Genomic DNA, 144,179 nt, shown 5'->3' with positions numbered 1-144,179 from the left:
TGTATTATATACATATTTTTAATATATTAATGAAGAACTGTTTGTAGTGCGTAACAGAGCTTTTAACAGAATATGAAGATATTAGATGAAATAAATAAAGAATGACAGAGCGCTGAGGAAAAATTGAGGAAATTCAATTCAAAAGTAACAACCTTCTTATGTGTATGATTTATTCAATTTATATTCAAATACCTTCATTCAATATAAAAATACAATATTTTTCATTAGAACTATAACCAATAACATACATATATATATATATATAATAACTTAAGAAAAACATTACTTTTTGGTAAGTACTTATTCAACGGGTACACGTGCCTGAACTAGGCCGAATGTGTCTCAGGCTAGACTTCCGATGACGACATACAATTTAAATAATAACATGCTAATACAGACTAATATTAAAATAGTAGTTTAATAATAACAAAAAAAATAAAGAAGTATTACAACTACTTATTGATAGTCAGAGATGATACGAGAAAATACTACCCATAAAACAGTTCGGAAGATAAAATACCCCAACTGATAAAACAACGGCGTAATTATCTTCGGTTTATATTTATATATATAATAAAGTAACAGTCAGAATAAATATTATTCACAATTTGTGAATCTTTGAATACTAAAGCAAATTTTGATCAAGTTTTAAAGACAGATTCAGACTATATGTACGCGTGGTGTCGCGTCAGCGTTATAGAAGACGTCAGACCACATCATGACAAAATATTGTGCGTCTTCATAAAAAGCAAACTAACTTAATAATACCTTTGATGCGTCACGACAGGACACGAAAATCTAGTGTGAATATGCCATTAGTAAGTTGACTTTCAAATGGGGTTATGTCAAAAATAATTTGAAGCAATGAAAGCAGACAGGCGCGAAGGCTCAAAGCGTCGAAGAAATTCGAACATTAAGAATTATTTTTGGGTATACGCAGACTTTTTCATTTTTTTTTATTTTTTATTATTCATTGACGTCAAAAACGTTTGGACGTTTTGAAATTCAACAGGTATTAGGATCTTCTTTCTTCTCGTGTATATACGTTCGCGTACATACGTACCTTCCAGAGACTAATTCGTCAAATATTTTAGAAGTTTATTCAACTTGATATTTGTTGGTTAAGTGTTAGTCAAATCTTGTAAACTGAATATGAACCCTTATCCCATGAAATTTGAGTTAAAATTTGTTGACATGTTTGTTCAGATCTGATGAAAACATATAATGGTAAGCGTGACTTTATTCTATACCAGGATCAGCTTCAGATGGAAAAACTCAACGATCAACAGTTATGGACACGAAATCATGCATATAAAACCTTATTTTTAAACAATATTATTTTATTATTCCTTTATTTTATTTTTTTAATAAGGCCTCGTTCTGTAATGTAATGTTCTAAACTAATTAACAGTCGTTACACCGGCAGTACCTATCTATACTAAAAATATGAACGCGGTCAAACCACAGAACAGAATTAGATAAAATTTGATATGAAGCAAGCTTGAACTCCAAGAAAGGAAGGAAGAAGGCTTTTTTATACCTAACATCAAACCAATCCTAAAACGTAAGCGAAGCTATGGCTACAACTAGTATGTAATAACTTTGCATCTCACTCCTGAAATGTTAAAAAGCGACCTACAGTGTTACGTATTTTATTTATTAGGTATTGTCGATATCCCTTATTATTTTTTGTCTTCTGCGTTGAGTTTGGCGAAAGTTCTACACAATGTGTAACTGTTAATTCGCATAGAGTTTAACTCTTTAATTAAGTGTTCACTTTCAAATACACGACCAAAAAACATTTAGGTATATGTTAAGTAGAAAAATATTAACAAAAGCTCATATTAATCACCATTAGGGGCAATCTACCCTTAAATAACGCACCCCTCCCAAACCAATTCTTTCATTCGGTCACGACTTGGCCATAAATCAAATAAATACGCTATCACAGAATTAACGGAACTTATAAAAACACCATCACCTACGAATGTTTTAGTAAATAGCAATGTTATTATGTACTACTAGTAAATAAAAGATATTCATCATCAATATTTTAGTTTTTTTTTATGGTATAGGAGGCTCACTTGATGGAAAGTGCAACACCAGGGGGCTAGCTGATGCGTTGCCGGCCTTTAAGAAAGGTGTAGGTTCTTTTTTTTTTAAGGTTCCCAAGTCGTTTTAAGGTTGCCGGCGAAACCTAATTCCACAGAGTGGTTGTGCGAGGCAGTTGTGGATTTTCGGACAACCACCTAGTGGTCCGGGTGGAACTTGGAATTTTGACGATATGTGCGAAGATAAAATTTAGCAACCGGTATTAGTATCTATATTGTCACCAACAACAACAGTATGTGCAAAAAATTAAACCACAAACGATTCTGCAGAACTGGTAAAAAATTCAGAAACAAGATTTGACACAAACATACTAATAGTTGAATTTAAATAAAAGCTTGTTACTTGGTTGTAAGTCTTTATGTCAGACCATCTGGATACAACTGGTACCACCTATTCATTAAATATTCTAACGTCAAGCAGCAATATTCAGTACCGTCGTATTTCAGTATGGACCTTACCTTCCATGGTTGATGCCGAATTAGTGATGTATGCAATGGTTGAAATTTCTTATGGCACCAATGTTGGAGATCGCGGATGTCTCGACCATATTATAAAAAAAACATCAGTAACTTTTTTATGTATATTTCCGTCAACCAACAACGGAGCAGTGTTACACATCCCAAGGTCATATCTTCAACAAGGCTTTAATTATTCATGACTTTGCTATAAAGTAGGTCATGAACGCGCTGCTGTTAACCCATATACACCCAGAACCTTTTTCGACATCTATTTTAATAATTTTCACTCATGTTGTTTATGGACTTTAAATGGGCTCTGCTATAGTTTCAGTTGGGGTAGTGGTTGTTTTCGATATGGGCAAACAGCTCCATGGGCAAATAACGCTGAAATTCTGGTAATAAGTTCTCCAAAAATAAGCTCTTTGGATTACACGACCAGCAATGTATTGCAGGAAGCCTGTCTTAATACAAGGGGTAATTTTATTTAATTATGACAGCCCCGATTTCTCACAAAAATTAACCTCATTTTAATCGTAACCGAGGACCAATTCTTGTTATTTTAATCGGTTACGATACTACCCGATTATATTCCGATCCAACTTTAACCGAACGACAATTGGATCGTTGTAGAACAGGAAAACGACTGAACGGCAACGATTATATTTAGATTCGATTGCGACAAACAGTCAAATTTTAAGTAGATGGGGGCGTGCGCCTTCGGGTGCTGATCGTTGAGATGGTCAAGTCTTGTACCAAAGCTGAGGCGCCTCAGAAATTCTCTTTAAAAATACGTTTTGGGGGGTGGAATATCGCCAATCGCTTGCACCCGAGCGCTTGTTGTGCTGAAGACAGGGCTGTCGGGTAGAGATTAATGAATTGAACTCTTCTTGGTACATATTTATTTAATTTAGGTTTATTTAATTTTTATGATCGTACGTAACCGTATTGTATCCAATAACCTACAAACGTTCAATAATTTTCTTTTAAACATGCTCATAAATAATTTATGATTAATATAATTTAGTTTATTTTAAACTCGTTCATTTAATTGGGTGAAATAAAGATGTATTATTTATAATCTTGTGAAACAAAAGTTAGAGTCTTGTATTTCTGCTCTTTATTAGGTGGGTGGTACCTACCCACCACAACTGTTTTACGGCAAAAGAACAATGCTCCACACCGCTGTATTAAAAAAACAGCTCTGTTTTATTATATATATTTTACCATCAGTACACTTTCCGAAATTACTTCTGACCGACAAAATTACTTAAGATAACTTCTAACTGAAGACATAGGTTAAGTTAGTCAGAAGTAAAACATCGCCATATTAAATTATATACCTAAACCTACCCCATTAATTATGAACCCCATTGAACACTACATATATATATATGCATGTATATAAAACCGTATAAAAATCCCTTAAGTTACTGAGACTATCCGACAGACAGACACAGTGAAGGGTTTTAATTAAATACTTTAAATACATCGATATACACAACATAGACATCAAACTTAATTAAATCAATATCTACGGAAATAAATTAATATCTATTATAAAAAAAAAAAACATTCTTAAAGAATGCATATTATTCGATACAAGATTATATAGATGATAAAAAAGCGTAGAGCTGATACTTATTGCCATCCAGACGTATGTATCCTACATTACATACATATATAATTGTATTTAACTAACACGACTGTTGTTGTAAAAGAGTAACTACTGAATCTCTTGCCGGTTCTCCTCGGTAGAGTCTGCATTCCGGACCGGTGGTACTTTTACTCAATATAATTTGTTAAATGACGATTCAAAAGTGCTTGTAAAAGCCTACTCGAATAAAGTATATGTTGATTTTGAATAGCAACAATCAGTTTTAACATATAAACAAGCGATATTACAATATAGCTTTTTTTTAAATGTTACGCACACATACACCAATTACAATATACACACTAACATGTGATTTAGCTCGTTTTCGTGTTTCCATTTGCAACACGAGGGCATGTTACAGACATTATGGCTCGTGGGACGGGATTCTGCATCATAAATAAAAAGAAAAAAAACCGGCCAAGTGCGAGTCGGACTCGCGCACCAATATCGATAAAAATGGCATAAAAATGTCTTTGTCTGTTGTAATAGGAGCCCCCTTAAATATTAATTTTATGTTGTTTTTTAATATTAGTTGTTAAAGCGGCAACATAAATACCTCATAGAAATTTCAACTGTCTAACTAACACGGTTCATGAGGTACAGCCTGGTGTCAGAAAGGCAGACGGACGGACAGCGTTTTAACCTTTGGACACGGATCCCTAAAAACGATATACTTTTACCGTTTCGTCGTAAAACAGATATTTAACAATCGATTGTAGCAGTTTCATGTTCTCTGCGAGGACGTAAAGATTTTTACAATTGTCTGTTTTTAGACGAATTTATATTCACCGGCATGCGCTTACGACTTCGTCCAGACTTCCGCGTTTTACTTGATATTAGGGCTTTGTGCTAGTCCGTCTGTGCACTCTACCCCCCTCACCAAATATTCTACCGTCAAACAACACTCAGCATTGTCATGTTTATGTTATTGTGTTAAGGCTAAATGAGCCACTGTAACATCAAAATTCGTTCGCCAATCAATTTAAAGAAAATTCTAGAATGACATGCCATGGATTCCAACTTTTGTTGCAGTCCAACAGCACTTGATGAAACGAATAAAAAAAAACCTTTTGACATTAAATCGACACGACCCCATCGATATCTTCAATAATCAGTAATATTCATTAAGACCACAGTGGCGTGCATTTCGAGAGCTCTATGTCCAGCAGTGAACATATATAGGCTGATGATGTGCTATGTGATATTCATTATGGATTAGCGAAGATACAACTTGTTGTTGGTTAAGTGTTAACATTAGTTATTAGTCGGAACTTTGGTAGTAAAATTTAACTATATATTAGTAGAAAAGTTTTGTATTATTTCTATGACAATATTAGAAGTAGATAAAGTTTGTTTGTTCGTACTAATGATCCGAGTCTAATTATCTTTTCACTGGTAGAAAGGTTATAAATTATATTAATATAATATCAATTTCTTTATTAACATATATCAAACGTATTGAGAGCCGAGATGGCCCAGTGGTTAGAACGCGTGCATCTTAACCGATGATTTCGGGTTCAAACCCAGGCAAGCACCACTGAATTTTCATGTGCTTAATTTGTGTTTATAGTTCATCTCGTGCTCGGCGGCGAAGGAAAACATCGTGAGGAAACCTGCATGTGTCTAATTTCAACGAAATTCTACCACATGTGTATTCCACCAACCCGCATTGGAACAGCGTGGTTGAATATGCTCCAAACCTTCTCCTCAAAAGGAGAGGAGGCCTTAGTCCAGCAAAGGGAAATTTACAGGCTACTAATGTAAAAAAAAACCGGGACGAGTCGCCGTCTAAAGATATATAAATCAAGTGATGTTTTTAATCTATACATGTAATAAAATTAGAGTGTCTGTTTGTAATATTAAAATAACCGCGTTTTACTAAATGCATATGTATGTATACACGGTACATATACCTAAATAACATTTTTTTAAATTTTTGTCTGTCATGTCTGTTTGTTCCAGCTAAGCTCTGGAACGGCTGGACCGATTTTGACGGGACTTTCACTGGCAGATAGCTGATGTAATAAGGAGTAACTTAGGCTACTTTTATTTTAGAATTATATGTAAAATAATAATTAAGTCACGCTTTTTATTAAATTCAAACTCGCACGAAGTCACGGGCACAGCTAGTGTATAATACAGCAAAGCTGTTATCACACGTGTGTGTGTATCTGTACTACGATTCGAATAGGATATAAATGATTACACGATCTATCCGATACAACATAATCGTAACACGTCAAGGCAACAAACGCTCAAGTAACCTGCAATGGAAACGCCCACGAGCGCACGCATACCGTTACGAGATAACGGATTCGAATTTGCGACCCTTGAAGTATTTACGCTATTAATAACTTAATCTTAAATCTATCTCGTGTAATTTGTTAACAATTGTGTAAAATCATAGCAGGCTTTTGTTACGAAATGCCGGTTCTATCCGTGATTAGGTACTTGTTATATTTTAACACGGAACAATATTATGGAAATGGCGTATTTTTTTTTTAAATGTAAATATGATGGCACCGTACTCAGTGGTAGGTCTCTGTGCAAGCTTGTCTGGGTCACTCATCATATCTACTACCGTCATTTACTTTGTATTGTTGTGTTCCGGTTTTGAGGTGAGTTAGCTAGTGTTCTTGGTGGTAGGGCTTTGTGCAAGCCCGTCTGGGTACCAACCAGTCATCACATTATATACTACCGCCAAGAAGCACTACTTACATACATATGATTGTATTTAACTAACATGACTGTATTTTTAGACGTTGAAAAATAGTAACAACTGAGTTTCTGGCCGGTTCGTCTCGGTAGAATCTATATTCCGAACCGGTGGTAGCTTTACTTTAAATAGTTTGTTAAATGAATACTTGAATAAAGTATATTTTGATTTGATGTGATTTAGTGTAGTATATTTCCGTCAATCAAAAAGAAAATATTCTTTTTTCAAGTGAACTCATAAAAGCACTTATGAATCATCATTTTGCAAAACTATATTATAAGTAAATCTAACACCGGTACGTAATGTAGATTCTATCGAGAAGAACCGGTAAGAAACTCAGTAGTCAATTTTTCCAAAATTTGAAGTTAAAAAATTATGTCAGATATATATATATAATATATCCAGCCTGAAAGTCAGCAAGTATTAGCTGCACGCTTTTTTATCGTCTATATAATGTTGCAAGACAAACAACAAACGATTTGAATTTATGAATCGCCAAAATTAAAAATATCTGAGGATATTTCATATAGAAACGTACACCTTACCCTAAGGAGGATTTATTGATATTGCGGAGTCGAAATTTTGGCGTTATCAGCTTATCCTAGCGTCTCGTGTATACACAATGATTATCACCGATTCTATCAAAGTGATGAATGTTACTTTGAACATAATAATTGCTAGAGAGTAACCCTAGCCTCTAACACTGTGTTCTGTCATAGAATGTCTTCGTTAATTATTATTACTACATATAATTATTATAAACAAAAGTATTTATTTTACATTATTATAAACAAAATTAATATCTTAATTAATTGTTTAATATTTTGTTAAACTTTAATATGTGTCATAATACTTAAGAGAAAAAGATGAATCTGTCACGAGAAGAATTTAATTGCGAATTATTGAGAAATACATTATTACAAGCTCGAATTGTTTTTTTTCATCCTGATCTATCGAAATTACATAATATTTTTGTAAATATAGTGAGACGCAACGTTAAGTATTTCTATTGTTACCACAGCCTCTCCCACTGAGCCACACTTGACACTTCCAAGAAATTCTAATCTAAGGTGTTTACGCAAGCATTACGAACGGTTTAAACCTGCAATTTAAGTAAAACAGGATGGTGAGTACGCGATACGTAGTCGGTATGCCCACGCCATAATCCGCAATGTTACTAACTCGATTGAGCAAGTGATCGGTGATCGTTGAGCAAAGTTTACGTATCTAACTGTTATTGTTTCTGGTTATTCGATTTTTAAACATTTTGTATATATTAGATGAACCTACGGCTTCACGACGCATACCTTATGCACAGCACACAAAGCGTACCTGCCTACCCTAAGAAATTTCGAATTTAGATTTCAATTCTGTTTATCCCTACATAGTATAAAACAAGGTCGCTTCTGTCTGTCTGTAGATCATTTAAGCCACTCAACAGATTTGAATGCGGTTCTCATCAATAAACAGTGAATCAAGACGAAGGTTTATATACAGGGTTATTGGTAATTCGAATGTATTCCCTTTAGGAGGTAATAGGGGTGATTATTTGCGGTAATTTTAACCGCCATATAAATAATGCAAAAGTGAAACATTTTTGAGTTATCACGTTTTTTAGACTTTTTCAAAATAAGTCTAAAATGTAACAAAGATGAATATATATAAAGATGAATATAATAGTTAAAATTATCGAAAATAATCACCCCTATCACCTCCTAACGGGAATACGTCGAATTACCAATAATCCTGTACATAATACATACATTTTACAGTTAAAAAAGACGAGAATTTCAACTTTAGTGTCTGGAAAAAATATGAATTATCTTTTTATGTTTGTTGTTATATCTAAAAGTTGTAGTATCAACCGTTATTGTACCCGTGTGAAGTCGGGACGGTTGGTTAGTTGGTTATAAGGAAACTGCTACAATAACCGGAGATTAGTTCACTTAATTTTGAAATAAATCGAAAGAATCTTATCAAGGAAACAAGGCGGGAAAAAATTACTAAATCTGTCTTGTTTCTGTAAGACAATCGCTGGTTCTAAAAGGGCAAAGTTGAAATGGTTCGACACAAATATAGGTTGGAGCAACTTGTCCACCCATCTAATTTTTTTACAGTCTTTTGTTTTTTGGAACGAAGTTCCTACACGCGGCTTACAGTAGTGGTCTTGCAGAATTCGTCACGTAAGGTAAAAGCGTAATGCCGCCTCCAGCTGACATTTCTCTCTCATTTTCTGTCTCTCTGTCTCGTTCTATTAAAATTAAAATTTAATTAATCAGTTATATATTCTCAGACGTTTGATGACGTTGTTTTTTTTCATGGTATCTGTTATTAATACACAATATATAGCGGAAGGAACTTCGCTCCAACTGACTATCCCAAGACCCATCTCTTCTAAGGGTTCGTACCCAAAGGGTAAAACGGGACCCTATTACTCACCAGCCTGTAACTCATGAACCGTGATAGTTAAACACTGAAATCTTACAGATGATGTATATCTGTTGCCGCTATTACGTCAGAATAAAATAAATATTTAAGTGGGGATTCCATACAAGAGTTTTTTTCTGCCGTTTTTATATATGTACGGAACCCTTTGTGCGCGAGTCCGACTTGCACTTAGGCAGTTTATTTTCAATAGTTTATTTAACTTGCAATGTTCATTTGTTTAGGTTAAATCTTGCAAGCTGAAATAAAATCACTTACTATTATCATACGGAGTTAAAATTGTACGTATTTATTCCGATTCGATGACATTGAATTTAGACGGTAAACTTGGCCTGATTCTAGATAAAACGGATAAAAACGCTAGTGCTAGCCCGCGGCATCACGTTTTAGAGGTTGGTCGTCAGGTTAGGTATGAAAAGCTTATGGCCTTATTGCTTTCTACCAAATTTCATCTAAAGTATAGATGTTATTAAAATGTATTTTAAATGATAATTTATTTAGTATGCTATGCGTTTATTCAAAAATTTTTTAGGACATTTTTCCGTGATTCCGAACACTGTGAACTTGACGTGTGAATTCGACTTCCAATATAAAAACACATACAATTTCGATAGTTCGTAATATTTCGGTTAGGTTAGATTAGAGTTTATATAATTTAACTGAAATTTACTTCGATATTTTATAATAAACTAAATAATGCGTTATATTGTAAGCAGTATGTTACGGTTCACAATCTAACGGTATTTACGATTTTACGGTGACATATATATATATATAAATTTCATAATTATTGTAGTCAGTATAGCATATCACATTTTGATATTTGACTCTTGTATTCTGCGGTGAGTTTCGTGTTTCTTCTAACAGAAGACAAAAACAATACTTAACTTGTACACAATACAAGCCTGACTTTTCATGAGCTTTAATATTTTTTATAAATCTATTTAGGGTGCAGAAAAACATCGCAAGGAAACCTGCATGTTACGAATGATAATACCCCATGTGTATCCAACCGTCCTGCGTCATCAGAAAGTAGCCCAGGCAGTGGCGAATAGTGGGACAATTTCGGGCATTGAGTGGGATTTACTTGTTACTTTTTTTAAATTTTCAAATTAAAACCAAATACAACGCTTTTCTTGTAACAGTTTATTGCAACGTTTCTGATGGAAAAATGTTGCGTCTTGAACTTTAATAATACACTGAAAACATTTTAATTTAAATATACTTATAAATACTCTCGATTCAAGCGCTATCAAAGGGGCAACTTGAAGTGAATATACATCTTATTTAAATGAAGTAACGCCTAAAGTGTGAACGTCTATAATAAACTATAATAATTAACAGTTCAATTTTGTTGTTCGAAACTCTGAATATGTTTACATAACGTAGTTTTTTTTTAAAACAACTTAAGTCGAAACAAAACAACTTCTATAAATAAAAACACGTTATCTTGTAATAAGAATAGCCTAATTAGAAAATATATATCATTCTTTATGTGTTTGTTTATAAACCTCTAAAGGAATATAGCTTTTAATTAGCTTAAAGCACTCTATAAAATGCATTAACGTCTCGCGGCGTCGTTACATCTCGAAGGGAACGTAAGAGACGTCAACGGAGCCCTAACATCAATAAATACACCAGCAAAACGCCCCCGTACATCACTCAGACATTAATGCGTTTCCCTAATTAAATAGACCTATAAACAGTTACCCGAACGTAAATAAACGTCCTAGTCGTTCAACGCTTCCATAAAACTGTAAAAATACCACAAATTCTCCATAAGAATCTAATGTATTTAGGATTTATATCGTCTTATTAAAGTTTGAATAATAAACTTATTTTACCAAAAAGTTATACAATAAATGATAAATATACAAATTAAATTAATGATTATCATTATGAATCTATGTAGACTCAGCGATCGATTGTAAGAGATAATATTTATAAGAAAGGCGCTTACCTTGAGTGTACGTAAACAAATATACAAAACCCAGCAAAAAAATCCAGTTCCCAACACCAAATCGAAACATTTCTGTCCGGCACATATTTAAACGCACTGAAACTACACTTCACAACAGGTTTTAATTCATCATTATCACATTTTCACACAAAAATCGCATTAAAATCAAATAGCACTTCAAGCGACGCAATGCCGATGGACCACCGTACGATCCGCCATTTTCGTCAGCCTGCTACTGATACGTTCGGATATCCAGCTCGAACTCAATAATGAAAGGTCATTGTCCGGAACAATCATGTTAGGGACTAGTGTGAACTCAGCCGATTTAAGTATGTTTGGACTGAAGATAGATACAAAAACGAAAAAGAAAATTATCTATGGATTAAAGAATAGACATTTTTTTACTTTTTGCGTTATATTATTGCAAGAACAAGTATTTTTAATATAAAAAATATATATATTGAATATCGAAAATATTTAACTTTTACTAATTTTAATTATGGATTTTGTTTAATACATATTTTTGACAACAAATTTTTATAAAAAAATATTAAAATGGGGAAATATTTTCTTAGATTTAACTTACTAACAATCACTAATTGTATATTTGATCAAAATAGAGAATTATAAATAAATAAGAGTTAAATGTATTTTAATTGATTTGCTTTAAACATTAAAAGAACTCAAGCTCCGTTTCGTTACTCCATTAATCGTTCACTAAAATAGGTTTGTTTGTAATCTGTGCTACACGTCAAATTTTATGTCTTTAGAGTTGTCATACCCGACAGTCGACAGAAAAGTATAAACTATCAAAACGCTTTTGATGCTTACTTGACTCAGATTTTGAATAAAAAAATACATTTTTTAAATGGTGTAGCACCCTAATTAATTATAAAATGGAGCTTATTTACTCTATGAGACGTAAACCTTTAAAATGTGAACCGCCCCACTTCGACATGTAACTATTTATTTTAAATTCCGCGATTACTTATCAAACTCAGATCTCGTGAAGTTCAAGTTTTGAACAAAACAGTTAATTGTACTGTATGAAATAAAATATAATAAATTGTACGATATTCCTCCTTTTTCAGCACATCAGATCCAGAAATAATTAGGCCTATTTGTACTATATCGACTTGCAATATCATTGCTTTCACATCGTTGACGGAGCTGTCCGACTGTGATGGGGACACTTGGGGTGGTCACGTCTATGTTTGTGATCTTGACACACCGTGGGATAGCCATAAAGTTACTAGCACTGTGCATCCTGTGAGTAACATTTTAATTCTACAACAAGTAACCCTAGTAGTAAATATGCAACTCCAAAACTTCTCGAAACTCTCTATTAGGAAAAAGGCTTAGAGTTTATTGTACTATGCTCAATTAATTAAAAAAACAAAATCAAGTTGCAAGCAGTTTTTCATATAAATTAAAATTTCTATCTATTTGGTTTATGAGTGCAATTTATGAGTAAATTTCTAATTTATTTTCAAGTGTCAACAACATTTCAAATAATAGTTGACTAATAGATAAACTACACATGTACTAATTTATATTACCAATTTGATTGATGATAATGATGTACTCTTTCTAGGTATCAGCATTAGAATGGGATGGTGAGGGTAAGCAGCTCTTAGTAGCAACTACAGTGGGAGAGGTGTCTGTGTACGGCCAGAAAGACTTTCTCCTCAATGAATGGACGTGTTTGTACACTGCTACCTTCCCAGGTAAGTGTAACACTATCACAGCTGTAAGATTAATACCTTTATTAGTCTAGCTTTTATTACATGTAAACCTAAAACCATATTATTATAATTTAGTTTCTTTTCTTGGTGTCTGGGAAGGTACCACCCATTCATCAGATATTCTACTGCCAAACAGCAGCATGTTGTGTTCTGATTTGAAGAGAAGTCAGTGTAACTATAGGCTCAAAGGACATAGCTTCTTAGTTCCCAAGGTTGGTGCATTGGTGATGTAAAGAATAGTTAATATTTCTTATAACTTCATTAACTACATCACAAGGCTCATTTGCTAGTCCTCCTATCTATTATATAAAAAAAAATATATCTAAATTCTGATCATCATCATTCCAACATTATCTTATTTACTATTAAATATTTAAAAATGCATGCAAAAGTCTACTTTACTAAAAAAGATTTTGACTTTTAGATATAATTATCAATTAGATTTTTAATTCAGTTACATTTATAATAACATTTGAGAATAAAATAAACAGATTGTATTGTACAATAACTCTTAGGGCCAGTTATAAAGGCCTTGTACCTGTAGTTACATAAGCTAACTCGCCCTTTTAACTTAAATAATGTAGTTTATGAATGGACTGTACCTACCCAGATCTATTTGTCCAAAGACATACCAAGTAATTAATATTATATTAATCAAATATTGTTTCAGGGGAACACATAATTAAGGCAACATTTTTCCACAATGGTCGAAGAGTTCTAGCATTAGAAAAGAAACCGGATGCTCCGGTTAGTGAAAGAATACAAATCCTGAGGTCAACGCCAACTTTGAAAGGCTTCGGGTAATACATGTTTTATTAAATAATATTTTTATACTAAAAGTAATATAACAATGATTACAATTTTGTAACATTTAATTGATTTTATTTTTCTATATAAGCATGGTGCTGGGAGCTTTTTTTTGTAATAGGTAAGAAAACACCCAAATGTACCTGATAGTGGGTTGTCACCACCAACCATAAAAATTGGTGTTGTAAGAAATATAAGGTAAGTAAGGTATAGTAAGGTACCATCAACGATGCAATATATAGTTTCTGTGGCAAAAATATTTTCATGATGTAATTCAATATATGCAGGAAATGATTATTAATATATCATTAACGCTAGATGGTCTTAAGCGTCATAGTCATTATCTGTATGGGCAGTGGTGTCGCGTGTCGCGGTGCGTGCGTCATATCAAGCACAGGACTGGTGGGTGCGCTGCAAGCGGGAGAGGGGACACGTGCACAAGTCGCCAGCGACTGCCTTCGTTCGCCGCGAGACCACATCTGTGCTGCTTCCATCGCGCATAAAAGTGGGTATTGGTTTATTGCAACAAAGACAAAAATTACATATAAAATATTTTAAATTTGAATTATAAAAATATTAGGTGTCTCTCAAGGTACAATTTTAGGCCCTTTTTTTTTGCTGAGCTATACAAATGGTATAGCTAAAACAAACTTACTTAGATTGTTTAACTTTAAGTTTTATTATTAAATATATATTATTTTAATTTTTATATACAGTTTATCTTATGTTATAACGTTTAGGAAAATATTTAATTGATAAGATTAAAATTATTTTTATTATATCTTAGGTTACAAATATATTAATTTCTCTTTATTTGAAATGACGCGTAGCTCTAATGCTTCAGACGGAAACCTGCTGGTGGCGGCGGCGTGGCGGCGCGGCTCCAAGCGCGGCGTGCGCTGCGCGGTGTGCTCCGTGCTGCGCTCCAACACCTCGCGCGCCTCCCCGCTGGCCGTGCAGCTGCAGCCGCTGCCGACCGTCTACCTGCTGGACGACGACATCTCGCCCGGTGAGTCATGCGAGTCGAAAGTATGTGTACCAGGCGGCATCACAATTTAAATTTGAGGAAGTGTTATTGGTCTTCTTGGGATGCTGGATTCCTTTGCCGGTCTGGATAGTATTTGGCTAGTCTGTTAATTGTCAAAACGTCTGTACTAAGACTTGCGGACTTAGACAAAAGGCATTCATTATAATCACACAATGTCGTCTTAAGCAGAGTTCTGGTAATCTTCATAATACACCCCGGATTAAGACGGGCTTGTATACAAAAATTAAGAATAAGATCGTTTAGTAGCATTGTCCCGACTGAAGCCGCAGCATGCGGTCGAGATGAGCTCAATAATAAAGTCTGCTATTATTCGATTCCAGTTTCATTGTGTTGGTGGCTCCGGGACGACACGGACGCCCTCCTCATCGCTGGGAACAATTTAACTCTATGGAAACTCACGGAGCGATCTTATCCTGTGCACAAGTTACTATCGAAAGGTATGTGCAAACAATTAACTTCTTAACCAAATACATCAGCTCTATTAAATGCCAATAAAGAGAGCATCCCACTCGGTAGAACTTATTGAAGTTAGAATTGATATTATTTCCATGACATCCGACACGTTTCACGTTACACATACGATTTTGGTCATCGGGTGTTAAACGTTAAAAAGTAACATAATTATGTCCTCCCTCGGAGTTTGAACTTGTTTTACACCAAATTTCATCAAATGCGGTTCTATGGTTCAATTTACTTTACAATATTAGAATAGATGTAAACAAAGTATTATAACAATCGCTGCTTTTGTTAAGGCCCAGTACAAGGAAGCACGACGCCTGGCGGTGGACCTAAAACTTTGGATTGTTTCAATACTGTAGTGAGTATATAAAATATTATATTATCTGTGCTTGGTGCAATTACAGTGCCATTTTTTACATAAAATAAGTCAAAATAGTCTGACCGATGGTAAATAGTATTTAGACATAGCCGCTGAAATGTTAACTATTCCTTACAGCACCAATGCGCGACCAAAATTGAGAACTAAGATGTTGTGCCTGTTGATAAACTGAGAGATAAAAAGTTGAACGCTAAAATGGGTGTTCCTAGAGGATCCATTTTAGGTCCTTTTATATTTCTAGTATATACAAATGATCTTCCTTCCTATGTTGAAGGTATTTATATACAAAAATGGTTCACAACAAATCATGTAGTTATGGAAACTAAAAAAAACTAAATGTTTAACCTACCCAATGCTAGAAAACAAAATTGTAATTTGTTCTAAACAGTAATTTGAACGAAATTCAAAACTTCAAAACAAGGAAGCGCTTATCCTGATACATATGGTCTTGTATGTGGGGCGTACGACAATATTGCACACCGACAAATAGGTAGTGTTTGCCCCTAAAACTACTTTCAACGCGAGGGTCGAATGAGAATTTCGTGACTTGTACATTTGAAAGCATTTAGCAAAAGCAAAAATATTAAGCTTATCTTTGTTGTGGAGTTCCCACCTGTCATAGTAACTAGCGCGTTCGTTCCGCAGTCGTGGCAGCAGGCGGCGGCGTGGCCGCTGGAGGGCGGGGAGAGCGCCACGCACGTGTGCGCCGCGCGCCTGCCGCCCGCCGCGCACGCCGTGCTCGCCACCCCGCGCGCGCTGCACCTGCTGCCGCGAGACACGCACCACTATGTACGTACGCACGCGCACACACACACACACACACACACACGCGCTGCTCACGCCGTTCTCGCCACTCCGCGCGCGCTGCACCTGCTGCCGCGAGACACGCCCCACTATGTACGTACGCACGCGCGCACACACACACACACACACACACACACACACACACACACACGCCGCGCACGCCATTCTGTATTTTATCTTAAGCAATTGCTTTCGTAGATCACAAAATTTTTATTAAAGTAGATTTGTTTCTCACTTAAATCAAAGAATTCCACCAGAGTCCAGTAATCAAGTCTTTTTAGAAAGGGTGTTCCACAAGGATAAATTCTAAGTCCTTTTCTATTTTCAGTATATATGAATGACGATATACATATAACTTCCTGTTGTCACAATATCCTTACAACAATGGTTATAATAATATATATAAATATGATCAGCCACAATATAACATAATAACAACGCCAAGCGGACGCAACGGCTACTGACAACTATTTTATTTTAGAAAAAGATCTAGTACAAATTTCATCATCTTGCTGATCCTTCTACAACTTGAGCAGGTGGTAGCGTTACATTTAATTTAATTCTGTAACATGTACGCTATTATAAGCACTTCGCTATAAAGTATATAATATACAATATTCGCTAAATAAATGCTTTAAGGGTCACACACTTGAAAATAATATTTTCTTAACATTTGTGTAATTATACATAACTGCCCAAAATAGTGTTATGATTTCAGGGTTCATGTTTGTGGGTTGTGTGATTGTAGAGTCCTTACATCAATTCGAGTGACGCTGGCTACATTTACTACAGGGTCTTATAATAATAATTATTTTTTAATTTGAAAATGTCTTCTAACATTTCGTTCATTACATTTCATTATGTGATCAAACTTTATCGTCGTTTATTTCCGTAGCTGGTTTCCCGTCCAATCGTGTCGAATGGCACTTCAGCACCGGAAACAGCGGCCGGCGCGGGGACTCCTCCCAAGAAGATCAAGTACGGGCCCGGACTAGCGCCGGTGAGTGGGGCTCCAACCTGGAAGCCGAAGACAGAAACTCATCTGGTTAAATGCTTTGATTTTTATTGACTTAAAACATTTTATATAAAAATCTTGTTAGTTTTCGCTCGCGGCTGAGAGGGGGGGGGGGGGGAGATTGCAGGTGTTAGGTTACCTATGTCCTTTTGTATGACGTCTGAGTAGTTAAGACGTACAAACGTAACTAACTAATTAATGAACTCAGCTTCACATTTTCTAATAATATTAGCTGTTACTCGCCGCTTCGTCGTGCGCTTAATAAAAGAAAACGTGAAACGAATTAAAAAATGAAAAGCCTAAAAACGTCTATGAATACTTCCAGTCTCATACGGTAACGTTCGCACAAAAATATATAATGTAGACTTAGGATCTCCTGCTCGATGCTGAGATATCGTAACGTACGTATAGCGAAACCCTAATAAGAGGTTGCCACCGCTGGCCAGCAGAGCGGCGGCGCGGCCACGGTGTGGTGCGTGGAGCTGTCGGCGCTGGGCAGCGTGGCGGTGGCGCTGGACTCGCGCTCGCAGCTGCACGTGTACAAGCTGCTGCAGCCCGCGCCCGACGTGCGTGAGTATCGCACCCTCGCTCGTGAACGGGGACGACCATCGCCTGAGAGGTCTGGATCGAACCTGCGACTTTTTACATCGCTGGGCGACCTATAAACCATTGCGCTTTTGACGCTCTTGACGCATTGCACGCTACGCTATAGTTATTGTGTTCCATTGGGTTTTTTTATCGAAACATAAATAATACAATACAATAACTGTCTATCTCAGCGACTCCGCTGTCAGTGCAGCACGTAACGTCACTGCTCGAGTACTCCATGGTGTCCGGGTACGACTGCCTCGACGTACTGATGACTCTCAAATCGAATATCGTTGAAGCTGTGTACGAGAGGTACGTATGATACAAAACTGGCGCCCGACGTGGGGCAAGATGCCTTTGCCTTGATTAACTAAAAATGTAATTTCATGTTACTATAAAAGTAAATATCTGTGGCCATGTGTTACAATGCCTTTTTTATGTTTATTAAAATCAATTGTCCGATACGACGTTTTTTTTTTAAGAATGTTAAATTTCGGACAAGCTTTACTAAATTTTCATGGGCTTACTTTGTATCTGGAATAAATTTGTAACCCGTGAAGGAAGTCATGAAATCATTGTCAGGTAATCTACGAGATATTAAGCGACTTTCGGATCTACCAGTTACATCCACACTATAGGGAATGACCTCATAATTTGTAAGCTGTGGGTTCTTCTTTTTATTGATATGGAATTAATTTAACTCACAGATTGACGGAGAATTTCCAAAGACAAGCGCAATCGTTCCAACAGTATTACTATCACAGCTGGCTTAAACTGAGAATTTCTCTGTGCAGGTAAATCATTATAAGGTTTCCTTTTATTTTTTTTTGATCGATTGGATTACATAATTTATACTCAATAATATCACCAAATTATATTAAAATTTCGACCCTACTTGGATATGATTGAAATATGATTTAAACGAGCCGCCAAACGGGAAGTGGACACCGCTTTCCGTAGACACAGTGCACAGGCCCACATTGACAGAACGGCATGTGATCGCCCGCAGCCTGTCGGGCGCCTGGCAGAGCAGCGCGGCGGCGCTGTCGGCGCTGCAGCTGTGCGGCGCGGCGTGGGCGGCGTGCGCCGGCGCGCTGCGCGACGACAAGCCCGACGCGCTGGCCGCGCTCGCCGCGCTGCTGGACGACCACGCGCCGCCCGACCACGACAAGGTGCGCACTCACGCTCAGCCCGGTGCGCTCACACATACACGCACAGTCATTACGGGAAATCCCATTCGCACCGACTTCACCTGATAATAAAACTTATGGCTGATCGATTTGCAATTCCAGAATCTCCTAGCATTGGAGGCTAAAATGGATCTGACGAGCGAGGGGACGCTGCAAGCGCTGCAGCCGCTGCAAGCTCTTAGACGACCGTTGCAGCGAGCCCTGCACACGGCGCTCACGGCGCTGGCGGCGATGCAGCCTTCCAACTTGCATCAGATGCAGCATCAACACGGGTACGTACGCCACGGGCACGGTCTCGCAGGATGGCATTATTCTTATGTTGTGCCGCCCATGACCACCTGTGCCCCGTGCAGCTACGAGTTGTGGTGCGCGGCGGGCTCGGCGGGCGCGCTGCGGCGGCTGGTGGTGCTGGCGCGCGCGTGCGGCCGCGGGGGGGACGCGCTGGGCCGAGCGCTGTCCCGGCTCTCCATGCCCCACAAGCCGGACTTATTGGGTGAGGACCACATGCTGCATCTGTACTTGGAATTTTCATATCGTACCTTTTCTCAACATTTTTTCAGCAAAATCAAAATATTCTTTATTAAAGTATGCTTATAAAAGCACTTTTGAATCATGTTAGTGATGAATTAAATGTAAAGCACCACCCGTTCGGCAAGTGGATTCCTTCGAGAAGAGTCGGCAAGAAATTCGGAAGCTACTCTTTTCCACAATTTAGATTACACGAAATAAATACCTGTATGAATTGTTTTGGAGTTCAATTTTCTTCACAGTACCATATTGGTGCCATATTGGTGCCATATTGGTGCCATATTGGTGCCATATCTTAATATTTTCGTATTGGCTTTAATTTAATATAGTCTTCATATTGAAGTGTTAAAATTTTTAATTTCCACTTACTTAATTAGTTGCTAGGTTGCTTTTCTTTAAATAATTAATAACATGTGGTCCAAAAATTGAATAATATTACAATCTAGGATATAGGACTATACTGATAGTATTTTTTAACTTTTTGTAACAATAGTTACAGTAACCATGCAATTAACAAGGAAGGAAGGAAGGTAGGAAGCCAACATAAATAATGACTGCAATTAAATAAGAAATGATTAATTTAGAATTCAATCCAAATCAAATCAAAATGTTTTTTATTCAAGTAAACTTCGCAATGAAGCATTTTTCAATCGTCATTATTTAAGAACTACCACCGTTTCGGTTAGCAGCCTCAAGCGAGAAGAAATGGCAAGAAACTCGCATAGTTGCTCTTTTCAAATAAACAGATTTACAATGCTGTTATTCATAATTAGCATTCAATGAGTCCTGTGATGGAACCCGAGCCTAAATCCAGGTGTTTATTTTTTTTTAATTTATGTTAATCCATACCACATATCCCTTTAATTATATTTGTGCAAACCACGAGGACTAAGACATAACCTAAGTAAATTACAGTGACTATTTATATATCGGCAGCACAAAGACCACTAAGTAATGAATATAAAATGTTGTTGTTAGAGGAGTGTGCGTTGCTGTGCGCACAGGCACCGGCGCGTGTGTGGGACGCACTGCCGCGCTGCTGTGTCGCGGCGCCGCACGGACGGGCCTGGCCTCTCTTCGTAAGTATTTATTGTTATCTGATTGCTCTAACTATTTATAATTATGATATAGATATTGTTTTATTCTATAAATATAAATCTATTTACTATTAATATGTACCCACCAAACAGATACACAAAATTCTTACATATAGATAATTAAAATGGTACGTTGAATGGTGTAGAAGTTGTTCTGTTATCTCCATTATAAAGCCAGTTTCATCCACCACCACCCAGACATTTATACCATAAAATATTTTAACCATTCATTAGAGATATTTTGTGTCCTGTTTGGATTTAACTTGTATTATTTTATTTCTTATCTTCCGAGTATCTTTAGAAGTTGGGCGCAAAATCTTCTGCCATTGTCACAAATAAAAGAGATGACACATCAGAGAATAATTAGTTTATAATTTGAATAGTTTAGTGAAGATGATGAAGTCGAGTAGAAGCACAGTAAAACAACAGTAAAATTAATTGAATCAATTCATGGGAAAGGCTTTTACATATATATGATTTATATATATAACATGTTTATACGGTTAAAAGTACATATTTTGTTTTGCTTACTAAAATACTTCTATCAAGTACTCTAATTATCGAAGTTACAGTATAAGTTTGATAACTCAAACCGACCACGTCTGTTCAGTTCAGTGTATATAAGTGCACTCGTTAAAAATGTTACGAAGCATCGCCTCGAAAAGGTATCGCGCAAAGTAAGCAAAACAACAAATTAAAATGAAACCGTACAATATATTTTGCTCAAGATAATGAGTACTCTGCACAAAAAAAATATTGGAGAGGCTACTGGAAGTCTCGTATAAAAATACGTGCCAATAAATGGAATGAAACATACAAACAATAATAATTTAGGTTTGTAATTCATAAAAATAAAACGACAAAATAAGAATCGTCATAACATTGACTTTGACATAAAATGTCATGATTATAAATAATGTTCAGAATCGTAGTGTTGGCTGTACAAGCTAATTACCGTAAATATATAAAATTACGATGTTTTTTTTATTACAGTTTGAATATGGTGTTGAGCCAAAATCACTACGCTACGTGCCGGAGCCTCCGCCGTTCGCACAGTCCGATATAACGCCATCTTTGGATATGGATTCAATAAGGTATAATCTTACATGTAGATAAAACTTATTTTAATGCGAGTTAATGTTGTTGCCACGCGTAAAACTCTTACAACTATAAAAATTCTAATGAAAAAAATGTAAGAATACTATTTATTTACATAAAAAATCTTAAGTCTGAATGTCATGGTTGTTAGGTACATGTACTTGGGTGGGGGAAGACGTGCAGCACGCTGGCGGCAGTGCGGGCGTTGTGGAGCCCGTGCCCTTGCTGCCGCACAGCCTTCACGACATCCATTACAGAGGGCGTACGATGGACGATTCGTGGCTGCATGCAGGTAAGACCATTTTATTTAAAAAGTGGTAGGTTGGCTGTCAAATGAAAGGTCACTTTATGGTAAGTTGTCACCAATAGATAACACTGTAAGAAAAATATATAATCCCTTACATAATCGAGGAGCCACCATACTCGGAACTAAGATTATGTCTCTTGTTCCTTTAATAATACTGTCTTACTCACCTTTCAAAACAGAGCACAACAGTACTCAGCTGTTTTCCAGTAGAATATGGAATGAGTGGGTGGTACCTACCCAAAGCCCTAGAGTAGTAAATTAATTTGTATCTTGATACGGCTTGCCGTAAGCGTTGTGAAAGTATTTTAACAAAATTAGTCAATAAGATAAAGTTTTTTAAAGTCGCAACGATTTTATTGTTCATGTCTTTATAAAATACCCCTTTTTCAGATGTGGTGGGAAGTGGACCCTGGTATCGAACGTATAAACTTAAAATAGTCTTAAATCAATTGATGTAAATATTAGGTATAAATAAATGAATATTTTCCATTATGGTTTTTCAATTCACCTGTTCTAATTTTTTAACTTTAGTTAATAACATTAATTATTGATTGTTTATTTTTATTCCTGGTAACTCAGATTGTTATATATCTCGAGAACTACAAGTGAAATTCACTGCTACAGACAGGACTGCAGGTGTACATGCAGGTGTGTTTATACACCGACTGCGCTAATATTACTCGGGAAGACGTTGACGAAAAACGGAACAAGCTTGTCTGAAATCGAGTCTTTGTTAAGCAAAGTCTCGACTGAGCCTGACTGAACTAGATCCAATTCAACCTCAATGAGACTCAGCTTTGTGAGTTGACCGCTTAAAAGTCACTATTTGTCACAGTGAAAAAAAACAGTTCAATAAACCAATCGTCTTTTGTTTAAAAACTTCCTGACCGTTTTATTTAATTCCTGCTACGCATAAAAATATTGTATTGAGAAAAAAAACAATGTCTACCTCTTATTTGAATCAACTTAATATTTTTTCATTCTCGGGTGTGCAATTTTCAATTTTATATCTGGTAGTCATAATACAATGTTACCATAAATAAAACATTGCAAAATAACAAAGTTTTTTATTAAAATCAAATATCGAAACTTGTATTTATGCTTCGAAAACGTGCACTATTGCAATCGAAACCTTAGATTTACGTATTCCTGCGATTTGGTCATCGCTCTTACCATATTGTGCACAAACAGTCCTTAATTAATGTAGAATTTTTATAATCCAATACTATACCTACCACTAAATTACTTATATTCATAGGAATTTTACTTTCAAAGTTCTGATAACAGCTTTGTCGACATTCAAATGCCATATTTTTACGAATCCATGATGAATATCATAGATTATTCAAGCTCCCTGGACAAATTAAATCACGAAAATTCGATGTCAAATGTTGTTAGGATAATAATATATAATTTATATAATATATAATATATCGTCGTATAATTTAATGGTTAGGAATGATTATGTCCTGGTATGATAAAAAATATATTGTTTTATGATGTTTTTGTTTAATAAACTCTTCTGCCTCAATGGTATAGAGTCACAAAGGTTAGTGCATATGGTTGTAAATTCATCATAGATGGCATCTAAGTATCCTGTACCGACTCTAATACCATTACATATATGCAAGAAAATCTTATATATTTAGAAGCAATCTTTAACAAACCAGATTTTTTGATGAAGGTTTATTTTCAAATTACAAAGGGGTAACGCTACATACTTTTTTACATTTTTTTTCATAAAAAAGAGCTGTAACTGTGCGGTCTCGTTATAATCTTGGAACTCAAAACTTTATTGGTATAGTTTATTAAAAAAGGCATAATTTAAATCAAATAATTTATATACATAATAATAAAGCTATTTTTAATAGAATCAGCGGCAGTCATCACGACATATATTTTGGACTTAGCCTATTAATAAATTTTAAATGAAATGTTTTAAAAAACCCTCTTTAAATAAGGCTTCTTTCTAGTTGTAATAATGCACATACAGTGTAAAGTTAATATTTTCTAATTTTCGAGTAAAACGTATTTTTTAAAATTTTACTTACTTAAATATAAAAAACGGTTAAAAAAAATATAAAAGTACATAATGGAATATAATATTGCAATACGTTATCAATTAATGTTCAATTTTTAAACTATTTAACCGAAAATCAATAACCGGTAAGCTGTAAACACCGTAATTCTACTATTGTACTGTGTCCATCACCAGTGTCGTTGCAAGAATCGAAGAAGCGTTTGATCTACGACTGCGTTCTTGTAATTAATCGCGAATATCCTAATAATTTAGCAACGACATAACTGTAGTGTTAAATTTATAATAGTAAAATCGTTATAGTTATTATAATGGCAGACAAGAAAGGTATTTATGCGCTTTAATTATCATTTTTCTTTGTTCTTTTCTATAATATAGAAGGTTGACATATGTAACGTCATTTTGCCTTGAATTGCAGTTTTTGCAATTTAAAGTAATATTTTAACACGTAACAGTATTTCCGCTGCATAAAAACTGCACAATAATACGTATTATATCAATAGTAATAAAATTTCTCAGATTTTTCTGTGGATCAATAACTGAAATCCAAGATGGTTGACGGTGGATGGAGGCGCGATCTTCTAAGATTTATCTGAATTTATTTCTATTCCATGTACTTGCGACGAAATATAAAGCAATCATTTCATTTATATTCGTAATATACGGACGGTTGTGACCGCTTAGTGAAATTACAAGTGATTTCAATTGCCCTAGTTAGTGCTGTGTAGCTATTATGTATTTCGTTAAATTGTTTAAATACATCGTCACAGATTATTTCTTGTGCAATACAGAGCTTTAATAAAAAAATATATATTTTTAAATATCGATTGTCATGCTCCATAATGATGGCATAAATAATCTTTTCATTTTAACCAAAATGCATTAAAGAACATTCAAGATATATATATTTTTTATATGTAGGTACAGTGTTACAAATTTTAGTTCGCAAAAAAAATATAAAGTGTAAATTATTTATTCACTTACAACATAGGCTGTTTAAAAATTGCTACTGCTATTTAAATAACAAAAAAAAAAAAACAATAAGGAGGTTCACACACAAGATGTTAAATTATAAAAAGATAATTTCAATACAATAGCATTAATATGCAACCTTGATGTCGTTACATATGTCAGTCGTTCATGGAGTTTAAGATATTAGTAAATACCAATATAGGATATGGTATTCATACATATTTACTGTTTATAAACAGAATATTACAAAATTATGTAACAGGTTTTGAAAGGTGCTTAGATGATGGAATGCTGTCATTCAACCAAGCACTAATAAACTATAATGATTATAATGATGCGTTACCTACACCCCGCCCTCTCTCCCTCCGCACCCCTTCTACAGGAGCCGCGGGCGCGCCAACGCAGACCCCGCGCGGCAGACGCCTATTCGCTATCATGTAATGACATTACATAGAATTTTTCTTTCTTTTTCTTTTTTTGAAACATAGAGAGAGACAATATGATATGTGCGTAACGGCGTGTGGACGATCGTATGTGTATTGATTACGATGTAACCCCTTAATGGTTCGATTGCTATAAACAAAGTTCCCATTTTTCTAACGCAGTACATAAGAAAACTATTGAAAAAACCGTTAGCGGCTTACAACGGTGACTTTAAAGTAATACAATATTCTCAAAACTAAAACATCTCATGATTATATCCTTAAAGTCATAAATTTATGTTTTTGTGGTCTTTATATTTTGTACGAAGATGTGCATTCTTTTTTAGACGTCGATGCTAAGTCTAACAAGTTTATAGCCCAACCCAAAAACCTGTTTTGTAATGATTCACACTTCAACATTTTGAAAATATTTTCCTTTATAACCAAACTAAAACTATTATATACAAGCTCACAATTTAAAGTACCAAAAAAAATAACAAAGGAGTTTTTTAAGGTCACGACATAAGTGTTAAACTATGTCTATGTATATTAATTCTATGTTATTGTTCACAGACAAAGGGGTTTCATTTATTTCATACTTACCTTCAATGATCAGTTTAAAAATTGATAATTTATCCTTTTGTATAGCAATCGAATCATTAGAATTTATAAAGTGTTAGGAACGATCATATCTTTTAATCAAATCAATACTTATTAAAATTGTTTGTAACGTAAGTTTTATTATACATGTAACTGGAAGGGCTGATTTTCGTGAAATAAGTGGTTGGCTGTACGGTAGATGTTTTTGGCTTGACAATATTTGTATAGTTATTTGAAAAAAGGAACAGTCTTTCTGGATGCATATTCAGTTGCGTAATTATAAAAGACCTGATCGTACAGCACTTCATAGTTAACACAATAAATATGGTAAAAAAATTTGTTTTAAGATGCAAATTTCCGTTTCTCAAGTCAGAGACGACAGAGAAACAGAATTTTTCCACATAAATTTAAATTGATGTTCTCTGCTCCTATTTTTCCTTTTTCTATAAACATTTAGTTTTTCAGCTTATTTTTTTACCTGTTTTTTTTAACACTTTTTTTTTTTTTTTAAATAATAGCAGTCTCCTTTTTTCGTTTTTATTCCAGTAGAAACAATTAACTCACTTTAAATTGTCAGACTGCTGTTATTGCATTTGTTTTGCTACATTTTTTGCACCAGCAGCGAGGCATGCATCTTTATAATCACAACGATAATTATGCCTCGCTGCTACAGGCCCACGTTGAAATGTTGTAGGGCTGCCTAACTTCCATTTTTTTTTTTTTGGTTTTTAGACTTCTTAACGCTAACACTTTAGATATAAATGTTGTGAAATGGTGTGAAGGAATTTTTTTTTTTATTTTTAAATTCTTTTACGCCATTTTTCTTTTTCTTTATGAATGGGATCTTAAAATATTATCCATTTTAGATTCCAGTTTTGTTAACAGATGTGACTTTAATAATTTTTTTTTTATATAAATCAAAAGTCTGTCTGTTTTTAAGATGAGTGTTCCACTAACAATTTTATTTGAATAAATCAGTTTTTTTTTTTTTCTTGATAAATTTATACAAACAAACTGATTTATGAAATAAATATATTCACAAAAAAAATTATATGTTTAATTATTTTTTTTGTGGATTTCTTGTAAGGTGACGGCTAAGGTGACACAAAAAATTAGTTTTTTTTTTTTGTCACAATAATTTATATGTTTACACGAATAAGCTAGGTTTAACACTTTTGTCTGCACATCGTTTGACAAGCGATATGCAATCAAAAATATTAATATAATCACCTTTTTAATCCTTTTCAAGCTGTTTTTTTGTTTTTTTTTTTTTTCTTTAAACTTACATAAATATCTAATACACATTCTAAAGAAAATATCGATTAAAAAGGTACAAAGAAATACGAAAAATGTTAACATGAATGACACTTGTTAGTGCGTGTGTGATTAGAATAAGGGTCGAATGAAGATAATTATGAAAAAATATTAAAATAAATAAATTATCTTCTTTCATAGTATTGTATGTGGTATTGACCGCGTGAGAGGTGCATGCAAATATGAGCTTTATTCGAGTACAAAATGCGTTCAGCGTATACAACATTTAATACATTAAAATTATAATACTATACATTATAAAGCCAGTTAAGTTTTTTTTTTTTTTTAATTTTATTAACTAGTCACTTGGAGGTTTTTTACAGGGATCCAGTTTATATGATCTTTGATATTTTTTATACTATTTAGCGAAAAAATAACTTGGAATTGATGTAATATTAGAATATATTGTAACAGCATTTCTTTTTTTTTTTTAATATTAGTATTTCTATTTACACAGGAAGGTATTCCAAAAATATTAAATTAACTCATGTAGTGGTCTAAGTATATGAATTAAGTGTAAATTTAATATAACCAGGATTTTGTGGTTTTAAAATATATATTATAGAATTTTGCTGGTACCAGCTAGATATTGGCGCATATTTTATTATTTAACGCTAGCAATCTTTTTTTTTTTTTTTCGTTCGTACGCGTCGTTAATTGGTATTATATTATGTTTAGTTTTAGAACACGCATGTATCATCGTGGAATGTTCTAGATATTTATGTTTCGTTATGCATGTTACTATGTCCTTTAACGCACTCATCATAGTAATTGTTTAAATATTTTTAATGAAAACGCTTTTTTTGCATTCGCTTCATAGTCGAAACAGCAAAATATATAAAGGTGTTATCAATTAGCTATATATACATACATAAAATCTTGGTAAATAATGTCTTAGTTAGATAATTTAAATAGTTATAATGTTTTTTTTTTTATTGGAGAATGTTCACGATGTTCATGTTTACATGGACGCCATCTTTGGTGGCCATGTTTCGTAATATTCTTGACAAGTACGTGCAGCGATCTTTGTGAGCTTGAAAGTTTTTTTTTTTTTTTTAATAATCTATTCAGCCCAAGGATTAATTGAAAAACGTTGCGCGAACTTTTGCGTGCAAGCTCCGTAATGGATTTTATTTTGTTAATTAAATCTTCATTGATGTTTTTTATTAAATAGCAAAGGATTTTTCATTTTTGAGCTTGGATGCTATTTATATCTTGGTTTTCCATATACAGACAACACTGTTCTTATTCCTTTAATATATTTTGTCAGATGCTATTGGTGTAGGCAGCGATTTTTTCACATCTTACTTAAAACTTGTCTTGATAAATAAGTTTAAGGTAGAATTGAATAGCAACGCTGCCAGTTGTGTTTTGTGTTTCAAATCGAAATTAAATATTAAAGAATTTGATTATATGAGTTTTAAGCCTTCGGTTTTCGTAAGTTCTCCTAGGCTACGCCAATATCAGATATATGTTTTCTAATATGATTGCCTGTGTCTTTAAATGGAACACTTCAGATCACTAGTTATGTTATACATATAAAACTAATGTCTTTTTTGATAAGATCGATTATCGTGTGATGACTGATTTGTTACTTAAGATGTTTTTAAGATGTGGTCACACTCGCTATTTGCACATAAGTCATTTTCGACACTTATTCAACATTATAGTAAGTGTGACCAATGCATAAGGAATGCGATGTAAATAAATATTTGGTAGGTATTTCAGCACCTGCACACTGTGTTGAATTGTGTATAACCTACCAAATCTAAGACTTTGGTTCAGTTATGTTGTAATTGAAGCAAAAGTCCGCCATAATTATTAGAATTTCTTCCAAAAAAATTATTTTTTTTTGGAAGGATGACTTTGGCATTGTAACGCGTTGTATGGGTACCGCTTGTCGTTAACACTGGCGCTAGTGTGCATAGATATTACGATTTAGTGTTTGAAGAGAAGTATTATCTATGCTTGGCGACGCGATCGAATGTTGCTTTCATAAAAAAAAAAGTTTTTTTTCATTGGCAACATTTACAATAGCGTGGCCACACTACGTCACGCGTGAATGCTCGGGCTTGGGTTGCGGCGCGCGAAAGCGCAATACTGGCGCGACTGACACTACACTGGCAAAATTAATAAAGTTTTGAACATTAACAAATCATTGTGAAGTGTATCTAATGTCTTCAATGGATGTGAAAAGACTAAATAATAGTAATTTAATATTTTACTACGCCAAGGTATGATTATCGTTTTTAAAACTACTGAATCTAAATTTTAAAACGATTTTAAAAGTACTTGAATTAAAAGTAATTTTAAAATTATATATAACTGTTATTTAGTCATTAAATAGCACTTAATATATGGCAACACTATGTAACAAATCAAAAATGCAATCTTAATCAGTGTTGCTACAGCGAAAAAGAAATTGTCAGACTATGTGTGAATATAAGCAATATATTCTCGATTTGGGAGCTCAGTCAAAATTATAATTTTCACCACTTGTCTGGTAGTTTTACACACATGCATCCATTAAAGGCGTTGGTTGTTAGTGTCCGTCGGTCGTGCTGTATGTTGTTTTATATTTGTCTCATGGTCCGAGTTGTTACAGTTACTCCTCCCCTCGGAGCCTACCCCCAACCTCAGCCTCCGCAAGGACCCTTCCTACCCGCGCCGCCGCAGCAGCATCCGCAATATGGAGGTATGTGGATAGATTAGACTAAGTTAGTTTGATGGCCAAGTGGATGGCACACTTGGATCTTAATCCAAGGTCGCGGATTTCAATGCTGGCTAAGCACCACTGAGTTTCATATAAATAATTAGTTAATTTATACCTTGCTTCGGGAGGTAACGTCGTATCAAATAAATAGTTGCTGAATATATTCAGCAACTATTATTTGATACGACGTTACCTAGTGAGCCGAGATGGCCCAGTGGTTAGAACGCGTGCATCTTAATCGATGATTTCGGGTTCAAACCCAGGCAGGCACCACTGAATTTTCATGTGCTTAATTTGTGTTTATAATTCATCTCGTGCTCGGCGGTGAAGGAAAACATCGTGAAGAAACCTGCATGTGTCTAATTTCAACGAAATTCTGCCACATGTGTATTCCGCCAACCCGCATTGGAGCAGCGTGGTGGAATATGCTCCAAACCTTCTCCTCAAAGGGAGAGGAGGCCTTTAGCCCAGCAGTGGGAAAATTTACAGGCTGCTAATGTAATGCTAATGAATATATTCATGCAAATGTTGTAGAATAAATTTCACTACTTTGTTGGACGGGAAAACTTTGTCCAGCTGTGGACGATTTACGGATTATATTTAAATATATTTTCAAAATGAAACACAATAGCGACTTGACCCAGTAATCTAGTTTTGAGGTTGGCAGTTTTTCATTCCCTCGTAAACTCCATCTGTACTCGGGCAGCACGTAAAGCCGTTGGTCCTTAATCCCTTCCGTTCGTGACACATTTGCTATTCCATTGGTTTAAGAAAATGAGGAAGGACAGAGTGTACTCATGATTGCGTATACCCTTCCCCATTATAATGTGTCCTGCGTAATTTGCTAAATGATCCCATTAGCCGAAAACATAAAAAGGCATCATCATCAGCTTAGTACTGAGATAATATATGAGTACTCTTAAGTATCAACTGCCAACTTGTCTTCCTTTAGTTAATTTGTCAGTTTGACGATAAGCCTCCTCTCCTGTTAGGTCAGGCCTTGTTAACACACAAGGCCTGACTTAATAGGTTGCAGGTTCACACGAGGATATACTTCAACGTCTATATGGATAATTGCCTAAATTAGTATACGTAATAATGGAAGAAGATCCATGTCTATCTCCAACTCTTGCGATAATTTAAAAAAAAATGTAGATCAAATCTCTTTCTTTCTGAGGAGAAGGTATGGAGATTAATCCACCACGCTGCATTCAATGCTAACCCGCACATGTTGCAATGTTTCATTCGATACATGCAGGTTTCCTTTACTTAAATTGTATTCCAACTTAGAGCCTATATGTCCACTTTTGGAGACGCTTAAATTTTCAAATGTCGCAAATGCTTTGAACGTGTAACGGTTTAGTGGCAGGCGGGTCGCCGTACGGAGTCGCGTTCGGCGGCGCGGGCGCGGGTGCGGGCGGGGTGTATGCGCCGCCGCCGTATGACCAGCTGCAGCACCACCAGGCCATCCCTGCGCTGAGCCAGCAGCTACCCGTGAGTACATCTTCAACTTACCGTCGGCATTTAGGTTAAGCTGATCTAGGTTAAAAAAAAAAAAACAATTTTATTTAATTACTAGAAGTATTGAAAACGGGATATTTACCATGTTTTTTATTTTTATTTGGTGGAGCTCGATATTTCGACATTATCTACGAATGTCTTGTTCACGAGACAAAAAAATCTTTATTTAAGTAGACTCTTGACTAAAAATCCTATACATCAGCAATTTTAAATCGTCACGTTACCGGTTATTACACCTGGATATTCTGGAGATAAAATATTATTATACATATATGTATTATTAAAATGTGAAAATTCCTGTCTACTTGTAGCCATTTTTCCGCCGACCAGAAAGTTATCTGTCTTTCATCTTGCTCATAATAATGAATTGAAGAAAACAAAATCTGTCGAGTCAGTACACGATCACTTTTTCGGATCCCTGGACAAATTATTGGTGAACTTCTCTGTCCAGATTATGTATAGAATCCGTCCGTAACATTTTCAACGCTTCAAAGTACCTCTTGGTATCCCAAGTGTCCAGGCATCGCAGTACTCTACTGATCAGATACAATTTTTTCATTGATAAGCAGAGGAGACAAATTCAGACTCTATTTCCTGTGCTATAAAATTTAGGTATACTTATACTTGGCTATATGCAACTCCAGTAAATGCTTCTCGAGTCAAAATAATTGGACTTTTAATAAAGCTCCTCGCATAACTATGATACCCACACATTCATGTATAGTCTGTTAATGCTTGCAATGTACTTCAATTGCTTATATTTTATATAGTTCATATCAAAAAACTATTAGCAATAAAGTTTAACAAGGGCATCCGCTTTTAGTCTTAATCTTGATTCAATGAAAGTAGTTTTTCTTTATATTAAACCCTATAATAACTAATGAAACTAACAATTTGTTCATAGATGTATAGCCCTGCAGCAGCAATGTACGCAGCAGCCGCCGGATACCCGGGATATATCGGCTACCCGGTACAGTACTACCCGTACTACCCGACAGCCGTTCAGCCTTCCATACAGCCCCTGCGCCCCACCATCATGATCCCGGTAAAAAGAAGTTTAATAAAAAAGTCACTTAACACAAAATCAGATTACTATTCCTAAATTTTAGTATGAATTATTGCGTTATATATTATTTAAGATTGTACGTTCCTCGTGTTAATAAGTACCTGTCGATTGCAGAACGGCTTCGAGGCGGGCGGCCGGTTCGAGGGGCTCGCGCAGACGCTGCTGCCGCCCGCGCCCCCCGGCGTGCCCCCCTCCCCCGCGCACCTCGCCGCCATACAGCCGCACCAAGTGCTGTGAGTACTATACGTCCAGGCTCCCATTCATTTTAACATTGATAAGGAGCAAAGAGGTGTTCCATAAATATTGATGATGCTTCTCATCGTCTAAAATCACAAAGATTCCACTCAGACAGAAGATCCAATCAGGTCATTTAAAATTCCAAAAAAAAAAATTATTTTGCAAGTTAGGTCAGATTTACTTCATACATACTTGTATTAAACTAGTATCGAAAAGTATTTAGCAACGCATGTGGATTAATTTCAGTGCTATCGAATAGCGTTGGTTAATTTATATTGTTCGTGAATATGAAGGCCGATCCGATCGCAAAAAATGATGTGAGAAATGCGTTACTAAACAGCTTGTGTCCACTCTGACCCAAGTACAACTAGAACTCGCAATGGTGCATACTAAAATGCTGAAGTAACTCTTATCTGCCTGTTGTGCTTAGACCCAAATCAGTGAACCGAATTTAATTAATTATGATATCAAGCAAGCTTGAACTCCAAGGAGGACATACGACCAACCCCCCAAAACGCGACATCACCGCGGGCGACGTCTTCGTCGTCTTTTAAACTTCCTATAATTGAACACACAGATATAAAATTCTAAGTATTATCTAGCTTGGATATTTGTCGTTGAAATCCCTTTAAAATAAAAATGTTAATGTATACAGATAAATTATTAAGATATTTTCGTCCCCCAGGTGGCGTTAAGTGTAGACAAGTCGCACGAGCGGCATTGAGAACATTGACCGACGGACACAGGCTCTAATATCGTCTTCATCACAAAAGAAAGTATACATACTGATTATTTTAAAAACATGTTTATATATATCTCGACCCTATACACTAAAAAATATCATAAAACTCCTACTGGAATGACTTGAACGACTGAAATGTATAATAAATCAATAAAAAATACAAAAGTAGAGTCATTTCAGGAAAGGGGAGACCGTTTTTAATTTAAATGAAGTGAATGTTACATTTATATGTATGTAAAAATGATCCATAGTTACTCATAAATGAAATGGAGGCGGTTTCATTTGTGTGCCGTCGGTGAATATCAGCTTAGCCGGTTATTATTGACTGTGATGTGTTAAGATAATGTTTGCCACTTGCTAATAATAAAGCTCTCTATGTAATTCGTGCCTTTGAAAACAAAATTGAACACTAAATTGAAAATCTCAACCAGTTCAGAAGTTATTCCGTGAATGTTTTATTTGCATATAAAACCAGTGATAATTACAGACATTCCAGTCGTAACAGCATTGATGAAATTACATTTAAAATGAAAATATTCATTTAATTCATTTAATAAAAGTAATATATTTTTAAGCTTGTTCCTTTTGTTTTTATAAAATGTTTAAGTATGATTGATAATCGATTAATTTGGCACAATAGTAATAAAATAATTATCTCGTATACCAAATAATACGTTTTACATTTAAATGTAAAATTGATTCATTTAATTTCAAAATCAAGTGGTGAACATTACTGTCGGCCGAGACGCGGTCTCTGCATAGTATTATTGTGGCGTCGCCACTCTACGACTAGACTATACTCGCGGGCTTGTGCTGTGTGTGCGTCTGTTCGTTACGTTATTGATATTGAACGTGGACTTCATTGTTTTCGTTTTATATAATCTTCGAATGTTTTTATTGTAACTAGAATTTTCGGTAAATAAACTGCCTATTTATTTTATGGCAGCTATATAACGACAGTCATTGTTATATGAGTATGTATATCCATGGTTTTTGTTACATAATCACTAATATATCGAAATAAATGAGATCCGTCACAATTTTATTCGATAAACGCACAGACAGTACAAAATCCGAACTTTAGTTATATGTAATTGAGAAAAAAAAAAAAATTAAACAGAGGTTGTGCGTGACACGTGCGAATGAGACGGGCGGTGTGTGCGTGAGAGAGAGAGAACGTAACTCGGTTTAATTATTATATACATTGAGTAGTTAATTCTGAACCGTTAGAGAATTCGTTCTATTCACGAATATGATTCGATTATAAAATATAGTCGACATATATTTGTGAAAAAAAAAAAAATTGAATTTGAAAACGGCTTAAATCTTTAATAAGCGAATGGATATCTCTCGAATAGAATATTTTTAAGGATTATAGCAAATACCAATAGCTATTGTAACTTTTTTCGATCTTGTGTCATAATTTTTTTTTTTTTCATAGTTTAAAGAAATTTAATGTATTCGCTTATTAAATACTAGATCTGTTTCGATGATGTTTGGAAGTTGATATCAGAATCTCCGGACGCTTTCACGCGTCGTAACTAGTTGTATTGTGTAGTACATTGAACGTGATTATATGGAAATCGTTTTAAATATCAAATTGGTCTTCATTTATTTTAAAAATAAATGTACGTATCTATATATATGTAATATTATTTGTTGAAACGATTTGAAGTTACATTTTTATATATATTTGTAATGTGAAACTGTTTGAGTATTATGTAAGCAATTTTTTTATCTTCCCACTCTAAAATGATAACAAAATAGTCACCCCCCACTTGTATTATTTAGACGTAAGTGTTATTTATGTTACTAGTGAGCTATGTCGATTTAAAAACATTAGAAACGAAATCTTTTAGTTTTAAAAGATTAAAACATTTATTATTTTGTTTATAATAGTACTTAAAGCTCGAGAAATATGAGTACTCCAAGCTTATGTAATACTTAAACAAGTCTGTAGTCTGTTGGAGCTTAAAAGCTTTTTAACAGAATATATATTATATATATAATGTTATATGTATCAATAACTCGCTTGTCACAAATGTATGTAAATGCGTTCAATGTCTTCACACGAATGTATTGTTTTGTGAAAAATGTATTATTGTCTCTGTGTGCAAACGAAGCTATTGTTATATGTTATTTTAGTTCTTATTATAGTATTAAGTACAGGTATCTAATACGGCTAGTGAAACAGGTCTGTGTGTGAACTAGTTTCAACTTGTTACGTAGAATTGTAACGTGTTGTGATCTGTGTCATTTTTTTTATAGTTTGTCTTATGTGATGTAGTTTTTTTGTTGAGGTGTCAGTTTGTTTAATGTTTTACAGTAATACAGACTCGTCAGTAGTTTGTCGGGTTATTGAGGATATTATTACTAAATAGTGCGTTACAGTTGCAACTCTTTCCTCGTCTAGGTAACTTTTGACGAGAAACATTTAATCTGAAAGCGTGTCATCTGCTTTATGGGATAGTCTGGTTCTTATACTGAGATTAATGTATTTTTTGTTTACATTTGAACATAATAGATCGGGAATGAGTTTGGACTGTAACGGGTATGTTTACTTGGGGTTCGATTATCGTTTTCTATTCTCAGCGGCCAACAATTCAAATATCCTTTATATTGGTTTAAAGAAATAATGTATTAAGCAATTGTACAGACGGAAACACATTGGAAGACTATAACGAATTCTGTATCAATACTAAAGTCTTCTAGACTTCATGACAGACTTAAAATATATTAAATGGAGTAATAACGGTTTGATCAGAAGTCACAGTTTGATGATGAGATTATATCAAATTTCTACATCCTGTATAGTGTACGTATAATAACGACGAAAATATCATAGAACATAGCTAAGTATTAAAAAAAAATCTCATTTTTGTTTATATACCAGTTTATATACTTTTTGATTATTGCATTTTTTTTATTTAAATCATGTCTACTAAACTAGGATGGACTCAAAATTTTTATACTTTAACCAAAAAAAAAAAAACTCGTTCATGGTGCCTTTATTTAATTGTTTTACATTTTTTTTTATATGTCTGTATCTCGAATGTATTGTAACTCAACAGATTAAAAATATATATATTGTAACACTATGATTTAAATGTCAGGTTTAGATAAGCATTCGAAAAGTATTATCTTAATAATTTATAGAAAAGAATGGAAATTTTATATATAATCTGTTGTGTGATAGAGGAAGGTAACGCAGTAACAATCCCACGCGGTGTAGGGACCATAGAGTAATTGTTTTTTTTTTTTCAACTATGCATTTAATATTGCAACATTTCAGTGATCATTTTGTTTTGTCATTGAAAAGGTTAATAGCAGTTGTTTCATAAAAGAGCATAATAATTCGTATGTCGAAAGCATATCGAAGTATAATTAAAGTTTTATAAATAACGATAAGTTTATAATTGCGTTTGTTAGTTGTTGGAAGGACCGGAGACATCTACGGGACCGATCGCTACTTAACGACCGGGGTTTCTTCGAAGCTTTCTACGTTTGGTATTTGTTTAATATGAAATTGTATATAAACTTTACTTTAATATATAAAGTCAAAACTTTAATTTGTCTTGGTTGGTCATTATGACAAGCCTTGCCTTTTATAACAAGGTTTTATAAATACTAAAATGAAATTTATGAATCATTGAAATTGAAAAATGTTATCTTTGAGTAATTATTATTATTAACAGATGAGTGCGAATCATTAAAGTGAAGTAACATAAGCGAATGTTCTCGGTATTGTAACGACGTATCTACGTCAAAAGTACTTTAATTATTGATGTCAACAAGTCGTTAATAATAATATACGATTTTTATTTTGTGTTCACTTTTGTTGCTCCACTATGATGTACCGAGCGCTCTATCTGCCTTTTTTTAGTTTAAAAAAAAAAACTAGTTTAAATTTCGATTTTAAATTATAGTCGCCGTCAAAATTTTGCCATTTTTTTCTGTTTTTGGTAAAGATATGGCTGTATTGAAAGCGTCGTTTGGTCCCGCAGGTGTGTCCGGTGCTTAAGACTATTGTTTTAAAGTCGTTTGTGCTCTGTTGTCGTGTAAGCGAAAGTGAGTGTTGCTCAAACGTGTGAATCTATCGACTTCGAGTCACGTGCAATATATAGCATAAATATTATTTTGTTTCCAATAAAAATTAAAATTCCAACGATGTTTTATTTCGATAACCCCTTTTTTTTTTAATATTTTCTTTACTGGTGAACCGTGGAAACAAAGGTACAAAGTTTTTGTAGGGAATTAGAAATGCAAAGATTACGATTCCTAATTATTTAAGATTGCTTAAAGCTGGTCAAATTTAACAATTACGTCGTCCAGTGTTCTTTAGGTGGGCAAAACAGCTGCATCAGTCATTTCAATTTCAAATTCGTGTTCGCGGTAAACCATCCGTGAGCCACAGGCTTTATTTAAGGGGCCCCGTACGGTCCCTCTCTGTCTCTGAGAGTATAATAGTGATTTTTTTTAATTAATAAACGGCCATAATTGTAATAATATTAAGACGATTAGAAAATATTTATAACAATATATAATAAACATAACACGATTAGGGCGCATTTTCATTGGTCGATAAGGCCCAAATTCGGGGTGCGGGAGATTTCTGTAACGCATGCCATAGGGCCCGCAAAGAGTTTATCGTTTTCACTGGTCGTAGAGCCCGCATACGGGGTGCGGGTGATTTCTATAACGCATATATAAATATCAATATATGAATGCGGATATCACCCGCACACGTTTAATCGACCGAGTTATCGACCAGTGGATTTCATTGGTTGTTAGCTCGCATGCGGGTACTCCCCGCAATCGGGCTAACTACCGACTTATCGACCAATGAAAATGCGACTTTAGCTTATAATACTTTACACAACAATTTAATACTTGAGAACATTAGTCCTCTGTAAAGTATCAAAGAAAAAACATTCGGCTTATTTAAAATAATTAATTGGTTTTTTAAATATAAATTTATTTCTCATCTTTTCCGTTATTAGTATATCTGTTTTAAGTTTGTTTAATCGATGCCGGCATATCAGTTGTACTGCTCCCGCTTACGTAAATCTAGTGAAGAGTAAGCGAAATGACATCAAGATGCCTGTCATGCATATAATTTTCGTAAATTAATTAGTTTAGAAGAAAATACGAATTAAATTAATTACTTATCATAAATAATTGAGCCGAGATGGCCCAGTGGTTAGAACGCGTGCATCCTAACCGATGATTTAGGGTTCAAGCCCTGGCACCACTGAATTTTCATGTGCTTAATTTGTGTTTATAATTCATCTCGTGCTCGGCGGTGAAGGAAAACTTCGTGAGCAAACCTGCATGTGTCTAATTTCAACGAAATTCTGTCACATGTGTATTCCACCAACCCGCATTGGAGCAGCCTGGTGGAATATGCTCAAACCTTCTCCTCAAAGGTAGAGGACGCCTTAGCCCAGCAGTGGGAAATTTACAGGCTGCTAATGTAATGTAAAAATGACCGAATTTATAAGTCAATGTATAAAGTACGAAAGTAATGTCAAAGATGTTTCGTATGTATTTTAAGTGACCTCACATAAAAAATATATAATAGCATTTTTGTAAAGAACATTGTCAATCAAATGAAATAAAAGGTCATCCATGATTTTGGGCTGCAAAATGGCTATGACGGCATGCCCCTATAAAAGTTTGATCTTACCTCGCCTCCAGCAATACATCGTTTTAAAATAAATGTAACAACAACAGATCATCTGAAACATTACCCATGTTTCAGATGATTCTGGTCTTTAAAGGGTTTTAAGTTTAGCATTTATGTTGACGAAATAACTTCTGTTGGAATCTTAACACTATTGCATACTAAAAAGTAAAAAATAACTTTTTTTTTCTGCAGAGAAGACTCGATTGACTGTATCTTCTCTGCGCGTTGTCCCTAAATGTCATCGAATGACAGGTTAAAATTTGCAATAAAACTATCTTAATTTCTTGTGTTGTAATTCGTAATTACATGCATCTCGAATGTTTTCACTTTTATATGTGTCTGTTTTGTTATTTTTAAAAATAAAATACCTTCAAGGACGAGCTTACGCATTAAAAATAATTCTAAAATTTTATTTGAGGTCGTGGTCAGTAATTTTATCGACAACACAGTCTACGACTATTGTATGATATCGATATTTATTAACTGTCTACACAGCACCGCTCTAAAGTTACCAAAATGTGGTTGAGTTATAATAATACTTTACTTGTAGTGTTCTTATATTCTATACAAATAATGTATGTATGTGTGAGAGAGCCGCTATATTGTTCTAAGGGCCGCCGCGGTCTCTAATAACACTGTGATTATATTCTCTTTACCACAATTATACAATAATACTTTTTGCTCTTTGCGTCAGAAGGCTGTGTATGTGTGGGGACTATGCTAGAGGCCTCTGAGATAATAATCGGTATACAGAGTAATTAATAGTTAAACAAGACAATGAGAGACAATGATACAGTTTTACAAAATGCTTTTAAATATTTAATTTGTCTAATTCGGCGTTAGAAATGGCAGCAGCACTCAAGTTGTTAAACACGTAAAGTCGTTGATCCTGTGCCTGAATTATTTTTGTGTCAGACTTATCATCCCTTCATACTTATTTAATAATAATATTATTTATTATTACTATTAATAATAATAAATGTTTATTTCATCAATAACCAACACAGTACAATAACATCACAAAGGTTGACTTCTTCTTTTGAGTGCCATGAGCTCCCGTGCCAGTAGAAGTCGCTCTTCCTTAACACACTCATACTTTAATTCAAAGTTATAAGATGAAACAAGCTAAGAATTACAAAAATACTAATGGAAATAGATAATGGTTATTTACTTAAATATGTCGTACGTTGTTGGCTAGACTTCCTTGAAAATGGCGTAGCTGAATTCAGTTAGAAGGATATCATGTTAGTAAAAAAATAAAACAATTTAATTTGTACATTTTATTAACTACTTTCACAGTAACAGCAACGACGCAACACAATATTACAGCTACATTTTTTTTATTTATGACATCAATGACATTTACAACGAAAATATTAAACGCATTAAAAAAAAAACAAAGTCAATAAATACTATTTTTACACTGAAACACTAATTTATACATTTTCCATTTCATTAGAAGTTGTATATCTAGTCAAATTTAAGTGCTAAGTTTTTTTTTGTATTGACGTTATTGCTCGATATTTATTTAACATAAAACAAACGCTGTTATTCTGCCAATGTCACGTAGGAATTTAAAAGTTAATATTTTTATTACGTCACTAATTTATATAGCGCTAGAAGGCGCTAGAAGGCTTGTTCTGGAAGGAAAATAAATGGAAAACTATGATTCTAATATACCTAATGTATTTTTTTTTAATTTTTCAAAGTTTTATTTAATGTATGTATGTGAAAATATTCTTACCATAGATAAGCTAGATATTGAAACTATCTAAGACTTTTTTTTGAACATGTACATGATTTTGTTTAATGTACAGTCGGCATAAAAACGCATACATTTTGAGTCCACATGTAATAATGTGAAATTATGCAGACTATACCCACATAATGCAATGTATAAAAGCACAATGCATTTATTATTTTTGGCAACAAACATGACAAACAACATCGTTATCTAGAATTAGTTTTTTTATGTCAAGTACATTGTTATCTCATTTATATTAATCTCATTAAACAATAATTATTTCTCTAACTTGAATCCAAAAATCTAACAAATTCTAAGCCTTTTTTCACAATTAAATTCATTACTAATTATATGGAAACAAATTTTCAAGCCTTTTATGTAACTTTTTTTTTATCTAAAGTTTTGGCAACATCGAGTAACATGACAAAAGCCTTAAGGCAGCCTGCCTTACATTAGATCATAAAATTAAATTACATTAATATTATTTACTAATGATTTTATACAATGTTCTCAATGTTCTATTGTAAATATATATACATATATATATTGTTTAATTATTTTCAAACTTGATATGGGTTTGATAAACGCAATGTAATTATCAACTATGGTATTAACATTTATTTATATTATTAATAATAATTTATAAATAACACTACTGAAACATTACAACAACAAAACAAAACAGATTAAAATAAAAACGTTTTTATTCTAACATTTTAATAATTAAAACCTTATTATCTATGTTTTTTTTTATATATATATTTGCACCGCGTGTGCACAGACTATTAAGATTATTACCAAAAATAATAGGTCTTTGTCTTAAAAACACTCTAAAGAGATCTAAACTATATCTAGATGCAGTTAAACATTTAAATCAATAAGGGCTTATTTTGTAGTTTTAGTTGAGTGATAAACTCTAACACGAACCGTTTTACTTTCTTGCTAATTAAGTCGCCTAAAAGCCTTTCCAATAGCAGGAATCAACGATAAATAAACATCTTTGACCCTGAATTGACATGACATTGGTCAAAAGAAAATCAAAATTAAACTTCGACTTGAATTTCAGCGAAATTATTCACGGCAGTTTTGTTAGAATATATGGAATAGTTCCTTTATTAGATACATACTATATTGTTACATTAATAAAAAAATGTTCGTAATGTATAATATGGTCGAGTTATTAGCAAATCGCCTAGAATATATAAGTTTAAGGTTTGTTTATCCTTAATCCTTCTGCCATTGGATATACATAATATACATCATACGCAACATCGGTACTCTGCAAAGTTTTTACAATACATTGAGATCTAAAAATGTCTTTAAAACTGATTTGTAAAGTTTTTTTTAAATAATTATCCTAAATTGAAAGTAGCTTTACCGGGTAAATGTATTTTTTTTATCAACTGGGCACACTGGTGGCCGCTCGGTGGGGCGGGGCATCAAAAGAAGATGGCGGTTGGTTACCAAGCGCGGGAAGCGATATTTTAAAAGTTACCGAATTGTATTTCAAGAAATATAGCCATTGTCAGCTAAATATTTGCGTTTAACTATAACCTTTGTCGACACGTTCAGTGACATAAAGGGGATTTATATTTACACGATATTGTGGCGTGGGTTTAAACACAAACCGTACTGAAAATTCGGGTACAGCGGTGATTGTGTATGGACCACAGTCATTGTAAAAATAATTACCTTTATGGTCGTATTTAATTTAAAGTAAGCAGATGCTTTAAAAGGTTATTTTAGTTAGAATTTTATAAAAACTAGCAATGTATTTACAAAATCAATATATTAGGTAGTTTTTTTATGCTAGATAAAAGTTTCATAACATATAAATATTTATAAGAAGTAATTTATTTTTAATGGAATTGTGCGTTTTGGTTTCAAATTCCGTACATAAAGCGCGCTTATATATATTGAAAATATTACAAATTTAATAATAATGTTTCAAAACAAAAACATTATATAGTAATAAATAAATAACTACAAATATTTAAAAAAAAAATTGCTTATATAATTTTTTTACGTTTACTTTTGAAAAGTAAAAATAATTAAATTTTAATTCTGAATATTACGCTTATAAGAGAGAATATTCAACAATACTATGTTTATAATGAGTATTTTTATCTCCTATATTTATTTAACAATAGATATGTATGTACGTAAGAACGATATCAGCTAAGATTTGTTAATTTTACATTAAATATTTCGAAGACATATCACTTGGCGTAATATCTTCGGTTGCTTAACTAATATTCCGAATGCGTAAGTTACTACAAAAGAGGACACTGAGTATTTAACACCTGACCCTTTCCCCCTACCCCCACGCGCGGTACACTAGACAGTCGATAGGGATGTGAAGATTGTATTTGAAGCGACATATGACTACGCAAACATGGAATACCAAGTGAAATGTCTCCTTAAATTAGAAAATACTCGATTACTGTATTCGACAAGATCATGGACCGAATAATCGAATATTTAAACAACATATTCAATCGCTCTAGTTCTTTTCTCAGCCTAATTACTTCTTGTGTTGTATAATTAAAAAAAAATTTCAATTCGTATCATGTTCGTTTTTTTTTTAAGTCTTTTGTCGAAGAAATCGTTGTTTTAGTATTCGGTATTCCGTTACACGTGATAAAGTCGAATACACAGAGTATCGATTAATAGTCGAATATTTGTGTGATTTTTTATAATTAATTCTTAAATAATGATAAATTTATTACATTTAACGATTTATTTAACATCTAATCACTTAAGTTATTGGAAGACTTTTGTGATATTGTTTGTTGTGATATTTCTTGGTTGTTTTAACCTAATTCTTAAATTATTTAATTAATTATTATTTACAATACTTTTTAATACTAATTTCACTATTCCTAAGATTGATATACACACAGTAAAGCGTAATATAATTTGTCAATGTGCGGATTATCGAAATTAAACATTTTTAAAGTCATAAAATTAAAAAAAAAAATTAGTAGCAAGTTAATTTGTATAATATCTCACAGATAAATGATAATGTCGTATGCAAATCTGTGTAAGAATACATCTCCAACGCTAACTTTACTACAGTTCTTAATAATACATTAAAATTCTATTTATTTAAAATAAAAAAATAAAAATCATTATCAAAATATCATAGAAAAAGTGTTTTTTATTTTTTTAAGAGACAAAAATAGTTACAGCATTACAATTGGAGTTAAATATCAAATAGTTGAAAGATAGATGGATCGAAATAAGAAATAAATCATTATTAAAGTTAAATTTTGTCACTTGTCTTGAATCGTCTTAGAATGATCTCAAATACTGTAGTTTTAGCTGGTTAGATATATTCCATAATGATTTCCAACTGTGGCATAGGATTTAATTTTTTTTTGTTAGGTTATTTATATAGTGTCGCACTAAAAAAGATCTAAAACAAAACGAACCAACGTTAAAATCTCGGCGTGCGTGTCAGCTACACTCGATACTCGCCAAATTACTTCACTAGTGTGTGTGTAATTATGTTGAATTTTTTTTTTGACATCTTGACGTATGACAGATCTTCAAGGCAGACGAAGACTTCAATTGACTTGGTAAATGATTTATATTATTCGAACTAAAATCCCTGTCAATGTGAAGCGTGAATAAATCTTACCGACACGCTCGTCAGCTCAAAATGTTTGTGCTGTTGTAACTGCGAGTAACGTTAGGGCCATAAACCTAGATGACACATGTCAATTATTATAAGCGATTTTTATTGCTGTTCAGTTTTAAATCTTATATCAATATCTGTAAAGTTCAATGTGATTTTGTTACTTTGAGTGCTTATAATTTTAATAATGTCTTTATAACGTGTAGAAATATAATTTTGATTTTATTTAATTACTTTCATTTCAATCAAAGAGATATTTAGAATTTGTTAAACTTACTATTATTATACGAAAATAATTTTATAAAACTAAAGAAGTATTAATTTTTTGTGTTTATAAAATAATATAAAAAATATCATCAAAATAATTAAAATACGTGTCTTAGAAAGTTATTTTGATAGACAACAAAGTAAATTTTGGTATTTAATAAAAATTAAAAAAAAATCTTGGAAATTTAATTATATATGTAAATATGTATTTATTATATTCAAAATGGTAATCTTTGAACCATGACATATTAGGGGTTACAAGTATCGATTTTTCAAAGGTAGCATTCGAGGAGATTTTTTTTTTGTTTTGTATAAATCCTTCCATTGGATATCTGTTACTTTTTAAGTCTATGGTTTTTAATTGAAGCTGCTAAATTAGTTTAGATTCAGTGTGAAATAATGGAGCCGAGAATAAAGTAAGTGCTCTTAATATTTTTTTTTGTATATAAGGCATACACATTTTTTCCTTTTTCAAAATATATCAGCTAAAAAAAAACCAAAGTTATTTTTTCAAATAAATGTGCCTTTTTTGTTTATGTACATATTTACAAAGTAGAAAAACGAGTTCTATTTTTTTTAAATCGACTACTCAACGACTAATTTCACGAATATTTTAAATTGAAAAATTTAGGGAGTCAAATTAATGTGCCTTTGACCTTTGAGGTGTTTTTTTTTAAATGTAGTAATAGACTATGTCCGTTATTAAAAGGCCTCAGGCAGTAATTGACTGGTAGGTTAAAAAGGAAAATAAAAAAAAATAAAAAAAAATAAAATGAAAATAATTTAATAGAATTGAATGTATCTAAACATACGTTATATATTTAAAGGATTAACTTATGTTAGTTCCTTTGCTAATTTTAATTATATATTGTCTTTCGCACAGTTCCGTCGTATATATACAGATATAACTTATTTATATTAATATTTATGTTAATCTATTAAGATAATGTGATCATGCCAAATATGGCAAAAGAATTATAACCGGAATTGTTAGTAGGTGTTCTATCTCTTTCTAACTCGTGCTTCGCTACCATGGGAAGGAAAGGATAGGATTGTAACGGGATAAATTATTTGACTGATCACAAAATCTTTACACTTATCATTTAAATAGCGATGTACTCACCTTATATTAAACGATTATGTTTATAGTTATATTATAAGTGGTATATTATTAAAATAAATGACTTACCTAAGCCGTCAACGAACTCTGGTCATGCAATTTTTTTTTTTTTTTTTAATTATTAAATTTATAATTAATATTAAACTGTTACATATATCTTAATCTTGTAATAAATGCAATATTTTATTTAGATTTCAATTTGATGAGGCTGAATATTTAATACCGTAACGTAATTAGTAAAAAAAAAAATTTTTTTTTTTTAAGTTTAAGATATATATAATTATTTTAACTTGTAAAACTAATGATTATATTATAATGTTTCATATTTAATAATATAATTATTAAATCATTAAAATATTGCGTTAGTCTATTTCTGAAAAATAATTTATAACAATGGTATTTTTGTGAATTTGGATTTCATTTTCTTCGTTGGTCTGCTTGGTCTTTTTGGTATTTCCGTCTACTGAAAGGGGGCACGGTCGCAATTGCAAGCCGCTCCACCTTGCCCCTGTCGGCATTGGACATTACACCATGACTTCCAGCCCTCTGCTGTATTGAGGACCCTTGAGCTGGCGACTTGGATTGATGAGGGTTTTGACTCGTCACAAACGGGGCAGCCTGTATAATAGTTAATATTTATTACGTTAAGTGGATAAGATAAGGATAAGAATGGTACCGGTGCGTAATTCAATTTTTAATACTGATAAACAACTTTTTGAAGTAAAACTTATCTTTCATGACTATTTATACAAAACATTTGTCAATTTATCGTTGATATTCGATTTTAAACTGATTCGTTGATCAAGTACTTTCTACTTTTATATACGAATATTTGTATAGAAATAATTAATGCCAAAAAACCCTACTTATGTCTATGTTTTTTTTTAAATATATAAAAAAAAAAAAATGAAAATTTAAGCATCAGACAATAAAAATTAAAAATCAAACACTAACAAAATCGTAGCATAGTAGCGAACCGTAGACGTGCTACGTAAAATAATCATTCTACGATAAATTCGTAGACGAAATAAGGATTAAACCTATCGTATCGTAAATCTATCGTAGAAGCCTAACTGGTATGAAAGGAAAATCTCAAGCTCCTTCTAATCATACTTGCAGAACCGTATATGGTACTAAAGGATGAGTCTGTTCTGACGTTAATATTTTTGGTTACACTAGTCTTATATACGTAGTGAAACCTTTACCTGTATAAATAAATGTACATAGTTGTATATTTGTTCTTAATGTGTTGCATAAACTATTGATATTATTATATTAAGATATAATAATTATGAATTGTTTGTTCATAAGATCAAATGTAAAATTATAAAAAACAGTTAAGGAACGTATGAGTGTTAAAGGATGTTAAAACTAATGACGTAGATGATAATACGCCTTGGGAATTAAACGATTCGCCTACAGGCTTTCACATAGAAATACAATTTTTTAAATATATATAAAAGAACGAAAAGTCTCGGTGAGTATTTTTCACCGGTTCTATTTGGTATTATTTTTGAACGGTGGTAGATTTTTTTCTTAACAAGCAAGTGGTATGCAGATAGATTGAATGAAAGCTTCTGGTTTTGATTTTAAATATAGCAGAGCTATCATTTGAGTCGCCATTTAACAAACTATATTAAGTGAAGCTACAACCGGTTCGGAACGTACATTCTACGGAGAAGAACCCGCGAGAAACTCAGTAGTTACTCTCTTTCAATATCTAAAAATACAGTCATGTTAGTTAAATACAATTATATATTTATGTTATATATCCTGCATGGAAATCAACGAGCATTAATTCCACGCTTTTTTATCATCTATGTAATCTTGTATCGAATAATATGCCTTCTTTATCAAAGTATTTTTTACAAATGATTTGAATTTATGAAACGGCAAAGTTAAAAATGTCTGCGGCATATTTTACCTGTTTTACCGGGAATTATTTCGTATTATCCGATTGTTTGGTATAGTTTAATTACGGATTTTAAATTATCTTGAAATTGAAAACATAAAACAACAAGATATCGATTTGTATTTATTTGTAGGCTATTATATACATTATAATATATACATTGTATATGTATATATAATTTAAAATAAACTATCGTATTCGTATTGTATTTCGTATCGTATTCGTATCGGTTAAAAGATATATTTTTTTATTTCGAATTCTTTCAATTACGGTTACGGAGCCCCATAACATCCCTGTTATAGACCCTTTTTGTGTAGTCAGAACGGATAACTAGTTGATAATAAATAAACTTACCGTACAGCACATAGTTATCTGTGGCGCAGAATGTGCCGCAAACGGAGTTCCAATCTACGGACTTGGGTGTCTTGCTTTCACAGTTGCAAAGGGGCTGACCTGTTAAATAGACGAAAATTGTGACATTAACTAATCAAATCAAATTAATTCAAGTAAACTTCACAATGAAGCGTTTTTGAATCGTCGATATTAAAATACTACCACCGTTTCGGAAAGCAGCCTCCAGCGAGAACAAACGGCAAGAAACTCGCATAGTTGCTCTTTTCAAATAAACAGACTTACAATGCTGTTTTTTTACAATAATTAGTGTCCTGAGATGGAAACCGAGCCTAAATCCAGGCGTTTTTTTCTTAAAAGTACTCTTTTAATAAATAATAAGATTTATTTATTAATTTAGTCTTAATAAACTTTTTAAAGGGCTAATTGATGGTATGTTGCCACCTCTGCTCATATGAACATTGCTCTTTGACTGTCTCATTGGTAAGGCCACAGATTCCAGGGTCTTGGGTTCGAACACCAAGTCCGATAAATATTGGATTTCTGTCGAAAAATTCCCAGGAACAACTATGAGTCTGGAAACGGGAAGTGTGTACAACCCTGTGCTCGGAAAGTACGTAATGTCGTTAGTCCTGTGTGTGGAATTCTTTCCAATCATGATTTGTTGTCCCATCGGATTACGAGTGAGAGAACCGAGAAGGCCCAGTGGTTAGAACGCGTGCATCTTAATCGATGATTTCGGGTTCAAACCCAGGCAAGCACCACTGAATTTAATGTGCTTAATTTGTGTTTATAATTCATCTCGGGCTCGGCGGTGAAGAGAAACATCGTGAGGAAACCTGCATGTGTCTAATTTCAACGAAATTCTGCCACATGTGTATTCCACGAAACCGCATTGGAGCAGCGTGGTGGAATATGCTCCAAACCTTCTCCTCAAAGAGAGAGGAGGCCTTAGCCCAGAAGTGGGAAATTTACAGGCTGCTAATGTGAGCAGTGAATACACCTGTGTTTGTACACATCACTTGTAAATCGTATATATCTAATTAGAAAATATTACTTTACCTTGAAATTTAAAACAATTTGTTATTTAATAGAAATTAATTGACGATTGATAATAGTTCTCTTATTAATTAAATTTCAATTACGAGAAAAAAGTCTAACCAATAATGTCGTATGACTGACGTTCTTTATTTGGTGAATATTGGCTGTAATTTTACGTCAAATGACGACCGATGACCGGCGTCAGTTACGTACTACGCGCCGGTTTCATTCTTGTTTTCTTGAGTAAATTCTTCACGATCTAAACTTAACTGAAGGAGTCTATAGACCTGTTAGTAATTCCTTATACGAGAATTACTATTACATATTTTGTAATGAATTAAACTTATTATTCACTTCAAGTAATGAAAATAAGTTTACTCTGACAAATTAACCACCAGCGTTTGGAGAGTGTTATATTAGCTTAGCTTTATCGGGCGTTTGTACATACCCGACGGGATAAGTACCATCATCATACGTTATTCTACCACCAAAACAACAACATATACGTGCTGGTTTGTTACCGGTTATTCTCGATAGATTCTACATTTCCAACGGTAGCTTCATTTAATATAGTTTGTAAAATGTCGATTCAAAAGTGCTTGTAAAATAGATACCATCGATTCGGAATGTAGATTCTAACGAGAAATAGTTTTCAGTAACAACTCAGTTAACTCTTTTCTGTCAGTTCACTAACATAAAATTTTATAATTATTTGTCATGTATGAAAAATTAAGGTTTTTTATTTATCTCATAGATGGTAAACGAGCAGGAGGCTCACCTGATGGAAAGTGACTACCACCGCCCATGGACATCTGCAACACCGGGGGACTTGCAGGTGCGTTACCGGCCTTTAACTGCATACTTAAATTATTTGATGCGAAACACTTGGGGATAAGACCAGCTTGAATACCGAACGTCATCATGACGTTTTTTTAATTCCCTCGTGACCACCAACCACCGCGGATACATATGTATTGTTACGTATGTACAAAAGTATTACTAACGAAATTGTCATTAATTGTTTCTTGTTCTTTAATTCGAATTCTTTGAATAAACATTTATATCGAAATTCCATATCTGCCGGTCCTGACGCCCCAATTTTGAATAGGTAAGGAGTCGTCTACAATGGGCGAAGGAACACTAGCAGTCGCCTTATTTATATGTCTGTCTTTAAACTTGTATTAACTACTCACCTAGACCATTGTCACAAAGCACAGGGCACACAGCGACTCTGGGCTCGCCGTATTTCAGATTCGTCTCGTTGCTGCTGGACAAAGCAGACTTCAGACCAACCGGTACTAAGTCCAGACACGTCGAGCCACAAGTTTTGCCGCCGAGACCTGGGAAGTGTTTTGATAAAATTAGTATTAACTTTAGCAGCTGTAGACCTGGACATGCATTGGACTTCAATGTGCTTTATAGTCTTAAATAAATCGAGTTCCAGGAAACCTACATGGTCGGATGAAAATCTTCGATGTGTGTGATTAGTATGTTGGAATATGCTCGAAGCCTTCTCTCTCTCTTCTGTTTACTTTACTATTTAATATTAAATCATCCTGATTGACTAGAAAGCGAAACAATGTAATTATACGTTTACAATTTTTAAACTGTAGTCTTTGAATACGATACCTATTTTTTTTATTTGTGCTGTGATTAAAATAATATTATATGGTATATTTGTAATTATTTAATTCGCAGTCAATAAAGATTTACAAGTACATGCCAAAACAAATATACGACAAATTTCGTTTCTAAATCGAAATTAAGTATGTATATATCTTAAAATATCAGTGTTAAAATGTTTATAAAACATCCTCACCATAAGACGTTATTGTGTCCATTGGTGAAAGACAAGAAAATGAACCATATATTTTTCTCAGAAAGAACTACGATTCAAAAATGAAATTATTATCTTTACACCAAGTAAAGTTGAAAGTACATTGTCAATACATTAACTAAGATTAAGTCTAATGTGCTTTTATGATTTAAAACATAAATAGCTCTGACATTGACGTTCAAATGGCGAAAAATCAGATTAAAAAGGCAATATTCTTAACATATATACAATTAAAATATGTTTATTTGTTTTATAATTAAATTAAGATAAACATTAAGTAATTCAAAGTTAAAGATAATTTGTATAACGAATTCTTTTCCAAATACGACTACGTAACGTAAAATAATTCTCAGTTTTCCTTCTATCACAATAAATATTTTTTCTTAGATTTAATTGCAATAATCTCTCCTCTTTTAAAATATTTTTTTAATTAAACAAAGAACATTCTAGATCTTTTATCATTATGATTGTTATAAGGAAGTGCGTTTCAATTTAACTTTAACATAACTTAAAATACACTTTGTTAATACGTGTTTGTCCCAGTGATACGTTTTGGGGGACAGAATATAATTAAAAATATCGATTATGAAAATAATAAAATAAACTGATAAAATTATTTCCAAAATATGGACATAATTTTGTTATTGCAATGTTATTTGTTAAATCCATCGAATCTATTGAAAAATAAATTTATTATAAAAGTAACTTACCTTAATTTATTCTCCAAATCTCAAAAAAAAAATCACAAAAACACCACAGACACAAACAAATCGAAACAAAAGAAAAAATAAAAAAAAATAAGACCTGCGCGACACAGGTCCGTGCACAAGTTGCCTCGAGCCGGTACTGAGGGCACCCATCCCTTGTTCTCCTTCCTGAACTGCGTTAGATATATCTTATTCAGTTCCCCGCCATCATATTTCAATTGTAACACAACTTCGGGCGTATCTCGCTGTCTCTCTCTAGCATCGAGCACGCTGATTGGATCGCTGTTCGCGTCAGAGACCGCCGATTGGGCGGCTGTGACGATACAGGGTGCTTGGAATATTTGTAAAACGCCCAGAAGGGTGAAAACGATTTTTGCTCTCATCTAAAACAATGGTTTGATTAAAATGTTTGTTGAGTCAAACAGGGATGTTCTTTGAATGCAAATGCGTCGGTATTTTTTACTTCAACCATTGTCATTGTCCAAGCAAAGGTCGCAGGTAAAAATATCAGAATATTAATTATCTTTAACATGCCTGTTGTATTTGAGTTCGGAGATATGTCTTTCAGATGACATTTACGTAAAATCTATAGGTACCTACATGGTATGGATATGTTATTTCGGATACGGATACCGAATATATGAATTATGTAGTATTATACCGGTTTCAGATAAGTTTAAAGATACGTAATCATTCGGATTGTTTTCTTGTTTGCTTAATTAGAAATTATAAAAAGAAAAATTACAAGATATCAATTTGATTTTATATGTAGACTATTATTTACTATATTCACAAAAGCCTTAAAATACAATTAGGTACTTTAAGTACAAAAGCAAAATACTAAACTTTCTTTTTTATCCATTCGATTTCGTTTACGGATTGATTATTATTTCGGATATCCGATCGTTTCGGTTAGGGCTACGGAGCTCCATAACATCCCTGATATAAATATATATCCGAAATAATTCGGATTCAGTTATTTTTAATACGTTATAACTCCAAATACATGATGTCCGTGCCTTTGGATTGACTTTATATTTTTGTCTAACTTGTATCGTATCGATGCTTATTAATAAGCCGCCATGTTTTTTTAGACGGCACCACAATCTAAGTTTCACGATGCAATCAGTATTTTGTAGGAATATGGTATTTTTTTTTAAAGAATTAGAGCAATGCCCCATTATCTAGACACGCGTTAGCGTGTCAAGCCAAGTTCAAGTAAAAGAACTGGCGAGCAGCACTGTGTGTAATATTACACGAACCATTTGGAGCCACTTTCGACCCCCTCATAACTCAAAAACTATTTAACATAAACGTGTCAAATTTGTCTCATATATTGAGAGTCGCGAGATACATATGTGCTTAAAATTTCATTAACATATAACAGTTATTTGGATATTAACGTCCAAAAATCGTCATTTTTATCACTGACTGACCTATAGATCAAAACTCTAACCCAGTTCCAGGTGACCTAGAAAGTTCAAATTTGGCATGCAGATAAGTAATCAGGTGAATACAAAGGAAAAAGTCAGACCTTAGGTTACAATATATTCTCCTAAGTTATAAGCAGAATCTTTTATTTAGTTATAAATACATTTCAGGACTGACCATTGAACTTGACACCCATTTAGATCTCACTTCTTTTGTCGTTAAAGTCAACAAACAAGGCCTATATAATAATATTGAAAGCTCTCATTTCACATTTATGTTTTGATTGGATAAGGAATTACTAATATTATTGACTCTTCCATTGAAGCTTAAAACTTGAGTTAAGTTAAGACAATAGCCCAAGAGATTAATATCGATCCTCCGATATACATCGCTAGGCCATTATACCATTGCACTATTGTCGCTTCTATATAAATATATATATATATATATGTAATACTTATATATTATATGTAGGACTTTACGTAATGTACAAACCTGAGTCGCAGTAAAATCTATTGAATACGGTGTAACTAAAAACTAACGTACATATGTTATTATATTATTGGTTGGCAAACGGGCTTGTGGTCTAACTTATGGTAAGTGGTCACCACTTACCATAAACATTGGTGCCATGAGAAATTTTAACTATTCTTTGTCTCGCCTATGCTTGTTGGTATATAATTATCCTGCGATTCGGGTGTGTACATTACGTAAACTCCTACATACATATAAGTATCACAGACATATATTTATTATTAAGTGAATTATTTTGGATATTTTCGAGTTAAGCGCTGTCTATGTAATTCTTAAGTGACATCTATAAATTAATCTCAGAGTTATGTTTCAAAAAAATTATAAATCATGTACGTCAATGGTCCCGTGAGAGAATCTTGTGAATTATCATTGAGTTTATAACGTGGTGAGGTATATCTGATGTTAATGAATAAGACACCGTGAGGAAACCTACACGTTTACAAAATTATAACACATAGTTTGATTGTAATTTTTATTATTCCATAAGTGAACCCTTTTAATGGAAAGTCGTCTGCTCTTACATATTAACCCTTTAGTCACCATAAATTATTCAGACTAACAGAATACCACGATATAATACAAAGATACGTACTGAAATAACTTTGCCATTTAATACACACAATGATTTTCCACTCATAATAAATATTTGAAGCTAAAATGAAAGATAAACAATAAATGTCTTTATTTATAGAGCCATACAATCTAAAATCAAATACAATCTCATATCTAAAAAGGTTCTATAGACAGAGATGGTGTTAGAAAGAGATAGACTATCCGGTATTGATCGAAGGCTTTGGTACATAAGGCTTATGTATTCGTGGAGTGAGGTACATAAGAGGTTTATTCGTTATGTATTGCAATAGTTAGGAACGGCACGCCCGTTTCGTTAAAATATTTATCTAGAACAATACTTGATACGCTTTTGATGTTTTGGGAGATTTTGTATTTCGTAAATATGTATTTATAATTAGAGGCGCGATGGCGCAGTGGTTTCAAGATGTAAATCTTAATTGTTGATTCTATTTTTTTTTAATTTCCCACAGCTGGGCTAAGGCCTCCTCTACTTTTGAGGAGGTTTGGAGCATGTTTTACCACGCTGCTCCAATGCGGGTTTCCTTACACATGTGGCAGAATTTCGTTGAAATTAGAAACATGCAGTTTTCCTCACGATGTTTTCCTTCACCGCCGAGCACGTGATGAATTATAAACACAAATTAAGCACATGAACATTCAATGGTGCCTGCCTGCCTGGTTTGAACCCGAAATCATAGGTTAAGATCATCATCTCGGCTTTCCCATTTTTCACTGTACTTAAATATTAATAGTAAGTACATCGTATGTGTAGTATATTTCCACCACAAGAGGACAAGAGACAAATAAATAATATTTAACATCGTTAAAGAGCTTGAGTAATATTATATTCACTGTATATTTAAAAAAAAAAATGGCGTTTTGAACGTCGACGAAGTTACCTTTAAGTTTTAAGCTTTGGGAGTAAAGTTAAAGTGGATATAAGTAGTTAAGTGGATTGATCTTGTATTATAAGTAAGGATATATTTATCAAGAACTGTTAGTACACAATACAGCTGAACTTTTAGCAAATTGCATGAAATACGTAAATGTAAGGGTTTGTTTATCTTTATTCATACTACGATTGGAATAGACTATAGATTCATTAATCATCTCGAAAGCTTTTTGATCTTCAAATATTAATGTACGAATAAGTATCGTTAAGATATAATGTCAGTTGTACTCATTCTAAAGTTTGATATATTATTTAAGTACGTATACTGAAAATACTAAGGGTACAGTATTTGAGTTACTTGAAGATTGTAATTAAAACTATATACATATATATATGTATATTTTAAAAAGTAGTTGTCATCCCCTTTAGGTAAAGGCTGTGTCCTTCCTGGAAGGTCGAACTTGCTGCGTATTCAGTTTCATCAAATTTAACGGGCAGATAGTATTACAGAGTTATTTTTGCGTTGATAATATTGGAATAGACAGAAAAAGTTCGTAAGGATGCAAAAATTTTATTCTGAATATGCATGTATTCTAATTTCAAAATTTAAACCACCAATCATTATAAAACCTTAACAATGGATATAGGCTAGATATTTAAAAAAAAAAAGGTTTTTTTGCGGACAAAAAACTGTCTAACAAAACGTTCCTTAAAAACGCTCGCTTAAAGTTGAAGATATATCAAAGTTTTATACTTCAATAAGCACTGTAATAAAACCCGTAAAGTATATATAATATACTATTTATATTGAATAATAATATAACAAAAATCTCACATTCAGAAGCGATGTATTCCGACGACACGATGTGACTTAATAATCCAAATATGCTTCATAACAGATTGCCTTCGTAATTGATAATACGTACAGATTAAAACAATACAGAGCTTGCGAATTAAATCATTCTACACCGTAAATATACACATTTTATGCCGTCCTAATTTTGTACGATAAATATTTTGAAGCTTCAAAGAACAAAGGGTACAAAGTTACACCTGATATTACTCTAAATTAAATAAATCTGCTGGAATAATATATATAGGGGGTAGAATTCAATCATTCTTCTTGTTACCGGTGTTGTTATTGTTATTGAGTTAGTTACGTTAGCTACAGTCGAAAGGTCGAAAAAAAAACCAAAAACTAATTTAAACTAATTTAATTAAAATAAATTACAATAAAACTTATTTCCTAATTAGCATGTCTAAACTACTCGATGTAAGTAATTGGAATGAAATAAAATAATAATTAAATTATAAAATCACATTTGCAATGTTACACTTAGTTTGGTTCTCACGATGAAGGAATCGCTGCATCATCAGTCCTCTTGATGTGTGTGTACGTAACTAGTTGCTTTAAGTGGAATATAAATAAATAATAAACTAATTGACAATGCGAAAAATAAAGTGTCAAATATTATTGTAATCAGTATATATTATAAGTTTAAAAATGGTTATTTACTAACGAAAGTTGAAAATAATAATAAATTTATTTAAAAATCCATAAAAAAGGGATTTTTTAAACGTTTGTCACGTGACACAAAAACCCTCCTGATCGGTCGGGCTTATGATGACGTCACTTGCTTGTTAACCTCGTTTGCCTACTGTATCTGGATTATATGTGCCACAGATTACAATACAAGTGACGTCACCGACACCATTGCAGCGCCATATTATCAAAGTAGCGTTTTTACGCGCTATTTAAATATGGAAATTTTAATTTGATATTTTTCAGCAAATATGTACAAGAATTAAAAAAAAAAAAAACAACTTTTTTCCTGGGTTCCTTAAGCTCTACTAAATAATATAAAATGCATTTTAAAAACCAGTCAAATAGCCTATTTTTATGTAATATTAATTAATGATAATTAAAGACACCGAGGTTATAACATCCCAAGGTTGATGCATCAGAATCCATGGGCGCTGATAACCACTTACCGTCTGATGGCTCATCTTCCACTCCGGCTAATTAGTATAAATAAAAATTACACTATTAATTTTCTACATTACTCTGTGGTATAACGTGTCATGCATGATTACTGATAAGCTTTTATTGACAGAGCTTTTTACTGAAACAAGCTTTTAAGATTCGTTATCAGATAATCCAAATTTTGACCTTGATTTAGGAAGGAGTGTTTATATACAGAAGTAATATTATGTACGAATCGACTTCTATTTGATGTGTAATATAAAATCTAAGCTTTTTTGTAATGTCAACATATATATATATAAATAAAACATATAACAGAAGATACAACACGTTTTGGAGAAGGTTTTAGTATATAATCCGTACTAATATTAGAAAGGCGAAAGTAGCTATCTATTATGATTTCACGACAACATCACTGAACGGAATTCGGTAAAATTGATCTCCAAAGATAGACAAAGGTTACTTTTTTATACCTAATACCTGACGACCCCTAAAACGCAAGCGAATCCACGTGTGACAACTATTAGTATTATATACGGGTCACAATTTCACGCGCTTTAAATTTCGATTATTGACATGACAGCCGTGAATTACACGGTCGTGTCTGTATAATATTTATATATATTTTAGTTTTTTTTTTTGTGAATTTCTGTTTATTCACGAACGTTGGGATATCGGCTTGCATTAGTAAGAGTGACGGTCGTGCTTACACGATGTCTTAGTGTGCGTGAGTAGAGACAGCAAAAAAATTACAAATTCGTTTTATCAAAAATTTACATATGATAGATACATTTATTTTCATACATTGAGCTGTATGTCATATTGATTACGCATTTCAACTAGCCCTGCTATTATAATGCTGAGTGTTAAGATGGTGGTCTGTATATATGGAAGTATCATGTTCGATATATCGCGAGATCAACACATGACGTATACAAATGAACGAGATTTCGTTCAGTGGTCGAAGTTCAACCATAATCAACATTGAAAATATATGTATTTGCCATTTTCGATTTTATTTTCGTTTTTTTTTTTTTAATAATTTATAAAACTGACGCGGACTGCTCGTCAAAAGAAAACATTGAACATACAAAGTCGAAAAAGGTACTGAACAATTTTTTTTTCTTTTTCTTTAAGTAATCTCCCAGTGCTGGCCAAAGTTCTCCTCCCCTTTTCAAGGAGGAAGGTTGAAGTTCACGATATTTTCCTTCAGTCGATCACGAGATGAATTATAAACACAAATTAGGTACATGAAAATCCAATGGTGCTTGATGTTTGAACTCAGAAGCATCAGTTAAGATTCACGTCTAACCACTGGGCCATCACGGATTCTGTCCATTTATACGTATTAAATGTCAAATGCACTCTATTTTCAGTTAGAGCTATCGACCGCTCTCTTAGCGATAAGGCCGCCTCTTGTGTAACTTAATCCACCAAAAACATTTTCATGTAAAATATTAACAAGACCATATGGTCTTGGTAATATTTTACCAAGACCTGATTAATCTGATAACTTTTTGACATATGTTATATTGACATATGTCAAAAAGTTATCAGATCTCATGTAGAGCCAAGTTTCTAACTCTACACGGTCTTCACATAATCTACACCTTCGTCAAAATGTGTGGCTGTGACAGATTCTAATGACATAATGGAAACGACAAACAAACCTCTAAAATATGTGATGAGAGTGACTGAGGGAAAGGGATGAGGAACTTCTGGCTCAATCCTTACTTATTTTATTATGATAAAGCTGAAAGTTTGTATGTATGGATGTTTGTTACCTCACGCAAAAACTACTAAATAGATTTCAATGAATTTTTTCGATATATTTTGGGCAAATGGGCCACCTGATGGTTAGTTGTCACCACCGCCCATAGACATTAACGCTGTAAGACATAATAACCATTCCCTACATTATACCACCAACCTTAGGAGCTAAGATTATATGTCCGTTGTGCCTGTAGTTACACTGGCCCTTCAAACCGGAATACAAGAATACTGAGAATACTTCTTGGCGGCAGAATCTGATGATTGGGTACCTAACTATGCTACTAACAATGCTGTTTGCCGATAGAATATCAAATTATATTGCTTATACATCAGAACAAACAATATTGTGAGACTAATACACCAATGACAACCAACCCCTATAAGCTGAAGCTACACGTGAAATCTAGTATCCGATAAACATTTTTACATTACATTAGCAGCCCGTAAATGTCCCACTGCTGGGATAAAGGCCTCCTCTCCCTTTGAGGAGAAGGTTTGGAGCATATTCCACCACGCTGCTCCAATGCGGGTTGGCGGAATACACATGTGGCAGAATTTCGTTGAAATTAGACACATGCAGGTTTCCTCACGATGTTTTCCTTCACCGCCGAGCACGAGATGAATTATAAACACAAATTAATCACATGAAAATTCAGTGGTGCCTGCCTGGGTTTGAACCCGAAATCATCGGTTAAGATGCACGCGTTCTAACCACTGGGCCATCTCGGCTCCGATAAACGTATCTTGCATTTAGTAGCATTTGCAGTTAGCAACATTTGCAGTTGGCAACATTATGCCTGACGTAGATACAGACTTCGACAACAATGTCACAAATTTGATGGATTATTGTAAACGTCGTGTTATCTGATCAAGGAAATGCACTTTTTTATCAGTAGAATCTTTATCTCTTATCTAATAACAATAAATATGTTTAGATCTGTTTTTAGTAAAATACTAGATGCGCCCGCGACTTCGTGCGCGTTTGAATTTAATAAAAAAGCGTGACCTTTTTTACATATAATTCTAATAAAAAAAAGCCTAAGTTACTCCTTATTACATCAGCTATCCGCCAGTGAAAGTCCCGTCGAAATCGGTCCAGCCGTTCCAGAGATTAGGCGGAACAAATAGACAGACAAAAATTGTAAAAAAAATATATTTAGGTATATGTACCGTGTATACATACATATGCATTCAGTAAAACGCGGTTATTTTAATATTACAAACAGACACTCCAATTTTATTATATGTATAGATTTACTAGACTATTCGGATGGATGACAATTGTTTTGGAGTCCTATTTCGTACTCCTTTAAATATTCCAAGGATTTTATGGAGTTCCGTAACCGCAAGTTAAACTATCGGATATTTGAAATAAAAATATATCCGATACCGCAATAGGATCCGACCAAAATTGTATTTTTTTATAATTTTGTTCTTGCATAGTGTTAAACTTAAAGATATTGCCTAATTGTTTTTCAAGATTATTTGATGGTGATTATACCTAACACCGAATAAAATAAAGTCTAAATGTTACCTTGTAATTTTGTCTTTTATAATTTTCGAAATAATCTAATATCCGTAATTAAAACTATCCGAAAGAATAAGATAATCCGAAATAATTTCGTATTTGTAAACGGTAAAAGATTTTTCTCATATTCGTATCTGTAAAACATCCCATTGCATAGTTATACTTTGTGTATCAAATAGATGGCACTAAACTTTAAATCAACAATTTTTAGATTAAATATTTAAATATTATTTAATTTTACTTTAATGTTTTATTTTCGGATTTTTAATGACTGTAAGAAATATTAACCATTCCTTACATCGGCAATGCACCACCAACTTTGGCAACTAAGACACTTGTGCCTGTAGTTACACTGGCTCACACACCCTTCAAATCGGAACACATCAGTAGAATATCTGATGAGTGGGTGTTACCTACCCAGACGGGCATGCACAAAGCCTACCACAACTGATACTCTTGTTTAAAATTTAAATTTAATCAGTTCACGATTTTATCTCATTGGTTGGAACTTGTATGGAAAAAAGTTCTTTTACACGAACGAAGTTGGGACAAACTCTGAGTTTGTCTTTATCTTCTATCTCCAATATTCCATGCTTCGAATTTGATCTACGGTTTATCGGAGGGATATCATTGTCTGTGTATGTGATGTGTGCATGTGTGTGGAGGCTCCCTATCGTCTTACATTTCACATATCTCGATAACAAAACGATAACATCGAACTTAACCCAATTTCTCTGTATGTATTGTTGCATCATTTTTTGTGTTATTTCAAAAATCGATTTAAAAGTTGTTGGAACACACGAATCTTACAGATTAATGCTGGTTACAATTCATTGAACTCAAGTCGTGCTTTTCAAAGGAAAACATCAGAAACACAAGGCGTCCGAGTCCAGGGTTTCTGTTCAAAATACTCGTGATTTAATATGGTTATAACCCGATAAACATATTTAGATTAAGAACTGCCTAAAAAGTTATTGGTCTCGCAAAAGACGAAGAAATTTTTTTTTATGTCAATACACTTTTTTATTTAAATAGGCTACGATCTTGGAGTAAGGTTATTTTGCGATATGCGTAACTATTAACTTAGTTAGAGGCAATGTGGTGGACTTAAAAACGTAGCCAAGAAATCCGGTGTCAATTTAAATATTAAACAAAATCAAAATCTAAATATACATTATTCAACTAGGCTTTTACAAGCACTTTTGTCATTTTACAAAACTATGTTAAGTGAAGCTACTACCGGTACCGATAATTGCATTTGTAACGGCCTGAAGATCGTATAATTACTAAGTTATCATCTAAAGAGAAATTGATTTTAGATTGTCCCTTAAAAGAACTAACCCTGTGACGTCGAGTAATCATAACTAAAGCTTGCTTCTGCTTGGTACCTTGGCTTGAGAAGCGACCGCCAATATTTAAATTGATTTCTTAAGGAAGTCTAATTGCGAGCGAAGCCTTGGCTTAGTGCTTGTAATTTAATTAAATTTTGAGCGATTCCCTAAAACTAAACTCTCGTTGTTCAATTTAAAAATTCTTGAGGATTTGTAAAGTACATATATTAAGTTATCATTTAAACAAACAATACATACAATTTAGTCATATATATATATAACTTTCATGTAATACGACATTGTATGTGAGACGGTGGCCTCGTAGGGCGTGGCTCCGCCCACTGACGTCACACGCCCAGGTCAATGGGGTGGCAGGGTGGCCGGGTGGTTGTGTAGGTGGCGGGTTTAAGTACGTCGTGATTTTTTATATTCTTCGTACACTATCGACCGATACCAGCTCGACTCGACTTATTTTAGATATATGTATATCGACACGTTTTATTGTTAATTCGAAACATATAACAAAGGATTTTATAATAATATATTTTATAGCTTTGTACTATGACCGATGAAAAAAGTAATTATTGTTTTTTTTTTCGGTAGCATAGCCAAATCGCTGGTAATTTTACATACATACTAATAACATTGTTTTTGTTGCCTGGCTACACAGCCAAAACTACTGAATCTCGAAAGCTGAAATTTGTAACATAAATTTTGTTTGTAATTTGTAATGGAAACTTTAACTTTAAGAAACGGTAATAGGAGTTACTTTGCAAGAATTTAAACCTTATAGAGTCTGGACAGGCAGCTGTGGTCGTTGGAATTCTTAATGCATTCCCTCGAAATCCAGATAAAAGATTGCAAGAATGAAATACGCTGCTTTAAATAAATGAATGAGTTAAGAAAGGTATGAAACTGAACCGTTACCGCTGTTACGAGTATACTCAAAGAAATAATAAAGAATGCTAGCTTAACGCTCTGGTTAGCAATTTTCCACGATCCAAAAAACACCTTCCGTAGTTTGGGGTGACATTTATTACCTCTGCGTGGTAATTACTAATGTAAAAAAGTCCAAAAATGTCAACATTATAAGTAATAAATTACTGATATAATTCAAACCAAACAGTAAAATTTTTAAATTTTTTGTTGTGTACCGATTTGAAGCCTGAGCGAGCCAGTGTAACTAAAGGCACGAGGGACATGACATCTTAGTTCCCAAGGTAGGTGGAGCGTGGGCGATGTAAGGAATGGTTGTGGTTGTCTATAGGCAGTGGTTGTCACTAAACATCAGGTTTTTTCACTGGTAGTAAGCTACATCCTTAGGGTACAAATTATAATAATATCATATAATTCTTTATTAATAAATTCAACCGGGGCGGGTCGCTTGTTAATAAACACTTTCATTTGAACTCGCAGTCATCAGTAAAGATTCGCGTACACTAATCACTGGACTCGACACTCTTGAGATTTACAAACAGCAACCACGCGAACAAACAATGATACTAGGCTCAGCCCGACTTTGTACCCGTGACCTTCATTTGAAGTCCACTCCATTACATAATAAATTATCCGTATCAAATAAGGCATTGTGTTATTCAGAGATAAAACATCGGATAACAGATCTCTGAGATACAGATAGTTTAACGGTAGCCAGTGTGGAAGTCGTAGGTTCGATTCTAACTTCTTGTGCTAACTTCGAGAAAAAGTTTTAGTCGTATACGATATTTACGAATATTTGTGTTGCAACCGGGACTATTTTCAATTTTAAAAAAGGTAGGTAATGGAGTTTTTGTTATGTGAATTATTTAGTCTCTATGTATGTATTTAAATTTTATTTTTAATTTTATCAATCTTACGTTTTTTTTTTTTCTTTATATTCGTCATAAACAATAACGTTTTTGAATTCCTGGCCAGATTTAAAAATCCTTGGGATTTCATTTTCCGCCAAATACAGTTTTAGCATTCAATTAATATTTTTTTTTATTATATTAATTATTAATCTGTTGACATTTAAAAAATAAAATACAACTTTACAATTACAATAAAAAACTAAATTAAAATAAACCTACTTTACTTTAGCACTTTCAAATAATTTAGTCAGTTTCCAGAATTATAGTAAACGTAAAGCCACCACCGGTTCGGAATGTAGATTCTACCGAGAATACCCGGTAGAAACTCTATACTATTATGATACCCCATGCCTTTTTTTTCTACCAAATTCATCAATTACAAGTTGCAAATTACATTAATAACATTAACAGCCTGTAAATTTCCCACTGCTGGGCTAAGGCCTCCGCTCCCTTTGAGGGAAGGTTTTGGAGCATATTCCACCACGCTGCTCCAATACGGGTTGGTAGAAATACTTTTATAAAATATTTAATTTTATGTAATAAGGCTTTCATATTAAATTAGAATTCGAATAAAAAAAACATGGAATTTATCTTTACTGTATATCGTTTGTTTATTTGTTGATACATTAAAACGTATAATTAGTCGTCGCCCGTGACTTCGCTCAAGTTTAAGGGGTTGGTCGTTATAAAGTATGTTATTTCTTGAAGTTGAAACTAGCTTTACAGCAAAATTCATCAAAATCGGTTCAGTAGTTTGCCCGTGGCCTTAGATCTTCAACAGACAGACAGAGTTCCTTTCGCATTTATATTATTACAGATGGAAGTACACTCCAGATTATCCAGAAGACTGTAAAGGCGTTTTTCTTATTAAAATAGTGTGATGGTATAAATTCATGGTAATGATAAAAACGTCGTAATTATTAATTAAATTGATATGATAGACATTAAATATTTTAAGAAACTAGAGTAGGGTTAGGGGTAAAGGATTAATCCAGCACTGAGTACACTTTTCCAAATAATAAACTCAGTAAAAACTATAAACAATTCCGTGATACTTAACTTGATAAGAACTGGTAGTTTTTTTAAAATCAGATTCATATATATTTATATTTTATCAATAACAAAAAATTTAGGCAATGGGGCGATCGTTTAATTCCTAATACCAGTACGTCATATGTCATACGGTTCACCTGAAATTTTTTCATTATTTTTATTCTAATTACCATAATAATATAAGTCCTTTTAATAACAAGCCATAGGATAATTTTTAATCATGTATAAAAATAATTCAGTTAGCTCTCATGAAATATCCGAGCGTTATCATTCGCGTGGGCGTTATAAGCTCTGACGTAAACGGCATCTGACGTTACTTGTATGACCTTTAAAATATTAATAAAGAACTGTTCCGTATCCCACTCAAATCCAATCAAAATATATACTTTATTCAATATGAGACTCTTTAAAATTGTCATATTATAGAATTAAATTGAAAATATTTTCCAATTGGGAACGTAGCCAAGAATATCAGTATTTACTGAAATGAAATACCTTATTATATATTTTGTATAGAAATCTATTAAATACTTAAGGATTTTTTTTATCATATTTATTGTTTTGTGTTGTATAACAAACATCCTAATATTAAAGTTTGTTTTTTTTTTTGTTATTCATTTTTAATAATAAGCTAAGTTAAGATATTTGCTAACTTTTATTATAAAAAGTTATATTACAAAGAAATAATATAGCAAATATATTATTTAAAAATAAAATTGTATCCTGTATATTTATAAATACATACATACATATATTAATGTAAAAAGTAACATTTTAAAAATACGATCTTCAGTACGTTAAGCTACGTGATAATGTTCTTACCCTGGAGCAATGTACAAAATACTCTTTTAAATAGGAAATAAAAGGGATGCCATAAAAAAAAAACATTTTAGACGATCAAAATTCAACAAAAATGTTAACAGTTTAAATAATCCTTTCAATATGAATAAATTAAAAAAAATATTACGTACATAGATAATTTATATTAATATTTATTAGGTATGTAACTTTGGTTATATTTAGGTTTTTAACAGTAAGAATTAAATAATTTACGTAAACGTGAAGGAAATTTCGAAAACAAAGCAACGAACCAGGATTTACAAGATGGCGTTCATTGTCGGCCATGACACTTCGAAGACAATGACGTTAGATATACCTGATTTATTGAAATCAATAATAATAATATTATAGAAAAGTACAAATAAAAAAGCGGAGAAAATGTTAAACGATAGTAATCATTTTGGAACGCAATCGAGAAATAATCTTTCCGATGCAATCTTATATCAATATTCTGCTGTTTAAAATATGTTCCAAATGTATATCTCTAATATTTCCATTAAAATCTCCATCTACAATATGTAATAACATCTCGAATCAGCTACGATATTCATCAGAGCGTTTTACCACAGTCAGATCGATCCCAAAATGGGGGTTGACCTGATTCCGTACCTCCTCCCATTTTCGTAAACCCCCTTCACCTACGACCTTTGCAAAGCGCATGCGCGCTTCAGACCCCAGGTCTCCCTGAAATATATACCTCAGTCGCTGACCAGCTCTCGTGGCATTCGCCGCTGAATATTGTCCATTAAATCATATAAAATTTCTTTATATATGAAAAACATAATTGAATTCTTACGAGAAAATCCCATTCCAAATTTAAAATTTATTAACGATCCTTTCTGTCACATAGTAATCTGTTTTTCAACGAAAAATATCTCATATAAGTAGTGTTCAATTAATCCCCTTAAATAATTATTATAAAATAAATTTATTGGTAGTTAAAAGTCGTCGGTTTACATAAGGTTGGTATTATGTATTAAATTTATGTATATAAGTATTTAGTTTTACGTAGTTTCTGTATTTTCATTTTCTTTTCATCCATTTTTAAACGTACAATCATTTACAAGATATCATAAATATTTTTTATGCATTTAAAAATATATTTAAACATTTGTAAACTAAAAATATGTATAGTTCATTATGAAACCTAGTGTAAAATGTTTTTTTTTTTTATAATACAGAGTATTTTTTGAATAAAAAAAGATGTCAGCCGTTCGTTGTGTGAAAGAACCTCACAGATAAAAAAGTCTAGTAAATTAACATATATTTTTTCTTTTTACAGACTAAAAATAAGAAATTGAGGTTAGCAATGTCTAAGCTGACTCTGGACGGCTTTTTTTCCTACTGCAAGCAAATAGCAGAACACATACAATTGGTTCGTCCACTTTAGCCGCCATTTTGTGATCGCTGCCATATTGATTTCCCGCCATCTTGTTTTTCTTACGCTTGCATGTTACATAACATTATTTTTGCTTGTGTAGCTTAGGATTTTATTATTTAAATGATTATGAATAAGTATTTTATTGTTAATATTAGTTACATAATTATATTTTTTTATAATGGTGAGTAGAAGTCATAAAATTCATTGATGTATAGAACAAAGTACCTACTCCTGCAAATGCACTATTATTTTTAATTAAATTTTTAACTATCTATTTAATTGTGGCGTCTCGGCATACAACGATAAATCTTTGAAAAAAATGATCTCAAGATTAAAACGTATTTTTATAAATCATGATATTCGTTATGTCAAAATACTATCTTCATTTGTCTAAACTCCGAAGTTCACCCAATCGAAATTATAAGCACTGTTAAAATTTTCTCAATGACGCCTTATGTCATAATCCTGTACAGATATATTAACAAAACATTTTTTTTTCTTTGCGTAACTAACCAAGAACAAAGGACTACTATAATGGGCGATAAAGTTTTTGACTTTTTTAAATATACCTGGCGAAAAACTTTGGCAATGATATCTGGCATAGCAAATCGTGATCGAAGTAGATTATTAAGTGAATATTACAATTGCAGACGAGAGATTACAACTTGAGAACAAAAACATTATCATTTATTTCTTCTGCTTGACGTGTGACAGTAAGAATTTATTTATTTTTCCAAATCGCGCTACCGTTTGGTCGCATTGAACTTGCTAGACCACTCCCTCTTCTCGCAAGGAATACTCGCCATATCTTGTTCGTGGAGGACTGTTTAGGCATATCATAACAGAAGAGTACTTCAACTTCTGATGATTTCATTCCTAACCGACGGTAGTTTGACATTTAATTTAATCATGTAAGGCGCTCATTGAACGAAATATAATGTGAAATGTTGACAAACTTTTCCAAAAATATCAAAACTGTACATTATATATGTGTATATTAACTTTATTCGATAAAAGTTTTAACCAACATCGCACCTGTTTTTTATTTTTCCTTACGATTAGACGGAAGTTGACTTAATTGAATCGTTTAGGATCTATATTCATATTATAAATACGAAAGTAACTGTCTGTTACCATTTCACGCTTAAACGCTTAACCGATTTAGATGAAATTTTGTATAGAGATAGTTTGAGTCTCGGAGAAGGACATAGGCCATTTCTTTAATTCACCCCTCGAGGGCCTGAAATACGGTGTTACGATTTGCGTGCTCTAGGTAAAGTTTTATAAATTTCGCGCAGGTAAAGCCTCAAGCCGCAGCTACTATCAAATATGTAAGAGTATTTATTTTTTTAATAATACTTTTATTGTGATTTATTAACAATCCAAACTATTTAGTGCTTTAAAACAGTTTTAATATTTTACAAGTACTTTTTAAAGCCGAATAAAGTTACATAAAAAAAATTGAAATTGAAGGTGACACCATCTGTAGTAAACAGATGACGTCACTTTTCACCTTTCACCTTCTCTATTGTCACTCATAGTATTCTTTTGATGGAATTTGCTATTCGACGATTTCAATTTCGTGCATAGTTTACGAATTTTTTATGACGTCACAAAAATGGCCGCCATGCCGCGTGTTCTCGTATCACGACATATTATTTGTCTATGAAATACCAAACTATTAAAAAATTCGATTTACGGACATTCCGTGCTATTTGTACTTTGTATTCCGATAAAGACTAAATAGGTTTTATGTAAGATTATTAAAGTGTTCATTTATGTATTGATCGAGTATGTTTTAGTATCTAATATCTGCTAATATCAAATAATGCGTTTTAACAAAGAAATTTATTGCAGGTAAGCGTTCATGCGGCGTATCTTAAAATACATAAAAAACTACATATATCAATGAAAAAAAAACATCATATAATTTGCCAAGCTTACACGCTTCAGTCGTGAATTGTGTTGTATATTTAGATTTAATATAACATTTTTAATTTATTTCTTTGTTCATAGGGCGAAAGGATGGCTTCTCTCTCCGGTCAGAGTACTCCAAAATTAACATCCGGTGTCGGCAATCTCTATTATGACTGTAAGTATATTTTTTACGTATTTATTTGTGTATGTATTAGTTGTTACCTCGCTTCGTTGGGTATTAAATAATATGGGGCAAAATTGTAGGAATAAAATAAAAATCTAATACAATCTTCAGACGATACTGCGTCGTAGTTTTTGAGGTGATCATAGTCTCATGCACAAAGATGCACAAAGATTAAAAATCATTATATATACGAGATGGCCCAGTGGTTAGAACGCGTGCATCTTAACCGATGATTTCGGGTTCAAACCCAGGCAGGCACCACTGTTTTTGAATTTTAAACCACTGGGTAGGTACCACCCACTCATCAGATGTCCTCCGTCAAGAAACAGTACTCAGTACTCTTGTGTGCCGGCTTAGAGGGTGATTGAGCCAGTTTAACTACAGGCACAAGGGACGTAACATCTTAGTTCCCAAGGTTGGTGGCGCATTGGTGATATAAGGAATGGTTACCACCACTTACCACCAGGGGGCCCATTTATCCGTTCATATAATAAATATAAAAAAAAAACAAGATTGAACGTGGAGCCGCCTTTGTGAATAGATCTTACATAATAGAACATTGTGTGCGCCATAAATTTAGTTTTATGTCATAACTAGAGTAAAGCAATAAAAAAACTTGCTTGATAAACAGAGACAAATACTGAACTGCTTGTCTTTGAATATTTATAGATTTATATAAAAGCATAGCATTTATCCTGACAAAGGAAACAGGATATGAGGCTGACGGAATTAATATACATATCAATTGCGAGAATAGTTTCTTTCAAATTAAAAAAAAAAGATATTTACATTAATAGGTACATAAGTATAAAAAAAAATATGCTTAGTTATTGAAAATAAAAACAAAATTACATTTCACTCTAAGACTATGGTAAATAAAAAGATTTTTTTTTCTCTATAACTACGATATAAAAGAATATACTAATGTTGTCTTAGATTTTCGCGATTAATACACATTGAAATAAAACTAGTTTTTAACGGATTTAATCGCGTATATTAATTATTTTATTTTAACATCCCGACGTTTGACCACGAACACTGCATTATTTCAAGAATATACTAATTAATTACCTTAAAAAATTCAACTTTACGCAATTTTTTTTTATAAACTCGATAAGTGTTCGACTTTTGTCAAATCACATCGAAGACTAATTGAGTTCTTAATTGCAACGGTTTTGAACAAGATTTTCCAAAATGGAAAATATGGAGGTACATGACGGGCAGACATTAAAATTTAATTTTAATCTTTCTAAATGACTCAAGAGCAAATAAAAGAGTCATCACGTACAGTACTGACTGGCATTTGGAATGCCAATTTGCAAGATTGCGTACCTAAAATTAAAATGAAATATATTTACAATTGAATGAAGTTTGTTTGCATAATAAGTATAAGCTTAATATTAATTTAACACTTAGATTTGGACAATTCAATTCAAATCAAAATAATAAACATTGAAAACAAAAATATCAAATATCCCACACGACTAAAATATATGAGGATTTAGCAGAATTCCGAACCTCCTTTTGTAACCGATGACGATGACGTAGCCAGAAGTCGATGACGTATTCGTAAATACGGAACACAGAAAAATAATATTACTTGATTCCTTTTTTGAAAATACAACACAAATTGCAACACTGGAATAACAAAATACTTCTAAAATCGAATCGAATAAAATTGTTAGGCTACTCGTATAATAATAAATGTATTTAAAGCCTCGGGGTACAGGTTAATAGTAACAATGTACATTGCTAAGTACTCGTGGTAAATTTGAAAATCGAACATTCTTATGATTTAAAAAATTAAATTGGACAAAGTATTTTGATTTAATTACCTATTTCTAACTTTTTAAATGAGAATTATATACACGTTAAATATGAAAAAATCAACAATAGCTTATTATAGTATATTTTTTATTAATACATATACTATCTACCCCAAGAGTGCCCGTAATTTCCTCCGCACGCCCTCCGGACGTCTCGATAAGCTGACACGATTATGATGTAACTTTACACCGGCGCCCATATCTTTATTTATAAATCATTGCGTTGAATTCAATTCACAAGTCGGAGCCGTGATAGCTCAGTGCTTAAAACACATGGATATTATCCGATGATTTTGGTTTCAAAACCAGAAAAGCAATTTCCGTGTACTTAATTCATGTTGAACCGAGATTTGAAGCCGAGATTTGCCCAGTGGTTAGAATGCGTGCGTCTTAACCGATGATTTCGGGTTCAAACCCAGGCAGGCACCACTGAATTTTCATGTGCTTAATTTGTGTTTATAATTCATCTCGTGCTCGGCGGTGAAGGAAAACATCGTGAGGAAACCTGCATGTGTCTAATTTCAACGAAATTCTGCCACATGTGTATTTCACCAACCGGCATTGGAGCAGCGTGGTGGAATATGCTCAAACCTTCTCCTCAAAGGCCTCCTCGGCCTTAGCCCAGCAGTGGGAAATTTACAGGCTGCTAATGTAATCTCTAACGTAATGTAATTTGTGTTTATTATTAAAGAAGACATCGTAAGAAATAACACACGCAGTGAAATGTAAATCTGCTAGATGTGATCATTGGTCCATGTGATCCGAATTTACTTCTCAAGCTGGAAAAGGCCTAAGCTCAGCAGTGAATAGTTATAGGGTGTTACTTATTCTTTTAAAGCATTCTGTATCCATTAATTCAAGTCCTACTTGCTCTTCCAAATAAGCGTAAAGCATTTATCGGATAAAAATTGTAAAATAAATTAAATAAACCAGCTGATTTATTCTGCTTGTTCTCGTGAATCGAGTTTGTGACGTCACATCGCTAGGCGGTCTGTGTATTGTAACTATTAAGGATTCATTACGAAATACGTCATTCACACATAAGCCACACTGAGCGCAGTCCTCCATTCTCAGGGGAGCCCCGAAATCCCGATAGTAGATTCGCCCATAGTGTATTTTTTTCTATTGTATTGATGTATCATAGCAAAAATATTAAGAGTGTAAATTAAGTTTCGAATGGCAACACTGAGCGTTAATAATAATTGCCAATTACATGATTTAGTTTTATGTTTCGCAACCATTTCGGCTTTTTATTTGGCCGGACTAGAATATACAATCAACAATTTTAAATTTAATATATTTAGCAAACTAGATCAGATTGCTTTAGAAACTAGACATATATATAATGAAAAAATGCCCTAAATTTCTTGGACCTTTTTACAGGGCCACATATTTGCCCTAGAGCCTCCGTCATGGGCTAATACGACCTAATCACCATCACGCAATTATACGCCCTTAGTGAAGTCTCTTCGTCTTTGATTTTCCAGTGTGTTTTGCTTCCTTATCTTGATGGAAATTTGACGTGGTAGGGCAGGGCTTTGAGCAACTCCTCCTGGGTAAACACCACCAGAATATATGATGAGAGGTCAGCATATAATCTACTTGTCTGTTACCTCTTCACGCTTTAACCACTGAACCAATTTTCATCATTTTCAAAAGTCTAATTTATTTATTTATTATGTCATTTTTACATAAATACACAATAACATATATATATGTTACTGAAGAAGCTCGAACTACGGTAAATCTTAAGATTTTCCAGTAAAACCTAAGATTTACACATTCTTAATGGTAAATGCCCAAAACGGCTTGCGATTCGAACTTTTGCCACGGTAAAAGTTGAAAAAAATCACGTGTTATAAAGTAATATCCGATATGACAATAATAAAAAAAAAAAACCTTAAAAGAGAAAAAAAAATAACGTTTGTAAACATATTTCGGCTTAAACATTACTCTGATATTTAAACATTTGTTTAGACTAGTAAAAGTTAACGAAATTTAATGATGAAATTTATTTATTTATTATGTCATTTTTACATAAATACACAATAACATATATATATGTTACTGAAGAAGCTCGAACTACGGTAAATCTTAAGATTTTCCAGTAAAACCTAAGATTTACACATTCTTAATGGTAAATGCCCAAAACGGCTTGCGATTCGAACTTTTGCCACGGTAAAAGTTGAAAAAAATCACGTGTTATAAAGTAATATCCGATATGACAATAATAAAAAAAAAAAACCTTAAAAGAGAAAAAAAAATAACGTTTGTAAACATATTTCGGCTTAAACATTACTCTGATATTTAAACATTTGTTTAGACTAGTAAAAGTTAACGAAATTTAATGATAATGTAAGTACTAAAATATAATCATAAGTGTATTTTATTAATGATTCATTTAATCTTATTTTAAAGTTAAATAACAAAAAAAAAAAAAACGATTCATAAGCAAAATTTTCCACGCTCATAGTGTTGCTGACTAGGTCGTTGATGACCAACTTGCGAAAGGTGCTAAGTGCATTTATGTTTGTAATTTAAAACAATTCATATGTTCTTTTAAATTAGATTGAAAAAATCGTAACAGCTAAATGCACTTACGTTCAGTCACTGTATAATTTATTAAAGGATGACAGTTTAAAACAGCACAATTAATCAATGCTTTGAATACCGCAATGGACCTAAGTTACTCTTAACAACGATCAATGAAAGGCAAAGTTGTGGTAATGAAAAATTTAATTAATCCTAATTTTTTACGATTAAATTATATAATGTAAAAATATATACGAATCTAAAATGTCTAATTTTTATCAAAAATCAAAATCAAAATATAGTTTATTCAAGTAGGCTTTTACAAGCACTTTTGAATCGTCATTTAACAAACTATTTAATATAAAGCTAGCACCGATTCGGAATGTAGATTCTACCGAGAAGAACCGGCAAGAAACTCAGTAGTTACTCTTTTTCATCATCTAAAAATACAGTCATGTTAGTTAAATACAATTATATATGTATGTTATGTCTCCTGCCTGGAAGTCAACAAGCATTAACTCCACGCTTTAAATAATAGTATTAATCCTTGACAAAATAATGTATTATTTTTTAATTTTTTAAAGTATTTTTACGAAAAACATTTCCCTAAAACTAACCCCTAATGGGCGCCAATTAAAATATAAAAGTATACCAAGTTATGATTGAAGATTATCCTTAAATATTATAAGTTATTTTAATATTATTATAAAGAGATGGCGTACTGGTTAGATAAATATTAAACGTACACTGCGGGCTCAAACCAGGGATACCATGGAGCTTCGTAGACGTAACCGAAACCATCAATACCAATAATCCGAAATACTAACCTACCCGAACTTTTATTTGCACATTGTTATCCTTAAAGAGAGTACTTAATTGTTTTCTATTAAACCTAACATCAAATAATAATTGCCTACAAATAAAGGCCATTTATTAACTTATATCCTCTTTTACAATTTAATATAACCAAACATTCGTTTCTTGAACGTTCGAAACAATTGGTTAATAAATAATTTCGATATTATTCAATTATCCTTAGACATATTTAGATTCGAAATTACATATCTATAACCTGGTTCAAATCCAGGCAAGAACAACTAAGATTTTGTTTACAATCCACCTCGAGTTCGTCGATGAAAAACATCGCGAAACGTACGTACGTATGTGTCTGTAAATGTGCAGTATGTGTATTCACATTGGAGCTCCAAGCTTCTCCAAAAGAATAGAAACCTTAACAGTTCACTTTTAACAGCTCATTTTAGATTTTTACATTTTTTTTTAAATTGCTTAATAATAAATATTGGACAACATACATTACTCTGATCCCAATGTAAGTAGCTAAAGCACTTGTGTTATGGAAAATCAGAAGTATCGACGGCACCACAAACACCTAGACCCAAGACAACATAGAAAACTAATGAACTTTTTCTACATCGACTCGGCCGGGTATCGAACCCGGGACCTCGGATTGGCGTACCCATGATAACTATACAAGTATTAAAAAAGGCACTTTTACTAATCAAAACACCACCATGGCTTCCAGTATTAAAATATGTACCATAAATTCAAATACTAATTACGTATCATATAAAAATAATAAGAAACCTAATTCATTACGAGTTTCGTAATAAATCGTTACATAATATGGGAAAGATTACTCAATGGGGTCACAAATACCCATGGAGGGGAGTTGATCCTGCCTCTCTCGCGGTAATGACCGGGTTTAACTTAAATCCCTTATTTGTGAGAGCATTGTCTTGGTAACGGAACTTTGAATGATGTATGTTGATTAAGATTTTTTAAACGAGATTGTTTGTTTTTTTTTTATATATATTTAATTATTTGCGAACAAAAAAAAAGTTGACTTCTGTCTACCTAATAATATTTTTTACTGACAACGCGTAGAATAATTTTTTGGATGTGATTTCTGGAACGAGTTTTTAAAAATGGGTGATGAAACTTTATATGGAAATTCGACCTATCTATTATATATTATATAAATTATATAGTATATAATTTTAGAAATAGTTATTTAGATTTATGTTTTATTCATCACCTAAGTGGGTGAAACACAAGATGAAAGTCTTAAAAGTTAAAAATATGGAAATCGAGGTTTAGCCTTCTACGAGTAAGCGGCGACTATACACTATTTTTAAAAATTCATCACCCAAGAGGGTGAAATTGGACATGGATTACACAGATAGTTTGATACTTTAATTCAACCTGTGAGGTTTCATTGCAAGGATGTAATTTTAATGTTAATATTTGAACGGATGGATGTTTATAACTCAATCACGACAGAACGGCTGAACGGATCTGAATGAACTTTCGCAAAGAGATAAACAATAATCAGGAATAGCACATAGGTTACATTTTATCTCTAACACTTTTACATTTACACGCGGACGATACCTCAGGCGGAAATTAGTATATCATTTATATCTAACAAGCAACTAGAAATAATTTCGTATAGTTCCTTTTTCTGATAAAAACAAAGTGTGGTCGTTAAATAACCAGAAAAACATAAGAAACACATTCACAATTTTAAATATACCATAAATAACAGAGAAAAACTGTTAAAAAAAATCTATACCCCATCTAAATCCTCATGAGCCGGGTCTATCAATCCTCGCTAGGGATACAAAGGATGGGCATTTAATACCGCTATGAAGGGGCCTTCCAGATCACCGACGGAATTTGTGGGTTATATTGTTTATTTGAATGGTATTTTTTTTAATACAGTGAGTGATTGTATATCCGGTTTTTAAATTTCGAATATATATTTTTGATTTTGCAAAATTCAAATAGATTATTAGACATACGAAGGAGATTTATCTTAAAACATTACAAAATACAGGTGATAAAAAAACGTCGGGCTAATACCTGTTGACTTTCATGCAGATATTATATATAATTGTATTGTTGTGTAAATTGAAAAAGACTACTGGTAATTACTGAGTTTCTTGCCGGTTCTACTCGGTAGAATTTACATTCCGAACCGGTGGTAGCATTACGTTTAATGCAGTTCTCTAAAATGACGATTCAAATATGCTTGTAATGGTCTACTTAAATAAGGTATATTTTTATTTGATTTGTGGATATTTGATAGCTTTTATAAAATAAAAAAAATAATTTCTCTGTTCAATATCTATACATATAATAAAATTGGAACGTCTGTTATATACCCGGTACATATGTATACCAAAATTACATTTTCTAGAGTTTTTGTCTGTCTGTTTGTTCCGGCTAATCTCTGGACCGGCTGGACCGATTTTGACGGGGCTTTCTCTGACAAAAAGCTGATGTAATAAGGAGTTACTTAGTCTACAACAACATTTTTTGTTAAATTCAAACGCGCACGTATTCATGGGCACAGCTAGTATTTTATAAACTTGAAATCGGTCGTGCAGTCAATTAGAACCGTAACATTTTTTTCTCAACTGTTAGTATATAGTAGGTAGTATATAATAGGTACGATTATTAAGGATGCAGGTCTAGTGTTACCAGATAACGTTATTAATTAAACCGATAACTAATTGATTTAATAATAAAATGAATATCAGTTTTCGTAGAAAATTTAAGAAAAAATTCAACAAAAAATGTATCATTACTTTTAATATTTTGAAGAGAATAATAGCGGGCGAATTTCACTGTTAACCCTGGCGTGTCTAAAGTTCTAAGTGAAATTCCTGACATCGCTGGGGTCGGTCCGGCCCCTATCGGTATGCTGTAATTATTTCTGTTGAAAAATGTCCGTGCAGTCTTTGAATTCTTAAAAGAACATTTTTCGTACAGATAAAATATGCTATCTAATAAAAAATCGGTTTAATTTAAAAAATATATATAAAATTGATTTTTGAATTTCGACGAAGCCATTATCGAAACTTAGGCGGTAAGAATTAAAGTGGATGTAAGTAAATAATTAGAATATTGTTCTTTTATAAATAAAGGTTTCTATTGCACAAAATAACAGAGCTATTAGAAAATCACTTGGCATTTGAAAATCTAAGGTTTGTATATATTTAAATCTTCATTGTTAACTTTTTGTAAAAAATACATTGGTAAAGAAGGTATATTATTCGATACAAGATTATATAGATGATAAAAAATCGTGGAGTTAATACTTGTTGACTTCCAGGCAGGATATTTAACTATTTAACTAACATGACTGTATTTTTAGATGTTTAAAAAGAGTAACTACTGAGTTTCGTGCCGGTTCTCTTCGGTAGAATGTACATTCCGAACCGGTGGTAGCTTGACTTAATATAGTTTGATAAATGACGATTCAAAAGAGCTTGTAAAAGCCTACTTGAATAAAGTATATTTTGATTTTGATTTTTTCAATTGAAATTGGTTATAAATACTTACTAACAAACATAGCTCTAAATGTAAAAGCTAGACTGATACGCTTGAAACAGCGTGGTCGAATAACCTACAAAATCTTTAAGAGAGGAAAATGATCTTTTACTCAGTAATGTTTAATTTATTGTTATTTTACGTAACACATATGTTATTTAAATATAAATAAGTTAACATATAAGAGCTACAAATAAGTGAAAAAAACCATTTGCAACGCCAAGCTCTCGAAATGTACAACTCAAGAGCAATCGGCTTATGACGTCCAAAACATAAGTTCATACTAAATCTCGTCTTTTCTATCCCATGGACAATTAAAAATATAAAATGCACCGTATACTAAACACACAAGGTTGAATTTAGAATGATGATGTTCTTTTTCCGAGGGTAACATCTGGATTGCAGTGTAATGCTTGACAAATAAATTTTCCTCGTACAGGGGTTAGTGAATGTTTGATAAAATACATGATGAACATTGAAAATGTGTCTTGAGTTAATAGTATTTGAATTCAAAATTGTTTGATAGTTGAAATTGATTATAAAAAAATGGATGCGTCTTCGAAAATGATTTCGGATTATCTGTTATTGGCGTTGAGGTACATAATAATATCATCATCCTCCTGCCCTTATCCCAATTTTACTCGGGGTCGGCGCAGCATGTCTTCTTCTTCCATACTTCTCTGTCAGACGTCATCTCACAAGTAACATTCTTTCTAGCCATATCGTCTTTCACACAATCCATCCATCGTTTCTTGGGTCGTCCCCTACCTCTATATCCATCCACATCCATACTCAAAACCTTTCTCACAACATGGTCCTCATTCTTCCGCATAACATGCCCATACCAAGACAGCCGGTTTCCAGATAGCTTCTCGGTTACCGGTACCACTTTCAAACTTCCTCTTACGTACTCATTCCTTACTCTATCCGTTCGCGTAACACCACACAGGTACATAATAATATATTTTTGAGAAATCCTCTTCTATAATAGAACGATATCGTCATAATTTACTAAGAAGTAAAAAAAACACAAAACAACAAATAACAATTTAAGTTTAATAGAACATTCCTATTATTTATTTTATTGATTTTTTTAACGAAAGATTATTAGAATTAAAATATTATTAAAAGATAATTTGGTTACGTGCGGTGCGTGCTTAAGTGCGTTATGTCAGTTTTATAACAACCACAATTATAAAAATTTTTGGCTGAATTCTGAGTTTACTATACTAAATAATTAAATAAAATATCAAAAAAAGTTTGTACATCAATGTATGGACATCGCAAGCGTGCGAGTGACGGGAGAATGATAGTATTAAGGATTATAACAGCTGGGGTCTGAGAGACCGCGGCGTCGGAGGGATAGTGTTGAGAGTTGTAAATGTTAAAAGGTTGAATTACTATTTAATTTAAATACTTACTTGATGGTTACGTGGGTCACAATTGAGGGCATTATCCGATTCAAATGTATCATAAAAAAAAATACTTAGTAAAATTTAAATAAGTGCCCGATGCATTAGCGCCGTGCGGACAGATATATTCATGAATGTTTATTTGACATTTGTTTTAAAATAGAATTGGATAAGTCATAATTTTAACCGTACAAAGTCAGGTACGAAGCTAGATGATTTTCAACCCCATTCCGATCTCCAGTCAAAGTTTTAATCAAGAGTATTTTTTTTTTAATTTTTCACCTTTCAAATCAAAAGGGCAAACAATCCCTCGCGAGAACAAAACGTTCAGTGATCATAGCACAATGGTGTAATCTCGACTTTATTTCTACAAACTTATCTTTGTGTGTGTAAAATTTATTTAACACCTTATTCTGAACGTAATAAAGACTATAGTCTTGTGAAGATTTATCTTATATACGCAGATGTATTGATGGTATTTTGATATTGAAAATCGAAAGGGTATTGTTGTTAATCCTGTGTTAAAAACAGTAAGTATAGATAGATATCAAAAATCTTAACAAAACCAAATATAGATCAATTTTTTTTTAAGTCATTACTGAGGGTGTCGTATGAGGACCTCTAGAGGTATTCAAGACTAAACTCGGTTCTCACTTAAGAACACGGCAGTGAAATATCAGAAAATTATAGGCAATATTAACCATCTCTATATATATATATATATATATATATATATATATTAATTGTTCTGTACTTACGTATACCAACTAACATAAAATAAAAAAAAATAAAATGAAATTATTCTTTATTAAAGTAGGCTCATAAAAGCACAATCGTGTTGATGTAGTTTTGAATTAAACGTAAAGCTACTACCGGTTCCGAAAGTAGATTCTACAGAGAAGAACCGGCAAGAATCTCAGTAGTTACTCTTTACCACCATTTTAATTTCAGACTATGTCAGTAAAGTATAATTTAATGTGTATATATTCTTCCTAGAAATCAATATACTAAATACACAATTTCATCTTTAATATTATATGAGCCGAGACGGCCCAGTGGTTAGAACGCGTGCATCTTAACCGATGATTTCGGGTTCAAACCCAGGCAGGCACCACTGAAATTACATGTGCTTAATTTGTGTTTATAATTCATCTCGTGCTCGGCGGTGAAGGAAAACATCGTGAGGAAACCATGCATGTGTCTAATTTCAACGAAATTCTGCCACATGTGTATTCCGCCAACCCGCATTGGAGCAGCGTGGTGGAATATGCTCCAAACCTTCTCCTCAAAGGGAGAGGAGGCCTTTATCCCAGCAGTGGGACATTTACGGGCTGCTAATGCTAAAAATGCTAATTATATTGTGTTGAGTAATATGCTTTATTTATCAATGTTTTTTCGACATGAACTTTAAAATTTGAAATAGCTTCCTATATTAATGAAACGAAATGAATTTGTAATTGTTACAGCTATCCTGCCGTACCGAGAGGACGCTAATCCCCAGACCCGCGAATTTCTCGCCAGGGTCGTCGATGTTCTCCTCGACTACATCCAAAAAGTCAATGATAGGAATGAAAAGGTACTTTACTTCATCCCTTATATAAATATGCTAGATTTATCTCCTTTTATTCTATAGATAGGCGTTTTAGCGCCCATAGACATGGGATATGTAACAGATACATTGCCAATACGTCACCAACTTTTGGAACTAAGATTATCTTTTGTTCCTGTAGTTACAGTCGTTCACTTACGGTTCGAACTGGAACACGACACTAAAAAGTATCGCTGTTTGACGGTGTGGTGAGTGGATTGTTATACAAACTAAACATACTAGAATTCCAAACATTTATTGTAATGCAGTTCAAGTCTTCTCTGTAAAGCGTAAATGCTTTGTGAGAAGACTTTGACTTCAACTTGCCTTATGCTGTAAGTCAGGGAAACCGAATCACCGAATCATTTTTGGACAGATAAACCCAGCAGGTATTTTTATCGATTTAGAGTTTGGAGCAAGAACCTCGGGGTTTGTAACCTTATATCCACTAGACCATCGAGGCAGTCAATATTGTATAAGGGATATAAATAAAAGCAAGCTTATACCAACTCGCCATAAAGATTGGTATAAATACATAGACCGGACCATGTCTTCCGGATTTTGGTAGTATCTAGAATTAATAAATAGATCTAATATTGGAAGAATTTAACGACGAATTTATAAAAATTACATTTAGTCAACGAGTCCCATGTTCAGTAATAAAAAGATTTTCTATCATTAGATCCTGGAGTTCAAGATGCCCGAGGAGATGAATAGAATGCTGGATCTTCACCTACCAGACGACCCTCTCCCCTTGAAGCAGCTGTTGGAAGACTGCAAGGTCGCCCTGAAGCATCAAGTCAAGACCGGTGAGTTTGATTAAACGTAGCTTGTAAAGGTTTTGATCCTGGGCTGAATATAGAATTATTTTTGGTACACGACTATTTTTTGGTGATCGAAATTTTTCTAAAAGATATATATACTTGTATTGTATAGAGTTATAGAGGAAAGATTCGTTCGTTTGTAATCGATGAACTCTAAGGCTATTGAGCTGATTTTAATTATTCCTTCACCATTAGGAAGCTATTTTATCCAGACGTAATATAGTCTGCATTTTAGTAATAATATCTAATATCTGATCCTCTCGGCTTAGACGGTTAGTGGACGGAAACTTGTTTAATATACATAATTAGAATCTTTTAGTCAAAAAATGGGAAAATATCTCGTACCTATAAGCTCTTATAGAAACCCCAATCTACTTTGAGTGGTCATCATATTTATAAAATAAAGTAAGAGACGTATAGCAATTGAAACGCGTAAGAAAAAATAACAAACTTTATAAAAAAAAAACAAATTTTGAGACCACTTCAGAAATTATGTAATTCAATTGAAAAATATATCATGCTCAATATTTATTAAAGCGAGTGTTTTATGAAGCAATTTTTCTTGCTTACTAAAATAACAAAGAAAAAATAAACAAAACTAATGAATATGCGCTCGAATTCAGCTGTTCTAGCTGTTCCGTATACCGAGTAAGTTGACCGCGGCGCCTGGTCAGACCTACGACGACCTCGACGCCTCAAGTAAAGATTTAAGTAGGAAAAAAAAAACATAATTTGTCTATTTTTAAAAGATTTGTCAATTAGACGTATACATTTTGGGGCGGTACCATGTCACCTCTGAAACCATGCTTGGCTTGAGATCATACTTAATGTAGCAATCGACCCCCAAATTTACCGGTAACAGTATGAAATAGACAAACAAAACCACGGGTAATTACTAGATTATCTCTTAACGTTTAGGGAAAAAGAGCCACAAATGATCACTGTAAGTAATAGCAGCGATCATTCCACACCGTTTGATGATATAATTGAATTGTTTGGCCGGGGGTACGTTTTATTGTATACAAGGGTTGCATCGTGACTTTTCTTGTTTAAAACGATACGTTTGGCCCATCAGGAATTTTCTCATAGGCAATTGAATTGAAAATATATGCGAATATTACTCTATAAATGAGAAACTCCGTTACGCTTTCAGGGCGAAATCACATGTACATTGTCTTTCCACTTTTGGGCTATGTCCTACTCTCCTCCTTTAATTTGTGTTTATAATTCATCTTGTGCTAATAACTAGTTCAATAACTAAATAAATAGTTGTTTATCGTGTCCTTTTATTGAAATGGGTGGTTTTGTTAATAAAAAAATGATCGAAACGTGCCAATCAATACTCAAGTTATCAATAATAGTTGGGGTCGAATTTTGTTCACCAACGTACGCATCTCTAGATTTTTTCGCCAAGAAATTGCACCAAAACAGCCGTACTTAACAGAGCCGTACTTACTCGCAGCTCCCCCTATTGTAGAATTACGTGCTCGACCGAGCACGGAGTAATCGCCAGCAGCTATACGGGCTCGTGATTGTATGACGGGACAAACGTTTTTGACATGAAAGAGTTCATCTTAAGGGTGCATGCATACTTTGTAATTTAAAGAATCCAGTTCTGAAATCCTGTGGACAAAAGTTTAATCCGTGCAAAATTATCATGTATTTATGAAATTTAAAGTCTATGATAAGTTACAAACGATTTTCTTTAGTACAGATAAAATCAAAATATTATTGATTCAAGTCGCCATTTTTCTTTATAAAATTTGTCCACTGCCCGGAGACATTGGCACCGTTACATAATTAACCATTCCTTGACTTGCCAGTGCGTCCAGGGCCGGACCGTAAGCTTAGGAGGCCCTGGGCTAATACTACTTAGGGGCCTAAGACATATCTGTACGTAGACTTGAATTAATTTATTTGAATGGGTTTTAATTTAAAAAAATATGGATCCTTTCGCATTACCGTCTATTTTTTACTTTGACTTGACTTAACTGGGGCCCCCTTGAACCCACGGGGCCCTGGACTAGATCCGGCACTGAGTGCGTCACCAACATTGGAACTTAAGATGTTAAGTCTCTCGCGCCTGTAGTAACACTGGTTATAGATTAATGAATCGCCTTTTTGCAAGAATAAATTAAATGTCTAGCACCACGGACTCAACAATATTCAACTGAAAAGAAGATGCTACACCATCAAGCTGAATGTAATTCTTAGAATCATACTCTCACCAGAAAGAGACAATTTTAGAAAAAGAGACAGTCTCCTGTAGGTGTGTGAATTCAATGACTCGGAGAACTGACCACAGGATTTTTGTCGTTTTTAATGACTAGTTTGTTCAGCTGTTGAACATGGATTCAAAACCTTAATCGACGAACAGGGCACCAGTTTTACTAACAAATTGTCACGTTAACGCAATCAAATCGAAACATTATCGTTGCTGTTCAGCCGTTTCCTATTCTTCTAACAGTTCGGTCGAAGTTGGGTCGGAATAGAATCAAGAACATAGCATAACCATTGTATATTTGTAGAAATAGCCCCCAGAAGTTGAACCTGTGCTTCTTTACTTCCCGGAAGTGAGGAATCAGAGAGTGCATCTTGGCGTGTACACTAGGGTACTTTTATATACCAGCATCTTGCTAATCTCCATTGAGAATAACCGCCATGGACAAAATTAGTCAGAACTTCTATCAATTTCTCCAAAAACATTACAATTTTAAACTAATAAATCACTTTAAGCCAAATTAATTCAACCAAGTCCGCCATTAGAGTGAGCCGTTAACTTAAACCCGCGGCTTTTAAATAAAAACAATAAAACCCTAAGCCGTATTATAAAAACCCGTCTTGATTTACACCGAGTGCCCTAATATCACCCAAATCATTGGATTAAGCTACCGCAGTAGTGTGACCACATGTTTGATTATAGTTGAGACATTATAAAATGGTACATTATTTTTGTATTCCGGATTGAAAGGTAAGCCCGTTATTTAATTTTTTTGAGTTTCTTTCGCCGGTTCTTCGCAGGTCCGAGGTGCTAAATTTCGAACCGGTGGTAGATTTTTGACAATCAATAAGCAAGTGTAAAAACTTCTATATTGTATAAAGATTTTTGACTTTGACTTTAATAATGACTTATACCTAGTTCTTAAAGCCAATATTTATGAGCAGGGTAGACCACAGATGGTCCAGTTCATCTGCATTCCTAATTCCTGTTAAGGCTGTACCTATTTTGTGTTTGAAATAAAAATAGCCGGTACATGCAGTACCAAAGAAACTTTGATTTGATGGTCACCCTACACATCACCCCCATACTCAGGGTGCTATTGACGTTGAATTACCATAGTTTGATAGATCATCCCCCTTCAACGAAAGCCCGGATTGATTTTATGGACTCCGCCATTGTGTGAGACTCCTATTATTATGAGAGATACGAACATTTTTAGTGTTTATATAAAGCCGATGTAGACTGCCGCCTTGAACTAGTGGTCGACTTAGAAGAAGGTAGATTCTTTGGTCCAGGGTTCAAAGCCATAGAATGCACGTGAAACCATTGATCCTACGCTGAAACTAAGAAGCTGAAGATATGCCGTCCCATCGGATTATGAGACGGACGGAATAGAGTGTGCACTTGTGTGCGCACACACACTTGTGTACTTTGTCCTGATAATCGTCTTTGATAATGGCTATCATAACCGTAATTGAAAAGACGGCATTATCATCTTTAGCACCAGATTCGAGAAGGTGATTTCTCTGTTACTTGGAAAAAATTCAAGGTATTTTTTTTATCACAGCGAGAACTCTTTCGTCGTGTCTTATTGGCAATTTATGGGAGTACGAGAATAGTAAAATATAAAGAATAGTAGATTTAGAAAAAATACTAACAAATATACATCAAATAACGTAATTGTATAGGTATATTTACAGACGACACAGCGCTTGAGAAGGTTTTAGTACGTTATGTATAAATATAAAAGCTAAACACCACTGATTAATCACGAAACCTCAGAAACTACAACACTTACAAACTTGAAATGAAAGGTGTAGACATACGCTGAGAACGGATTTTAATTTTGATTCAAACCCAACCCCTAAGGGGGAAAACGGGGCAGGTTAGGCTAGTGCTGTTACATAATTAGCGCGTTAATGCGTATCAGTTTCATCCGCTTTAAATTAAGACTAACAACGTGACAAGGATTTGATATTCTTGTAATAAATTATTTAATAAATATTCAAGCAATCAAAGTAACCGATTGCGTCCTAACTTATGCTGCAACTTGAATACATCATTACTGTAACTTGGGGAAGACAAACTTCATTAAACTACGACCACGAGTGTACTACGTGCTTGGGTTTTCTGTGGGATTATCACTGTTAGGAATATTTTTAATTTTTTTTTGTGATATGGATAGGTAGACAATAATAGGCCTTATATACCATATGCTCCTTAAGTGGCGAGAAGGTTTTTACCCGGTTGTGGTACATTAATATGCTTTTACTTATTTATTTTTTTTGTATTATAATAATGACGTCTTGACCAATTACAGTCACGTGTGCTAGTCTCAAATGAGATTAGGCTCCGGCTTGCTTCTGAAAAACCCAATAAGTTTTTAACGGCCCGACCCAGGTCGAACCATGATCGGGTTGAGCCAGCACCTCAGGATCTGCGGCCTTATACTCACTAGAGAAACGGTGCAGTCGGTTTTATATAATAATAATAAATAATAAATATTGGACAACATCACATTCATTACTCTGATCCCAATGTAAGTAGCAAAAGCACATGAGTTATGGAAAATCAGAAGTAACGACGGTACCACGAACACGAAACCAAGACAACATAAAAAACCAATTAACTTTTTCTACATCGACTCTGCCGGGAATCGAACCCGGTCCCTCGGAGTGGCGTACCCATGAAAATCGGTGTAGACACTACTCGACCACGGAGGTCGTCAGCGTATTATGCATGGCGATAAAATGTTTCTACATTACGTAATCAAATTTGAGCAATTTCATCTTGCGTAATTTTTATTTGGCTCCCCAATTTATATATAATAGCAAGTCTATTCGTAAACCTAATTGTAATTTCAGTAACAATCATTCTGATATCTAAACAATAGCTTATAACACTATTGTTAGTTAAACAAATCCAGTTTCTCGACGCGACCACAATGGCCGCTGATTGCTGTCACTTTGACAGCGGCGCGTGGCGGGAAAATTATAACCTTAAAATACAATCATTATAGGGCGAGTTAATTGCGTGTTTGTTACACATCGGTAAAACTTTAATTTTGCCATATAGAAACTCTTTCATTCTATAAATATAATGTTTATTTTTCATTGTTATATTTACATTTTTGTAAATATATACATTTTCCTTATTTTGACGACGAATTTAAAGTAAAAAGGACTCATATATTCTTAATAAAAAAGTTTTTTTTTTTTTTTAATATAGACTCATGGCCTCAGCCGATCAGAAACTTTTTTTTATCAAATACAATATGTATAATAATGCAAAGGATTTGTTTTATAAGTACGTCAGTATCAACACAATCATACCACAGCACAATTTTAAAAATTGATAGCACAAAACTGAACTTTATTTCGAACTGTATAAAGAACAATATTTATTTAAACGTATTTTTATATACATGTTTGTTTTTGACAGCAATACTTAAGAGATGTCCTCTGGGATTTTTGCGGCGAAAGATAAGAGTTCCGAGGGGCGTCTTTTTCTGTTAATGTCAGATATATCAAATGTGTTAGATCGTTTATGTTATCGGATCGAGGGCGTGTTCTTTTTATACTATTTTTTATCTATAACCAAAATTATTATAGGGGTTTTTTTTGTTATCTGTGGTACTAAATTTATGGTTGACAGATGCCTACTCTTATTTTTATATAAGTTAATGCACTGACTGCCTGTCGAACAGAATTAATTATAGTCAATTCTTGGCTTAAGCTGTCTTTATATATAATACAAGAGTATGCCACTTAACAACTTAAATCACCTTTAATTTAACTTCGAGAGTTCCGATGCATTATCGCATAGTATGGTCAACGTTCCAATCGCCATTTTCGAAATTGATTTTCGATAATAAATATCATGCTTTCAACCAATGATGTTGCGTCAATATCAAATTGATTGTCAAATGTTAATTTAATTTTAAAGTAAATTTTTAGTTAAAGATAAGATTCACAATCACTTTTGCATTTAAAATACTAATTAAGATAAAGATGTTGGTGCGTCCTTTAAATATTTCTTACAGTATATAATCAAATACATTATTATTCCAAATGGAAATATATATTTTTATAATTACATAATACGTATCACATTAAAAATGTCTTATATGTTTAAAGTTATACATATAACATTACATATATTCAAATTTTAATTTGATGTCATACCCGTCATACGTAATAAACTTTAAAAAATACTGTAATATTCGTTTTTTTTTTTATTTGATGAATTTAAAAAAACTAAAGTATTACAGGTAACAGATCCGTGCGTGAAATAAAATTATTACCAGATTACTACAAGTATTTAAAACGGGATATTTACCATGTTTTTATTTACCACGTGACACGTGAACAAGACATTCGTAGATAATGTCGAAATATCGAGCTCCACCAAATAAAAATAAAAAAAATAGTAAATATCCCATTTTAAATACTTGTATTAATGAAAATAACCATGTGAATTTAAAATATTATCAGATTATTATTTAAATATAATTTACAAAAAAACAAAAAAAAAAAAAAACAAATATGTTACGAACAAGGGACCACCAAAAGTAAATTCCACCAAACCCCATTCAAGTCAGTCATACCAAATAAACAATCATTCAAACCATTTCAACCCTCCTCTAGTGTTGCCCTCTAAAATGTAGATTAATTCAGAATTACTCCACCTGACTTGCCAGCCCAAATTAATAGCGACCCCATCTGGTTCATACCGAGGGGATTATATTAAATTCCTCCAAATTTATATATATTTTATTATGGCAACCCCATGGTATTGAATCAACATTATTGTTGAGATTGATATGAGCTCATTTTTTTATTATTATATTACATTCATTTTTTTTTTAATAACTGCCGGCATTTATCTGCGCAAGCAAAGCCTCGTTTCCTCTTAAGAGAAATTTATACCACCATGCTGGTATACTTGTTGGTAAAGTTGAATAAGCCCGTTTCACCACCCACTAATCAGATATTCTAACGCCAGACAGCAATACGTAGAACTGTTGTGGTCCGGCTTGAAAGGTGAGTGAGCAAGTGTAATTATAAACACAAGGATATTAACATTTAGCTCCAAGATTGGTGGCGCATTGGTGATGTAAGGAACGCTTAATATTTCTGACTGAGTTGGTGGTGGTGACCACTTAACATCAAGTGGCTCATTAGCCCGTCCACTTAACTATACTATAAAAAAACTGTTTGACCTAAAAAGACTTACATATATTTAACATAAAACGAGATTCAAAAACCAGCCTGAACTATCTGTACTACAATTATTTATGGTACAAAACCCAAATACGAAAATCCCAGCTTCTCATTGTTATCCTATTTTGAGATCAGTCAACATAGTATCTTCATACTATGTATTGTATATGTAATGAGATTCTCATAACATACAGTGAAGCTACTGTTCCTTTCCAGTTTTGTTATTCCCAAAATGTCGAGTCATGGAGTTTTATGATTCAAAAGTACTTGCTAGAGCAACCTGGTTAGATTTAGCAAATTTGTAATTTGATATATGTTCATATTTATGTTCGTCCCAAAGATCTGACTTCGTCCATATCGTCCATAAATTTTCATATTTTGAACATTTTTTCTTTACTCTTAGACCCTTTTTTGTCGACATTAAACACTCGTCAAAATATATCAATTAAAAAACAAAGGAAATCTGAGAAAACAGAGAAAAAATACTGGACTAAATGTATATCGTAAACATTGATATGTCAGTCAGTCAATCTGCCTGATTTTTTTTCTATAAACAGATAAAAGATAAAACTATCAATAAATCGTTTCAAAACGGAAATTAAGAATGTAACCGCGGCACACGACGAGACTTGGACTATTTCCTTTGGTAAAAAATATCAAAAATAAGGGTCACCATACGTATTGAAATGTTACGGGACACGCGTCATAATCCATGTTATAGAATTTTCAATGTTCGTTTACTAACCCCGATAAATATTTATTTCTTATTCCTTGCTAGTCTAGTGGCTATATAATATCTTACATAGGACCATCTTCTTGTCTCCCTTGCTAGTCTGCCATCCAATAATTACTTACTTGTACCCCGTGCAAGTCCATCTGGGGAGGTACCACTCACTCATCAGATGATCTACTGCCAAATAGCAGTACTCGGTATTGTTGTATTCCGATTTGACATATTATCTTAGTTCCCAAAGTTGACGCATTGGCGATGTAAGGAATGGTTAATATTTCTTACAGCGCCATTATCTACATGCGGTGGTGACCACTTACCATCAGGTGGCTAGATCCGCACCTATATAATAAAATACGATTTTTGTAAAATCTAATAAAAAATCATACTTTATTTGTTAAAGATGTCATGCCTTTAAGTACATTACACATTTATTCACATATATTTATGCACATACAACCAAGATTAGTCTATGGTATTTAAAGACTTACATAATAAAACAGAACACTATTAATCGGGACGTGTGGTAACCCTAAGCGTCAAGCCCCATCTCCCGCGGGACGATTTATCACAGCTGGGGTGAGAGTAAACAATATCAAAACCGAAGTGGGAATTTAAATTAGTTATATCGTTGTCAAGAAGTGTCTGCAATACGCTTAATGTGACCATACGTTTAGTTTTTAATAGGACAGAATAGAACTGTCCTTAAAAATTTCCGAAATTTACAGTCATCACAAAACAGACACAGAGGAATTCAAAGACTAAAACTTATACTTTGATGGTAAATTGCAATTCCGAGAAGTTTGGAAAGTCTTAAAAAAATGTCCAAATAATTTTCTCTACTTTTTAAGCTATCGCTTTTGAGAACTAGGGAATTAATTCTACCAATTTATTTCGAGGACGATTTTATTTCGATCAAACTTTGCTTGAACTGCTACTGAATCGTTATATAGAGTAGTAAAACTGCAACGATAATTTCCTTTCGTTTACAAGTGTGAGCCGAGATGGCCCAGTGGTTAGAACGCGTGCATCTTAACCGATGATTTCGGGTTCAAACCCAGGCAGGCACCACTGAATTTTCATGTGCTTAATTTGTGTTTATAATTCATCTCGTGCTCGGCGGTGAAGGAAAACATCGTGAGGAAACCTGCATGTGTCTAATTTCAACGAAATTCTGCCACATGTGTATTCCGCCAACCCGTGGTGGAATATGCTCCAAACCTTCTCCTCAAAGGGAGAGGAGGCCTTTAGCCCAGCAGTGGGAAAATTTACAAACTGCTAATGCTAATGCTATAAGTGTATTATTATAAATTATATAAAACAAACTTTATAATTGCAACATTTAAAGGACACAAGATTCAAAATTACATATCACCGTAAATCTATTTACAACATTTCACGAGTTATAAACGAAGTGAGTTTTTATGGCTTTTATTTGTGTCAAGAAGGCACCGATTATTTCGCCAATGTCACGTGCGATGGAGAAGCCACGATGGAGATTGAACGGAACGAGATTCTATTTAATTTCGAAGGCATAATAGTTGTAGACTCTTTGTAAATCCATAACCTAAAACAACACAATAACAAAATAAGTCAAAACACATAAGAACAATCACAAAACTATTTACAGCATAATCTTATGAAATTAAATATATTCACATAAAAAAATACAAATTTTATATCGTAAAGGTGATGATAGTTTTTCTCTTTCTATCACAACTGATTTGACATTCAAAAGAAGGAGACAAAATTATTACGTTCATCACAGTCTAAAACTAATGTTTTGTTCACTATTATCTCGCCTCTCAGGCCTCCTCTGTAAAGTAACCCCTAAATCTCCTACTACTGAAGGTTTTAAGCAGAAGGTTTGGAGATTATTCCTCCATTATTAGACCAGCTAATGCAGGTTTTCATCATGATTCAATGGCGATTTTAGGTTTGAACTCGGAAAAATCGGTTGAAATACAAATGTTTCGTCTCTATATCGTTCTGATGGCATTTGACACATGCCGAAAATTGGATTAGAGATTATTAAGGGTACAAGCGGAACTTGGATCACATTTCAATTGTGCGGATAAGTCGACCGTGCTATTGCATCCGGACGAGAACCGACCGGTGATATTGTTTGTCCCGGATATGCGGAGAAAATTATATTCGAAGGAATAATATTTGTTCTTTGAAAGAATTATATGGATACTCATTTAACATACTTTTAAATCAATGTTACAGGCCCTCAACTGCAAATTCAATTATAATTCTTTGACCAGTAGAGGTTCTGTACGAAGTTCTTAAACTCGAAACTCACACACGAACGTGACATGTCATTGGATACATTGATTATGACAATTATAAAATTTACACAATATACTTATCAAAATGGCGTATCAACATTTCACGAGTGGAATACGAAGGTCATCGACTTGTGCTTAAATGGTAAAAATAAAATGTACAACAAATTCTGCCATTTTCCAAGACATTTAAAACATACCTAATTTATATATCTGTTTATAAATCGAAGCTTAACATTACTAATATTAAGCTAAAAGGCATATTCTATAATACATATAATTGACTACCAACAGTAATAGTAAGGTATTGACAAAGATACTGGTTCATCACCAGGCCTGAGAATTAAATTTGAATAACGCTGTCTAACTTCTCGAAGGCTAGCATTATTTTAACAAACATTGCCTATTACTTAAAAGATTTCCATGCAAATATTAATAAGAAACGCGTTCATTTACTTTATTTTAGTGAAACCGAGAAAGTACTTTAATACATTTTTTTCTTTCCCAGGCCACCCCCACTTCTTCAACCAACTGTCTTGTGGTCTAGACATCATCTCCCTGGCCGGTGAATGGCTGACGGCTGCTGCGAACACCAACATGTTTACATATGAGATAGCTCCTGTCTTCATCTTGATGGAGAACGTTGTTCTAGAGAAGATGAGGAACATGATTGGCTGGAAGAATGGTGACTCGATTTTGGCTCCAGGTAAGAATGAGATGCAAAATATAAGTAGATCTTTTGTCTTATAGTCCAGAGATGGCTCAGTGATTAGAATACCTGAATTGTCACCGAAGATTTCGGGTTTATTAAGAGGTCTATTGGTAAATTGGTCACCTGAATGTAAGTGGTCGATTTTAATGAATGTCAGTATTGTTGTATTCCGGCTTAAAGTGTCAGCGAACCAGAGTGACAAGAGCCGCAACATAGGACATATTATTTCCCAAGGTTAATATTTCTTACAAGGACAATGTCTATGCACGATTACGACTTCTTTCCATCAAGTGGCCGATGTGAAATTAAAAAAAAGCGACCAACTGCGAGTCGGACTCGCCCATGAAGGGTTTTGTAGCAGCAAGTAATAAGGTCTATGTTTATAACATTTTATTTTTATATTTGAGTCGATTGAATGAGGGTAAATTGCGGTTTACGATTTATGGCGTATTAATAAAACTTACTAGATTTCGTTCAAACCAATTTTCGGTGGAAGTTTGTATTATAATGTACATCATATATTTTTTTTAGTTTTATCATTCTCTTATTTTACAAGTTACAGGGGGGGGGGGGCACATATTTTACCACTTTGGAAGTGTCTCTTGCGCAAACAATTCAGTTTAAAAAAAATGATATTAAAAACTTCAATATCATTTTAGAAGAACCACCAAAATTTTGGCTACGGAACCCTAAAAACAAATTTTAGAGGTCATTGAAGATTGCTGTTCTTATATTATTTATAATTATAAAAAGTATTCACCTCTTTTGTCATCTTCATCAGGTGGTTCTGTTTCGAACCTATACGCCTTCCTGGCAGCTCGGCACCACAAGTTCCCGCAGTACAAGGAGAAGGGTCTCTCCAGCATTCCTGGGCATCTGGTTATGTTTACTTCTGATCAGGTAATATTTATTCCCATAATCAGCAAAGTCTAGAAACGTCTTCTAAGTATTTCAATCATTATTTTTCAAAAATACTAAATTTTCCAAAAGATTATTATATTTTCGGAAAAAATCGACATAAATTTGTTCCAAAATATTTAATAACGCAGTAAATGTATATAAATACGAAGGATTCTCTTCTGTGCAGTGTCATTACTCGGTGAAGTCCTGCGCGTCTGTCTGCGGTCTTGGCACGGACTACTGTGTGTGCGTGCCCTCTGATGAGAATGGGCGCATGATTTCCAGCGAGCTGGAGCGGCTTGTGAAATACCATCGTGACAGAGGAAATGTTTGTATCTTTAATTGACCATATTTTACATATACCTTGGTTTATTCAGGTCCTATATATATTTAAAAAACGTTTCGTTTCGTATTTAACGTTTATATATTTTTATAACCCTAGTATCTATCTGTCCGCTTCGTACATGTATACTACAATCCGTTATTCGTAGCCCTTTGATCCGTAAGTAACAAGCCAATGATTTTCTGAATATAAAATCTTAGCCATAATATCGTAGACAATTAAAACCATTTTATTTTTTATTATTTTTGATATATATTCTTTAATTTACAAAACTAATTAAATTATAATAATAAAGTATACTATTCAAATAATAATAAAAAGCCGATAGAGCGGGCGTAACATCATAGCGAAGCAATAAAAGCGAATACAACATTAAAAGAGAATACAAACTGATGTTAGTGCGAAACGACTTTTTGTTAAAAAATTGTGCCAAAACTGCTGTCACTTTAATTATTGCATTTGATATAATCTTATATACTTAATTCAGGTACCGTTCTTTGTGAACGCGACGTCCGGTACAACGGTACTTGGAGCTTTCGACCCTCTGATGGAAATCGCTGACATCTGTCAGAAATATGATCTCTGGATGCACGTTGATGTACGTATACCTAATTAGACGATTTTCAATTTCCATAACACTGAATACTAATTATAAAAATATGTTTTTTGTTATAGGCGGCCTGGGGAGGTGGTCTCTTGTTTTCCAAGAAGTACCGCCACCCTCGTCTCACTGGCATCGAACGGTAAGTGGTAGTTAGTTTTGTATATGTAAATGTAAAGACCTGATTGACTGTGCCATAATACTTGAAGAAACACAACAGTTGTCAGACACAGACGAAAGACTAAGATTTTATCATCTGAACTTAACCCGGGCTGCAAAACTTAGCACCTTTATCAAATGTCAGATATTGAAATTAAAAAAAAAACATCCTACCGTAATTGAGCTTTACTTAATCATTGTGGATATTATTGTTATAAAAAACAACCGATGGTCTAGTGGATAGAAGTTAGAACTCGTAAATCTTAACCGAAAATCGAGAATTCCAACTCATGGTAACTTTACGAAACGTAGTGAGGAACATTGAGGATTTAAACAACAAAAATGTTATACAACAACTAGCTGTAAAAAAAAAAAGTAGCCCAAGTTACTCCTTATTACATCAGCTATCTACCAGTGAAAGTCCCGTCAAAATCGGTCCAGCCGTTCCAGAGATTAGCCGGAACAAACAAACAGACAGACAGACAAAAATTGTAAAAAATGTTACTCAGGTATATGTACCGTGTATACATACATACATATGCATTTAGTAAAACGCGGTTATTTTAATATTACAAACAGACACTCCAATTTTATTATATGCATAGATAATGCTGTTTGCATAATCACTTAAAACTACTGATCGTTAGTACTAAACAAGTACAGTAAGATTAATAATACGATCTTGTAAAAAACTTCAAATTAAACAAGGAAGTGTAGTTTTTTTTCTGTAATTTCTCACACATAAGCCTCTTAGTTTTCCTTGAATTCAGCTATTTAATCCCATCTTCCCACCATTAGCCGCCATCAATCATGGCTGTTAAATACTGCACTGGGGATAAGGGAGGCAAATGCGAGAGGCGTGCGTAGTGGAGCGAGTGACAATGATATAGGGTTCACAACTTCTCTGAAAATATTTATTTTTTTTATTATTTACATACATTACATTACATTAGCAGCCTGTAAATTTCCCACTGCTGGGCTAAGGCCTCCTCTCCCTTTGAGGAGAAGGTTGGTTTATTCCACCACGTTGCTCCATTGCGGGTTTGTGGAATACACATGTGGCAACATTTCGTTGAAATTAGGCACGTGCAGGTTTCCTCACGATGATTTCCTTCACCGCCGAGCACGAGATGAATTATAAACACAACTTAAGCACGTGAAAATTCAGTGGTGCCTGCCTGGGTTTGAACCCGAAATCATCAGTTAAGATGCAGGCGTTCTAACCACTGGGTCATCTCGGCTCCTTTATTATTTATTACATATGTGTTTTTTTTATGAATCGATAAGAAACTAACTAAATCACTATTTATTTACTAATAAATACGTACATTAATGTCATTTATAAATAAATCACATAAAAATGCGTGTATTAGGATATTTACATTATATATTTTCATACTGAATATATAAATTTAATTTTATTTTATTGACATAGGTTGTGACTTTTTGGTATAGAATCGGTAGCTTTAAGCTTAATAGTCAATGAAACGATAAGATTATATTAAAATTTTATTTTAATAATGGATATTTTAACGCTTACCTAACTACATTGACATCACTTGACATCACTTTAAAACATCATACATTATACGATAACATTAAATTCCTATTTGTCACGTTAATTGTCTAAATTTTACTCTTAAAACTGCAAAGCGCTTTTATTCTTATTATAACTGTTCCGCAACGCGCTGCATCTTATAGTAAAAGTTTTATGAATATTGGTTTAATAAGGTTTTTTAGTTAGACATTACAACAACGTCACCGTATTTACGATAATAGTTGTGACAACCCTAACAACGGATTAATTCGCACCGAATGAGTGTTCGCACATCACATCTGTACTCCGAACTCTGACATTTTAAGACAGACATTTTATTTAAAGATTTTCGATATATAATCTTAATTGCGACACTGGAAATATGTTCATGAGGTTGGTTATTGTCATGGGTTCGATGAAAAATCTCTCTATAATAAATTTACACGCTAAGTATTAACTTGGCCTATTAAAAAAAACCTTCTCATCAAAGGGAGAGGAGGCCTTTAGCCCAGCAGTGGGAAAATTTACAGGCGGCTAATGCTAAAAAAAAAATTAAGCTCATGTCAAAAAAACATTGATAAATAAAACATATTACTGAATACCAGTTTATATTAAAGATAAAAAAGCGTGGTAGTATTTGTTGATATCTAGGCAGGATATATAAAAAACTTTACTTACTATGTATTTAAAACGGTGGAAAAGAGTAATTATTGAGTTTCTGGACGGTGCAAGCAATGACACCCCGTTTATAAATTTGTTTAAAATTAGGATACACGTACCAAAGTTGCGCATCGCTGTAAGTCGGTCGTCAAAATTTCACAATTGAATCCCACTTAAGCGCATAAGCAGTGTAAGATGTAGGTCATACTTGTGTTAAGTAGTCAACCATGAAAAGAAAAATCAAGTAACTTGAATTATTCACACGAAATATACAATAGTACAATATTGTGTACCATACGGGCCACCTGATGGTAAGTGGTCACCACCGCCTATGGACAATGGTACTGAAAGAAATATTAACCATTCCTTACACCGCCAATGCGCCACCAACCTTGTGAACTAATAAGTCATGTCCCTGGTGCCTGTAGTTACACTGGCTCACTCACCCTTCTAACCGGAACACAACAATACTGAGTACTGCTGTTTGGCGGTAGAATAACTGATGAGTGGGTGGTACCTGCCCAGACGACTTGCACAAAGCCCTACCACCAAGTATCTGATACGAGTATTCCTAAATTTTATAATTATTATTATCAATATGGCGGATCACTCTGACATTACACAATAATCCATCAATGAGTTTCGACTTTGTCCTTCATAACCCTCTCATTGAAATGAGCTACTAAACATACTGAAAAGCTTGCAAAGTTTCGTTTTTTCGTGAAAAAAAGCACTTTTTTATCCACCCTTAGTAAGGGCTGAAATCAATTAAAGTTCCCTGAGGGTGGAAACAAAGCACATAGCTCCACTTGCGCATTTAACGCGTGGAAGGAAATGGCTGAATTTACACGATAACGAACTTGTATTGATAAATATTTATTTTAAAGTATTATATTTATTTAAAAAATTTGAAGGGCTTCGTGCAAGGCAGTCTAAGTAAGTATCACAAACTTCATATTCTACTGCCAAACAGCAATACTTAGCATTTTTGTGGTTCAGTTTGTAGAGTGAGCCAGTGTACAGGCCCAAAAAACATTATATCTGACTTCCCAAAGGCGATGGCGATATAAGAAATGGTTAATATTTCTTACAAAGCTTATGTATATGAACGGTGGTGATCACTTACCATCAGGTCGCCCATTTGCCTTCCACCAACGATTCCATATATAAATATTCCATATATAAAAGTCATCTCCCATACAACTGCTAGCTTTATATATCAATAAAATATCGTATCGACATTTCATATATCCTATTCCGCGGTAAGTTTCCAGTTTCTTATAGAATACCTCTACAGTAATGAATAAATATTCAATTTGATTCTGTAAAGTTCAATTAAGTATTCCTTGTAACCTACTTGACATATGTTCGTATTTGACCGTTTAAATGCAAGTTTTGTTTCAAACGAACGTCACCGATTCGCGTCGATGTGATAGTCTCTCAAAACACATTCTCCCTAAAATGTAAGCCGGGATTAGCGTAAAAGGCGAGCGAGCACACAACTGTGTCAATATAAGATAGTCTAGTATTTGAATTAACATTGAAAACACATTAAAAGTTTTATTTTTAATTTGTACATTAAGGAAAAGTAATATTTATTGCGTACAAGGTTACAACAAAAAGGTTTAATACAATTTAAATGATTATGTTACAGGGTACGTTAACTATTGAACTCGATTTTCTACCATTCGTTTCCGAAATATGATATCACATTATTTTTGTCTTTATTTAAAAACAAAATAAAAAAAAAAAATTTGGTACCGTCGTTACTTCTGATTTTCCATAACACAAGTGCTTTAGCTACTTACATTGGGATCATTATGATAATAATTAAGGATAATTATGATATATATTTATAAAATACCATTGTCTATGAGCAGTAGTGACCACTTACCATCTGGTATCTCATTTGCTAGTCCGCTTATCTATATGACTTAGAAAGGTATAATAATGAGCATTTTTTTATCTGTAACAGAGCTGACTCCGTAACCTGGAATCCGCATAAGCTGATGGGGACACTCCTACAATGTTCCACCGTGCACTTCAAGTACGAGGTGAGTAAACATTTACATCTTGAATCTATCATAATTTCTTTACGTATTTAGGTAGTAAGAACTATTTACGATCAAAAGTAAGTTTGGCAATACTACTGTTAATATTGTTGACTCCAAAGACATTACATTTGATGGTTTGTTTTATTTACATCATTTGTTTATCTGTAAATTACGTCGTTCGCAACCGAAGGACTTAAAAAAAACCAAAAGTACTTTAAAAGTGAATTTATTTTAATTCACAAACTTATTTTTGCTTATGGTTGCTGGTACCGGGCCGTCGTCGGTGGTCTCGGCGAACGCGATGTCCTAATGTACCTCCATGGGGTGGTCGCATACATGACATGTACTAAAATACGCTACATTTACAAATAGCACTTCAAAAATAAACATTATTATCTTGTGACGCAGGTTAAGCCTACAAAATTTTAATTATTTATTTTCTACCGTATTAATAACAATGTAACAAAAACCCGATTGGATTTATCCGTACGTCTGTGTTCGTTGTCAACACGTATAGACTTAAAACTATACAATAATAAAAAAATATAAAAAATAAAAAACATTTACATATCAAATAAACAATGAATTGGAATTAGTTGTTTGCTTTTTATCTTAAAATAACGGTAAGTGAATACTTATTAACCGACTTAGAAAGGTGCTCGACTATCTAGGGGAGATTCGAAATGTGTGATTTTTACCAAACTTACCCACTTCAACCTCAAAACTTTGACAAACCTTATATTAATTCAATTCTACGTATTTTCTTCTTAGGTACAGATTAAAAAGAGTAATAACAGTATGATTATTAAAGTATTCATTTATGTAATGTTATTATGTAAAAGGTGAATAACATAGTACTATTTATCGCCTGTTTAACTCGCGTTTTAGAGGTTAGTCGTTAGTTTAGGTTATGTCCTTCCTACCTAATACCAAATGTCATTAAATTCGATTCAATAATTTGGCCGTAAAAGAGCAACGGACAGTCAGAGCTACTATAAAATTTTTAATATTAGTGTATTTAAATGTTTTTATTTAAACTTGGATAGATACTCTATGTTAAAAAATAAATATTAATAAATGATATATAGGGGATGGTAAAAATCATTTTAACTCGTTGAGTAATAAATTATCATCCATACGACATCAAAATTATTTGTAGTATATGGTTAGAGCTTAAAGAATGTCAATCTACCCAAACACTCCTTTAAAATATTAACATAATCTACCACCGACGTCTATTACATGAACGAAAAACAAACATCTGCTCCAGTAGATAGCGACCCTTTTAAATGCTTTGCATAACAATACGCTGACAAGTGTTATCTGTGGAATCCAGTTCTAGTTTGACAGATTTGTGCAAATATTGCTTATATTTAATCTGTTTTAAATTAAAAAGGCGGGAAAACAATTTTTTTTTTAGGCTAAAGCTTTTGTTTGTCAACGGTGCTTTAATATAAGACAAAAAAATATTTTTTTATTAACAAACTTATATCTTAAGTTAACGGAGAGATTTTAAATTGCTTTTTTTGCTCCCTTAAACAAACAACTAGTGGTTATTACTATGGATTCTCAATGGACTTGATGATTTTTTTCTTATTTAAAGATTTTTTGAAAATTCCTTGGTTACTAATTCATGTTACTTGATCGGGATATCGATAATTTTGAACTACTCATTACTACTACATATTTTCACTGAATTTGTTATATTTTAATTCATAGAATTGTATAGAAATTTTCACCTAAGAATAGTAGGCGAAAGAGGCTCAGAGGGTCTTTGATGTCAATTATTGTAAATAGCCCAGAGGTGACCATTTCATTCTCATGATGTGCAATCTATAAACTGACTAATTTAACTACCTTTTGCACACAGTCGTTTCTTTATTTCTTTTTTTTATTATTCAGGAGGTGAGGCAATTTTAAAAAACTGACTGTATACGATCCAGAAAAGAAGAATCATTCATACAATATTTTTTTATATCTTTCCAAATAATTTTAAGGGTTACAATTTTCACACGTTTGTCTTCCTCTTAAATAAATAAAAAAAAAAAATCACTTATCATAAAATTAGACAAATCAAGTCAACCGCACTGCATGAAATTAATTTGTACTGTCCCGATTTCTTCCACGTTTGGCTGATTTAGAACATACAACGAATTGATAAGGGTGATTTTCCCCTGCCAAGCTCTAAAGATATGCCGTCCACGTCAACACAATATGCTAAACAATAAATCTTCACAAACTCCGCCTTCTTCGTAAACTTTGACAGTAGTTACGAAATGTTAAACATCGATAACTTTTAACTCTCGACATCGATATATTTTTTCTGTTATGTATTGAGTAGAGTTTGATTCAAGTTTAAATTACAAGCTGAATTCTTTTACGAAATAATACAAAGTTCCATTTCCGCTTAACAATACAATTAATAAAACATTCTTTTTCTGCTTCTAGTATACGGTTGTAAAGATATAAGTGAAATATAAGATCTGTATTAAACATTATTTATTATTATACCAGTACTAATATGTATCCATTATACTTAAACGTCCCACCATGATTTCCCGTAATATGAGTCGTTTCTTTTATACCAGATTATATAGAACGCAATTAGGAAAAAAACCATCATATAGAGATTATCATTGTCATACATCACCATCAGTAATCAAGTAAAAGGTTTAGACATATGTCACAACAGTCGCCCTCAGTTCGATCGAAAAATAAAGAATTTTATTTGTGCTCATTTCTAACTTTATGGTATATTTTATTGGTCTTATTAATTATATAATATTTTAAAAATGTATTATTACCTCTCATCTCTAATTATAGCTTAAATTTATTTTGTATTTTTAATACATGGCATTTATACAATGAGACATGGTGAGACTACCTGTAAGTAGTAGAACTTTTGCCTAGATAATTTTGAAATGTAATTGTTTTGATGTATATAATATGGTATCTACTGTTGGTTGTCCTAATGAAAATAAATAAGTAAATTTATATATATTTACTGTCTACACGTGTTATGATGAATATAACGCGATTGCAAAACTGTTATCAAGAAGAACAATCTAAGGAGCCTGTAACCATTATGGTAAATTTAATAAAATAGACAAGGTATATGATATCATGGATCTCATTAGTAAATGACAGCATTATCTACGAGTATTTATAGTCATTAACGTTGCCTTTCAAATATAATTTTACATTTATTTAATTCCTTGGTAATAATAGCAATAAGAGAGTTTTTTTTCTAATCTCAACTAAGGACCTCTCGATGAGTATGGGCCTCCTCTATCTCACTCCATTTTTTTCACAAGAGTGCGACATCTTTCCGAGGTTTTTTCCGAATCACTTTTAAGAAAATATGATTAAATATAGCTTAGTATATTGTACATGATGTACAAATTATTATTTAAAAGAGTATATAAACGATACAAGAGCTTGAAGCTAGTTAATAGAATACATTTAAATAACTGTCTATTATTATTATTTCTATATATGTTTAAACCTAAACAAAAATAGACACAAAAATCTAAGTTAAAAAACACTATCTTATTCATTTTATCGATATTAAAATAAACACATCTTGACATCACTAGAGCATCTGACGATGGCACGCGCCACATTTAATTAAATTCCTCTCTCGACACTTTCTGACATATGTTGCCAATTGGGCCCCTTTTCCTCTTCTCGATAACATCACAAAACCGACCTTACCTACTATAGAATAAAGTCCAATTCCGTTTTCCATTTTCCATTTTCAATTTGCTTTTACATTAAACTGAATTCTGTGACGAATGGATTAAAGTTGATTTTTGTTTAAGCATTATATTTAGATTTTGATAAATTGAGTCTTATATCGTAGATAATAAAGGCGCTTTTGAAATGATTAAATGAACAATATTAGTTGCAGCCGTAGCACGGCTGTGTTTGATGGTGTTTTCATGGCGTATAATTCGAAGTTTATGTTGTGTATAATTGTGGATATAAGGGGGTTAGGCGGAAGTGTTTGTTAACAGCGGAATGCTGTATATATGTTTTGGTTTTAGCTATGAAATATAATACCATTCTGGCTAATTTACTAACATTGATGGTGGGCGACCACATCCTAAGAATGTATTCAAGTATTATGTTAAGACAAGTTTAACTATTGAATGCATGTCAACCACATTAGAAATAGTAATATTTCTAATGTGGTTGTTAAGGCAAACTAATAGTGAATCTTGCCATCGTGATGTAGAAACATCAAAATTATGTCATAGCGCCATCTAGTAACCAGAAGTTGAGTTACATGCAACAATCAACGCTTAAAATACACTTTTGAGAACATACACGGTTGGGACTTATTGGTCAAAGAAAACGGTAGCCGCAGCTTCCGGTGAGAAACAGCGCGGGTAGAGGGGAAAATGGAAGCTCGGTACCGACGAGCTTTTTGTAAAGGAAAGACAAGCAATGCTATTCCCGGCTGTCTTCATTGATTTGACATCTCTAGAAAAGGAAATATCGTTCAGCTAAAAACCCCAAATATGTATAATTTTAGTATAAAGCCTTTTAAAACACATTAAATATAAAAAAAAAAAATAATAATAATAAATATTAACAATTTTTTTTTAGACACATGTGCGTACATCTTGTTTATATAATAATATCACCTGATAAACACAGGTATCCTAACGATGTTTATTCACCAATGAGCTGGAGACCAAGTGAAGAATTACAAATTTAAATAAAGCACATGAAAATTCCGTGGTTTCTTTTTTGTTTGAACTCGCAATCATCGGTTAGGATTCTGGTCCTAACCACTGCAACAAGCTCTCATAACGTTATTAAATATTGTAGTTTATTACCGGTTCTTCTCGATTGAATATACATTCCGAACCAGTGATTAACAGCTCTACGTTTAATACAGATTTGTAAAATGAAGATTCAAAAGTGCTTGTAAAAGTCTACTTAAATCAAATGTTTTATGATTTTACTTGTTTTGTCACCAGTACCATAAACCATATATACATATATACCATACCATGTAATATTGTAGTTTATTGCCGGTTCTTCTCGATAGAATATACATTCCGAACCAGTGGTTAACAGCTCTACGTTTAATATAATTCTGTAAAATGAAGATTCAAAAGTGCTTGTAAAAGTCTACTTAAATCAAATGTTTTATGATTTTACTTGTTTTGTCACCAGTACCATAAACCATATATACATATATACCATACCATGTAATATTGTAGTTTATTGCCGGTTCTTCTCGATAGAATATACATTCCGAACCAGTGGTTAACAGCTCTACGTTTAATATAATTCTGTAAAATGATGATTCAAAAGTGCTTGTAAAAGTCTACTTAAATCAAATATGATTTTACTTGTTTTGTCACCAGTACCATTAATCAGTGCATAATTTCAGCTCCATTGTTATGTGGAAATTAAAATTAAGTTGTCAGGTTTTATCCATTCATAACTTATGTTAAAGTGTTCATAGTAAATTTACAAATAGTTCTCAAATGAATAAACTACGAACCTTTCTTTAAATTTTTCATTAAAATACGAGAAACTGACATAACTTGAGCAATAAGTAATATTTACCAGAACTTTGATTTAAATAACATAATTAAATTAGTAAATCATAAATTAATTTAATTTATAATTTTGTATCTTACATAACTGATTTAATGTTTATAATTATTCTTGATAATTGCTTATTGTTTTCATAATTTATCTAATAGACAAGCTCAGATTAGTTTAATTTTATTAATTATATAAATTATCCTTTAAATTAAAATAAAATTGTAATTGTGTAATATCCTCCTTTTTTTTCTGTTGCTCTAATAATGTATATTATTTATGAGTGGAAACTTGATTGGCTTGTGATTTAATTTGTATTTGTTAATATTAAGACTTATTGTACTGTTTGTTTCCGAAATAAAATAAAATAAAAAATAAAATAAAATAAAAATCCCGTAGACGTTCTACGCCGTAGCTCGTAACTCGAAATACTCTCAATAAAGAATTATGTTATATTAAAAAAACTGCAGATTTCTATCAAAACGTTTTCTTAGGCAGTAGGTTGGTTATTGTAGGTTGATGGATAAATGTACCAGAATTTTCCTAAAGGATTAGCAGAATTATCGTTCACTTCCGAACAAACAAGGTTATTAAAACTGAGGGTCTTCCTCCGATTCAAATAACCTATTCCAAAACCAAATGTTCTATCCAGGGCATCCTGCTGAGCTGCAACGCAATGTCCGCTGAGTACTTGTTCATGACTGACAAGATCTACGATCCTCGCTACGATACTGGCGACAAGGTGATCCAGTGCGGCCGTCACAACGATATCTTCAAGCTGTGGTTGCAATGGCGTGGCAAGGTGAATACGTTTTTTTATGTCATACAATTACATTAACAGCCTGTAAATTTCCCACTGCTGGGCTAAGGCCACCTCTCCCTTTGAAGAAAGTTTGGAGCATATTCCACCATGCTGCTCCAATGCGGATTGGTGGAATACACATGTGACAGAATTTCGTTGAAATTAGACTCGTGCAAGTTTCCTCACGATGTTTTCCTTCACCGACGAGCACGAGATGAATTATAAACACAAATTAAGCACATGAAAATTCAGTGGTGCTTACCTGGGCTTGAACTCGAAATCATCGGTTAAGATGCACGCGTTTTAACCACTGGGCCATCTCGGCTCATTTTTCTTGAACAAGGAGTTAAATACGAAATAGTACTAAATAAATAGATACAGATACATCAATAGAAAATATACATCATTCTGAAATTAAAAGCCGATTATTTCTTATAAGAAACCACCAAATTCATTCAATTTGACAATTAGTACAAATAGTTTTTTTTTTTAAATAAGGGTACCTCCGGCTTCGAGCGCCTCATGGACAGGCTGATGGAGTTGTCCGAGTACATGGTCAGACGCATCCGCGAACAAAGCGACAAGTTCTACTTGATCCTGGAGCCAGAGATGGTGAACGTCAGCTTCTGGTATCTTCCCAAGCAGTTGCGTGGACTACCCCATGATAAGAACAAAGAAATCAAACTTGGAAAGGTAAGATAATATTTACATATAAAGTATATTTTACACTAGTTTCCGCCCGGGGTTTCGGGCGCATAAGACGTGACTGGTCTGATGTATTTTATATAAACATTAAAAATACCTTCGTGACAAACGCTTAGGTCGTGATCGCGACCATTGCATCTCAATAACAAGTTATACCTCGAATAAAATCATTAAAAAAAATAAACAACTTTTCTGAAGTCATCAATTTGAAAGTCGATTCTTCGGTGTATTGTAATTTAATCATGGAAAAAAGTTTCTTGGTTATTTTACAGTCAATATGTCGATTTATAAGTGCTTAAGATAATAATTCTCGATAAGTTCAACGCTACATAATGAAAAATTCTATGCATGGTTATTTAAAAAAAAAACATTATATTACATCTGTATAAATGCAACAAAAAAACAATCACAGGTCTGCGCCAAGTTGAAGGGTCGCATGATGCAGTCCGGTACACTGATGGTGGGCTACCAGCCAGACGACCGGCGACCAAACTTCTTCCGCAACATCATTTCCTCAGCGGCCGTCACCGAAAAGGACGTGGACTTCCTCCTCAGTGAGATGGACCGCCTCGGACATGACATCATTGTCGACTAAATTAACCTAAATATTTTACACCTTGTCCTAAACGAAATTAAAAAATGAATATGTCAATGTTATTTTTTAAATTTAACCGTGCTTTAAATGATATTTGCTGTTTTGAATTATAAATTCTTCCAATAGTATAAACTATAAAGAATATAAATCTATATCAATGTCTATTTTTCGTCTGAAATGTTGACTGTTTACTTCGGAATGTGGAATTGTATAAAATATAATCGTTAATGTTAAAAAAAAAGTAATTTCGTTGCTTTAAATGATTATATTTAAAGGAATCTTATCGAATTAGAAAAAATACTATTTTTTTTTAATATACAATAAATTAACCGTCTATCGTGTCATTTTGTCCTAAACGTTAAATAATTATATTGACAATGAAAATATATGTAATCGTATAATAAATAAAATATTAGAATTTTAGTAAATAATTATTATTATACAAATATACTGTGTGCATCGTCGTCGTCGGTCGTTTGTGGAAATATTTTTTTTTTTTTATAATTTTGGCACTGCCTTATTAATATATATTTAAACTTATTATTATTGAGTGAACGAATCGATAATAATATCAATTTATTATTATATATAAAACATATATAGCTATAGATTGAATATATATATAATTATAGGTCGTTGAAAAGTGTGTTATGATCATACATTTGTTATGCTAAAAGCTTATATTAGTTTATTAAAAACGCTTAGCGTATATTATATATTATTTATGTTATAGAAGTATTCATATATGTATATTAATGTCATTATTTTTCACATAATATTATAATAGCTAATGACATAATAGTATTATATAAAAATTTAAAATATATAAACTTTATTTTACCATAAATAAATACATTATTACAAAAATAATTAGAAATAGTTATAGTTAGTTTTAAATAGATCTAAGATTTCTGATTCACGTATGCGGACATATCTCCCGTTTTGCCAATTAAAAAGTATATTTTGTATCTTTAAAACATATTTGGCATAATAGATTTTACTCAGTTCAAAATTCTCATTTTTTTTTAATTATCTGTAATGTTGTAAGTGTAAATTAAATTTTGTGTAATAATGCAATAAATAAGTAAATATTTTAAATATTCTAGAAAAATTTATACTTTATTATGTAGAATATTATTTTTTCATAAAATTTTTGTTCAATATTAACAATCAAAAAAATCAATAATATTTTGCCTTTGTCTTCCATAGAAATAATCAATGTTATATGTATAAAACTAGTTAAGGGATAAGGAAACCAATTTGTAAATATAATACAAAAATGTGACGATGACAATACTGAAGTAGGTTAGAGTTTTTTTTTTTAATAATGTTTAAAATTACGGCGTTTAGCCATTGGCGCCATTTTTTTCATAGATTAAAAAATATATTCATAAGAGATTTGAATGAAACTGTCTGTCAAATTATGAATTAAAATGTAAATATGTAGCGTGGATTGCAATTAGAATTTTCGTTGTGTTACCATTTGCAATTATCATCATATATAACCAATTTTTTGGTCGACGCCATTTTTGAATATGTCAAAAACTTTTTTTTACAACGAAAAAATATCTCTTATAGTTTATTGTTATACGGTTTTTTATTTATTTATTTATAAAAGGAAAAAAAAATGTATAAAGCTTGTTACTCGAAATATATTTTCAATGTCAATATAAAATTACGAAAATGGTCTTCCAAAATGTCTTCCTGATTTAAATAATTGTAACGTAGAAACTGTTTGAATGTATGTTCCCTTGAAACGTGTGTATGTATTTTATTAGAGTTTTGGAATGTTTAGAATTTAGATGCGATGTATCTTGAGAATTTTTGATCACTTATAACGTGTCGAAATATTAGCCGATATCTTACTCCAATTGTTGCTATATGTAAAAAACTGTATAACCAAAATAAATGGAATTGTTGTTAGTTTGATATAGTATTATTTACACCCAATAGCATACAAAAATATAATTCATATAATTTTTTAAACTTCAATTTCAATAATGCATTATATATTGTTATTATTTTGAGATTTATTATATTGACGACAAGGGAAATAACGGCGCAGTATAAATAATAATTGAAAAATAAACCTCTTGGTTTAATCAGATATTTACTAGGCTATTTAGTTGATATATAAATATGCTGTTTCTTTTCTGATAAAATAATAAAACTTATTCAACTTTTTTAAACTATATTCGGAAAAATCTTAGTTATCATATCTGTAAGCATTGGGGGTTGGTTCGTAGGTTTTAAGTTAAACGGTAACATTTGTTTTTCCTTGGGGTTCAAGTTTTGCTGTATACCAAATTTCATCAAATTCGTTTAGCCGTAAAAGCGTAACAGACAAGGCATCTTTCGCATTTATAATATCAGCATAGATAGTAAGATTATTCATGATTATGTCTTTTACGATGTCTTATTCCCTTCGGCATGTTTTTAACAAAGTAAATATATTTACAGTTGCATCACAATATATTTACAACAATATTTTGCACCTACATTCGCAGTAATATCTATCACTTTGATATAATATAAACAGTGATAATCATAAATCATGTACGCACACGGAACGTAAAAATAAGTTTACAACGTCAAGTTTCCGATTCCTCAAAGTCAATAAATCCTTCTTGTGTAGTTTCTATAATAAAATTCCGCAGATATTTGCCGATTCATAAATCTAAATCATTTAAAAAAAAACCTATTTTTTTGAGCATATTATTATATAGGACTTGTGCGGAAACGCGTAATAGTGTTTTTACAACGAGATCACACCTGTTATTATTAGTTCATTTATAATATATATTGGAGCGTGGTTACTTTGGTTGTGAATTTGGATAATTAATGAATCGAGTAGTTGGCAATAATGTTTGATGGCTGATTTACTTTTAAGAGCGGGTCACCCCGAATGGAGTTGTAGGTGCCATGGCAACGCGAGTCGTGATGTTTTGACAAGCTTCTCGAATGCGATGGTTGCTTGCAAACCCATTTGCTCTTAATCGAGATGAATTATTGTAATCCTTTGATATTATTGCGGTGTACGATTATTGTATCAATTAATACAGTGATTAGACGATATTAAATACGTTTTATTTTGTGAATATCTCCATTGCACGCCCACATAGTCTTCCAAATGTCGGATCAATCCCGAACACAACTGTTCGGCATCCTGCTTCTCCGACATATACATGACTTTAATGGGTCCTATCAGAGGCGAATGTAAAAAAGGGAAAATTTGCCAGGCTATCCGTTTAAAATTTGTAAAAAATATATCAAATCTCTAAAGATTATCTTAAATTCGGACATCGTAATAATTGTTTATACTATATACATTTTATATATATATATATTAATATTGAGTTTAATAAAATGCGGATGTGGTTACACATTTTTATTTGGCCTGTATTTAAACATACGAGGGCTGGATTTTTACGAGTTTGAAATAAGCATAGACTATCTAAGAGATAACCATTTATAGTTTTTCAAAGCATTTGCATGCATTCAAATCAGTTTTTAAAATATTTATTTCACTCCGAAGTGGGGGTACTCAAAATGGCCGATTTGTATAAGTCAACAGCTTCGGGTGAGCTGAAATGTTAATCACGAAGACTGCTTAATTTTTGGGAACGTAAAAAAACGATAGGGCTTAAGTCAGGGCTGTAAGGTGATCTAAAATTTCGACACTTTGGATGCTCAAAAACAACTTTGTTTGGCGGGCGGTGTGCGTGCTTGCATTGTCATGGTACAGTATCATACGACTCCTTGAATTGTTTTTTCGAAATTCGTTGATGACTTGTGACAAACAAACAGTGGTATACCAGTAAGCGTTAGCCATCTTGCGATCTTCTAGTAATAGTAGCAACGTGACCACTTGCCACAAATGAGGCAACCATTTTTTTTAAGTGCTTCGTGAGGTTTACAATATATACAATGCTTGCTAGGTTACTCGAAATACAGGCTTCTAGTTTAAACCACAACGAAGTTATAGGGGGTTGAAAATGGCTTGAACTGCTTCGAGAAAAGGATAAGGCAGTGCCGCTTTTTTTTTGCTCGACTTAAATTAATATAATTTATTATTATTAGCTTTTTTTATCATAAGATTTTTTCATTTACATTGGAATATCAAGAATAACACAATAAAGTTTCCCACTTCGCTTTATTTTTATAGAATATATATTTTTTAATAATTTGAAAGATGTTTTTACGTAATCGATCTGTCACTTAAAAAAAACAGTGCAGGTTTTTTGAGGTTTTTAAGAAAGACGTTGTTGGGACTGTGATAAATAGACCCGAGGCACTTTATATGAGTATAGGTACACCCCTAGATTTCCGCCCGACAGATTTATCGGTAACTTAATAAATATTTTGTATGTAACTGATATTGATATATTTTACATACTTTTAACGTTGAAAAATTTAAAATATAAAAGATTTACTCTATGCTCCATGCTTGTTACCAATATAAAGTAACTAGTTATTCAATTTCACGTTTTGTAATATCGATATCGATTATCAACTCGATAAATATTTCAACTTTTGTTTATTTATTTTTTAAACCTTTTTTATTAATATTATTTTCTACCATTAGGTAAAATACATACTTTTCATATAAATCGATTATTCATTTATATAATATTCTAGTCAAGAAATCCGAATTCCGAATACAGTCTTTATTTACTCTATCCCCGATATATTTTTATTACAGAAATCTTAGACAGAAGTTACAAAATAATCTCAGATGTTTAGATATTCATATCGTATAACAATTTTATTATGAATCAATTCCTTTAATTGAAACCATTAAAAAGAAATGTGTTAAAGAAATGAACATATTTAACATACATTCATGTTATAAATTCAGCTGCTGTTGTGAAGGATTGTGATTTTGTTTTGTTTTACTACTTTTACTAAAAGAAGTAGTTTAAACTTGTTAATAAAAATGGAAAACCCGAAAAATGTCTATTGTAGGTTTTGTGCCGAACAAAAAAGTGCGGAAAAAATGTTGAATCTGTTAAAAGACACCGAGAAATTCGACGAAATCTTATCCAAGTTGAACTTTTTAAACGCTCTATATGTTGAAGTTTCAAATAGAGATTCTTTGCCGAAAACGATGTGTTTCGTTTGTTACGATTCATTAAACATGGCATACGACTTCCTGGACAGAGTAAAGAAATCACAACAAGTTTTATTACATATGTTTCCTGAAGACACCGAGAAATGCGACTTATCAGACGACGAAAGAATGATAGGATTCGACGAAATGCTAAACACCGAAGCATCAAACGATAAAAACATCATCAAACAGGAAAACCTAGATGAAAAAACAGATTTAGATAAAAACTCATGTATAGAAGTTAAAAAAGAGCCAAAGGATGAAATGGATGGAGTTTTAGATACAAGTCAAGAAAGTGAAATTTACGATCAAACAGTAAACGTACAATATATATTAGACGCTGCTATGTGTAATGTTCCTTATCCCGAAGAGACATTATATGCGAAAGAGGTCAAAGATGGAAGCAAGAGATCCGTGTCCAATTGGAAAGAATATCCGTGGCTGTGCGCACATTGCAATTTAGAATTTCTCGATATAGTAACATTACGCTTGCACTCAAAAATGACCCACAGCAAGTGCAGTGCCTTTGTTTGTATAGATTGTGATAATTTTGGCAATGGTGATTTCGATTATTTTATAAAACATGTTAAATTACATAGAAAGCGATTGAGGTAATTCCAAATTTATTATATTACATACGTTTAAAAATAGTTACTAACAATCATAAGTCTCAGTTGGTCCAGTGATTGGAACATATGAATCTTAATTAAAGATTGCGGGTTCAAATATTCGGCGAGTACTACTGATTTTTGCTGATTGTGCTTGGTGGTGAAAGAAAATAGAGTAATATGAACACATATGTATAATAAAGTGGAAACCCACTCCAAACCGCAAAAGGAAAAGGAGACCTGTACTCATTTAATTAAACTTAACCTGTCAGTGTGTTCACATAAAATATCTTTCAACTAAATTTTTTATTACTAACATACTAGATCAAAATATAATCTTTTGATACATAACTTTCTTATGTTCGTTATTAATAAAACTAACTAAATTATTACATAAAATAGTTATTTATACTCTCTATATGAAGTTACATTTAAAAGACTTAAATGAAGAATTTAAGGAAGTCTGTCTGTTATTCTTTAACAGAAAACCACAGCCTAATTTGGTGTATTTTGGTATCAAGGAAGCTTAAATCCTAAGGATAAACATTAATTCCTTTTTTATGTCAACTATCTGACGACCAACCTTCTAAACACATGTAAAACCACAGGCGACAACTATATAGTTTATCTTATAAATTTAAAATAAAAATTATAAATATTAAAATATTTGAGTAAAGTATATTTTTAATTCCCTTACATATAAGACAAACATTAATGGAATTAAAAATAGTTGGATCTAATTTAGAAATAAGTTCCGTAGAGTACAATTTTATAATTTTTTAAAAAATATTGTTTGTATCATTTCTTTTTTTTGCATTTTTAATGCAACTTATAATGAAAACAATTGTGTGGGGACAGCTGTAGCTCAACTGGGTTGCCCTGTACTAAGGGTCTCCTGGCAGAAAATAAAATACAATTAAAATTGTAGTAATACTAGATAGTAGTATTCAACTATTTCACTTATGTCTGTCCAGAATTGAAACTACCATATTTAAATAAAGACAGCTCAATGATCAGCCTAATTATATGAATTGTTATTGAATTTCAGAAAGAGATGTCACTACTGCGATGAATCAGTGAACGAGGATCTACTCCCATCACATATACAGGATCACTTTCAAAAGAATCAAGTGTCGTGCAATATGTGCGGTGAAATATTAAAAAACAATGAATCATTACAAAAACATCTCGGTGAGTATAATTCAACGAAAGTCAAAAGAAAACCACGTAGAAAGCGTGGAACACCGTTAACCATTGAGGATTTAACTTGCAAATTGTGTAAAAAAGTATACAAGAATCCCAACAGCTTACGTGACCATATGAAGATACATACAAATGACAGAAAAAGGAACTATACTTGTGATAGATGCGGTAAAATGTTTTATAATAAAGGTACTCTCACATCACACATAATGGCTCATGATCAAGTCCGTCCACACATATGCAGGATATGCAATAAATCATTTTTATTCCCAAATATGCTACGGCGGCATGTCGAAATGCATTCAGGTATAAAACCGTTCTCATGTGAACAGTGTGGCAGGTGTTTTAGGTTACAATATCAATTGAATGCACACAAAATAATACACACAGATTCAATGCCTCATGTCTGTCAATATTGTAATAAGGCATTCCGTTTTAAACAAATATTAAAGAACCATGAACGACAGCACACTGGTGCTAAACCATACTCATGTAAAAGCTGCAGTATGGAATTTACGAATTGGTCGAATTATAACAAACACATGAAAAGAAGGCATGGTTTAGATACATCAAAGAAGAAAATAACCCCAGAAGGAGTGTTTCCAATCAACCCCCAAACTGGTGAACTTGTTCAGTTTAATGATGCTGGCACTGAAGAATGGAAGACTAAAATAATGATACCTGGTAAACGAGGAAAGAAAAAAATCATAAAAAAAGAAGAAATCATTTAGAAATAGTGCGATTAGATGATACATAGCTCATGCTGGTGTGCTTCAGTTTGGCTTATTAATGTACAAAATATAGTTTTTAATATATTATTATGGCCATCTATAGTGTCTTAAGTTATTGAAGAATGTAAATACAAAATGGTAAATTTGAGTTACTGCACTGAAAAATTATGAATAAGTTTTGTAGTTTAATTTTTATAGTTGCATTGCCATCCAAGGTCCACCATAGTTTTAAGATAACGTATTATGTCATCTATATATATAAAAGAAATACTACTCTTTGATTAATCACGAAATCTCTGAAACTTGAAATTTGTCAGTTTCCTTATTGAGTGCTGACATCAGCTAATAACGGAATTTACGAAACTTTGCCCCTGAGGGAGTAAAACGGGGATCGGAAGCTTGTTTTATTTATTGATGAAACAAACAATTATAAAATCTATTGCAGAGTAAAAATAATGTCTATTAATTTTGGGCAAGCCGAATGTAGGATATAATACACTCCACCAAATTTCTAAAATTGATGAATTTTTCAATTATAATTTAACTCAACTAAGCAACCCACATTGCCTAATTTCATGATCCGTCAAGTTTTAAAAGTTGAGAAGAAGCTATAGTTTTTTTTTTAATTTATACTTTTTTATGTAAAGCAAAGTTAGTACTTTTATAATATACAAGATGATGTTGCTTTTATCTTGAAGAGTTTTAGCAATAAACATATTAAGTACAATCAGGATTTATGGGGACATCAATACCCCCATTTCAATGATAATGACATATTATTATATGTATAGAGTATTCTGTTTATGTAACAAATGCCTGAAGTAAATTTTAATTTTAAAAAAACTTTCTATTATTACTTTTTTTACAGAAGAAAGTAAAAGTCGGCAAAGGTAAATGACTATCTGCCAATCAACTCCGAATCGGTTGCTTTCTAAATTAACCAAAGCTACTATAATTATGGTTTTTAGCTAACTTTTGTTTACTCTACACACTTGAATGCCAACACATAGAATTTCATATATATTCCCTTAAAAACTAAATTTAGCGTTATTAAAATGTCAAAAAAAAAAGAATAACAAAGAATAGACACAGTATTGTAATTATGATATAAATAATGTAAAGTTTACACTATTTTTTACATAATAATGTATAAATAAAATATAGATTACATAAAGATTGTTTTTTAATTATATTTACAAAACAACTATTCCTTTAAAAAGTTACAAATATAAAATAAATAAAACTAAAGTAACTATCTGTAGAAGTCCCACTGTTGGGCTGATATTATAGAAGCCTTTTTCACCAAGCTTCATGTGGATTGGTACATTTGCACATTTACACATGTGATGGATATACAAAAAGGCTGTTTCACGAAATAAATTATTATTAATCTTTGGTTAAGATTCACATGTTCTCGATACTAAGCCAACTTTTGATATGTTGTAAACTTCAAATTCAGGAGAACTCTCTGCAGACTTGTGTAGATTGCGATTGGCTGGTGATTACGTAAATTGGGAATTCGGACCCAACAATATTAACCAAAGTCAATAAAATTTGAGTATCTATTTTTAATAAATACTGAGGCGTACATTAATTTAGCTAGAGTCCATCAAAGTATAACTAATAATAAAAAAACAAATCAACTTTATAAAAGAAGATTCAAAGGCTAGCTTTAAGAGTAAGCCCTATCAAGATAGGCCAGTGTCGGACTAACAGGGGGGCGGAAGGGGCGGCTCGCCCCGGGCCTCCAGTTTTAGGGGATCCCCAAATGCATCCACGTTTCCCTGATCAATTCCTAAACATAACTTTAAAAATGTGCTTAGTACCTACATAATTTTATCAAGATCAAAACACTACACTCTACAGCCATCTAGACTTTTTACGCGGTAGTCGGTACTAATATTCTTTGAACTTTGCTGAACGCGTCCAACACGCTAGGGGCATCCCCGTTTTGTAGCGGGCACGTCCCCAGGAAACTGAATTAATTAAGTGCAAATAATTTCCTCTTGTACGCCTACATTTACATTCACTGCACATTCTATTAACGTCGAAAAAAAAACATTGGCCTTGTTTAAAATATATAAAACTTCATTACGTTGATATTTAATAGTTTATTAGTGTGTACTGATATTTTCGCGAACGGATAACACTTTTTTCAAATTAACATAACCGTTTATACACACAAATGAAAACTGAATAAAAAAAGAGCCAGAGGTATATTTATTTATTTATTTAATTATTAGGTTTGCTAGCAGTTGTTACATTTTGATGATACAATTTATTAATTTACATACTAATGACTTTCTAAATGTACAACTATATTAAAGCAAACACGACATGTACGATTAATATATACATTCTGTTTAAGCGGTTCTAATTTGACGACAAAGTAAAAAAAAATGATCACATGGTAGGAAAAATTAATAATATTACAATTATAACAATTAAAATAAAGTTAAAACGATTTTTTATTAAATATATTATATCAGCAAAATCTTTTGTGATCACCTAAAAAACTTTGGCCTGTCGTGATCTATAGTAAGTTCTACATTAGAACGAATGTACAAAGCTTTGCTACCAAATTTTGAGGGCAACACGAGCAGTGAAGATAGGTGTTGATGTGCATTTCAAAGGGACCTTAAACAACCTACACCTGGGTGGTAAGTCTCGGGAACTGCTCTTTACCCTCTCTCATTTCATTTTTTTCATCTCTTAAGTTTTAGGAACCTAAAGGCCGGCAACGCACCTGCAAGCCCCCTGGTGTTGCAGATGTCCATGGGCGGTGGAAATCACTTTCCATCAGGTGAGCCTCCTGCTCGTTTGCCCCCCCCCCCCCTATAACATAAAAAAAAAACATACTTTTTCATATCAGTTTTGGAACATTAATATAATTAATTTAATATGAAAACTTATGTATTAAAAAATTCTTATACTTCTTATATTTTTATCTCATTTTATTAGTACGCTGTGATTTAATTAAGTACGTGTATCTCGGTAACGATGTTGTCAAAATTATCAAATGCCATTTGAGAATGGAGATTTGTCAAAAATGTTTGCAAAATAGAAAACGTCAAATATATGTGAAAATTCGCTAAAAAATAAACAGATAGGTATAATTTTATTTTTATTAAAACATGAGTGGCGTGGAAAATGCGTACTGTCGTCTTTGTGCCACATTAAAATCTAGCACGAAACTCGTAGACCTTGCAATGGAGGAAGAAACTCGTGAATCAGTAATAAACAAATTAAACAGATTTAACATAAACATGAATTTCAATACGTTAGAGGATAGATTACCTTGTACCGTATGTTTAACGTGTATTAACTCTCTTGATAAATCGTTTGATTTCATTTGGGAGGTCGAAAAAGCACAAAAAGTTTTAGAAGATTTAACTGAAATCAAAAATATAAAAAAAGAAAATCGTGTGTCTGATGATGACATTTACGAATCATCTTCACCGGTATTGGATGTTAACATAAAAATTAAATCGGAAAGTGACGGTCAAATTCCCCAAACGGACCTCAAATCAGAGAAACCCGTTAAAAAGAAGCGAAACAAAATTGAAGTAATCCATGATCTGGACGGTTTACCTTTAGCTCAGTTAAAAATGTCCTGGAAGGATTATTCATGGCAATGTGCTTATTGCGAAACACTATTCCCCTCTATAGATGAACTTAAAATCCACTCATTGCAGTTCCACGAGTGCTGCAACCCATACAGATGCACAGATTGTAATATACGTAAATTAAAACTAGATAGCTTCATTGCACATGTAAAACGTCACCGAAAGTACTTAAAACTGTCTTGTTTCAAATGTCACAAGAAATTTTCTAAAACGTCACATGTACGAATACACTATAACACACATATTAAAACAAAACATATTTGCACTGGCTGTAATGAAACATTTAAATCTTCTGAGGAACTTAATCAGCACAGCAACACATTCAACAGAGATTTACGAATAAGGCAGCTACCCCCCATGGCATTACAAAACTTAAACGACGGTCTTACTTGCATGATCTGTCAAAAAACATTTAAATACAAAGGAACTCTTACAAATCATCTATTGATTCATACTGAACGTAAACGGGATCACACTTGTGAGAAATGTGGCAAAAGATTTCTGAGTAAGCAGAATTTAGCTGGACATATGATGCTTCATGATGATATTCGACCTTTTCCTTGTGAAATTTGTAAGTTTAGATTCAGAACACCGGGACAACTAAGAATGCATGTAGGCATTCATGACGGGGTCAAACCATTTGAATGTGATCAGTGTGGTCGATGTTTTCGTTTGCGGAAACAACTAATGAATCATAGTATTATACACACTGACACCATGCCCTATGTCTGCTCATATTGCAACAAAGGTTTTCGTTTCAAGAGTATACTAGATCAACATATACGTCAGCACACTGGAGTCAAACCATATTCCTGCCAACTTTGTGAAAGACAATTCACTAATTGGCCAAATTATAACAAACATATGAAAAGAAGACATGGTACGAACATGGCAAAGAAGAAACGCACACCAAAGGGAGTTTATCCGATTGATCCAGTTACTGGAGAAATGATTATGTACGAAGAAACAAATAAAACGAATGAATGGAAAAAGGAACTTTTAGAAGGATCAAGGAAACCAGGTCGGCCAAAACTTAACCATAACGACATTAACATAAATACAACATCTGAGGATATAGAACTTTTAAATAATTAAATTAAACAGATTTTAATATATGAAAAGACAATATAAATTATGTACAAATCAATTTGAATGAATGGTTTTCTATTAAAAGGCGATATTTTAAGAAATATGTTTATTTTATCCCATGAAACTTTATACCAAATATTTATTTATAAATGACACATATCACTCTGAAAGGTTAAAGTAACTATTCACAAAGGTTGTTTATATTTTTTCTAGTACATACAGTATTATCTATTATTGATCTAGATTAAAATGATCTTTAATAAATACATATAAGGGCGGTCCCTTACTGACAGCACTCGTCTAATGTAATTATCCAATTTTATAATTGTACAATATCGCACGAAACAGTGATATTGAACAATTATGACCGTTTATGAATTATTGAAAAAAAAAACAAATGATTTTGGTGTCAAGTTATTTCAAAATCAGCGAATTTTGCGAGGCTACCTACTTGAATGCTTCTGTCTCACTGATGTAATGTTACAAATAGTCAATAATATTCTAATAAACTTACTAAATTATTAAAAAACATTTGAAAATAGTATCACTACAGGATGCGCTCTGTAAGTTCTTCTCATTCATTTATGTAATGCTCGTTTATAAACAGTTACAATACAGCAAAACATTCTCAATTAGGAAGAGCCCTAAAATTTCTAATTTAAATGTTTTTTTATGGCCCAATGTAATACTACGCAGCCGAAGATTGCGTTTTCAAATCCGAGCAAAAAATAGTTCTTATGTGATTTATTTGCAATTACGATTCATCTCCTCCTGACGGTATGATCTACCTATTGTGAATGAAACCTCATCGTTTAAATATAAATATAGATAGGTATACTCTAAATCTTTCTTCATAAAAGAGGAATGACCTAGCTACGAAAGGTAACAGCGTATTAATGTCTCACTGCTGGGCTAAAACCTCTCCTCTTGAGGAAGCTTTAAGGCTTACCTATACTGCCACGCTCCAATACGAGCTGATTTATTACTTTATTCACATATGGCAGATCTTAACCGAATACATGCAGGTTTCCTCAATATTTATTTCTTCTATATATTCACCGTCAAGCAAGAGGTGAATTATAAAAAAAATAACAATTGAAAAACTGTGATGCTTTAATTTTAATTATTTCCGTTTTAACTAACAACTATTGGTTAAAATTTACTAGTTCCAACCACCGGGCCAACGCGGCTGTAACCTGTGAGATACATATTTGCTATATTTTTTTTTATGGCATTGGTTGGCGGACGTGCATATGGGCCACCTGATGGTAAGTGGTCACTACCGCCCATAGACAAAGGCGCTGTAAGAAATATTAACCATTCGTTACATTACCTATGCGCCACCAACCTTGGGAACTAAGATGTTATGTCCCTTGTGCCTGTGATTACACTGGCTCACTCACCCTTCTAACCGGAACACAACAATACAGTGTACTGTTATTTGGCGGTAGAATATCTGATGAGTGGGTGCTACCTACCCAGACGGGCTTGTACAAAGCCCTACCAACAAGTGAAGTAGATAAAAAACAACTACTTTTGAGCCAATAAAGCTAAACAACGAGGTGATATATTTTCATTAGCGATTTTCTTAAATTTACATTTTTTTATTCCTTTCTCTTGTAAGTAAAATAATCTGTCGTATAAAATAAAATTTTCGCAAACCGGTTGCAAAACATTTTGAAGAAAAATAAAAATGGCGGCCTTTTTAAACGTCAATGGAGGAATTTCGCGCCATATTCTAGACAATTGTTCAGTATCCAAAATTGTACTATTCTTGCTATTGTCTGTGTTATTGCATATTAATCTATAGCCGGAAATAGCATCGTGTATGTATTCTTCAAAATTATTTCCGATTGATTTCAATCTTACTGCTTTACGTTTATTTCTTTTAAGCTGACAATTGTCTGCAAAAAAAAAGTATATAGCTTAGTAAAATTAAATTAGAAATAATTAAAAAATGAGCATAATTTATACTCACGTTCAGAACTATAAAGTTGTAGAACAGCTCGTGCTAGCAAATTAAAAACCAAGTCTTCCATTTTTTCTTTACAAGCATTCGGAGGTTGTGTTGCTAACCTCAAAAACGGCACCGTCAAATAATCACTTCCATTGTATTTTTCATATATATCTTTTAAAGCATTGCTTAGTGGAAAATTTTTAAACTTACAACTAGTTTTTTCAAGTATTCTATGATAGCAACACGGCATTATTAGAATAGCGCGCGCTTTTTCCATTTTCAAAAATATATTCATCGCGTCTATGGTCAAGTCTGCACACGCGTGTAAGCCTGCTATACAAAAACTATTACAGCTTACAAATTTATCTTCTATATATTCATCTATATTTACGTATGATTCTTCATTAACAGTATGTTTTACATATTTAACGTGATCAATTGAATCACTGTGGTATTTCCTTTGACGTTTTTTAGCACCAACGTAATGCGTCTCATTGCATTCTAGACCTAAAACGTTATAACCCGTCGTTTTAAATATTTGCTGATCCAAGTATCCCTAAAATGAATAACATTTTATTTTTTGTACGGAAATTTAATTATAAATATATATGTTACTGTAAAAGCTCAAACTAAGATAAATCATAAGATTTTCCAGTAAAACCTATGATTTACCGACATGAGTTGGTAAATGTAAGTATTTATTATAAAAGGCCGACTTTTTCGGACTTTCACCATTCCAACCTAACCTAACATGTAAATTCTAAGATTTACCAAGTGAATAATGGTAAAACTTCGAATCCCAAAGTTTAATGGACATTTACCATTCATAATCGATAAATCTTAGGTTTTACTGGAAAATCTTAAGATTTATCGTAGTTCGAGCTATTACAGTAACATATATATCTTATAAAGAAAACGTTCAATTACAAAAAAGTTAACCTAACATGCAAAATTTAAAATAAAATGTTTTATTTATCTACCTTAGTACATGTGCATGAATAAAAATAGAGAAGATTTGATGATGAAATTATTTAAAATCTTACCAATCCTGACCCAAAATCGACGACAGTTTCGCAGTTTGAATCCTTTGCTAATATTTCGATTTCTTTAGCTAAGTACGCTATTTCGTGCTTCTTCTTAACACTCAGCGGCACATCGATTAAAAATTCCAAATCTTTATTTTCAAATTCAACATATTGCACTGTCAATTTATTTAATCTTCGATAAAAATCCGTTAAATAGTCACTACGTATTGTACTAAGATCAAAATCATCAGCAAAGACATCTATGTTATTTAAAAAATCAACTTGAATCTGATCTAAAATGTTTTTTACTAAAATATCGGTATTGGGATATTTAAATAGATGCTGATATTTTTTAAAGAATACCATGCACTCTTCAAAATATTCGATTGGGTTTTCGAAGCCGTCTGGTAGCGCCATACTGCCTCCTGAAAATTCAAAGATTCAACTAAATATCAAACAACTTTCTATGTTGCTTCAACTGAGATACGGCGTAGTTGCAATTTTTTTTCGAAAATTTATAAAAAGTTGAAAAGTTGACATTTAAAACCATTAAATATAAATAAAACTTTAAGCCATTAAACTAAGAATTGATTAAATAAAACTTTTATTTAAAAGCATGGATGCGTAAGAAATTTGACCATTTTTAATTATGTTATGCGTTTTAATATTCATATATATAGGCATATTTTAGACGAATTTATAAAAAACAATGGATAGAAAAATCTATTCTTAGCGCTATAATATTTAAAATTAGCGCTCTCAAGGGTCATGTCCGTTCGTCGTTTCAGAGTCCCATTCATATTCCAGTTTGTGTTGCCAGATAAGCCCATTATAAAAAATATTTTTTAACCAAGTTATAAATGCTTGTTGTTTAGCTCAAAACTTAATAAAGCATGATCATTTTAATAACCAAATCATCCAATTTGAAAATTACATACGATTTTTTCCTTATTTCAAAATTTACCAGAATTGCTCTGGTAACTGATACCAACTCGAAAAATAATTATATAAGCTAAGTCAATAGAAAATAATATAAAATAGCTGTGGTTATCATTATTTCTCATTCTCACCCTATTGCTATCTGTTTATGTGTCTACACAAAGCCAGGGGAAGTGATGTGCATGCTAAAATGAAACACACTTCCCGGAACGTATAGGTGTTTATTTATTTTCCATACTGAGACTATATACTTTTGACCAAACCAAATGATAGCGTGATTCAATGTACTACTAACGCCATCTAGTTACAAAATGGTAAACTAAAAAAATATAAATCACAAAATCGATTGGACATACCGGCCCCCAAGGACTAAATAGTCCTTCAATATGCCCATCACAATGACAAAATAACTTATATAAGCGAACTAAAGTAACAGCTAACTTAAATATACGAATTTATACATATTAGATAAAGAAAATTATACATCTTATGCATATAGAAAAAGAAGACAAAAACAAAACTTAAACCTATAAAAAAAAAAAATTAAAACTCTAGTAAAGATTAAAGAGGAAGGGAAACGCCCTTAAGTTGCAAGTGGTAAGGGACAAACCTTCGAAGCTGGACGCTGAACGATTGTGTTTTTATATTTAAGAGAAACTACTCGAGTGAGTTTATCTCTTCCTGGATGAAGATTTACCACTCTTCCACAAAGCCACTTAGCAGGAGGTAAACCGTCCTCACGCACCAAAACCACATCTCCTATTTTCAATTCTGGGATTTTTACATTCCATTTATATCTTTGAAAGAAATGGGTCAAGTATTCCTGAGACCATCTCTTCCAAAAACACTGCAACATTTTTTGTGTTAGTTGCCAACGACGCAGTGAGCTTATTGATTTATTTGCATAACTGTGGTCAGGGGCTGTTAACAATGGCTCGCCAACCAAAAAATGGCCAGGTGTCAAAGGTAATGCATTGTCTGGGTCTGATCCAGTAACTGAAAGTGGTCGCGAATTGAGACACGCTTCGATTTGAGCTAGAACCGTGGACAATTCTTCGTATGTCAAGGTAGAGTCGCCTATAACTCTGCGCAGATGGTGCTTTGTGCTTTTTATTCCTGCCTCCCATAGTCCACCGAAATTTGGGGCATACGGAGGAATGAAGTGCCATTCTGTACCATTGTTGGCCAGTAACGCTGCGATTTCAGTTCCAATAGACGACTTTTCGTGTGAAAATAAGTTTTTAAGCTCGCGCGAGGCCCCGACAAAATTAGTGCCATTATCGCTCCACAAATGATTACAGCGACCTCTTCGGGCGACGAAACGCTTAAAAGCAGCTAAGAATCCTTCTGTCGTGAGGTCTGAAACGGCTTCAATGTGGACAGCTCGCGTGGCCATGCAAACAAATAGACAAATATACCCTTTATGAGATTTATGGCCTCTTCCCTTTGATGTACGTATGGCAATGGGTCCCGCGTAATCTACGCCTGAGTTTGCAAACGGCTTATCAGGTATTACCCGACAAGGTGGTAACTGACCCATTAACTGAGTTCGAAATTTGGCCGCATTTCTTGTACAAGCAATACAAGTATGAATTACTCTTTTGGCTAAGTTTTTTAAGTTAGTGACCCAATATTTGGTTCTAACTAAATTACACATTAACTGCTGACCACCATGTAATGTCTTCTCGTGAGCATCAGTGACAATAAGTTTGGCTATATGAGAGTCTCCGTTAATAATAATAGGATGTTTGCTGTTGTCTGGTAACTCGGAATTCTCCATTCGACCTCCTACTCGTAACAGTCCAAATTTATCGAGGAATGGGTTTAGAGCTTTTATCTTGCTCTTAGTTCCGACATTCATTGACTTCACAAGATTTCGTCTTTCATCAGCGAATAAATGAAATTGATGTTGTCGAACACAGCTGATCAGTGTGTCTTGAAGTTCTGTGGCCGTAAGATATGGTAAAGGTGTATCCTTAGACACATTTGGATTTTTCAACCTTAGGAATCTTCGGCAGTACGCTAGAGTTCTTATTAATTTTCGCAATGATGAAAATTTAAGGGTTAAATCTTCAGCGTCGTCGTTAGGGTTTATGACCTCCATGTGTGCTTTTACAAGTCTCGTTTCTAAATCCGTTTTGGTACATATAGACAATGGTTTCATATATTCTATTTTGTTGTTGCGTAGCCAAGCTGGCCCACACTTCCACAACTCGTCAGAAATCAAGTCACTTGGTTTTACACCTCGTGACGCACAGTCAGCAGGATTATCTTTCGTCTTGACATAAGACCACTGAGCTGCATCTAAACGCGTAAGAATTTCAGATGTCCGGTTTGCCACGAAGGTTTTCCATCGGCTTGGATGATCGCTTAACCATGCCAAAACAATCGTAGAGTCTGTCCAAGCATGTAAATTAGCTTTATCTATTTTGAGAACATTAGACACTTCAACCAGCAACTTGGTAAGCAAAACAGCTCCACACAACTCGAGGCGAGGGACAGATACTTGTTTCACTGGAGCTACCTTAGTTTTAGCGCTTAATAAATGAGACTCAACCTGACCTAGAGCTGTAATACATCTTAGATATACGACGGCTGAATACGCTACAGTCGATGCATCACTAAAACCATGTAACTCTACCTGTATGTCGCTATCTGCCTTTTGAACCCAGCGGGGTATTTGGAAGAGACTCAAATTGCACAATTCTTTCCGGTAGGTGTTCCATTCAAGCAAAAGTTCAGATGGTAATTTAACGTCCCAGTCAAGTCCTGCAAGCCACAATTTTTGTATAAAAACCTTTGCTGTGACTACACACGGAGCTATCCACCCAAGAGGATCGTACAAACGGCATATTTCAGCGATAATTTGTCTTTTAGTTTCAGGCATCTCTGTAGGCATTTTTACTACATAATGAAATGTATCCGAGCATCGATTCCAGGTAAGACCAAGAATTTTAGTTACACTGTCTTCCTTTATTTCTCTATCCTTTATTCCTATATTTTCTTCCTTCCACCACTTCATCAATTCTTCTCTATTGCTAGTCCACTTTTGTAGCTTAAATCCACCCTTTTCTAATAAGTCATTCATTTGTTTATATATTTCTTTTGCTTCTGTTTCAGATTGACATCCGGTCATGAGGTCATCGATATAGAAATCGGTTTTTACTCTTCCTGCTGCTAACGGATATTTTTCTCCTTCATCTATAGCGATTTGCTGTAAAACTTTGACCGCCAAATAAGGCGCACAGGATGTACCAAACGTTACTCTTAATAGTCGAAAGTCTTTTATTTCAGATAGCGAATCATCACGCCATACGATTCTTTGATAATCTACGTGCCTTTTGGCTACTTTAACTTGACGGTACATTTTAATAATGTCAGCCGTAAGACAAATTGGATGCAGTCTCCATCGCATGATAACTTGACGTAGTTCCAATTGTAACGTAGGCCCGACCATTAATGTATCATTGAGAGATATACCATTGGCACTTCTATCCGAAGCGTTGAATACTATACGAGTCTTCGTCGTGCTCTTGTCTGGTCTAATAACCGCGTGATGGGGTAGCCAGACTTTCTCATTTCCTTCTCTTTCTGCTGACTCATGTCTTACTGGTTCCATGTGACCGAGGGTCATGTACTCTTTTATAACCTTTTGATAATTTTCTTTTTGATCAAGATTTTTCGATAATCTCTTTTCTAATGCTATTAATCTGTTTACGGCTATTTTTCTCGTATCTCCATATTGACCAAAAATTTTTGTGCGACGGAAAGGCAATTCTACCACGTATCGACCCGTCTCATCTCTACAGGTGGTAGTAGCAAAATGCCTTTCACATTCTTCCTCTTCTGGAGTGAAGACTTTCTCGAGCACCATGTTTGGCTCGGCTTCTAATTCCCAAAATTGTTTCAGTAATTCGTTTTCTTCTAGCTTGGCATGATTCGCTACCACATTGAGACAGTTACCTAATTTTTCGTTATTGTCTACTTGACCCGACAATACCCATCCAAGGTAAGTATTTTGTGCGATCATACAATTGGTAGGGTGCTTCTTTAAACCTTGTTTTAGAATGTTACAATAAACTTCAGCTCCTAATAATATATCGATCTTATTTGGGAGATTGTACTGCGGATCTGCCAAATCAATTTGACCTAGATCTGCCCAAAACGGTAAAACAAATTTTCTTTCTGGTAAAACAGAAGTAACTCTTTTTAAAACGTGAGCTTGTACTTGCAATTGGAATGAAGTGTCATGAAGTGACTGTATATTAACCTTAACTGCATACTTTGTAGTTAAGCCACCTTGACCTCCCCCCACCCCAGAGATGCAACTTCTTGCATCAATTTTGTCTACTCCTAAAAGTTGCACCGCTGCTTCAGATATGAAAGACGCTTGTGATCCTTGATCAAGCAAAGCTCTCAGTATCTGAGGGCTTCCGTTTTTGGATTCAGCCTTAATCAGAGCTGTAGCTAATAATGTTTGTGTACGTGTCTGTTTCGTCGCAAAATTACTAATTATACTATTAGTGACCTCATTCGTCAGGTTTGACGATTCCGGGTAAGTTTCCTCTTGTTCATTTTCAGTTGCATCAGATTCATCTATATCTGTTGCAACTGTCACTGTATACGAACTGGCTTTGCCATGAAGAAGTGTGTGATGCTTCCTCTTACAAATACGGCATGTCGTTGGTACACGGCATATTTTTCCGGTGTGATTATTGCCAAGGCAATTATAGCAAAGTCCTAATGACTTAACAATGTCTTGACGTACGTTTACATCTTCCTTGGCGAATTTACCACAGGACCATAACTTGTGACTTTCGGTGCAGTGAGGACATCTAACATCTGAAGCGGCATGTAAGGACTTAGTTTGGTAAGCGTTTGGTGTTAATTTAGCTTTATTTTTTGAAGGTTCCATAAATTCCAAGGCGCGGAAACGACTTTCTAAAAAATCTTTAAATTGGGTTAAGGTAGGTAAATCTTCGTTTAAACTATTAGCATGTAATTCCCATTGTTTGCGAGTTTCAGCGTCCAACTTCAAGCTGACAACATATATAACAATAGGGTCCCATGAATCAACATTAATACCTAAATTTGACAACTCATGCATACAATCTGAGGTAGTATCGAGAAGATCTTTTAAACCACTGGACGATTCATGGTTCATTACCCGTTGAGCAAACAAACGCTTAAAGATACAATTACACATATATCGCTTGTTATTATATCGATTCTCTATCAAATCCCAACATTTTTTTGTAGTTGTCTTTTGTAATGGGGATATGTTTTATTAATTGTTCTGCCTCACCTTGAAGTTGAGTTTTTAGATAATGTAACCGCTGAACATCATCCAGACTTGGATTATTATGTACTAAAGAAACAAAAAGATCTCGGAACGAGAACCATTCTGTATATTTGCCACTAAAAACAGGGATGGATATTTTGGGAAGTCTAACATTAAACTCTTTTGTGTTTGAACTAGACTGAGACTCTTTGGATACGTTACATGTTTTAGTAAGCTTTTTAAGTTCTGTCTTATAATCTAAATACAACTCTTCAACCCTTTCGTAACAACCGCTGGAAAGATAATCCGAGCATTTAATTTCATCTCTAGGTAACATTACAATTTTTGAATGATTGTCCGTAAATCTATTCCACTGTTTTTCTAAATTTTCTAATCGTGTTTCCCCATATTCTTCAGTAAGTCTTACCTTTGGAGTTTTCTTAAAGTTTGTAAAAGCTTTACACATATTATTATATAAATCAATTTGTAATTGTGCATAAGATTCCATTGCTAAAAATTATATAAACTTAACAACGCTTAACCCGATAAAATTTGACAAATAAAGACGTAAATCCAGATTTCTTCAACTTAAAGTTTGTAACCCACTAAATCACTAAAGTTTTTACTATGTCTCACACCATGTAAAGTTGCAATTTTCTAAGTTTAGAATTTATTCTATGTCCAGGGTTCCAAATTTTTTCTAAGTGTTTTACAGTTGTACACTTGTAAAATTTTGGGCATAGGTTCCCCGTCTCTCCAGTTTTTGAGAAATTATTCTAAGTCTTACGTTAACACTTTTTAAATTGCAAGTTCAAGATTTCAAGTAAAATTTTCAAAGTTAATTATGCACTATTTGTAAGGTTCAAATTAGCGTACTCACAGTTTATTTGCACTTTACCACTTTTATCACCAGACTGCGCTGCCGCTGCTCTGTAGGTTTTTTAAATGACAGGGTGCGCCACTGCCACTATTGCGGCTTTTTGACTACGCCACCAGTGTTTGTATTGTAGTTCCTCGTATGTTCGTCAGGGGGCGCCACTGTCGTTGGTATGGTTGTATATTCCTCACTTGTAATTTTTATTGATGCTTAAATGGACTGTATGGATCTTGTCAGTGTACCAAGGTTTTTCTTCCAAAAAACGATCCGGCTCGTATGGACCATATGTTTATGTGTCTACACAAAGCCAGGGGAAGTGATGTGCATGCTAAAATGAAACACACTTCCCGGAACGTATAGGTGTTTATTTATTTTCCATACTGAGACTATATACTTTTGACCAAACCAAATGATAGCGTGATTCAATGTACTACTAACGCCATCTAGTTACAAAATGGTAAACTAAAAAAAATATAAATCACAAAATCGATTGGACACTATCTATACGCCGCAAAAGTTCATGTAATTTTTTTTATCTTCATTGTAAATATTATAAATTTAATCAGAACTTTATTTTGAAAACAAAGCTAGATTCATTCCTATAACGCAGATCTATTTACACAATTTTAAATTCTATACACAACAATAAATAGTTAAAATAATAACTAAATTTATAACGAAATCTCTAGGTTAAACGCAAAGCGGATTTACGGGCGACTAACGACTATATATTGCTTATTTTTTTTGATAACTGTACTGTTGTTATAGCAAGTGCAAGCCGCAATTTTAGATTTCTTAAACTTCATTGAATCGGCCTACATAATTCATAAGCCTTATAAAAAGTTTTGTAGCCCCTTAGAACTGTTTAAGTCATTACATGCAATCTGGAATATCTTTTCATACTTCGAAGTTGGTTAACTACTAAATAAAACGATCTGTAATCTAAAATATATATTTACTAACAGTCTCAACATATACTTTGAAATAAATAATACATTGCAAATATAACAGTAGGTATTTTAAAACACTGTTTTGTATTCAATTAGAAAACTTAAGAGAAATTCAATTTAATTAAATTATTTTACAGCTTTAAAGCTATAATATTAAAACCTTTTTATTTAAGTAATAATTCTTTAAATCAACAACTGTGTTGCCAGTTTTTATTGAAATTGCTGTAAACATATTCGATTTTAATTAACACAAGTCACATGAATTCATAAGTAAATAATGCTTTAATGAGTTCAATACAAGGTTTGTTCAATCCTGTGGTCCACTTATTGTTTCCCAAGCTTCGCCATCTTTTATCAATTGTTGGGATGCTCCGTCACCGATAACGCATTTTCCAGACCATTTATCAGCTGTTAAATACTTTTGGCACACTTCAATCAAATCTTCCTTCTGGACAGCTAAAACTCGTTCTCTCTGCATCTGCCAAATATCATATGATAGACCATATAAGAACATTTCTATACCCTTCATGTATTCGGCTACAGGTTGGTCCATCTGCTGTAAAATCGACAGCTTCGCTTCAAATAGATTTTGTTCATCAATAAGATCTTTGTTCCTTGACATCCAGTCTGCTGTTTCATCGAATACATCCATAGTGACACGTGAATTAGGATCTCTGTATGAATAAAAGTTAACCACACCATCGATCGTCAACATTGCCCCTCCACCATATGCTCCATTTTGTTCTCTAACAATTGGATGTAAGTATTTAGATGTTAAAAATCGGGACAGCACACGCAGCTTAGGGTAATCAGGGTCTGTATATGGCACGGTTGGTACAACTTTAGCGCAGAAATTTACTGGAATGTTCATTGATATATGAATACCTCGGTTCTCTTTCTGAAATGGTTTTGTATCTGTCCAGTTGATTCTATTTACATCTTTGTTTGTTTCACCTTTGCAAAGATTTGTGCAGAATTTATCAATAAACTCATTTAAATTTTCAGTTGTGTTTGAATAGTGGAATGCAGCTCTTAAGTTATCACCTTTCAATATATTTTTACCGATAAGGTCAACAATGTCTTGAATATCTTCAGTCTTATGAGTCTTTTGTATTTCTTGCATACTCATAATGTGTTTAATTCCTAAAAGACTTTCTTTACATTCATCTACAGAAGATAAAAGAGACCGTGCGGCTTGCATTGCATAGGTATGGCCACTATCTATGATCCCACTTGTTAAGGATGAACAATAGTTGGTTAGGAGCATTGTCATTCTTTCACCGTTCTCAAAGTTTGGTCTTGAAAATATTTCAGTCCAAATATCAAGCATTTTTGGTAAATTTTCATCAAGACAATGACTGCTGATTAGAACACCCTGTTCATACTGTTCTTGCTGATCAATATGCTCAGCAATATGAGTCACAAACGATAAGCCCGAAGTGGACTTACTGACATATTTGTCGAAATCCCGATAATTATAAGATTTTGTGTCAAATTTGTCTAGAACATAGTTGAAGAATGGTAACAATGGCCTCAGTTTTTCATTCAAACAATCTGTACCCACAACACCTTTGAAATAAGTCACACCATTTGTGTTTGCTTTACAAAGCTGTAGAGGAATTGTACCTGAAATTGTATGCTCTAAAGACGGTGCAGTTTTATTCAAAGTAATCTCGTCAATTTTTAAACATGGTAAAACGTCCAGTTTCTGTATTTCCTTTTGAGCCTGTGAAAGTTCTATACCATCAGCGAATATCTGCTCTTTCTGCTCTGGAGTTAGATTTTTCACTTTTGTTTTAAGCAATTTCGCTTCAGCCTCAGTAAATACGTCATCAAATTTGGGATCTGGCTGCATTGTCATAATTAATTTATGATTGTTTAAGAGGAAATATTTTTCAATTACGTCCTTTATGTATGAAGGATTCATGAGATTTGTTTTAAGTTTGTCAAGTAATGTATTGACTTTTAAAGCATTTAATATTGGTCCATTATGGTTCCACAATGGCATTAAACTGAATAGTAAATTAAGTCCAAATTTCGGTGACTGATGCTTAATTGCTAATTCAAATCCATGCAAGACACTTTCAATATGATTTTTCTCAAAACCCTTTGTAAATATTTCATCAATGGTTTGATTAACAATGCTTTCTATTGTTTCAAATTTCGATTTTTCAACATCACGTAAACCAACGACAAAGAGAGTATCTCTAATTTGATTTTCGTACCCTGTTAATGAATTATATCCACCAGATATGTTCTTTTCAATCAAACTTTTGTAGAAAGCCGAGTTAGGTCCTATAATCATTAACTCAGCTAATGCACTAAGCATGAATGTTTCGTATATTTCTGTTATATCAGACATAACATAGCCTAAAGCAATTTGATTCTGTTTTTCCACTGGGCCCCCATATTGGTCAACTCTACACGCAATATTTGCTCTCTGTATCATCTTCCACCTCTCTTGAGGCGTTACGATAGTATTTGCTGGGTCCAAATACTGGTATTTACTCAGATATGTCTCATTTAGAAATTTCAAGTTTTGTTCTAGTGGGAAATTGCCATATGAATATATCCTTGCATTGCTTGGATGATAGTATGTTGCATGGAAATTCTTTAAATGCTCGTGGGTTAGCTCTGGAATGCACAGAGGATCGCCACCAGAGACATAGCCATAAGTGCCTTTTGGTAGAATTGTGTTTATAAATTTTTGGCCAAATAGTGAACTTGTTTCAGAGAAGGCACCTTTCATTTCATTATACACAACACCCTTAAATACCATTTCTGACGTTTTATCTTCTAATTTTAAGTGTTCTAATCTCCAGCCTTCTTGTAAGAAATCTAGTCTAGCTAGATTAGGCTTAAAAACTGCATCTAAATATACTTTTTGGAGATTTCTATAATCTATTTCATTTTGGGAAGAAAATGGATAAAATGTGTAATCTGGACCAGTCATTGCATTCATGAATGTCGCTAATGATCTGTTAAGCATTTTAAAGAATGGGTCTCGGACCGGATACTTTTCAGATCCACATAATACAGTATGTTCTAGAATATGAGGAGTTCCCATAGAATCTAGGGGTGTCGTTCGGAAACCGACAGAGAAAACATTATTGGAGTCATCTCTTTCTAAATGTAGGTACTCAGTCTTAGTCTTTTCGTGTGTAAGTAGGTAAGCTGTCATATTATACTCTTTGATGGGCTCGACTTCAGTGCACACGAATCCATGGTAAATTTTTCCTGGCTGTAAGGTATTGGATAGATTCTCTTTCTTTTTCAGAATACTTGCGTAGCTTCTACAATTTGATAAGTTCAGACGCTTTTGGAGAGCCGTCCAGCCGCAGTTATGAAATCTCGCGTACATGTTTTCTTAAATATATTCTTCTATATTCTTAGCTCCTGCAACACAATAATCACTCACTTTTTTCTAAAATACCGACATGATGATTGTATATTTTAAATGCGGCGTTTTTTTTTAATAAAATTAAATAAAAATTTTTACGATCTGTCACCGATCGAAAACAAATGAAAAATGATGCAATGATTATTAACTTACTTGTCGTAATGTTTTCACATACAGCTCAGTTTATACATTTAGATAATTATTCCAGTTGTATATTATGCATTTATTGTACTTATTTCAATAATTAGCATATTTTTAACTTTATATTAACCTCACATGAGCCGGCCATGAAATCTTGAAATGACTTTTAACTATGTTGCCCCTTGCGAATTACAAATTACAATACAATTCATTGTAAAGAATAAATCGAGAGATTCTTAAAATGTTATGTCTTGTTGATTAGATTTTTTTTTAGCACAAATAAGATTTAAATGGTTATTTATATACTGGGTATACTATCTCTATTTAACAAACTTAAAAAATACTAAAAAAAAAAATATGTTGTGGAGCAATTTTTGGAATTTGCACAAACATTGCAATTTTTAGGAAACTAAATATATACTGAATACCTTAATACGTTGAGATTTAACTTACTAGTTAATAAATGGGTTAGTGAATTACGAGCTAATTTGTATTATAATTTTATTAATCATAAATCTTTTATGAATTATCTTTAAAGATTCTAATGTAACGGATTGAATTGTATGGATTTCACTAAAAATTACTTTTGGAGTGAAATTTCTTATACAACAATTCAATACTCGATAGGTGGATGAGAATTTTGAGTAAGATTTTAAGGACAGGTTACGTATAAGCACATTGTGATATAAGAAGAAAGATATGCGGTAGAGAGAAGGAGAGCTATATAGTTATAACTGGGAACGCAATTTTTTTTAACAAGACTTTATATAAAATCATTAATTAGTAATATGTCTTACTTCTACCATCTATTGTTGTTATTCATAAAATAAATCAATAAAAAAAAATAAGTTTTTAAAATATATATATTCAAATATAAAATTAATTAACTTAACTTTAAACCTACATTTAATGAATTATTTTTAAATAATTACTCATAATATCGATATTTGTGTAAAACGTGACCTTTACTAACCACTGAGCTGCGAGCATCACTAGTTTTGACAGCTGTCTTAAATCCTTTTTCATTTGGGCTGTAAACACGTGTTTACATGTGTAGCCCAAAAAGTAGTTATTTTTATAATAAATGACTACAAAATAATACAAAATGAGTTTGTACAACTTTAAAAAGATTGCCGTAGTGCCCACGGCCAAAGTAAGTTATTAAATTAACTTTAAACCATCTATTAACAACAACAATATTTATATTAATCGCAGATATAACCTAAAATAAACTTTAAATGTGTTTTTTTCAGGACTTCATAGATATTATATTATCTAAAACACAAAGAAAAACACCGACAGTGGTGCATAAACATTATAAAATCACAAGAATCCGTGCCTTTTATATAAGAAAAGTAAAGTTCACTCAACAGAACTTTCACGACAGATTATCTAGAATAATACAGGTGTGTATCATTTTGAATATAATATTTAATCAATTTGATGAATAAATAAAATAAATATAAAAGGATAGAGAGGAGACTCACTCATAGTTGAAACAAACATACCCTCTACAAACATCCTCATACTTAAATATGATTTCGTAGTAAAATTTAAATATTACAAGTAATTGTTAACGCTGTTTAGCATTTTTTATAGTTAAAGGAACTATTTATAAGAGTTATATATATATTTTTTTTATATCAATTTTATTATTTAATATTCATTATTAAATAGATAAATTTCCTTAAGCAATTTTTAATCAAGTAAGATATTATTATAAATTTGTTTTATTAAAAATAATATATAATTGAATACTTTATATAAATAATTGCATAATATTATAACATATAGATTGTAACAAATTATATTTGATTCTTAGGAGTTTCCGAAACTTGATGACGTTCATCCATTTTATGCCGATCTCATGAATGTCCTGTACGATAAGGACCATTACAAGCTCGGTCTCGGACAGTTAAACACAGCCAGGCATCTAATTGACAAGTAAGAAACTAAATACCTTCATGTTACATCGAGTATTATAATATCATACACAGCAGTAGGATAATATTTTACTAATAACTAAAGATAAAAAATTTGTTATGTATTCCGTCATGTTTTAGAAGAAAATTCAATTCAATTCAATAGTAAGAAACATCCTACTATTGGACTTCTATGTAATTCATTTAAAAAATTGAATTAAATGATAATTTATGTTAGTTTTTGAGCACCCTCCACAACTATGGTGACACCACAGATATGATGTAGAATATGTATTATATGATTTTTATATTTGTTTTTTCAGTGTAGCAAAGGATTATGTACGTTTACTCAAATTTGGTGATTCATTGTACCGTTGTAAGCAGTTGAAACGGGCTGCTCTCGGTCGTATGGCCACGATTATGAAAAGACAGGCAGCCAATTTAACGTATTTGGAACAGGTAACTTTCAATGTCTTACAAATTGGACTTTTCTTATTTTCATTTCGAACAATTTAGTTGTAATCTGTGCTGTATTTATAAAATTTTGATCTGTGTCATAGTATTATTTAAACTTAATTAAGGAAAACTTCACCTTTGCCTATAGCCTACTCCAATGGAATTAGGAATAAAGATAAACCAACCTTAGATTTAAGTATTTCATGCGATTTGCTAGTAACTCAGCTATATTGTTCACTACTAAGTGCTTATGATTAATATATCTTTATTTATAATACAACACTATACACTTAACTATTTATTTTCACTTTAAACCGATAAAAGTTTCATCGACGTTCAAGTAGTGAATAGTAGGTTTAATCAAGCTCTCAACCACTGATATCAATTTGCTGTCAAATGTTGTTTATTATGGTGGGAATAGAATTTAGTTTATATTTTTTATTCGCTTGGTTAGCTTCTAGCATCTTTTTCGATGTATTAAAAATTTTTAAGAAACATACGTAATTGACGTTTTGACTTTTTTACCAATCAAACTTTTTTTAACTTTTTTTTTAGGCTTGTTTGTATTCAATTACATTGTATTTGGGCTAAATAATTTTCAGAAAAACAAACAAAAAATAATACTTAGAAATAAATTACTGAAACAGTAAAATACCTAGCTTAAATTGTTTTTAAGAGAATATAAATATGTATATTATTTTTGTTGCACACGAAACCAGGCCTTTTATACCTTAACCGAATAAGCAACACATTATTAAAATATTATATTAAAAAATATTATAAAAATCATTATTTGTTCTATCCAGGTCCGTCAGCACTTAGCCCGTCTGCCCTCAATAGATCCGTACACTCGTACAATCATCATCTGCGGTTTCCCTAATGTCGGAAAGTCAAGTTTCATCAATAAGGTATAATATTAAATCTATAAATATTTATTTTTGTAATGTGTACTCTTTACATAACAAGTCTATTAAAATTTGACATACATTGTAAAATATAAAACGTTGTAATATAAAAAACTTAATAAAAAAAAATGCAATAAAATATAAAATATTTTTGTATATATTTTGATATGATTATGAAATCTTTATAAAATTATCTTTATAAAGTTAATTCTTAATTGACGAATGCCTGCAAAGCGCCAACATTCGGCTAATCAAGATCTTACTGTCATATATATCTGTATTACCATATAACAATTTATAAAATCCTATATTATATAAATCACAAAAGCTTAAAATAAAATGAAGTCATTAAAATAGTGCGTTCCCAAGCCAATCCCCAATGTGAGATAATTAATTATTAATATTTCTTTACAGATCACACGAGCAGATGTGGAAGTCCAACCATATGCGTTCACAACAAAGAGCTTGTACGTTGGACACACGGATTATAAATATTTGAGATGGCAGGTGAGACCCTATTTTGGTAAACATCAATAGATTGTACAATCTAGAACCTCTAGAATCTTATGTAGAGAATAAGCACAGTACACCCACCAATTAGGGTACCAAATGGTGTTAATAGCATAAACAAATTGTTAACAAAAAGCTTTTACAGTCTAATCATAACTCTGTCCACTATTGTTGTTTATCTATTGTACCTCAAATGTTTCAATCAGTGATTTAAAATACATGAAAGTCATTTTTGTTCCGATTTAATAAATAGTATTTCCCTGGACCGAAACTATTCAAAGTATTGGTCAGCCAGAAGGCTTGGGTCGATATATGTATATCAGATATAAATATTGACATTCAGTTGGAAGTCTATTCTATGACAAATTTCTTTTACCTGAATGTCCTTGACCTTGCATCAGGTCCTGAAGAATTATTATTTATACAGTTTGGGTGATTGTGACTTATCTGATAATATATTGGATATTTCAGGTGATAGACACACCCGGAATCCTGGATCACCCGCTCGAGCAAAGGAATGTGATTGAAATGCAAGCAGTAACAGCATTGGCTCACTTGAGAGCCGCAGTCCTCTATGTATTGGATCCCTCTGAGCAGTGCGGACACAGTCTTGAGGAACAGGTTAGGATTAACAGTTATATAGAAGGGTATTAGTAAAGAGAAATTAAGAGAAAGTGCGTTTTTGAATGCCAATTTGTTTTTTTTAATCATAAAACTTAAAATTTAACTAAGTTGTCAGACAGGTTGTTAGTACTCGTGTGTCTCAGTGTGCTTGTAAAGACCTTAGTGTATATCTGCAAGTATTTCAATACAAAATCTATAGAATCTTGCACTTAAATATCTTTTATTTTTTTTCTTGCAGATATCTCTCTTTGAGAGTATTAAGCCGCTCTTCAGTAACAAGCCATTAATAGTTGTGCTCAATAAGATGGATGTGATCAAACCTGAGGAACTGCCTCCCAACAAGAGAGCCTTGATCGAAGAGTTGGAAGCCAATTGTACGAAAGGAAATGTTGTCAAGTTAGTATTAATAATTATGTACTAGAATATCTTAAATTTACAATAACAAATCTTAAATATCTCATAAGGAGGATATTTTATGTTGTCTTGATTTGGATAAGTAGACAAAAATGAGTTTTGAACATTCGTAATTTTCAAAAGGGTAGCAGATTTAAAAATTAAGCAGATAAAGTTCTAAATCAAATTAAAACTTAAATTTTGAGTAAAATTATTCCTTATTTCAGTGCGGATACGAATTCGGAACTCAAAACGGTACCCATAATGAGGATGTCCACTATGACAGAGGAGGGTGTGCAGGAGGTCAAGATAGAGGCCTGCGAACGGCTACTGGGTCACAGGGTCACTGAGAAGATGAGGACGAAGAAGGTAACTGATTATCAACAAACATATTGTGTTGTATCTGTAAACAACTATTTTGTAACAAAATTCTGGACATTATTGGAAGACTATATGGTTACTAATATTATTTCAAACTTCACATTAGTAGTTTAATAAGTTGTTTATGGAAATTACAAGTTTAACTTCTGCGGTATATTTAATGGAATTTTTATGGCGTGATAGGTGGACGGTATCCTCAACCGACTACACGTGGCTACCCCCACACCGCGCGACGGTAAAGCGCGACCACCCGTCTTGCCGCCAGCCGTGCTACAAAAGATGCAGAAGACAGCTGAGAGAGAGACTCGCAAGAGGAAACTCGAGAGGGAGATTGAAGTGGAACTTGGTGATGACTACGTTCTCGGTGAGTTTAGTGATGCGATAGTGGAGGGTGAGAGGTAATCATTATCATCATACTCTTGTCCTTACCTTCATCTCTGCCAATTGACTTGTGGTATGTACCTTTATGCCTGTCCTTCTCAGATAACATTTATTAATAACAGAAATACTTTGTATTGTATATGCTAGCTTGTTCGGTGCATCAGACAGTTAAAATTTACAGGCACAAGGCTCATAGATCCTAAAGTTGCTAAAGTAAATCAAATCAAATCAAAATATACTTTATTCAAGTAGGCTTTACAAGCACTTTTGAAACGTCATTTAACAAACTATTTAAAGTAAAGCTACCACCAGTTCGCAATGTAGATTCTACCGAGAAGAACCCCTTTCTTATGTTTCTGATGTTGATGGTAACAAACACTATCAGATGACTCATTTACTAGTTTCCCTTTCATTATAAATACATCATAAGGGAAATAAACGTGTTCTACATAGTCACAACATGGTATCGTTTTTAATGTATATTCTGTATTGGATATTACAGATTTACAGAAGAATTACACGGATATTGATGAAGAGGAACGATATGATCCAATACCGGAGTTCTGGGAGGGACATAACATCGCTGACTACATTGATCCGGAGATATTTGATGTAAGTGTATTTTTGTATTGCAAAAATCTATATATTCTTTCTAAGACTTGTTAGGTGCGCGCACGCACGCAAATTCGTGCGTGCGCGCACGTATTATTAACATAATGGTTGCGTAGTTTGTCACAGGACTTTGAATTTTCAAGTGTAAATCAATGTCAATCTTTCCAAAAAATACATTTTTCATTTAAATTAGAATTTAATCCTTGGCCTGATCGAAGCTGTTTGAAGTTATATACATCATGTCAGTCAAAACGTGGCCTAAATCAAACCTTTGGCTTTTGGTCGCGCGGCGAGCGTCTTGCTTATCGCGCATTACCCGTGTCAAATACAATTGTATTAACTAAAAAATATAAAACTTGTAGCAAGTATATAATAATTAATGAATTAAATATATATTGTCATTGTAAATTTCTTTTTTCAGAAATTAGCAGATCTAGAGAAGGAAGAGGACCTTAGGATGGCTGGAGGCATGTACGCTGTGCCCAAGATCGAGCTAGATGAGACGATGAAGGAGATTCGAGACCTGGCTAGGCAGATACGGTGAGGCATTGGTGAAAATATTATTTTTTTGTGGACTCTCCAACTTGGGGTAGAGTTAACAAAACAAATTATGTCTAAATATTTTACTAAATGTATGATATACAATGACAGAGGTGTTTTTTGCGTTTTGTTAATAGCTCTGTTATATTATGTAATACAAACAGTTATATATTCATATATATATAATACAATACAATCCAATTTAGTTAATTATATTTACTTTAATTTTCCTATAAAATTTTTGATAATAACATTGTGGTCATATCAATTCCAGGTCAAATTTTTGTACATCTTTACTCCTGTCATAGGTATTAGCGAATAAGCCCTATCGAAGCTGTCTGGAGTTAGGTACTTCAGAACAGTCAAAATGAGGCCGATATTGAATCTTTGATATTATGGTCGCATCGTGCTTTATCTACGCACCGTGCATTACCCATATCAAAAACAATATTATTTTTAATTTATTCGTTTTGTGCGAATGAATGTGATAATTTTTTGTTTAATATTTAAAGTTTGCTCAAAATTGCTATAGTAAATGTTTTTCGAGATATGTCAAGTCTAGTCTTGCCAGTAATGAAATAAGTTTTTAAATGCTAATCGAAATTTTTATCCACAGCAACAAGAAGGCCGTGCTGAAGGATGAGTCCCGACTCGTGAAACAGTCCACCAAACCCGTGATGCCGCGCAACAGTCGCGCCAGAGACAAGGGTCGCTCCACCTCCAAGCTCAGGGATGAGATGGAGAAACTCGGTAAGAGAGTCTCGATTTTAATTGTAACTGTGTAAAAATTATCTTTACGAATCACATCCCTAACCGTGTACCTGCCCGGCAGGCGTGGACATGTCGGACACGCAGAAGGCGCACTTCACGCGCACGCGCTCGCGCTCGCGCTCGCAGTCGGCGCCGCGGGCCAAGCGCGCGCGCACCGACGCCGCGCCCCCCACCACCACCCTCGCGCGCACCCGCGACACGCAGGGCGTGCGCGACGCAGCCGTACGTACCTCACCGCCCCGCTCGGTGCTCTCTCTCCCTACGTGTGTCGCAGCCACTCATGTCGTGTTTTCCGCAGATGCAAAGGCGAGCGAAGCACATGGCGCACGTGGCGATCTCCAAGAAGACGAAGAAGATGGGTCTCAAGGGAGAGGCGGATCGCTTCATCGGTACCAAGATGCCGAAACATTTGTTCTCCGGCAAGCGAGGAGTCGGCAAGACGGACAGACGGTAGACGTTGCGTACGGATTACATACCGTACTATTTATTGTATACTTTGCGGAGCCGTGGATATATTTCTACTTCATTATAAAATACAAACTTATGTTAACTTCACTGTACAATACAAAATGTATGTATGAACCGATGTCACTTGTGACTTCTTTTATTTTAATTTGTCCCTAACGTTGAGAGAGTCGATTGGTTTTAATAAAGTGATTATGTACAATTAATGTATTTTATTTAAAATAAATACCTCATCATGTATAAAAATTAAAAGACCAACCAAAGTTTTTCCTTTTATTATATGACTGAATGATATGAAGATAATGTGCAAAATGTAAAGTAAAACAGACCTACACAGTGTGCCTTACTTTATTTTTTTTATGATTAAGCCAATTATTGTGTGATCCTATGAAATAACCGTGCTCTGCATTTATTGCTTGAAAAAATACATACATTGTTAGGAGTAAGTCGATTATTGAAATTTTGGCCACGGGCTGAATTATTATATATTGGGCCGAGCAAGGTAAAAAAACATCTGGTATTTGACATAAATAAGCAAACCAATAGTATCTATCTACTGATTCGTTTGGTTTCGATAGATCGTTCAAAGAAACAGGAAGATCTGAAAAATATCTGTATCTGAGTTTGTTATTTATAATATTATGTATATTTAGGACACACCTTTGTCCATATAACTGGTTAGAACAATTTAAAAAAAAAAAACAAAAGGGCGCGACACTGAATAATACGCCTTTTTGGGCGAGACAGTAAGGTAAACTGGCGCGACTAGTAATTTGTTAAGACTTCATTGTGTTTTATTTTGGACTTGTAAGCTTAACTGATTACCTAAGTAGTTTACTAATTTTAAATTCTTGTTTTTTTTTTTAACTTTTTTCTTTGTATGCTAAATGTATCTATATGTACATTTATTTATGTATATATTTAGGTATAGTTTATTCCAATCATAAGATAATGAAACCCAAATAAACATTTGACATCGAATAAACGCGATATAATCTATGATTCATTATGGATTTGCGAAAAAATTGCGTTTTGAACGTCAACGAAAGTTATCGGCATTTTGGAAGTTAAATTATAATTGATATAAGTAGTTAAATAAAAAAGTGTATTATAAATAGATACATATTAATCAAGAATAACAATTAAAAAAAAAAAAAACAAACAACTAATTAACATTATTTATTTGCTATGTACCTGCTTTTTGTTTCTTTTATATTTAATTTTGTTATTATTGTATAGTTTTGAGTCTATAAATAATAATAATAATAATAAATAAATAAATATTTTATCTTCATTCGTCCTCAGATTGGAACACACTATAGAATATTTGTGTAATTACTTGTAATATATTATGAAGAGAATTACTGTAACTATCCGAACGTCATACGCCAAGCTGTCAGATTGCTATTACATTTATTCATTTTTGGCGGCAGCGTGAATTACGGTCAGGTGTATCATTGTAATACTGTTTTTGAAATAATATAAGCAAACCAGAAATTTATTAAAGTATTTTGTTATAGATTATTATTATTTTGTATTCTAGTAATAAATTTATTTAAAGTTATTTTGTTTTGTTAATAATATTATATAACTCAGTATATGTTTCACTTTAACTGTACGTTATAATTTAGATTTTAAAAATTGTCATTGACTATCTGGTAATAATCAGTCTTTATTCTTTCACTTTGTAGATAATGAAATAAAAGTATAGAGGAAAAGGTGAGGATAAGTATGCAAAGTTTTTTATTAATTTTATTTTTCACCTACAAACAATAGAGCTAATTAAATGAAACGATAACTCCTTTATCGTTTACCCAATTTATAATACAGGGCAACATATTTAAATACTTGATATCAATCGACATATAAAGTGATCACAATCGCCAAACGAAAATACTGTCAATTTTATAAGCTCTTTATTACAAGCACAGATATTAGGATGACACATTTGTCAAAGTTGTTAAATACAAAACGATTTTTTCTGTGTTAGAGTAAAAGTTGAATTTAAGATAACTGTCAATGAATCTGAGATTAGCTAT

At 33.0% G+C, this 144,179-nt stretch overlaps 10 protein-coding genes and 1 non-coding gene across 17 annotated transcripts; 7 read left to right on the top strand and 4 right to left on the bottom strand.

Moving 5' to 3' along the window:
- The first annotated feature begins 12,144 nt into the window (after nucleotides 1-12,144).
- LOC125074441 (mediator of RNA polymerase II transcription subunit 16) lies at nucleotides 12,145-22,899 on the top strand. Of its 3 annotated transcripts, none has more exons than XM_047685786.1 (20): nucleotides 12,145-12,303; nucleotides 12,437-12,614; nucleotides 12,940-13,072; nucleotides 13,761-13,890; nucleotides 14,254-14,402; nucleotides 14,742-14,906; nucleotides 15,266-15,382; nucleotides 15,698-15,762; nucleotides 16,429-16,572; nucleotides 17,483-17,587; nucleotides 18,052-18,172; nucleotides 18,382-18,502; nucleotides 18,898-18,984; nucleotides 19,200-19,362; nucleotides 19,483-19,652; nucleotides 19,734-19,873; nucleotides 20,887-20,987; nucleotides 21,999-22,099; nucleotides 22,255-22,395; nucleotides 22,801-22,899. In XM_047685786.1, exons 1-20 carry the CDS (start codon nucleotides 12,242-12,244, stop codon nucleotides 22,835-22,837), a joined length of 2,430 nt encoding a protein of 809 aa, XP_047541742.1. In that variant the 5' UTR covers nucleotides 12,145-12,241; the 3' UTR covers nucleotides 22,838-22,899. The 3 variants fall into 3 exon arrangements, with proteins under 3 accessions (XP_047541742.1, XP_047541741.1, XP_047541740.1); XM_047685785.1 differs by having other exon boundaries at nucleotides 18,049-18,172; XM_047685784.1 differs by having other exon boundaries at nucleotides 17,483-17,632.
- Nucleotides 22,900-24,637: 1,738 nt separating this feature from the next.
- LOC125074444 (extensin-like) lies at nucleotides 24,638-38,200 on the top strand. Of its 3 annotated transcripts, none has more exons than XM_047685790.1 (6): nucleotides 24,638-24,775; nucleotides 30,362-30,451; nucleotides 31,833-31,963; nucleotides 32,895-33,035; nucleotides 33,171-33,289; nucleotides 33,979-38,200. In XM_047685790.1, exons 1-6 carry the CDS (start codon nucleotides 24,760-24,762, stop codon nucleotides 33,986-33,988), a joined length of 507 nt encoding a protein of 168 aa, XP_047541746.1. In that variant the 5' UTR covers nucleotides 24,638-24,759; the 3' UTR covers nucleotides 33,989-38,200. The 3 variants fall into 3 exon arrangements, with proteins under 3 accessions (XP_047541746.1, XP_047541745.1, XP_047541744.1); XM_047685789.1 differs by lacking the exon at nucleotides 24,638-24,775 and adding an exon at nucleotides 25,541-25,857 and having other exon boundaries at nucleotides 31,839-31,963; XM_047685788.1 differs by lacking the exon at nucleotides 24,638-24,775 and adding an exon at nucleotides 25,560-25,857.
- An 8,657-nt stretch (nucleotides 38,201-46,857) lies between these two features.
- LOC125074443 lies at nucleotides 46,858-56,610 on the bottom strand. The gene is made up of 5 exons (XM_047685787.1): nucleotides 56,606-56,610; nucleotides 52,438-52,723; nucleotides 50,990-51,136; nucleotides 48,759-48,857; nucleotides 46,858-47,110 (listed from the first exon to the last, which is right to left on the bottom strand). The coding sequence occupies exons 2-5, from the start codon at nucleotides 52,721-52,723 to the stop codon at nucleotides 46,953-46,955; spliced, it is 690 nt and encodes a 229-aa protein (XP_047541743.1). The 5' UTR covers nucleotides 56,606-56,610; the 3' UTR covers nucleotides 46,858-46,952.
- Nucleotides 56,611-64,115: 7,505 nt separating this feature from the next.
- Nucleotides 64,116-107,482, top strand: LOC125074188 (glutamate decarboxylase). Of its 3 annotated transcripts, XM_047685434.1 has the most exons (14): nucleotides 66,846-67,091; nucleotides 67,412-67,504; nucleotides 69,527-69,602; nucleotides 81,204-81,313; nucleotides 82,008-82,134; nucleotides 93,119-93,316; nucleotides 94,104-94,222; nucleotides 94,410-94,550; nucleotides 95,053-95,163; nucleotides 95,241-95,308; nucleotides 99,498-99,576; nucleotides 105,794-105,943; nucleotides 106,442-106,636; nucleotides 107,061-107,482. In XM_047685434.1, exons 2-14 carry the CDS (start codon nucleotides 67,439-67,441, stop codon nucleotides 107,241-107,243), a joined length of 1,623 nt encoding a protein of 540 aa, XP_047541390.1. In that variant the 5' UTR covers nucleotides 66,846-67,091; nucleotides 67,412-67,438; the 3' UTR covers nucleotides 107,244-107,482. The 3 variants fall into 3 exon arrangements, with proteins under 3 accessions (XP_047541392.1, XP_047541390.1, XP_047541391.1); XM_047685436.1 differs by lacking the exons at nucleotides 66,846-67,091; nucleotides 67,412-67,504 and adding an exon at nucleotides 64,116-64,159 and having other exon boundaries at nucleotides 107,061-107,481; XM_047685435.1 differs by lacking the exon at nucleotides 67,412-67,504 and having other exon boundaries at nucleotides 107,061-107,481.
- Nucleotides 107,483-111,963: 4,481 nt separating this feature from the next.
- Nucleotides 111,964-115,452, top strand: LOC125074219 (gastrula zinc finger protein XlCGF26.1-like). The gene is made up of 2 exons (XM_047685488.1): nucleotides 111,964-112,964; nucleotides 114,010-115,452. The coding sequence occupies exons 1-2, from the start codon at nucleotides 112,180-112,182 to the stop codon at nucleotides 114,893-114,895; spliced, it is 1,671 nt and encodes a 556-aa protein (XP_047541444.1). The 5' UTR covers nucleotides 111,964-112,179; the 3' UTR covers nucleotides 114,896-115,452.
- A 2,483-nt stretch (nucleotides 115,453-117,935) lies between these two features.
- On the top strand, nucleotides 117,936-119,701 carry LOC125074240 (gastrula zinc finger protein XlCGF57.1-like). The gene has a single exon (XM_047685517.1). The coding sequence runs from the start codon at nucleotides 118,030-118,032 to the stop codon at nucleotides 119,614-119,616; it is 1,587 nt and encodes a 528-aa protein (XP_047541473.1). The 5' UTR covers nucleotides 117,936-118,029; the 3' UTR covers nucleotides 119,617-119,701.
- A 1,394-nt stretch (nucleotides 119,702-121,095) lies between these two features.
- LOC125074313 (probable methyltransferase-like protein 25) lies at nucleotides 121,096-122,999 on the bottom strand. The gene is made up of 3 exons (XM_047685608.1): nucleotides 122,611-122,999; nucleotides 121,589-122,123; nucleotides 121,096-121,514 (listed from the first exon to the last, which is right to left on the bottom strand). Exons 1-3 carry the CDS (start codon nucleotides 122,956-122,958, stop codon nucleotides 121,141-121,143), a joined length of 1,257 nt encoding a protein of 418 aa, XP_047541564.1. The 5' UTR covers nucleotides 122,959-122,999; the 3' UTR covers nucleotides 121,096-121,140.
- A 1,115-nt stretch (nucleotides 123,000-124,114) lies between these two features.
- On the bottom strand, nucleotides 124,115-128,695 carry LOC125074140. Its single transcript, XM_047685367.1, has one exon. It carries the CDS (start codon nucleotides 128,693-128,695, stop codon nucleotides 124,115-124,117), a length of 4,581 nt encoding a protein of 1,526 aa, XP_047541323.1.
- Nucleotides 128,696-130,627: 1,932 nt separating this feature from the next.
- Nucleotides 130,628-134,331, bottom strand: LOC125074290 (presequence protease, mitochondrial). Its single transcript, XM_047685583.1, has 2 exons — nucleotides 134,193-134,331; nucleotides 130,628-134,035 (listed from the first exon to the last, which is right to left on the bottom strand). The coding sequence occupies exon 2, from the start codon at nucleotides 133,998-134,000 to the stop codon at nucleotides 130,947-130,949; it is 3,054 nt and encodes a 1,017-aa protein (XP_047541539.1). The 5' UTR covers nucleotides 134,001-134,035; nucleotides 134,193-134,331; the 3' UTR covers nucleotides 130,628-130,946.
- An 850-nt stretch (nucleotides 134,332-135,181) lies between these two features.
- LOC125074413 (nucleolar GTP-binding protein 1) lies at nucleotides 135,182-142,342 on the top strand. The gene is made up of 15 exons (XM_047685745.1): nucleotides 135,182-135,333; nucleotides 135,434-135,586; nucleotides 136,003-136,124; nucleotides 136,426-136,561; nucleotides 137,365-137,466; nucleotides 137,878-137,970; nucleotides 138,445-138,594; nucleotides 138,836-138,993; nucleotides 139,218-139,359; nucleotides 139,555-139,735; nucleotides 140,255-140,364; nucleotides 140,786-140,904; nucleotides 141,521-141,654; nucleotides 141,737-141,897; nucleotides 141,974-142,342. The coding sequence occupies exons 1-15, from the start codon at nucleotides 135,286-135,288 to the stop codon at nucleotides 142,127-142,129; spliced, it is 1,965 nt and encodes a 654-aa protein (XP_047541701.1). The 5' UTR covers nucleotides 135,182-135,285; the 3' UTR covers nucleotides 142,130-142,342.
- On the top strand, nucleotides 141,222-141,354 carry LOC125074492. Its single transcript, XR_007120139.1, has one exon. It is a non-coding gene; the product is annotated as a small nucleolar RNA SNORA16B/SNORA16A family (small nucleolar RNA).
- Nucleotides 142,343-144,179: the final 1,837 nt, after the last annotated feature.

Source organism: Vanessa atalanta, chromosome 27, assembly GCF_905147765.1.
Source record: "Vanessa atalanta chromosome 27, ilVanAtal1.2, whole genome shotgun sequence".
NCBI classification, from domain to species: domain Eukaryota; kingdom Metazoa; phylum Arthropoda; class Insecta; order Lepidoptera; family Nymphalidae; genus Vanessa; species Vanessa atalanta.
The sequence above is the reverse complement of the archived record's forward strand: the minus strand, read 5'-3'. Positions and strand labels throughout refer to the sequence as shown.

Bases quoted from the DNA above. Each gene is read 5' to 3' on its own strand.
- LOC125074240 (XM_047685517.1), top strand. From the start codon at position 118,030: ATGAGTGGCGTGGAAAATGCGTACTGTCGTCTTTGTGCCACATTAAAA.
- LOC125074219 (XM_047685488.1), top strand. From the start codon at position 112,180: ATGGAAAACCCGAAAAATGTCTATTGTAGGTTTTGTGCCGAACAAAAA. The intron at 112,965-114,009 runs GTAATTCCAAAT...ATTGAATTTCAG, and splicing joins TTACATAGAAAGCGATTGAG to AAAGAGATGTCACTACTGCG.
- LOC125074441 (XM_047685784.1), top strand. From the start codon at position 12,242: ATGGAGCTTATTTACTCTATGAGACGTAAACCTTTAAAATGTGAACCG. The intron at 13,891-14,253 runs GTAATACATGTT...CTGTATGGGCAG, and splicing joins CCAACTTTGAAAGGCTTCGG to TGGTGTCGCGTGTCGCGGTG. The intron at 22,396-22,800 runs GTAAGACCATTT...CCCCTTTTTCAG, and splicing joins CGATTCGTGGCTGCATGCAG to ATGTGGTGGGAAGTGGACCC.
- LOC125074413 (XM_047685745.1), top strand. From the start codon at position 135,286: ATGAGTTTGTACAACTTTAAAAAGATTGCCGTAGTGCCCACGGCCAAA. The intron at 138,595-138,835 runs GTTAGGATTAAC...TTTTTCTTGCAG, and splicing joins GACACAGTCTTGAGGAACAG to ATATCTCTCTTTGAGAGTAT. The intron at 141,655-141,736 runs GTAAGAGAGTCT...CCTGCCCGGCAG, and splicing joins GGATGAGATGGAGAAACTCG to GCGTGGACATGTCGGACACG.
- LOC125074188 (XM_047685434.1), top strand. From the start codon at position 67,439: ATGTCTAAGCTGACTCTGGACGGCTTTTTTTCCTACTGCAAGCAAATA. The intron at 93,317-94,103 runs GTAAGAATGAGA...CATCTTCATCAG, and splicing joins TGACTCGATTTTGGCTCCAG to GTGGTTCTGTTTCGAACCTA. The intron at 105,944-106,441 runs GTGAATACGTTT...TTTTTAAATAAG, and splicing joins GGTTGCAATGGCGTGGCAAG to GGTACCTCCGGCTTCGAGCG.
- LOC125074140 (XM_047685367.1), bottom strand. From the start codon at position 128,695: ATGAACCATGAATCGTCCAGTGGTTTAAAAGATCTTCTCGATACTACC.
- LOC125074443 (XM_047685787.1), bottom strand. From the start codon at position 52,723: ATGAGAGCAAAAATCGTTTTCACCCTTCTGGGCGTTTTACAAATATTC. The intron at 51,137-52,437 runs GTCTTATTTTTT...AACACTTCCCAG, and splicing joins CACGGACCTGTGTCGCGCAG to GTCTCGGCGGCAAAACTTGT. The intron at 48,858-50,989 runs GTGAGTAGTTAA...TCTATTTAACAG, and splicing joins GCTTTGTGACAATGGTCTAG to GTCAGCCCCTTTGCAACTGT.
- LOC125074313 (XM_047685608.1), bottom strand. From the start codon at position 122,958: ATGGTATTCTTTAAAAAATATCAGCATCTATTTAAATATCCCAATACC. The intron at 122,124-122,610 runs GTAAGATTTTAA...TATTCATTTTAG, and splicing joins TCGATTTTGGGTCAGGATTG to GGATACTTGGATCAGCAAAT. The intron at 121,515-121,588 runs GTGAGTATAAAT...TTTTTTTTGCAG, and splicing joins ACAACTTTATAGTTCTGAAC to ACAATTGTCAGCTTAAAAGA.
- LOC125074444 (XM_047685788.1), top strand. From the start codon at position 25,743: ATGATTATAATGATGCGTTACCTACACCCCGCCCTCTCTCCCTCCGCA. The intron at 31,964-32,894 runs GTGAGTACATCT...ATTTGTTCATAG, and splicing joins CGCTGAGCCAGCAGCTACCC to ATGTATAGCCCTGCAGCAGC. The intron at 33,036-33,170 runs GTAAAAAGAAGT...TGTCGATTGCAG, and splicing joins GCCCCACCATCATGATCCCG to AACGGCTTCGAGGCGGGCGG.
- LOC125074290 (XM_047685583.1), bottom strand. From the start codon at position 134,000: ATGTACGCGAGATTTCATAACTGCGGCTGGACGGCTCTCCAAAAGCGT.